This window comes from Bos mutus, chromosome 3, assembly GCF_027580195.1.
Source record: "Bos mutus isolate GX-2022 chromosome 3, NWIPB_WYAK_1.1, whole genome shotgun sequence".
Classification (NCBI taxonomy): domain Eukaryota; kingdom Metazoa; phylum Chordata; class Mammalia; order Artiodactyla; family Bovidae; genus Bos; species Bos mutus.
The window spans coordinates 77,983,090-78,127,268 of record NC_091619.1 but is presented as its reverse complement, the minus strand read 5'-3'; the positions used below and the strand labels follow the sequence as shown (position 1 = coordinate 78,127,268).

General features: G+C 42.2%; 1 protein-coding gene, 1 non-coding gene and 2 pseudogenes across 3 annotated transcripts; 1 reads left to right on the top strand and 3 right to left on the bottom strand.

The window, feature by feature from the left end:
* Positions 1-43,525: 43,525 nt before the first annotated feature.
* Positions 43,526-139,754, top strand: AK4 (adenylate kinase 4). Of its 2 annotated transcripts, none has more exons than XM_070367893.1 (6): positions 43,526-43,568; positions 44,100-44,371; positions 104,046-104,165; positions 129,326-129,498; positions 132,291-132,409; positions 133,693-139,754. In XM_070367893.1, exons 2-6 carry the CDS (start codon positions 44,227-44,229, stop codon positions 133,805-133,807), a joined length of 672 nt encoding a protein of 223 aa, XP_070223994.1. In that variant the 5' UTR covers positions 43,526-43,568; positions 44,100-44,226; the 3' UTR covers positions 133,808-139,754. The 2 variants fall into 2 exon arrangements, with proteins under 2 accessions (XP_070223994.1, XP_070223993.1); XM_070367892.1 differs by lacking the exon at positions 43,526-43,568 and adding an exon at positions 43,601-43,900.
* LOC102269758 (large ribosomal subunit protein uL30 pseudogene) lies at positions 50,704-51,609 on the bottom strand (annotated as a pseudogene).
* On the bottom strand, positions 60,725-60,797 carry TRNAE-UUC (transfer RNA glutamic acid (anticodon UUC)). Its single transcript has one exon. It is a non-coding gene; the product is annotated as a tRNA-Glu (tRNA).
* LOC102268083 (large ribosomal subunit protein eL19-like) lies at positions 63,276-64,025 on the bottom strand (annotated as a pseudogene).
* Positions 139,755-144,179: the final 4,425 nt, after the last annotated feature.

Genomic DNA, 144,179 nt, shown 5'->3' with positions numbered 1-144,179 from the left:
ATAAGACAGGAAGAAGAAAAGATGATCCAAGCAGGTGTACTGTTGGGAACTATGCTGGCTCTGCCATGGTAGAAGCAGGGACCCCAGTGCACAGGCTGGGGAGGAAAGTGGGGGGAAAGGGATGGCATGGGACTGGTGAACACCCAGAACTGTTTTTGAGGATATTGTTACCAAAAACTGGGTTCACCTCTTGGTGGGTGTTGACCCAATGGACACACCTGAACCAAGAGGGAAGGGTGGAGGGCACAACTTTTAAAAGAGTGACATAGCCCAAGGACACAACATAAAGTGGCCTACAACAGTGGACAATGACAAATAGGCCCAAGATGGCAGACAAGTCAACTTCCACTAAACCTTGAGCCTCAGTATACACTCATCGCTCATTGGAACACATCAGTATGCTAAATAACACACCCACAAGTGCCATGACAGCTCCAAGGCTGACCATAAAGATCAAAAAGTGTGCAGAGGCCCAATTCCTAGGAATCGTTATCCCTTCCCCAAAATATCTGGAATACTCCTACCACTCATTAACCTATGAAATTGTTGTTATTGTTCAGTCGCTTAGTTGTGTCCATCTCTTGTGACTCTATGGACTTCAGCACACCAGGCTTCCCTGTCCTTCACTGTCTCCCAGAGTTTGCTCAAATTCATATCTATTGAGTCCATAATGCTAACTATCTTATCCTTTGCTGCCCCCTTCTCCTTTTGCCTTCAATCTTCCCCAGCATAAAAGATTACCCACTCCTATAAAAACTAACAATCCCATACCCTGGGGCCACTCTAGCCTTCTGAGATAGCCCATACTCTGTGGAGTGTGTTTTTCTCTGAATAAATCTACCTCTTACTTTTCACCTTGTCTCTCATGGAATTCTTTCTTTGACAAGACCTCAAGAACCTGAAATTCATTAAGTCCTGAGACCAGGTATGATCTCAATTAAAAGTCTGTGGGTTCCAATGTTCATCGCAGCACTGTTTATAATAGCCAAGACATGGAAGCAGCCTAGATGTCCATCAGCAGATGAATGGATAAGAAAGCTGTGGTACATATACACAATGGAGTATTATTCAGCCATTAAAAAGAATACATTTGAATCAGTTCTAATGAGGTGGATGAAACTGGAGCCTATTATACAGAGTGAAGTAAGCCAGAAGGAAAAACATAAATACAGTATACTAACGCATATATATGGAATTTAGAAAGATGGTAACAATAACCCGGTGTACAAGACAGCAAAAGAGACACTGATGTATAGAACAGTCTTATGGACTCTGTGGGAGAGGGAGAGGGTAGGAAGATTTGGGAGAATGGCAATGAAACATGTAAAATATCATGTAGGAAACGAGTTGCCAGTCCAGGTTCGATGCACGATGCTGGATGCTTGGGGCTGGTGCACTGGGACGGCCCAGAGGGATGGTATGGGGAGGGAGGAGGGAGGAGGGTTCGGGATGGGGAACACATGTATACCTGTGGCAGATTCATTTTGATATTTGGCAAAACTAATACAATTATGTAAAGTTTAAAAATAAAATAAAATTAGAAAAAAAAAAGAAAATTAAAAAAAAAAAAAAAATTGGTACTTAGATGTGTAATGTAATAAAACTGAGAATGCAAAAAAAAAAAAAAAAAAGTCTGTGGGTTCAAGTCCCAGTCTGAGTTATAAGGTTTCACAACCAAGCCAAAGATTAGAAGCAGGAAGGACTTATTATGACTTACAGGGAGTAAGAAAACACCAGGGATCTTCCCCAAGGTATTGTTGCCCCAACAGCAAAATGGCGAAGGTTTAAGCATGTTCATGAAGGGGTTTGCACAGAGGAGAATTCAGAATAGAACTGGAGCAAAAGTCAACAGAATCCATGCTTTAGTTGATTAAAGTCAGGAGGGTCAACATCATTCCATCCTCCACCTGGGTGGTGGCCTTAGTTCCTGTTCCAAAATACATTCCTATGTATATCCTTTAAGGATCCAGAACCCTGCCCCAAGGCTACACTATTGTTTCTTGACTGCTCCTCCCTTGTTCCCTTGCTTCTCTTATGATCACTACTTACTGAGACCTGTTCAAGGGTGAGCATTATGACCAGGCTTAGATCCAAAATGGCTTAGGCCAAAACGGGTTCTCTCTCTTTTTAAAAGTTTTCAAAAATTAATTAATTAATTCAGTTCAGTTCAGTTGCTCAGTGGTGTCTGACTCTTTGAGACCCCATGGACTGCAGCACACCAAGCTTCCCTGTCCATCACCAACTCCTGGAGCTTGCTCAAACTCATGTCCATAGAGTTGGTAATGCCATCCTACCATCTCATCCTTTTTCATCCCCTTCTCCTCCTGCCTTCAATCTTTTCCAGCATCAGGGTCTTTTCCAATGAGTCAGTTCTTTGCATCAGGTGGCCAAAGTATTGGAGTTTCAGCTTCAACATCAGTCCTTCCAATGAATACTCAGGACTGATTTCCTTTAGGATGGACTGATTTGATCTCCTTGCAGTCCAGGGGACTCTCAAGAGTCTTCTCCAACACCACAGCTCAAAAGCATTGATTCTTCAGCTCTCAGCTTTCTTTATGGTCAAACTCTCACATCCATACATGACTACTGGAAAAACCATAGATTTGACTAGACGGATCTTGGTCAGCAAAGTGAGGTCTCTGCTTTTTAATATGCTGTCTAGGTTTGTAATAGCTTTTCTTCCAACGAGCAAGCATCTTTTAATTAATTAATTAATTTTTGGTTGCACTGGGTCTTTGTTGCTGCACACTGGCTTTCTTCAGTTGAGCAGCAGCTAATCTTCATTGCGGTGTGCAGCTTCTCATTGTGGTAGCTTCTCTTGTTCCAGGCTTGGGCTCTAGGTGTGCAGGCTTGAGTAGTTGCAGCACACAGGCTCAGTAATTGTGGCTCGTGGGCTCTAGAGCACAGGATCAGAAGTTGTGACACATGGGTTTAGTTGTTCTGGGGCATGTGGAATCTTTCTGGACCAGGGATTCAACCCATGTGCCATGCACTGGCAGGTGGATTTCTATTTGCTGCTTCACCAGGGAAGTCCCAAGATGGGTTCTCTTATGTCAAGAAAGTGATGTCTGGTTCTCTTTCTTCTGGGATCCCCTAACCTACCTGCTTACAGTATCGGAAAGTCACTGTTTCGTGGAGACGCAAGGAGGCTGGAAGCAATGACCATGACACCCAAAGCTGAGATGAGGGAAAGGCAGGCAGAGAAGGGAAGTAACGTTTCATAAATATCTTTGTATCTTTATCTGTATCCTGATCTATAGCCATACCTGCATCTATAAATCATACTCATTTTGTCCTCACGTCCATCTTGAGAAGATGCAGAAAATGGTGACACGTTTTCTTTCCTTCCTTCCTTTCTCTCTCTTTCTTCCTCCCTCTTGCCCTCCATCCCTCCCTCTTCCTTTCTTAGTTCCTCTCTCCCTGACTCCTCTTTCTCTCCTCCCTTTGCTCTCTTTTCTTTATTGTTCTTTGTGTTTAAGTTGGTTATTCACTATAGCTGCTGCTGCTAAGTCACTTCAGCTGTGTCCGACTCTGTGCGACCCCAGAGATGGCAGCCCAGCATGCTGCTCTGTCCCTGGGATCCTCCAGGCAAGAATACAGGAGTGGGTTGCCATTTCCTTCTCCAATGCATGCATACATGCTAAGTCGCTTCAGTCATGTCCGACTCCATGTGACCCCATGGACAGCAGCCTACCAGGCCCCTCCGTCCACAGGATTCCCAGGCAAGAATACTGGAGTGGGTTGCCATTTCCTTCTCCAATTCACTATAGCATCTTTCTCTTAATGAAACATAGGTTGCAGATTCAATTCCCATTGTAAGTCACACAGAAAAACTATCTTTTTATTATCTCAGTTTATTCTATTGATCACAGGGGAAGAGAAGCATGAATCTTAAGCATTGAAAATAAACATTATAATATTTGAAAAAATATTGAATTAAACAAACAAACAAAAAATGGAGATTCAGAAAGCTTAGGTTACTTCTTCAGATTTTACGACTAGTGACAGAGTTGGGATTCCAGCAAGGGCTAAGTAGGATGTGAAGACCCAAACAAGCAGATGGAAGTTAAGGAACGAGCTCTCAGCACAGAGGGGAATTCACATATAAATAGGAAATCTGCAGTCCTCATGCAGTGGCAGAGGCTACATGAGTAAATCAGAAGACTGGAAGTGTGGGATCTGAGGATGGTGAGGGTGGGAGCCCAGCGCGCTTAGTGGATTCAGGGAGTAGTGCAATTCCAGATTCCCTGACTCCGGGAAAGCAAGAGCTGAAGTTGGAGGAGCCGCTGCTGTCTGGGGGGCTAGAGGATTCCACGGCGAAACCTATGAGAGAAGAAGCCATGGCGGAGAGTGGGGAGGCCTGGTGAAGACAAGGGAGAGGGAATGAGGACTATTTTATTAACTTGGTTAACACAAGGATGGGAGAATCTAGAAGGGAAGTAAGAGCCTTACTTAACTTTATTGTTTTTTTTTTGGCTGTACTGCACGGCATGTGGATCTTAGTTCTCTGACTAGGGGTTGAACCTGTGCCCCCTTCAGTGGAATTCTGGAGTCTTAACCACTAAATTGCCAGGGAAGTTGCCCCAACTTAACTTCTAACAGTGTTCTTGTCTTTTGTCAAAATTGTTGAGTGAGTCCTGCCCCAAGGCCACAGGTATGAGACCTTGTATCAAGGCCACAAAAAGCAGAGTCCAGAACCAAGGTCACCTCCGAAGCAGACTGAGTCCCTTTGTAACTGTTGCCAAAAGCCCTCTGCTCATCACTAACAAGCTTCCTGACTCCAAATTAGGCAAAGATGCCTACTCCAGGACTCACCCTACAGTGAGTACAGCAGGAATTCTCTTTGTCTTGAGGCTGTAAAAATTGGCCACTAACCCACGAAAAGCATTGGCTCTCCCCTGGTCTGTCAGGAGGTCAGCCCCCTGTGCTTACAGTGCCCACATTATCTCTGCTCTTTGTTCTTAACAAGCTCACTCCCTTCTGAAATGCTCTATGTCTGGAAATTCTTTTCCAGCCTATGCTTGGACTACCTCAACAATAATAAAATCACAACCTTCTTAAGATGTGTATAGATTCTTTTCAGGCTGCACAGTGCAAGGCTCTCTCTACCCATTCATTCATTTAATGTTAAATAGACACTACCCATTGGAGTAGGAAATGGCAACCCACTCCGGTATTCTTGCCTGAAAATTCTATGGACAGAGGAGCCTGACAGGTTACAGTCCATGGGGTTGCAAATGGTCAAACACGGCAGAGTGTGCGTGCACACACACACAAACACACAGACATTACCCACTTAGTCTCTTCTGGCAACTTTTAACTAAGAAACATTTAAAATATGTTTATTTAGAAATGAAGTTGATTCACTTAATTTGTAATGAACTCTGTTATCCCAACCCACTCTGTAATGACCCATTTAGAACCTTTATCAGAAAAATGGAAGACATATTTAGAAATCAATTATTTTTTTACATAGTTTCGTATACATTAGGGACAAGTAGGAATTTCCGAAGTGAACATAAAAATAAACTGCATTTCGTCAGACATCAAAATGACAGTGTTTAGAGTGTGACCCATGCACATGAGCCCTCCCAAGTAGGATATAGAAGATGAGAAGTCATGGATGAAGAGACCAGGACGCTGGAGGAATCATATATGTGCATAAATCACAAGAATAATGATGGGAACAGTGTTGGGGAGGGTCACAGAGAATCAGGAGTTAAGGCAGGGACCCAGTGTTGGTAGATGACTGCAATCAGAAGGGTATTAGGCAGTGTAGTCTGATGATATGAGATTCACTGCTGAGGCTTATAGGGTTCTTGAAAGATCCTTTAATTCCTTTCACTCAGAGGCTGAAAATAGGAACCTGGTGACAAACAATTGGTGGCTCAGACTGTAAAGCGTCTGCCTACAGTTTGGGAGACCTGGGTTCAATTCCTGGGTCAGGAAGATCCCCTGGAGAAGGAAATGGCAACCCACTCCAGTACTCTTGCCTGGAAAATCCCGTGGACAGAGGATCCTGGTAGGCCACAGTCCACGGGGTCGCAAAGGGTCGGACACAACTGAGTGACTTCACTTAACCTTAACCTTATTTCATTTTATTTAACAGGTGTATAATGCTTATTATTATTATTTAGAAAGTTAATAATAGAGAGTTTGGCATTCAAACTCTTAGTTGCTGCATGTAGAATCTAGTTCCCTGACCAGGGATCGAACTCAGGTCTCGCATTGGGAGCACAGAGTCTCAGCCTGTGGACCATCAGAATAGTCCCTACAGTACTCATTATGAATCATGCATTGTTCTGAGAACTTTTACAAATACTAAACCAGTCCTATGAGACAGCTATTATATACTATTTTACAGACGAGGAAACTTAGACATACAGAGCTCTTAGGTTACTACTTGAACCTTAAGAAACATGTAAACCATTCAACTAAGCCCAAAGAAGTGGAAATATTTGTGCAAAGCCAAAGAGTAACAGGAAAGGATTAGAACTCCTCTCTTCTGAGCGTCAGCTTACCGCTTTTTAAGTACAGCATCTTGTCCACTGTTCACATGTAAGATTTTAGGAACAGTTGTGTCATTTCTTTGACAGCCTTTACAGTCCTTTGTAGCTCTACCAGACTTTCAAATACCATCTGTGCACCTACCCCATTGTACTGTGGATATTCAGTTTCTTGTCTTTTCCTACCAGACTTTTCGTACCAGCAACCACCAGTTGCTGCTGGTGGGCAGCAACTATGTCTTTCTCTTTTCTGAATGGGCAGCACTGAGCATAGCAACCAGCTAGTGTGAGATGCTCTATAATATTTATTGAATAAGTGAAAGGATTAAAATCCCAGAAAACCCATCTAATTATTTCCTGCTCCCTTGCATTGGATTTATCTTTCTGCGGGAACCTGGAAGCGTTAGGATATCACCTGCCTTACCCGATGTCTCTCCGTCCCATCAATGTTTCATGACTGCAGATTGTGTGTTGTGTGTTCTTCTAGGCCTGGCACTATGCCAGGGAGGTAGCTCCCTGGTCTTCTGCAGAGCAGTCTTGATCTATTTTCCAGATATTTTGGTTCTTGGATCTTGTTTCCTTCACAGAAGCACCAGGAGTGTCTCATATTCATCTTGGTCTCAGCTTTTCAGACTTTGTCATGTCCTTGAGTGACGAAGTTACATATGTAAATGTAAGAATTAAGATAGAAAGTAAAATTAAATTTAAAAATTAAAATTAAATTTATTTTAAGTAAATTAACAATCTATCAGGTTTTGTTTTGTGTCTTAGGTACTCTGCATCCATTATTTCATTTAATCCTCAGAAAATTTCTATGGATGAGGTGTTATCATTCTCCTTTTGCAGATTTTGAAAATGGAAGTTCCAGGGACTTCCTTGGAAGTACATTGGTTAAGATGCAGCGTTTCCATTGCAGGGGGTGTGGGTTTGATCCCTGGTCAGGAAATTAAGATCCTGCACATCTCACAGGGGAGCAAAAAAATTGGGAAAAAAAAAATGGAGGTTCCAAAGTGATGGATCCAAGATTATACATTCAGTAAATGGTGGTGCCCAGATATGTATGTGGCCAAAATTATGTTTTTTGTTATATTGTCTCAGGTGGCATATTGTCCCAGTGGTAAATAATTCACCTGCCAATGCAGAAGACATAAGAGATACAGGACATGGGTTTGATCCCTGGGTTGGGAATATCCTCCAGAGGAGGGCATGGCAACCCACTCCAGAATTATTGCCTGGAAAATGTCATGGACAGAGGAGACTGGTGTGCTACAGTCCATGGGGTTGCAAACAGTCAGATATGATTTAGTGACTGAGCACAGAAATGGTAAAGCCCAGATATATATGTGGCCAAAAACTATGTTCTTTCAGCATATTGTCTCAGGAGGCAAAAAATTAAAGCCTATTTCACGAAAACTGGGGAAGACCTGCCTGGCTACTTGCCTGTATTTTTGAACCTCTGTTTTTGGCTGCACCCTGTGGCATATGGGATCTTTCCTGAACCCGCGCCCTCTGCTGTGGAAGCCCAGAGTCTTAACCACTGGACTGCCAGGAAGTCTGTACCAGTATTTCTTTCAGAAAGCCTCAGTGATGTGAGGGACAGTGAACTCTGGGTGAGTTGTCAGCTTTGGGGTGGGGGGACTTCTAGTAAAGCTAGCAGTGAGCTGGACCACATTAGCCAACTTTGACAGCATACAGCATGAGTGTGCTTAGTTGCTCAGTCGTGTCCGACTCCTTGCAACCCGGTGGACAGTAGCCTGGCAGGCTCCTCTGTCCAGTCCATGGGATTTTCCAGGCAAGAATACTGGAGTGGGTTGCCATGCGCTTCTCCATGGGATCTTCCCAACCCAGGGATCGAACCCAGGTCACTTGCATTACAGGTGGATTCTTTACCATCTGAGCCACCAGGGAAGCCCATACAGCATGAGAGTCTTGCTCTATTTGGTGAACAAGACAGACACATTCTCTGCCATCTGGAGTTCTCAACTGGGTAGTTTTCTTTGTTTATTTGTTCATTTGTTTGTTTTTCAGCTCTGGCCGTGACAATTAGATTAGGAATCTGACAAGCAAGAGAACATATAGAGAAGACAAGAATAGTAAGAAACATTCCTGTTGAATAGTTAAAAGCACTAAGAAGAGATAACAGAGAAGACCTACAGATTAGATATATTCTGAGTATGGCGAGCATAAACAAAGACAGCCAGAATTAAAAAAAAAAAAAAAAGAACATCCTCATAATTAGCAATGGACCATTTCTAAAAATAGCAAGCGTCCCATTACTGGAGGCGTCCAAGTAGAGATTGTAATCATGTTTCAGTGACATCTTTTTAAAGAATATTTATTTATTTTTGGCCACACCAGGTCTTATTGGGACATGTGGGAGCTTCGATCTTAGTTGTGGCATATGGGATCTTTAAGTTGTGCCATGTGGGATCTAGTTCCTTGACCAGGGATTGAATCCAGGCCCCCTGAATTGGGAGCACAGAGTCTTAGCCATTAGACCACCAGGGAAGTCCCCAGTAACCAGTGTATCTGGGGCAAAGAGCGTGGAATCGGGAAGTTGATAGCCTGGTCATAAGTTCCTTAGCCTATTTCTACTTCTGTCAGCTGGAACAATGAAGCCCCTTCTTCCTAGGAATATTCCAGTGACAGAGCATATAGCTGATAATAAACCCTCAGAAAACGGTGTAAAGTGGTATTAGTGATAAGTGTATTGGTAGCAGTGGGAGATGGCCATTAAGCGCCGTCCAAGTGTACTGATTCTGTGGTTCCATGTTTATTCCAAGTGAAATTTTCCAAAACAATTTCTGAACGTCCATGATCCCACCCAAGCACCGTGGCTGGGAGAGAGCAGAAGAGGTAAGGGGCCAGAACCTCCTGTTGTGGGCTCTCAAGTGCCCCCGAAGCTGCCGACACAGTTCCTTTAGTGAGGTAACAGAGAAAAATGTCTGATTCTTTGGGAGGATGTACGTTTCCTTGCTGCACCAATAGTTCTTTTGCACTTTATCAATGGTCACGTGTGGCAGTTCTCTATAACATTTGCGTTTTAGGGAGAAACACCTTCAAAGTTGGAAGCAAAAAGAGAAGAGAAAGAGAGAAAAAAAAAGGAAAGAAAAAAAAGAAAAGATTTCTAATTGTGAAAATCAAAGTATGACCCAATGAACACGCTCCTGTTATGAACAGCAAGGGCCCCAAGATCTTCCTGAATAAATAGGGCTCTCCCTGTAGGAAATGTGATCTGATTTTTCCTCTTCCTTTGCCATGAAAAAATTCCACTCCCACCGCTAGCAGCTCCTTTGGCTAAGAGCCAAGAGGCAATCAATCTGCCTTTTTTCTACTTTTCTCCTTCCCTAGAACACAGAGTTCTGATGGATGATTCCAGAGCTTGGGCTTCCACAGTCCTCAGCTCAGCAGGCTGGTCAATTAAAAAAAAAAGATTTATGCAGCCTAGCCAGAGGGTTTTCGTCTCTTTTTTCTTTCTTCTCCAGGTGTACTGCTTTAACAAGCTAACCAGAGAGACTTCAGGAGAAGTCAAAGGGATCCTGCTTGTTGAACTGTGTTTTAGATTTAAAGCACCAGTTGAGTACTTTAAAGTGTGTGTATGTGTGTGTGCTGGGAAATTTGGGGTTTTCACTTTGAAGTACAAAAGTAATGCCAACTTGAGGCAACAAATCAAACAGTACCACTGTGTAAAAGAGTCAACAATATCCCCTTCTGCTGAATCTGCCTTTCCCCCACCTCCCATCATAACAAATATGAACATTTTGGTACATATCTCTTCATATCCTTATCTATGCATATTATACACACACACTTATCTGTATACAAGTAGTTGAAAAAGTGTTAGTCGCTCAGTTGTGTCTGAGTCTTTTCGACCCTATGGACTGTAGCCCATGGAATTCTCCAGGCAAGACTACTGGGGTGAGTAGTTAGTCCCAGCCCAGGGATCAAACTTGGGTCTCCTGCATTGCAGGCAGATTCTGTACTGTCTGAGCCACCAGGGAATCTTATGTATGTATGTATGTCTATATATAAATATATATCCACATATTTAGGGATTTTTGTCATATTCTTTCAAAATGGGACTTATAAACTCATAAAAATCACTTGTTTATTCTTACCTCTATTTCATTCAAACCCCTCCAGGAAATACATATAGACTTAATGTTATTTTTATACATAATATCCATAGTTTGGATAAACCATATTTTATTTATATATTCTCCTATAATAAATGCCCAAGTGGTTTCTAGTGTTTTTGTCTTGTGCCACTTCAAATAACATTTTGTGTAAAATATTCATATATCTATCTTCTTACTTATTCATACTTTAAGTAGAAGAGACTTTGAATTTCTGGGTTCACCTGAGGATTTTAGATATTACTAGACAGAAGGATTCAGTGCCTAGCAAAACACATAGCCCTTTGGCGACAGCTTTTTCCTCTTTGTTGGGAAAGAAGCCTGGAAAAATAATGTCCCTTTCTCTTCCTTCCCCACACCATTATTCTCCTGCAGTAGAATGGGCAGGGATAATATGTCCTTTGTAATTCAGCAAGGAATAAGAATTACCCATTTGCAGGGCTATTAGAGGATACAAGAGAAGCCCAAATTAAACAACCGCATATTCCTCCAGTAAGTCTTTTGTTCCTTTTTTCTCCTTCATGAAAAGGCAGAGCATATGAAAGAGGAGGCAGGGAAAGATTGTGCATTTCTGGGCTTTAATAGGCAAATAGTTAAATGATGGCACCTGCAAAACCATTGGCTTATTCCTCGTTCAGGGTCTGAATATGTCTTTCTTCTCTTTGCAGACCAGAGGAGAGAGGGAGTGAGATGAATGAGATGAATCACAATCAAAGTCCTCTTTCACTATTATTTTTGAATTTTCTCATCTCAGACACATCAGAGCTCAAGGTTGGAAGGGGCTTTAGGTCATCTGCTCTGTTCTTCCCATTGTATGTGGGCTCATCTTTTCCTAGTTTCTGCATTTCTCCTTAACACAATTGTGTTATTTCTTTCTTCCTCCCTTGGCCCTTCAACAGTATACTTACTGAAAGCTTCCTGTGGGCTAGACCCCAAGCTAGGCTCTGGGGACAAAGAGGAAAGACACTGACCCTGGCTTCAAAGAGCTCACAAATAAGGAGAAGAAAAACCAGTAGGCTTAAAACTGTAAAGGAATGACAGAGATAGGTGCAAGTAGGGCAACACAGAACACAGAGGAGAAGCACTTAGCATAGCTGTAATAGCTCGGAAAATGGGCAGTGACAAGAGGTTGGTAAGCTTAAGTTTATGGAATAGAAGTTTGCCAGTGTAAGCAGATAGGAATGACATTCTTGACGTAAGAGAATAAATTTTGACCTAAGATATTTGGTGATCTAAGCCTAACCTTAATGCTTACTCTTGAACAGGTCTCAGTAATCAAAGATCTTAAGGGAACAAAGGCATGCAGGAACAGAGAAAAGGCAGTCAAACAATGCAATGATAAAGCAGAGTCCTGGAAACTGCCTGGCAGTCTAGTGGTTAAGACTCTGTGCTTTCAATGCAGGGGTTGTGTGTTCAATCCCTGATGAGGGAATTAAGATCCCACATGTGGCATGGCCAAAAAAAGAAAAAGCAGAGTCCTAGTTTCTCCTTAAGGAAGGGCTATACATAATAATATATCTTTGAGTTCTGCAGGAACTAAGACCCCCACCCAGATGGAGGAGGAAATGATGACGTTGACTCTCTTAACTTCAATCAACTAAAGACTTGGACTTTGTGGACGTTTGCCCCAGTTCTATGCTGACCTTTCCTCTGCTCAAGTCCCTTAATATGCATGTACCTTTAGCTTAAAACTTCCCCAGTTCTGCTGTGTGGGGAGACACTCCTTTGGGAAAGATCCCTGGTGTTCACCTTACTTGCTGTAAGTAATAATAAATTCTTCCTTGTAATAATAAAGCCTTCCCTGGTGGTCCGGTGGTTAAGAATCTGCCTGCCAACGCAGGGGACATGGGTTTGATTCCTGGTCTGGGGAGATTGCACATGCTGTGGAGCAACTAAAGCCTGTGCACCACAACTACTGGGCTTACACTCTAAAGCCCACGCTCCGCAGAAAGAGAAGTCACAGCAATGAGAAGCCCTCACACCAGAATTAGAGAGTAGCCCCTGTTCCCCCAAACTAGAGAAAGCCTGAGTGTGGCAACAAAGACACAGGAAAGCCAAAAATAAATTTAAAAATATAAACAGATAAATCTTTGAGGGAAAAATTCCTTCCTTTTCTGGATATTTGGCTTGGTTGTTTCCATTGGCTTGACACCCACCAAGAGGCCAACCCAGTTTCCGGGTTCAAGAAAAGAAAGATATACATCTCACCCATCTCAGTTTACTTTGGTGCTTTACAATGGGATGTGAAAATATCCAAGCAAAGGGGCAGTTTAAAATATCGGTGAAGGTGACTCTACCTACTGGGTATCACTTCCTTTTCAAATCAGATGATTTCTAATATTGGTTTTCAGCAAAACTGAAGGAGAACCTAATCAAGTTGATAGTCAATAGGTCATTAACATTTTTTGATGAAATGTAACTATGTGATTCTTGATATGAAACCAAGCAGGACCCTGTGGGGTTCTCCTGGGTACAAATATTTTCCATGGCCCCCATTTCTTGTTTGTAGGAAAGAGGCTTCATTCAGACTCCTTGACCTTCCCTGAGTTCCAAAGGGCAGATTCAAACAGTTGCTAGTCAGGAAAGGGAGTGACTACAGAAACAAGGGAGAAGTAGTCAAGAAATAATAGCGTATCGTTGGCCCAGAACTCTGGTTCTCCTTCTATCTTTGCTGTATCTTCAAAGATGTATAACAACATCCTGAGCTCTTCTGCAGTAACTAAGGCCCTCACCCAGGTTGAGGACCATAACTTCAGGCTGAGTACAAGATTCCTAGAACACTGCCCTGTTACCTCACCGCCAGCCAATTAGAAGAAGAAAGTCTGCACACAGTGGAAGATAACAAAGACTCTGACACCCTCCCCCACAGATGAAAGTGAAAGTGAAAGTGTTAGTCACTCAGTCGTGTCGACTCTGTGACCCCATGAACTGTCCCCAACCAGGCTCCTCTGTCCATGGGATTCTCCAGGCAAGAATATCAGAGTGGCTTGCTGTTACCTCCTCCAGGGAATCTTCCTGACCCAGGGATCAAACCCAGGTCTCCTGCATTGCAGGCAGAATCTTTACCAATTAAGCCACCAGAGAAGCCCCCTAGATAATTCTCCCTTTAAAAACTTTCATAGTTGGGCTTCCTTGGCAGCTCAGTGGTTAAGAATTAGATGGGTTCCATCCCTGGCGCAGGAAGATCCCACATGCTGAGGAGCAACTGAGCCTGTGCACCAAAATTATTGAGCCTGTGTTCTAGAGTCTGGGAACCACAACTACTGAGCCCATGTGCCACAACTGCTGAAGCCCACTTACTCTAGAGCCTGTGTCGCTGTGAGAAGTCCTTGCTTTGCAACTTAGAGTAACACCTGTGGAGAAGACTCTTGAGAGTCCCTTGGACTGCAAGGAGATCCAATCAGTCCATCTTAAAGGAGATCAGTCCTGGGTGTTCATTGGAAGGACTGATGTTGAAGCTGAAACTCCAATACTTTGGCCATCTGATTCGAAGAGCTGACTCATTTGAAAAGACCCTGATGCTGGGAAAGATTGAGGGCAGGAGGAGAAGGGGATGACAGAGGATGAGATGGTTGGATGGCATAACCGACACAATGGACATGGGTTTGGGTGGACTCCGGGAGTTGGTGATGAACAAGGAGGCCTGGCGTGCTGCGGTTCATGGGGTTGCAAAGAGTCGGACACGACTGGGCGACTGAACTGAACTGAACTGAACTGCTTGGTGCAACTAGAGAAAATCCTGAGCAAAGTAATGAAGACTTAGTCAAAAGTAAATAAGTTATTAAATAAAGTTGTATATATATATAAAACTTTCATGGTTGAGCAGAATCTTTGAATTTGGTTTTAGAACACAAATTTGCTTTATCCCCAAGTTGCCATCCTCCTGAATAAAGCAGCCTTTCCTTTCCAACTAACACTTGTCTCTTGAGCACTGGCTTTGGAGAACGAAACCTGAGTTTGGTAACATATACAACTCAGGAATTCAAAGAACTGAGCGACATGCTCAGTGACACCCACTCCCATCTACCTATTTATCTGTCTATATTTTAATATTTATTTGGCTGTGCCAGGTCTTAGTTGCAGCACATGGGTCTTTGTTGCAACATGTGGAATCTAGTTTCCTGACCAGAGATTGAACTCAGGCCTCCTGCATTGAAAGCCTGGAGTCTTAGCTACTGAACCACCAGAAAAGTCCACCCATCTATATTAGGAATAAAATTGGAACGCAGTCTTTATTCTACCAATACCAACCAATTCTACCCTGGATTTATGAACTAACTGAAAACACGAAAATTGAACTAGCTCATTGAAAGATGGACTTCCAAAACAATTTTCTTTCAATATGTAATGATTGTTTATCAAAATTTCAACACACTTTTTTTTAATCAGTGAAATTGGCTTATTTTTGTTTAACAAGATATTTATGGCTTTTCTTGAACTGGTTATTTTATTAAGATAGAACATCAGACATGAAAAATTTTAAAAGACCCATATGGAAGGGTGATCAACAAATGACTTTCATGTATAAAATAAATCACAGTAGAATACAATTTTGAGGGAGAAATGAAAAAGAGAAATGAGTCCAAGGACAGAAGGGAATAAAGCAAAATTTCTAGCCATTATACACCTGTTCATGTATTTTTTAAAACAGATTATCTGGATACAAACTCACTTTTGGTTTTAAATTCTATGGGTTATATCTTCAAAAGTGACTCAGCCCTTTCTCTCAGTCCCTCTTCCTCTAACTTGGGTTAGAAGAGGCCAGTTAGGTCTCAAAATGGAAGTAAACCCTCTGCCCAGGTGCCCCACCCAGACTCCATCTGCTACTAGAGGGACAGGACCTGTTGGATGCCCGAAAACCTGGTACCCAGCTAACAGTAAAGAAAAAAATATGTTGGTAGTATTAAAGAAGAATAAATTTTGAGAAACTATTTTGAAAAGAATGGTAAGATTGAAACCACAGAAGCTATGGAAGACAAGCAGAGTGAAAGAGAGGATGTGGCAACTTCATAGGTCCTGGAGAGAACTTAAGCCATAGTGGTAACTTCACTGGAGTCAGCTAATAGAAGTGGTGGGAGCACGGATAGTCATGAAGGGCATAATGGTAGATACACAGATTTGCAGGTGATGGTGGCAGCTGTGGAAGACGGTAGTAGATGGGACTATGGACCAGGACGTGGAAACCAAGGTGGAGGATAGAATGGTGGCAAAGAAAGAGAAAATTTTGGCAATGTTAGCTATTGTGGTGATGGGAACTATGATTTGGGAAATTATAATGGACAATGGCAATGAAATTATAGACCAATGAAGGGGGGTAGCCTCAATGACACTGGATCTGGATCTGGATCTGGGGGTAGAAGTAGTGGATATGGTAGTAAAGGTTCTAAAAGTCTGGCATAAAAGGGCTACATTTTAGCAGGAGAGAGAACAAGGAGTTATCAGGAAAGTTGCAGAGTACTCTGAGACAAGGTACTAGAGGAACTACAAAAATCTGCCATAAAAGGAAAGATGAACGATGCCCTTCCATAGTCACAAAAGTTACTTGAGCTTAAATAGGAGACACTGCTTGTTTAGGGTTGTCATAGTCAGTTGGCAATACACTACACTAATTGACACTACATTATATTAATGACTAATGTAATGTAGTGTCAATTAGATGTACATTCTTGAGCTCTTTTAACAGTCACAGCTTTTCCCTTTTCTTTTTATTGCATCAGGCACGTGGCCCCGACTTCCAAATTGTGGAAGCAGTACCAGAAATTTTTTTTTTTAATTTAAGGAAATTTTAACTACATCCCTACCAAAGAAAGGTAATGAAATGTTTTTAAAATGTCAATATTTATAATACTGAGAAAATTATAGCCTTTGCAATTATTTCAACTCGTGGTAAACCATTCTAGATGTCAACATGGAAAGGTACAAGGGGAACAAAAATATTTAAAGACCACATGTAGAGATAAGAGTACACAGGCTTTGCTGGGAGGAGAGACTGTCAGGTGTGTGTCCTTGGGCAAGTGACTTTACCTCTGTTCAGCTTTCTCCTCTATGTAGGCAACCGTAACAGGGATTTGATAACAGCATACCTCATAGGAGGATTAAGTGAGGTAAGTTACATAAAAGAGCATCAAATGCGGTAGATAATAAATAATACTTCCTTCCTCCTCACAGCAGCGCTGCAGGAAGGTATTGATTGATTCATTTAACAGTTTTTTTAGCTCCCATGTGTCAGTCCCTATTCCAGGTATTCTAGGACCTGCAGACACTAAGGTAAACAAAGTCCCTTGGACATGGATAAGAGTGCGCTCTTGGAGCCAGATTGTCTGGATTTGAATCTACTCTTTACCAGCTGTGTAATCATTGACAACTTAATTTGTCTTGGTTTCATGACCTGCAAAACATGGATCATAATAGTACCTCAAAGGGTCGTTGTTTTGAATCACAAAGAGCTGACAATGTGCCTGGCACATGGTGAACCCCTCAGTAAATGTTAGCTGTTAATGTGATTCTCCACACAAAGTTTGCAGGCTCATGTAGAGAGAAGGGGGGTGAGAATACTGGTCTGCATTTTATAGATAAAGAAACTGAGGGTCAGAGAGGTTAAGTAAACCACCTAAGTCAAATAGATAGCAGGGTGGAGGTGAGACTTCGTCCTCTGTTCCATCAGACTTCAAAGCCTACGTGCTCAGCTATTTCTGTCTGACTGATTGAACTCTTTCATGGCCTGTCTCCTCTGGGACATTCCCCTTTGCAAATTCCATTGGTGTGGGCAGGAGTTTTAAAGAGTTTTCAATGGAGGACTTAGAAAAATCCAAGAACACAACTTGTAAACCTCCAGAGCTCTTCATTATCAGATCTGTCCACTGCAAAGTCTAGCTTCCGTCCCTTTGGATAAAAGAGCATCAAACAAGTCCTAAGGAAGAAATTCAGAGTAAGTGTTAGGAAACATGCCATTCATGGTGGTGGTAATTGCCTGAGATGTGATACTGGTTTCAACTACTGGTCTTCTGCTTGTCTGTTTTAAATTTTAAAATGGTGCCATGTTCCAGGCACTTTCCAACATAATGAGGATATCAAGTCACATACAACAGTCTCTGCCTCTTCACAGTACTTGGAGTACTGTAGGGGAAACCAGAAATCCTTGCACAAAGTGCTGTCTCCTATGATAATGATGATGGGAAAGCCAACAGCAGGACTCCTGAGAAGGAGTGAACGATAGGGCCAGGTGAGACTTCAGAGGAGGCAGCATGTAAACTGGATCTCGAGGCATGATTAGGTTGAGGAAGGGGAAGCATTATAGAATATTCTGGGATCTAAATAAAGATCTAAAGACAAGGAAGGAGAGTTAGATTAAAGTGGATGAGACACATGGTGCAGGAAGATTCTCTTGGTGGCAAGGGAAGAGGATGCAGCACCATGATGGCAGGGCCTGCTCTGATGTCTCAGATGTTGCTTGATACATGGCTCAATTCAGTTCAGTTCAGTCGCTCAGTTGTATCCGACTCTTTGCGACTCCATGGACTGCAGCACACCAGGCCTCCCTGTCCATCACCAGCTCCAAAAGCTTGCTCAAACTCATGTCCATCAAATTGGTGATGCCATCCAACCAGCTCATTCTCTGTCATCCCCTTCTCCTCCTGCCTTCAATCTTTCCCAGCATGAGGGTTTTTTCCAAGGAGTCAGTTCTTCGCATCAAGTGGTCAAAGTATTGGAATTTCAGCTTCAGCATCAGTCCTTCCAATGAACATTCAGGATTGATTTTCTTTAGGATGGACTGACTGAATCTCCTTGCAGTCTAAGGGACTCTCAAGAGTCTTCTCCAACACCACAGTTCAAAAGCATCAATTCTTTGGCACTCAGCTTTCTTTATAGTCCAACTCTCACATTCATGCATGACTACTGGAAAAACCATAGTTTGACTAGATGGACCTTTGTTGGCCAAATAATGTCTCTGCTTTTTAATATGCTGTCTAGGTTGGTCATAGCTTTTCTTCCAAGGAGCAAGTGTCTTTTAATTTCATGGCTGCAATCACCGTGTGCAGTGATTTTGGAGCCCAGAAAAATAAAGTCTCTCACTGTTTCCTTTGTTTCCCCATCTATTTGCCATGAAGTGATGGGACTGGATGCCATGATTTTAGTTTTCTGAATGTTGAGTTTTAAGTCAACTTTTTCACTCTTCTCTTTCACTTTCATCAGGAAGCTCTTTAATTCTTCTTCACTTTCTGCCATAAGTGTAGTGTCATCTACATATCTGAGGTTATTGATATTTCTCCCAGCAATCTTGATTACAGCTTGTGTTTCATACAGCCTGGCATTTCTCATGATGTACTCTGTATATAAGTTAAAAAAGCAGGATAGCAATATACAGCCTTGACGGACTCCTTTCTCTATTTGGAACCAGTCTATTGTTCCATGTCCAGTTCTAACTGTTGCTTCTGACCTGCATACAGATGTCTCATGAGGCAGGTCAGGTGGCCTGATATTCCTATCTCTTTAAGAATTTTCCACAGTTTATTGTGATCTATGCAGTCAAAGGCTTTGGCATAGTCAATAAAGGAGAAATAGATGTTTTTCTGGAACTCTTTGCTTTTTAGATGATCCAATGGATGTTGGCAATTTGATCTCTAGTTCCTCTGCCTTTTCTAAATTCACCTTGAATATCTGGAAGTTCACAGTTCATGTATTGTTGAAGCCTGGCTTGGAGAATTTTGAGCATTACTTTGCTAGCATGTAAGATGATTGCAATCGTGTGGTAGTTTGAACATTCTTTGGCATTGCCTTTCTTTGGGATTGGAATGAAAACTGACCTTTCCAGTCCTGTGGCCACTGCTGAGTTTTCCACATAGGCTGCCATATTGAGTGTAGCACTTTCACAGCATCATCTTTTAGGATTTGAAATAGTTCAACTGGAATTCTATCTATCATCTCCATTAGCTTTGTTCATAGTGATGTTTCCTAAGGCCCACTTGACTTCACATTCCAGGATGTCTCGCTTGGGTGGGTGATCACACCATTGTGGTTATCTGGGTCATGAAGATCTCTTTTGTATAGTTTTTCTGTGTATTCTTGCCACCTATTCTTAATATCTTCTACTTCTGTTAGGTCCATACCATTTCTGTCCTTTATTGTGCCCATCTTTGCATGAAAAGTCCCTTTGGTATCTCTAATTTTCTTGAAGAAATTTCTATTCTTTCCCATTCTATTATTTTCCTCTATTTCTTTGCATTTATCTCTGAGGAAGGCTTTCATATCTTTCCTTGCTATTCTTTGGAACTCTGCATTCAAATGGGTATATGTTTCCTTTTCTCCTTTGCCTTTAGCTTCTCTTCCTTTCTCAGGTATTTGTAAGGCCTCCTCAGACAATCATTTTGCCTTTTTGCATTTCTTTTTCTTGAGAATGGTCTTAATCACTCCTGTACAGTGCCATGAACCTCTGTCCATAGTTCTTCAGGCCCTCTGTTTATTAGATCTAATCTCTTGAACCTATTTGTTACCTCCACTGTATAGTCATAAGGGACTTGATTTAGGTCATACCTGAATGGTCAAGTGGTTTTCCATTTTCTTCAACTGAAGTCTGAATTTGCCAGTAAGGAGTTTATGATCTGAGTCACAGTCAGCTCCCAGTCTTGTTTTTGCTGACTGTGTAGAGCTTCTCCATCTTTGGCTGCAAAGAATATAATCAATCTGATTTTGGTATTGACCATCTGGTGATGTCCATGTGTAGAGTCTTCCCTTGTGTTGTTGGAAGAGGGTGTTTGCTATGACTAGTGCGTTCTCTTGGCAAACTCTGTTAGGCTTTGCCCTACTTCATTTTGTACTCCAAGGCCAAATTTGCCTGTTACTCCAGGTATCTCTTTACTTCCTACTTTTCATTCCAGTCCCCTATAATGAAAAGGACACTTTTTTGGGTGTTAGTTCTAGAAGGTCTTGTAGGTCTTCATAGAACTATTCAACGTCAGCTTCTTCAGCATTACCTGGTTGGGGCATGGACTTGGATTACTGTGATACTGAATGGTTTGCCTTGCAAAAGAAGAGAGATCATTCTGTCATTTTTGAGATTGCAACCAAGTACTGCGTTTCATATTTTTGTTGACTATGAGGGCTACTCCATTTCTTCTAAGGGATTCTTGCCCATAGTAGTAGATATAATGGTCATCTGAGTTAAATTTGCCCATTCCAGTCAATTTTAATTCACTGATTCCTAAAATGTTGGTGTTTACTCTTTCCATCTCCTGTTTGACCACTTCCAATTTGCCTTGATTCATGGACCTAACATTCCAGGTTCCTATGCAATATCGTTCTTTACAGTATTGGACTTTACTTCCACCATCAGTCACATCCACAACTGGTTGTTGTTTTTGCTTTGGTTCTGTCTCTTCATTCTTTCTGGAGTTATTTCTCCATTCTTCCCTAGTAGCACATTGGGTACCTACTGACCTAGGAAGTTCATCTTTCAGTGTCCTATCTTTTTGCCTTTCCATACTGTTCATGGGGTTCTCAAGGCAAGAATACTGAGGTGGTTTGCCATTCTTTTCTCCAGTGGACCACATTTTGTCAGAACTCTCCACCACGACCTGTCTATCTTCGATAGCCCTACATGGCATAACTCATAGTTTCGTTGAGTTAGACAAGGCTGTGGTCCATGTGATCAGTTTGATTAGTTTTCTGTGATTGTGGTTTTCATTCTGTCTGCTCTCTGAGGGATAAGGATAAGAGGCTTATGGAAGCTTCCTGATGTCAGAGACTGACTATATGGGAAACTGGGTCTTGTTCTGTTGGATGGGGCTATGCTCAGTAAATCTTTAATCCAATTTTCTGTTGATGGGCAGGGCTGTGTTCCCTCCCTGTTGTTCGACCTGAGAGCAAACTATGGTGGTAATGAAGAAAATGGTGACCTCCTTCAAAAGGTCCCATGCACTCAGTGCTGCTCAGTGACCATGACCCTGCAGCAGGCCACTGCTCACCCTTGCCTCTGCCAGAAACTCCTGGACACTCACAGGCAAGTCTGGGTCAGACTTGTGGGGTGACTTGTGACTCTTGTGGGGTCACTGCTCCTTTTTGCTGGGTCCCAGTGCACACAAAGTTTTGTTTGTGCCCGCTAAGAGTCTGTTTTCCCGGTCCTGTGTAAGTTCTGGCAGCTCTATGGTGGGGTTAAAGATGACCTCCTCCAAGAGGGCTTATGCCACACCCAGGTCTGCTGCACCCAGAGCCCCTGCCCCTGTGGCAGGCCATTGCTGACCCATACCTCCACAGGAGACACTCAAACAGTCAAAGGCATGTCTGGCTCCATCTCTGTGGGGTCTCCTGGTGAACACAAGATTTTGTTTGAGCCTTCTGAGCATCTCTGATGTTTGGGGTTTGATTTTATATGTGATTTTGCCCCTCCGACTGTCTTGCTGGGGCTTCTCCTTTGCTGTTGGATGTGGGGTATCTTTTTTTTTGGTGGGATCCAACATTCTCCTGTCAATGGTTGTTCCGCAACGAGTTGTAATTTTGGAGTTCTCGCAGAAGATGAGCGCATGTCCTTCTACTCCACCATCTTGGAGTGGTATTACATGGCTAGTGCGCATTAATTACCTATTAGTTAACTGAATGCTAAAACACTGTACCTACTTCAAGAGATTCTGACTCAGTTGATCAGGGGAGAACCACGACACATATGTTTTAAGAATTCCCCAGGTGATTCTAATGTACTTCCCAGTTTAGTAACAAACTGAATGAATGACCTGAACCAGTGGAGATGAGAAAATTTGTGTTTGTAGTTTTCTGTGAGTCAGAAGTCTTACTCCTTGAAAACACCCTGGGTGAAGGTACAGTGGTATTTTTCTGTCTTATAGAAGGGGAAAAGGTAAGCTTTCAAAGATTTGTTTAAAAAATAAGCCTGGCTGACTATTGAGCCTGTGCTCTGGAGCCTGGGAAGTGAAACTACGTGAACCACAACTACTGAAGCCTGAGTGCCCTGGCGTCCGTGCTCTATAGCAGTAGAAGCCACCACAGTGAAAAGTCTGTGCACCACAGCTAGAGTAGTCCCTGCTCACTGCAGCTAGAGAAAAGACCCATCACAGCCAAAAATAAATAAATGAAAAAAAAAAAAAAAAAAAGCCTGGCTGATATGGTAAAACATTCATGGAATCTAGATATGTAGCTGGGTGTATATGATTTTTCAATTTAGATGTTTTCAATTTTTTTCTTAATAAAATATTGGAAAAATTAGCCTGAACCAGAGTAAAAAAGCATGCTAATTGAGTGAGTGTCACTCAGTCCAGCATTTTATGAGGAGGCAGAGAAGCCTCCCAGGTAGGAAGGCAGTGGTGCTGGGATGGTGTGTTGGTCCACTTGGCTGGAGCAGAAGCAGGGAGCTCTGCTAAATGAACTCAGGAATGTTGATTTGACTGGTTTCAAGTGACTTTAGGTAATTGATGTGATGTCTCTGTACCTCATCTGCTACATGAGAGTCATATTAATAGCTCTTGTATGTACCAAACTCACAGAGCTGTTATGAGGGACAAATAATATACACGGTATAAATCTAGTGGTTTTCAAAGACAGATACAAAGACTTTCCAAGGGATCTGATGGGCACAGGGAATGTTAAGGGAATCAGTTTCCAGATCTTGATTTCCGTCTATAATCCACCAGAAAGGATTTCTCTGAGGAAATGACAAGTGTTATGTCAGTTTTCTGTTCCCCACTCCCCTTTCATAATCACAGTTATCCCATCTATAAAATAAAAAGATATTGTTGTCCCCAGCTTATTATGTTACCTTGCACTGGATTAAAAACCTCCAGGGCTCCAAAGAGATTAAATTACTAGGGTAGCCTGAAAGTGAAAGTGTTAATTGCACAGTCATGTCCAACTCTTTGGCTCCTCTGTCCATGGGATTTCTTGTCCAGGCAAGAATACTGGAGTGGGCAGCAATTCCCTTTTCCAAGGAGTACTTCCTGACCCAGGGATTGAACCTGGGCCTCCTACATTACAGGCAGATTCTTTACTATCTCAGCCACCAGGGAGCAGTGGCTTAAGGACAGGTTGCTGCTGCTGCTAAGTCACTTCAGTCATGTCCAACTCTGTGCGACCCCATAGACGGCAGCCCACCAGGATCCCCCGTCCCTAGGATTCTCCAGGCAAGAACACTGGAGTGGGTTGCCATTTCCTTCTCCAATGCATGAAAGTGAAAAGTGAAAGTGAAGTCGCTCAGTCGTGTCCGACCCTCAGCGACCCCATGGACTGCAGCCTACCAGGCCCCTCCATCCATGGGATTTTCCAGGCAAGAGTACTGGAGTGGGTTGCCACTGCCTTCTCCGAACATGATGGCAATTATTATTTAATAACCTCAGCCTTCCTATCCCCTGACTATTGTTAAAGAATTTATCACTTCTGACAGAGTCTTGTGACAGCAAATAAATGGGGGAGGAGGGTAGAGGCACATTGATAAAAAAAAATATCAACATTAAACGGGATTTTTTTCTTTTTAAAAACAGGTCATTTTTAATTGAAGTTTAGTTGATTTGCAATGTATTAATTACTACTGTACAGCAAAGTAATTCAGTTATACATATATATATGCATTCTTTTTTCATATTCTTTTCCATTATGGTTTGTCATAGGATATTTTTTATATTTACTTTTTAACTGGAGTATAATTGCTTTACAATATTGTGTTAGTTTCTGTTACAACAATGTGAATTAGCTATATGTATGCATATATCCCCTCCCTTTTGAGCCTCCCTCGCATGCCCACATCTCACCCCTCCAGGTGGATTATTTCATCTAAGAACAAATTCTCAGCAAGATCGCGTCTCTCTCATTTTGAGTTCAGAAGAGAGATGGTTGTCATGAGGATGCGTTTCAATATGTTTATTTGGATAGAAAAATATAGTCAGATCTTTTCTGACTGGAAAAAAAAGTCTTATTTGGCTGGTTGGTTTGACTGTGAGGGCTGACGTTGCCAGTTAGCTGTTAGGCAGATATTTCCATAAATCAAATGAGCTAAAAATACAGCAATTACTTTATTTAAGAGAGAAAAATTCCTTGTAAATTTTATTCCTAATAAAATTCAAAAACTTTATTACCTAAGATATTTTGAAATTAATAGTACTTTCATTTTCTAAACCTTTCTGAACATACCAGGTTAATCAGAATGCCTCTAGGTGGAGAAGTAACAGATCTGATTTAATAATTGCTTGATAATTCTTGAGAAAGCCTTTTTGACAAACTTCCCAGAAATCTAGAAAGTGAATGGCTCGCCTAACTGGATAGCAAACACTTTTGCAAGTCAGGTATTTTCTAATTTTTTTCTTGCAACAGAATTGAGAAACTAATTGAGTTTCAGCTAATAGACAACTAAAAAATGCATTTCAGTGATAGATCATTCTGTGGTTCTTGAAATATACCTTGGAAGGAGTTCAAAGAATTAAATGATATTGCTGCAACAAAACTTTTATTTCCATCCACTGATACGTGTGGAAAGCTTTCTTAACACTTATATCTATAAAATGGAAAATAGAGTGGAATTAATGGTGAGCGCTATCTCAGTCTAGCAATAATATTTATATGAGCTAATTGTTAAAAGTATAATTTATCTTAGTAAGAGAGGCTTTTATAATAAAATATTAATTTTATTAGTATAGCAGAGTTGATGTTCCTCACTCATAGCCCCCTAACCCTCCCATGAGATGACCTGCAGAGGATTCCTATGCATGCAGGTGGCTGTGTTTTTCTGCTGGAGAGACACCTCAGGAGTGACCTTCTACCTATGAAACCAAGTTGGTGAACTAATACCCCGGAACAATTCTGAGGTGTGTCTACATAGTCATTCAAAAAGTCTCTACGAGAATGAGCTCCAGTTGCCCCTCGAGGTGACTCACTAATTCATATATACTCTGTTGACTTCTTTCTCTTTCCCTTTTTCACTTCCCTCACTCACCATGCTTTATAGGGCCACCTTTCAAAAAAAAGACTTATACCCAATTCCTTTACTCAGGAGATCTGGGAGAATCCCAAGTTAATAAGTTAGATTCTAAGAATGTAACAGTGAGCTTTCATTATATGCAGTTTATTGTATGTATTAAATTGTATGAAAATAGTAATGTAAGCTATACAAGGACAGAGATTTTTTTTCAGTTTTATTCAATGATGTATCACAAACATTTAGAACAGCGCTTGAATCATACTGTTTAATGAATAGTAGTAGTAGCTAATATTTACTGACTGCTTGCTATGTACTTAAGGTGATACATAATTTTTTTCAGAAAGCATTTGATCACCAAAAATATCTTATGATATAGGTATTATTATTATTTCCCTTTTGATTTAAAGGAATTCAGTTCAGTTCAGTTCAGTCCAGTCACTGAGTCAAGTCCAACTCTTTGTGACACCGTGGACTGTAGCATGCCAGGCTTTCCTGTCCATCACCAACTCCCAGCCTGCTCAAACTCATGTCCATTGAGTCAATGATGCCATCCAACCCTCTCATCCTCTGTCGTCCTCTTCTCCTCCGCCTTCAATCTTTCCCAAGATCAGGGTCTTTTCCAATGAGTCAGTTCTTTGCATCAGGTGGCCAAAGTATTGGAGCTTCAGCTTCAGCATCAGTCCTTCCAATGAACACCTAGGACTGATATCCTTCAGAATGGACTGGTTGGATCTCCTTGCAGTCCAAGGGACTCTCAAGAGTCTTCTCCAACACCACAGTTCAAAAGCATCAATTCTTTGGTGCTCAGCTTTCTTTATTGTCCAACTCTCACATTCATACATGACTACTAGAAAAACCGTAGCTTGACTGTACAGACCTTTGTTGGCAACGTAATGTCTCTGCTTTTAAACATGTTGTCTCGGTTTGTCATAGCTTTTCTACCAAGGAGCAAGCATCTTTTAATTTCATGGCTGCAATCACCATCTGCAGTGATTTTGGAGGCCAAGAAAATAAAGTGTCACTGTTTCCTTTGTTTCCCCACCTATTTGTCATGAAGTGATGGGACTGGATGCCATGATCTTCGTTTTTTGAATGTTGAGTTTTAAGCCAACTTTTTCACTCTCCTCTTTCACTTTCATCAAGAGGCTCTTCAGTTCCTCTTCACTTCCTGCCATAAGGGTGGTGTCATCTGCCTATCTGAGTTTATTGTTACTTCTCCCGGCAATCTTAATTACAGCTTGTGCTTCATCCAGCCCAGCATTTCTCATGATGTACTCTGCATATAAGTTAAATAAGCAGGGTAACAATATACAGCCTTGACTTACTCCTTTCCCAATTTGGAACCAGTCTGTTTTTCCAAGTCTGATTCTAACTGTTGCTTCTTGACCTGCATATAGATTTCTCAAGAGGCAGGTAAGGTGGTCTGGTATTCCCAACTCTTTAAGAATTTTTCATAGTTTGCTCTGATCCACACAGTCAAAGGCTTTAGCCTAGTTAATGAAGCAGAAGTAGATCTTTTTCTGGAGTTCTCTTGCTTTTTCGATGATCCAATGGATGTTGGCAATTTGATCTCTGGTTCCTCTGCCTTTTCTAAATTCAGCTAGAACATCTGGAAATTCATGGTTCACATACTGTTGAAGCCTAGCTTGGAGAATTTTGAGCGTTACTTTGCTAGTGTGTGAGATGAGTGCAATTGTGTGGTAGTTTGAACATTCTTTGCCATTGCCTTTCTTTGGTATTGGAATGAAAACTGACATTTTCCAGTCCTGTGGCCACTACTGAGTTTTCCAAATTTGCTGGCATATTGAGTGCAGCACTTTCATAGCATCTTTTAGGATTTGAAATAGTTCAGCTGAAATTTCATCACCACCACTAGCTTTGTTCGTAGTGGTGCTTCCTAAGGCCCACTTGACTTTGTACTCCAGGATGTCTGGCTCTAGATGGATGATCACACCATCGTGGTTATCTGAGTCATGAAGATCTCTTTTGTATAGTTCTTCTGTGTTATAGTTCTTCTATTCTTGCCATCTCTTCTTAATCTCTTCTACTTTTGTTCAGTTCAGTTCAGTCACTCAGTCATGTCTGACTCTTTGCGACCCCATGAATCGCAGCACGCCAGGCCTCCCTGTCCATCACCAACTCCCAGAGTTCACTCAGACTCACGTCCATCGAGTCAGTGATGCCATCCAGCCATCTCATCCTCTGTCGTCCCCTTCTCCTCCTGCCCCCAATCCCTCCCAGCATCAGAGTCTTTTCCAATGAGTCAACTCTTTACATGAGGTGGCCAAAGTCCTGGAGTTTCAGCTTCAGCATCATTCCCTCCAAAGAAATCCCAGCTTCTGTTAAGTCCATACAATTTCTGTCCTTAATTGTGCCCATCTTTGCATGAAAAGTTCCCTTGGTAGCTCTAATTTTCTTGAAGAGAAAATAAAGGAATCAAGGTTAGACAAATGGATCCACATCACCCAGATTGCAAATTGTGGATCTTTGTGTCTAGTTAAGGTCCCTTTGATACTGGATCTCTTTCTTTCCAATTTTTTGTTTTGGCTTTGTTTTATTTTGTTGTTGTTGCTGTTATATGTCTGGCTTCTTCATTAGTGGTAAATTGTATTCAAGGTAGCGACCATATTCAACTCTGTAGCCCCATCACCTAGCCTGGAAGATGGAATAAAGTAGGAACCCAGTTATGTTTGTTGAATAAATAAAGTGAAACGTGGCTGATTTATACATATCTATGGTGAGGAAGAAAGGAAAAAGATGTTTTCTGGATCCAACTGGAGAAAAACCTTGAGTAAAACCTGAGATATGGTCTATTTTAAGACAAAGCATTTTTAGGATGCTGCCATTTAAAACACCTCTGAGACTTTTTTTGAGGGAAGGTCACACCCCATGGCATGGGGAACTTCTTCAACCAGGGATGGAACCTGCCCCCCTGCAGTGGAAGCAAGGAGTCTTAACCATTAGACCACTGGCAAAGTCCTGCCCTGAGATTGTTGACTCTACGACCAATTCAGCTTGGACTCTATTTTGGCTAGTATTTTAAGATATCTTCCTTGGTGAATTTTCCTTCGTCTAAGAGTTTAACTCATATCTCTTTCTTTCATTTATAAGTTTTCTGGCAGAGGTATTTAAACCATTTCTGAATCTGAATTCCTTGTATATGATAAACTGTAATCAGTGAAAAGGGGTCTCTTTTAACCATCATTATACTGAGTGACTGGTATGCAGTTGGCATTCAATAAATGCTTGTTACATGAATGAATGAGGCAGAAGTAGAGAGTGGAAATCATCTTGTTTCCAGTAATCATCCATGAACAATTGAAAAAAATATATCTTCAAGGCTTTATGTCAATACTGGGTTTGTGAAAAAAGCAACGTCAGTTTTAGATAATATGAAATTTTAGCAGAATGAATCATAATTCAACTATGATGTGAAAATTGTAACTTCTAAAATTTTTCTATGACTAAAATTGATATTGATTATGAGTCTGTCAGGATGCTTTAACTTCAGACAATAGAAAATATAATTCAAGTTGACCTAAACAATAAAGAGTTTATTGACTAATACATTAGAGCACATCCAAAAGTAGGGAAGAATTTAGGGTTGCTCTAGAGGCTAAATTATATCATCAAGGACCAAGTTCTTTTCATCCTTCTGCTCTGCCATTCATGCTGTTGGCTTCAAACTAATGCTGGTCCATCACATGACTGTGGGTGGCTCTCAACAATAGTTGGGTTACAAAGAAATCTTGTTTTTAAGAAAGATAGACTGGCTCCCATTGCTGACTCTGAACCAGAAACTTCCATAAAACACTCACTCATGGTTGCTCAGAATCAGCTGCTTATTATTCTATTTCTTTATTTGTCCATACCGGGTCTTAGTTGTGGCACGTGGGGTCTTTGGTTCTCACATGGGCTCCCTAGTCGTGGCGAAGGAGCTCCAGAAGTGCCTGGGCTCAGTAGCTGCAGTGTGAAGGCTTAGTTTCTCCCTGGCGTGTGGGATCTTAGTTACCCAACCTGGGACAGAATCTGCGTCCACTGCATTGCAAGGTGGGTTCTTAACCACTGGGCCACCAGGGAAGTCCCCATTCTTGAATTAATTGATGGTGGGGGCAATTGAAATGTCCTTGGACAAATCAGGTATGTCACTTGAGTCAGGGTCAGTTTCCCTAGCTTCACTGCTAGTCCTCAATTAGAGAGGGCACAGCTACGAGGGAGTCAAACATAATGCCCAAGCACAAAACATCTGTCGCTAGGGTTGCCTTCATTTTTTTTGGAGAGTGGGACTTTGGAAGTGCCATGACTTTGAGGAAGCATCCTGGTCTGGTTGTCATCCCTCCACATCAGCATTCACTGAGACACTGTTGTTTACCTCTGGTTTTCAATCACAATTGAGCTGCCCATTCTCTCCTTCTCTTGCACGGCCCTCGTGTGTAAATGGAACTACTTTGTTGAGGCATATTGGGAACTGTGTGGAGCATTAATATTTTCTTGTCTGTCTGGCTAGTCAGGGATTTTAAACTCAGTGCCTTTAGGGGAAAGTCAGTACAGTAGACCAAGTATAAGATCATAGAGAGTGAGGACTGGAGAACCCAGAAAGGGCATGCTCTACTCAGAGTCATTCAGAATCAAATTGTTTAAAACCCTTGTCCTTGGGACTTCCTTGGTGGTCCAGTGGCTGAATCCATGCTTCCAATGCAGGGAGCCTGGGTCCCATCCCTGAACAAGAACTAGATCCTACATACTGCAGCTAAAGATCTGGGGTATGCCACAATTAAGACCCAGGGCTGCCAAATAGCTCAAGGCTGGGGCACTGGGATGACCCAGAGGGATGGGATGCAGAGGGAGGTGGGAGGGGGGTTCAGGATGGGGAACATATGTACACCCGTGGCGGATTCATGTCAATGTATGGCAAAACCGCTACAATATTGTAAAGTAATTAGCCTCCAATTAAAATGAATAAACTTATAAAAATAAATAAATGAATGAATAAAATAATAAAATACAAACCCGGCACTAACCAAACAGAACATGCTTGTGGAACAGATTCATCCTGTGATGCACTTCATTGTGAAGTTTTGTCACCTTTCTAGGTCCTACCTGGGGCTTCTCAGGTGGCTCAGTTGCAAAGAATCTTCCTGCAGATTCAGGACATGCAGTTTCGATCCCTGGGTCAGGAAGATCCCCTGGAGGAGGAAATGGCAACCCTCTCCAGTATTCTTGCCTGGAGAATCCCATGGGCAGAGGAGCCTGGTGGGCTACAGTCCATGGGGTCGAAAAGGGTTAGACAGAACTGAGTGACTGAGCACGCATGCATGAACGCAGGTCCTACTTGGGGAAGGGGCGACACACTTCCCTGCATTTGGATCTTCTCCATCTCTCTTTTTTCTTACATCCTCCCTGCTGGGTTCAGTCCTGGGAAGTAAACAGATAGGCAGTTTCCCTTCTTTCTAGGAAATCGTTTTCACTTAAATTCTCCTCTGACTCTCATCTTCCTAACCCAGGGGATTTTTCCTAGTTTAGAATATAGAATGTAGTAGAAAGCTTTCAACCATTTGCAGACTCCCAAATCAACTGCATTTTTTTCTACTCCTTCTGAGATCCCTGCCCCAAACTCAAAGCCAAGAAAAGACTCTTGATTTCTGTCTTTCTGCTACATCACCTTTCTTTCTTTTTTGTCTTAAATTGTATTCACTTTTGGCTGCACCGGGTCTTCACTGCTGTGCGCAGGCTTTCTCTAGTTGTGGTGGGCAGGGGCTCCTCTTGTTGCAGTGTTCAGGCTTCTCATTGCAGCGGCTTCTCTTGTTGCAGAGCACAGCTCTAGGGCGGGCAGGCTCAGTCGCTGCGAAGCACAGGCTCTAGAGCGTGAACTCAGTAGTTGCGGCGCACAGGCATAACTACCCCGCTGCACGTGGGATCCTCCCATACCAGAGATCGAACCCATGTCCCCTGTATTGGCGGTGGATTCTTAACCATTGGGCAACCATGGAAATCCTACATTACCTTTCTTAAGGTGATGGGCATAACATTCCTCAGCTGTTGCATGAAGAAGGAAAGGGATCATAGTAAAATGTTATCCTGCTATGGAAGAAATACACTGTACAGAACAAGAGAGTGTCATCAGACTACATGCAGAATGTCTTATTTGTTGCTATGTATCTCATTTTAGAATATATCCATCCACAGAAGATGCCAGGGATTCTGAATCACATTATGTAAGTATAATCAATAACACTTTCTATACAGCATTCAGCATCCAAGGCTGAGGATGTAGCAGTCAAGATAGATTAGCTTCTGTGTGCACATGTGTGCTCATTATGGTAGCTCTTCTTGTTACAGAGCTTGGGCTCTAGGGCACATGGTCTTCGATAGTTGTGGCTTCTGGGCTTAGTTGCTTTGAGGCATATGGAATCTCCCTGGACCAGGGATCTAATCCATGCCCCCTGCATTGGCAGGGGGATTCTTTTTTTTTTTTTTTTTTAATAATTGAAGGATAATTGCTTTACAGAATTTTGTTGTTTTCTGTCAAACCTCAACATGAATCAACCATAGGTATACATACATCCCCTCCCTTTTGAAGCTCCCTCCCATCTGGCAGGAGGATTCTTAACCACAGAAACACCAGAGAAGTCCTATTTTTCAGTTTTTAAAGGTTTAAGTCCAAACTGTTTTCCATAGTTACTGTACCAATTTACATTTCACCAACAGTGTAGGAGGGTTTCCTTTTCTCCACACCCTTTCCAGTTTTTACTATTTGTAGACTTTTTGATCATAGCCACTCTGACCATTGTGAGGTGATACCTCATTGTAGCTTTGATTTGCATTTCTTTAACAATTAGCGATGCTGAGCATCTTTACATGGACCTGTTGACCATTTGTATGTCTTCTTTGGAGAAATGTCTATTTAAGTCTGCTGATTCTTTTTTTTTTAATTGGGATGCTTGTTTTTCAATACTGAGTTATATGAGCTATTTGTATATTTTGGAGATTAGTCCCTTGTCAGTAGCATCTTTTGCAACTATTTTCTCCCAGTCTATAGGTAAGACACCCCTTTTAAATTACACCCTTTTCCTGCCCTTTTGGTTTGTCTCTCCGCTGTATCCATAGTGACCTGTCAAATAGATGGGGGCCCATGACCCTGGCTGGAGATCTGGAAGCCAAGTTTGGGACTGATGTGGTGCAGAGGCTGTGGTGGTGGGACAGGGAGAGCAGCTGGAACTTGATTCCCAAGCTGGTAGGCAGGCCTGTGGTCATGAGATGGAGAGCCAAGTGGAAATGCCACCTGAGAGCCAGATCCGCAGTGAGTCAAGCTCCCGTCAAAGGGTTCTGGCAACAAGATGTGAGACACAGCAATGATCTGGCAACAGGTTGGCAGTGGGAAGCTGACAGGCAGGTTCAGGAGGGAAGATGTAAGTTAAAACCTGTGGTAATACCTGAGACAGAGGGCCTAGTGGGAGAAACCTTTCATAGGACCCAGTTGATATTACCTGGCTGTTGAGGGAGTGAAGTCAGGTTGAAGACAAGTGACTTTCTCCTTGCTGTTAGCATCTCTCTATTCTAGCATCCAGAGAAGCAGTCTGGTGAAGATTGCTCCTGACATAGTCGTAGGACCCTCTTCACTCAAGTACTAGGGAGACTGGGTAGGGTGTAGTGGTTATATGCTTTGACCCATGATACCTGGGTTCAAATCCCAGCTCTGGCTCAATGACACTGGGGGATAAACTACCTAACCTCTTAGTGTCTCAGTTTCTTCATCTATAAAATAAAAAGATAACACTATTACTCCACACATCTTTGAATTTGCATAGCACAATGATTAAAGAACACTGGTTCTAGAGTCAGGATGCTTGATTTATGTCCTTAAATCATCTACTTATGTCTATAGGATGTCAGGCAACTTGCCAGATGTCTTGCTTCAGGTTTAAGATCTATAAAGCGGATACAAAATAATAGACTACCTATGGCATACAGCTGTGGCAAGCATTAATATTGTATATAATATAATAATATATTAACAATTATATATATATTATATATAATATATAGATAAGATTGAAGGCAAAAGGAGAAGGGGGAGGCAGAGGATGAAGTGGTTAAATAGCATCACTGACTCAATCGACGTGAATTTGAGCGAACTCTGGGAGATAGTAGAGGACAGAGGAACCTGGCATGCTGCAGTCCATGAGGTCACAAAGAGTCGGACATGACTTAGCGACTGAACAACACCAACAAAATATATTTATATATACACATATATGAAGAGAGAGAGAGAAAAACAGTGGTACATAGCAAGTACTCAGTAAATGTTTGTTATAGTCTATACTGCCCATCTTGGCATGAAATGTTCCCTTGGTATCTCTAATTTTCTTGAAGAGATCTCTAGTCTTTCCCATTCTGTTGTTTTCCTCTACTACTTTGCATTGATTGCTGAGGAAGGCTTTCTTATCTCTCCTTGCTATTCTTTGGAACTCTGCACTCAGATGCTTATATCTTTCCTTTTCTCCTTTGCTTTTCACTTCTCTTCCTTTCACAGCTATTTGTAAGGCCTCCCCAGACAGCCATTTGCTTTTTTGCATTTCTTTTCCATGGGGATGGTCTTGCTCCCTGTCTCCTGTACAATGTCACGAACCTCCATCCATAGTTCATCAGGCACTCTATCAGATCTAGTCCCTTAAATCTATTCCTCACTTCCACTGTATAATCATAAGGGATTTGATTTAGGTCATACCTGAATGGTCTAGTGGTTTTCCCTACTTTCTTCAATTTAAGTCTGAATTTGGCAATAAGGAGTTCATGATTTGAGCCACAGTCAGCTCCCGGTCTTGTTTTTGCTGACTGTATAGAGCTTCTCCATCTTTGGCTGCAAAGAATATAATCAATCTGATTTTGGTGTTGACCATCTGGTGATGTCCATGTGTAGAGTCTTCTCTTGTGTTGTTGGAAGAGGGTGTTTGTTATGACCAGTGCATTCTCTTGGCAAAACTCTACTAGCCTTTGCCCTGCTTCATTCTGTACTCCAAGGCCAAATTGCCTGTTACTTTAGGTGTTTATTGACTTCCTACTTTTGCATTCCAGTCCCCTGTAATGAAAAGGACATCTTTTTTGGGTGTTAGTTCTAAAAGGTCTTGTAGGTCTTCATAGAACCGTTCAAATTCAGCTTCTTCAGCGTTACTGGTTGGGGCATAGGCTTGGATTACCGTAATACTGAATGGTTTGCTTTGGAAATGAACAGAGATCATTCTGTTGTTTTTTAGATTGCATCCAAATACTGCAATACAGACTCTTTTGTTGACCATGATGGCTACTCCATTTCTTCTAAGGGATTCTTGCCCACAGTAGTAGATATAATGGTCATCTGAGTTAAATTCACCCATTCCAGTCCATTTTAGTTTGCTGATTCCTAGAATGTCGATGTTCACTCTTGCCATCTCCTGTTTGACCACTTCCAATTTGCCTTGATTCATGGAACTGACATTCCAAGTTCCTATGCAATATTGCTCTTTACAGCATCAGACCTTGCTTCTATCACCAGTCACATCCACAAGTGGGTATTGTTTTTGCTTTGGCTCCATCCCTTTATTCTTTCTGGAGTTATTTCTCCACTGATCTCCAGTAGCATATTGGGCACTTACCAACAGAAGATATTAAAAAGAGGTGGCAAGAATACACAGAAGAACTGTACAAAAAAGATCTTCATGACCCAGATAATCATGATGGTATGATCACTCACCTAGGGCCAGACATCCTGGAATGTGAAGTCAAGTGGGCCTTAGAAAGCCTCACTACGAACAAAGCTAGTGGAGGTGATGGCATTCCAGTTGAGCTATTTCAAATCCTGTGAAAAGGCTGCACTCAATATGCCAGCAAATTTGGAAAACTCAGCAGTGGCCACAGGACTGGAAAAGGTCCGTTTTCATTCCAATCCCAAAGAAAGGCAATGCCAAAGAATGCTCAAACTACCTCACAATTGCAGTCATCTCACACGCTAGTAAAGTAATGCTCAAAATTCTCCAAGCCAGGCTTCAACAATACATGAACCATGAACTTCCAGATGTTCAAGCTGGTTTTAGAAAAGGCAGAGGAACCAGAGATCAAGTTGCCAACATCCACTGGATCAAAATAGGAAAAGGAGTACGTCAAGGCTGTATATTGTCACCCTGCTTATTTAACTTATGTGCAGAGTACATCATGAGAAACGCGGGGCTGGAAGAAGCACAAGGTGGAATCAAGATTGCCAGGAGAAATATCAATAACCTCATATATGCAGCCGACACCACCCTTATGGCAGAAAGTGAAGAGGCACTAAAAAGCCTCTTGATGAAAGTGAAAGAGGAGAGTGAAAAAGTTGGCTTAAAGCTCAACATTCAGAAAATGAAGATCATGGCATCTGGTCCCATCACTTCATGGGAAATAGATGTGGAAACAGTGTCAGACTTTAGTTTTTTGGGCTCCAAAATCACTGCAGATGGTGATTGCAGCCATGAAATTAAAAGACACTTACTCCTTGGAAGGAAAGTTATGACCAACCTGCTGCTAAGTCGCTTCAGTCGTGTCCGACTCTGTGCGACCCCATAGACGGCAGCCCACCAGGCTCTGCTGTCCCTGGGATTCTCCAGGCAAGAACACTGGAGTGGGCTGCCATTTCCCTCTCCAATACATGAAAGTGAAAAGTGAAAGTGAAGTTGCTCAGTCGTGTCCAACTTTAGCAACTCCATGGACTGCAGCCTACCAGGCTCCTCCATCCATGGGATTTTTCAGGCAAGAGTACTGGAGTGGGGTGCCATTACCTTCTCCGATGACCAACCTAGATAGCATATTAAAAAGCAGAAACATTACTTTGCCAACAAAGGTCTGTCTAGGCAAGGCTATGGTTTTTCCAGTTATCATGTATGGATGTGAGAGTTCGACTGTGAAGAAAGCTGAGCACCGAAGAATTGATGCTTTTGAACTGTGGTGTTGGAGAAGACTCTTGAGAGTCCCTTGGACTGCAAGGAGATCCAACCAGTCCATCCTAAAGGAGATCAGTCCTGGGTGTTCATTGGAAGGACTGATGCTGAGGCTGAAACTCCAACACTTTGGCCACCTCATGCGAAGAGCTAACTCATTGGAAAAGTGGGAGGAATTGGGAGCAGGAGGAGAAGGTGGCTTCTCTTAATGCAGCTCCCAGGCTCTAGAGCCCGGGCTCAGTAGTTGTGGCACACAGGCTTAGTAGCTCTGAGGCATGTGGGATTGTCCCAGACCAGTTTGGGAACAACTTTTTTTTTTTTTTTATCTGAGAGCAACCTTGTAAAACAGATAATGCTGCCTCTTTTCAATAACTGTTAAGATGTTATAGTTTAATAACCATGTGAACTAGTAAAATTTGGAAATGACTCACTTGTAACAATGTGCTGCTGTTACACATAATGCCATGTTAGTCCTCCGTGTTTATTCTTCTCTCAGTACAACCTTTTGGTGTCCTAAGTTTTTCATGAGTCCCGGCAGGGAGAAAGGAGACAGGCAATCTGGGGCTAATATCTTGTTCCTTTTTCCATTATTTTACATCTTTCTTTTCTGAAACTTGCTGTATCCAAGTCGCTAGCATTCCTTCTTTCTGTCCCTGTGGACTTTACCCACTCTGCATTCAGCCATGAGTCAGTCATTTGATAATATTTGCCCTCCAAGTCTGGACTCTATACCTAACTGTGCGGAGGCCCTGACATACAAGATGAAGTCACTATGTAAACAGATGTACTGGGGGGCCCTGGAGAAAGAGAACTTCTCTTGGCATAAGAGAAGCCATTTTGGCCTGAGCCATTTTTTGATCTAAGCCTAGACACAAAGCTCATCCCTGAACAAGTTGTGGTAAAATTGATAATCTTAAGGAGACAAAGGAATGCAGGAACAGAGAAAAAGCAGTCAAACAACAGTGTAGGGATAAAGTAGAGTCCTAGCTCCTCCTTAAGGGCTATACATAATAATGTCTGAGTTCTGGAGGAACTAAGGCCCCCCTAGCCAGGTTCTGGACAGAATGGTGCTGACCCTCTGGACTTCAACCAACTAAGACTTGAACTCCGTGGACCTTTGCCCCATTTCTCCTCTACTCAAGCCTCTTCTTGAATATGCATGTAGCCTTAGCTTAAAGCGTCTCCATTTTGTTGTGTGGAGAGACACTCCTTTGGGGAAGATCCCTAGTGTTCTCCTTACTTGCTGCAAGCTATAAATTTTTCCTTTTCCTGATCTCTGACTTGGTTATGAAAGGTTGTTGTTGAATCACGCGAATACACCGGGATTCTTGGCCCCCGGAGGAGAAGAATTCAATCCGGGGCCAGAGACGAGGCTTGATCGCTCAGAGCTTTTGTGTAATAAAGTTTTATTAAAGTATAAAGGAGATAGAGAAAGCTTCTGACATAGGCATCAGAAGGGGGCAGAAAGAGTACCCGCTTGCTAGTGTTAACAATGAGGTTATATAATCCAAAGAACGTCTGGAGGGTGTAAAGACCTCATCAGACCTACTCTCATAATTTATTTTATTCATTTTATTTATTTTTTTAATTAATTTTATTTTATTTTTAAACCTTACATAATTGTATTAGTTTTACATATAATTTTACATTATAATTTACATTTTAAGATAACACTGTCCTCAGGCAAGATACATCCTTGTAAAGACCAGGTCTACTCCCTTAATTAACATTTTAAGATAACAGAAGTTTGAATCCAAAGACTGTCCTTAGGCAGGATACATTATTAGTATATAATCCTAAGGAATGTGGAGAAAGAAAAAAAAGTTTGTCCTTTCTTCCTCCTTGAGAATTCCAGACCCCTCTCTCCTTGGGGACCCCTAGATTTCCTATCAACCTGCCTAGGAAATGACTCTCTCAGTTATACCTATTGGTTTGACATCCACCATGAGGCAAACTCAGTTTTCATATAACAACTATGTTCAAAGAGCCTACAGTCTTCATCAAATACAATAGAAGGAAGCCTGAATGATGATAGAAAGACAGTGAAGGAGAGTGATAGTGTGAAGAACGGGGGGTGGGGGGGGACATAGGGTTAATGTTTGAAATGGGATTGGCATCATATCTGTGAACTATGGTTGAGGTCACATCATTAAAAAAAATCCTGGTGAGTTATACTAAATTACATTTCAAGGGTACACTTTGAAGTATGTGAAAGCGTTCCTGATGAAGCTAAAGATAATTGGATATGGAGATGGAGCTGATTCTGGGTGGTACATGGACCTGGCTTTGGATAATAATAAACTAAAGGTTAAGAAAGTGTTCCCTTTCTATTTTGAGCTGTATGTTTGTAGACAGTCTCATTTAGATCCTCCATGTCTTTTTATCTTTTGGCTAACACTTGGTAAACAACATCTTTTTTTTCTTTAAACAAAGATTTTTTTTTTAAATAAAGATTAAGCTCAGAAACTCAACAAGTAGATTTGAGCAATTTGGTAACTTACTTTTATTTTTCTTGCATTTATTTTAGTGTATCCTTTGTATTTATGGTTAGTGAGTTATATATAGTTTCCTTTTCAAATAAATTATTTAAACAAATTGAGTCGATGTAAAGAAACATGATAAGCAGATTACAGCCAAGATGTTAGAAGACTATGGCAAAACTGTGAAAGTAGTGTGGAAATGACTGAAGTTTAGTAAATAAGAGCACTGTGCCTGGAATGAGAATATCTGGGTTTGGACCCCACCATGTCACCAGCTAGTTCTGTGATCTTGGGCAGTTCACGTCACCTCTCAGGACCTTGGTTTTTCTCATTTGTAAAATAGGAATGAGAATCTCTGCTCAAGCTTCTTTGCCAGCTTGTGAGAATCTGATGAAGGAAGTGTAAAGTATGAACAAACGTAGTCTTTATATTATGGAAAGTTGCAGAGAGGCCACACAGCTTGATAGTGAGCGTGTTAGGATGGAGGGGGGTGGTGAGATTTGCCAACTTTTACAGATTACTTACTATGGGCACAGGGCTATCTATCTATCTAAATTTTTTTTTTTTTTGCCTCACCATGTGGCATGCAGGATCCTCCCCCACGAGGGATTGAACTTGTGCCTCCTGCAGTGGAAGCATGGAGTTTTAACCACTGGACCACCAGGGAAGTCCAGTGCTGTATATTTTTGAAAGTAGAAAAATAAATTCAATTTGGTTTCAGCCCTCAGAGTTTACAGTTTGTCTACAGACTAACACATAGATGTGAATTATTTTGAAGACTGTCATATATATTACAAATGGACTTAAAACCCTAGGCAAAAGAAATAGAAGAAGCCAATTACAAGAATGTTTGTGTTAAGAACAGCTACCATTATGGAATATCTTGCAAGGGCCAGGAAGCCTGCTAGGTACTTTGTCATCAGTTCAGTTCAGTTGCTCAGTTGTATCCAACTTTTTGTGACCCCATGAACTGCTGCACGCCAGTCTTCTCTGGCCATCACCAAGTCCCAGAGCTTGCTTAAACTCATATATATAGAGTTGGTGATGCCATTCAACCATCTCATCCTCTGTCGTCCCCTTCTTCTATATTCAATCTTTCCCAGCATCAGGATATTTTCCAATGCTGCTGCTGCTGCTAAGTCGCTTCAGTCATGTCCAACTCTGTGCGACCCCAGAGACGGCAGCCCACCAGGTTCCCCCGTCCCTGGGATTCTCCAGGCAAGAATACTGGAGTGGGTTGCCATTTCCTTCTCCAATGCATGAAAGTGAAAAGTGAAAGTGCAGTCGCTCAGTCGTGTCTGACTCCTAGCGACCCCATGGACTGCAGCCTACCAGGCTCCTCTGTCCATGGGATTTTCCAGGCAAGAGTACTAGAGTGGGTTGCCATTGCCTTCTTCGATTTTCCAACGAGTCAGTTCTTTCCATCAGGTAGCCAACATATTGTATCTTCAGCTCCAGCATCAGTCCTTCCAATGAATATTCAGACTGATTTCCTTTAGGATTGACTGGTTTGATCTCTTTGCTGTCCAAATTATGGTTTGATCTCCAACACCACAGTTCAAAAGCATCAGTTCTTCGGTGCTCAGCTTTCTTTATGGTCCAACTCTCACGTCCATACATGACTATGGGAAAAACCATATCTTTGACTATATGGACCTTTGTTGGCAACATAATTTCTCTGCTTTTTAGTATACTGTCTAGGTTGGTCATAGCTTTTCTTCCAAGGAGCAAATGTCTTTTAATTTCATGGGTGCAGTCACCATCTGCAGTGATTTTGGAGCCCAAGAAATAAAATCTGTCACTGTTTCCATTGTTTCCCCATCTATTTGCTATGAAGTGATGGGACTGGGTGCCATGATCTTCATTTTTTGAATGCTGAATTTTAAGTCAGCTTTTATTACTAGCTCATAATCCAGGAACTGAGATCAGAGAGGCTATACAATTATTCCATGGTTAATCATGATGATGTTAATGAATAAATACTTATTATATGCCCAGTCCTGTGCTAAATTCTCACATACATTATCTCATTTAAGCCTTATCACCACCTGTGAGATAAGTACTATTTCCCTTTTACAGATAAGCAAACTAAGGCTCACAGACATCAAGAGCTTGAAGAGTTGGTGAATGGTGCTGCTGCACTTGAATCCTAGGGTATTTGACTCCCAAACCCATGTCTTCCAGTTCTACTGCTTCCAATCAGCAGCTGAGTTGTGGGACCTGAGGATGGCTATATACACGAAAGGTCCGTTGGGGCTCTTGTGAAATGTCAGGTTCTAATCTCAGCCAGGCTTCTCTTAAGTTTACCTATGTCACAACTCCTTTTTTGTTTCATAATATATGTTCATGTGGGTGGCTAGCAGAGTTGCCTGACACCATAAGGTGATGTTGGTGAAGACATTTCAAAACTAGGCAAAAGAACTGGGACATAGCAAGGTAAGCTATCTACATCTAGTTTGTGGGGGCTAGAAGTTGTCTTTCCTGTGGCAACTTACAGAATCAGTTCTTGGTAAATACAAAGGGACCTCTGGCACCAGCTAAATCCAATCTCATTTTAGAAAGAGGTTAAGGGCCAAAGATCCCACAGCAGGTGGAGGAATCCAGACCACATATGTCTGAATACTGATTTCCTAAGAGCAGTGGTTTTCAAAGTGAGCTCTCAAGATAGGCAGCCCCAGCTCTACTTGGGGACTAGTTAGAAATGTCCACCTCATACCCACAGAATCAGAGACTTTGGGGGTAGGGATCAGCAGTCAGTTTTGACAAGCCTTCCACGTCATTCTGATGCATGCTCAGGTTGGAGAAGGACTGCAGAGTGTCTGCTATATATTATAGGGCACATGGCAGGAAGAAGAGGGGAGATTTGTCATCCCCTCCAAAGCCCCAGAGGCTCTTTCCCCTCTTTGCTTCCAGAAGAAGGGCTAAAAGGGCTCTATATAACAACTCTCTGATGTTCACAGAACTTTGAGATAGTTTTTAAATTTTAATTTATTTTTGGCTGCACTGGGTCTCCTTTGCCTTGCTGGGGCTTTCTTTAGTTGCGGAGAGCAGGAGTTACTCTTAGTTGCAGTGCTGGGCTCAGATGGGCTTAGTTTCCAGGGCATGTGGCATCTTCCCCCATCCAGGATCGAACCTGTGACTCCCTGCATTAGGCGGATTCTTAAACACTGGACCACCAGGGAAATTACTGAGGTAGTTTTGACAGGGGAAGGGGCCTTTGGAACAAATACTGACCTGGGGTTGGCGGTGTGGGGGTTGGCAGCCTGGGGGTGCTCCTGGGTAAGGAGAGATTAGGCTCTGTCTGGCTATCAGTGTGTGGAGGAGAAGGGCTGGGACCTGGGATCCCACGCCAGTCTCTCTCACCCCCTCCCCAGCCCCCCAACACAGACAGAGCAGCCAGGAAGCTAGAGTAGGCTCTTCTCCACGCTGTCCCTCCGGAACTGGTGAGCCACGTGTGGGGGTGCTCAGAATCCTGCAGGGGATTTCTGCAATGGCAGGAGACAGAAGGCCTGTGGAAAGATGGCAGAGGTGTACGGAAGGCACCTGTGTGCTCCTGCTGACGATTTTTTTTTTTCATTTATGCTGAAGGGTCGATAATATCTGAGATGAGGAAATAATGGAAATTGATTCGCACTTTAGCAGCTGCATCACATATGGACGGCCGGAAGCTGGAGACTTGTGGGCAGGCGGTTATCACACTAAGTCCGAATGGAATATGAAGGCTCTGTGTGGGGCGGGAACAGATTTAAAGAGAATATGGATTGGGATATTGGGATGCGCTGGGAAGGCTAGGGAGAAGATAGCATCCATTGGGACTGAGTTGTTAATTTAGTGCCAACGTCGTGGCTTCTTCAGTTCTGGAACCAGTGTATGAGACCCTGAGGGCAGGATCATTCCTAACTCTGTGAGATCCTGAGGGGAGGATCATTCCTAACTCCCCCTCCCCTCTCCCTTTTCCTTCTAACTCAAGAACCCTGCGCTTTGGAGTCGTGCAAATGAGAGTTCAAAAGTCCCGCTGAAATGTAACTTCCACAGGGTAGGAGTCCATCTCTGGTTCGCAGCTATATGCTGAGGGACTAGAGTGTCTGGCACACAGTAGGCGCTCAATAAACCTTTGTTGAATGACTGACTCAATGAATGAAGGGCCGTACTCCAAGCCTCCTTTTTCGTCCATCGTGCATGCCCTACCTGGAACTGTTACTGCTTCACGGAAATCGCCTAGCTCCGAAACTGACGCACAGTAGGCACTCAACAAGTTGTATTTTTCCTTCCTTTCCACAGGAGACCGGCTCCCTAACCTACCGCAAAAGAGGGGTTTCTGGCGCGTGCGTCTTCTCCACGCTCCTTCTGCCCCGCGGGCCCCACGGCGTCTCGGGGAGCAAGGTCGCGGAGGGGACGGGTGGGAGCGGAGCGGCAGGACTGGGGCGGGGTGGGGAGCGCAGGCGGCCGGCTAGCGCGGAGCCGGTCTCCCGGCTTACGTAAGGCGCGAGCCCCGCGCGGCCGGCCGGGGCTCCGAGTGGAGGCGGGCGGAGGCGGCGCCGCCCAGCGGGATCTGGGCTAGAAGCCTCGCAGAGGGCCGCGTCCCGGCCAAGGTGTGTGTTTATTTGACTTCTCCGGGTGGAGAGGCGCCGGACTCTGGCTCCACGGCGACGAGAGCATCCCTCAGACCTCTGCGGAGGCGGCCGCTGCCACTCCCGGGGATGTGACAGCCGCCGGGGAGAGGCGGAGGCGCGGACCAAACGCTGCCCACGTGCGGGGACCCGGGTTGGGGCTCAGCCCCCAGGCCGCCGCGGCGTGGGGCTACTGGAGGCGCACTTGGAGTCACCGCCTGTTCCGGCTGTCTCACTCGGTGGAGATTGGCGTGGGGATGCCCGACCCCTTCCTCGGACTGGGCGTGGGGCACGAGATATAGGAAAGGATCGAGGTGGGCCTGGCCGGGCTGACCCCACTCCAAGCTCCCGAGGGCTACCCCCGCCAGGGGCGGGCGCTCGGGAGTTCTCCGGGATCGCAGAGTGGGGGCGTTGAGGGCGGGGAGGTGTAGCGTGGCGCTTACTCCGCCCTCGAGCCGCCCAGGCGCGGGGCGGAGAGGAGGGGTTGTCTCAAAGTCTCTCCTTCCCCTGCAGGGGCGGCGGCGAATCTCCGCGCGAGCCCAGGGTGTCAGAGGCAGGGGCAGAAGAAACAAAGTTCCCGGGGCTTCTCCGAGGCCGCTGTCCCGGTTGTCAGTTCGGCCTCCCCCTCCTCTCCGAGGCAATGGCTTCCAAACTCCTGCGTGCGGTCATCCTTGGGCCGCCGGGCTCGGGCAAGGGCACCGTGTGCCAGAGGATAGCCCAGAACTTTGGCCTTCAGCATCTCTCCAGCGGCCACTTCTTGCGGGAGAACATCAAGGCCAACACGGGTGAGAGGGAGCGGGGGCGAGTGAGCGGACGCGGGATCCGGTGAGGCTGGGAGGCGAAGGGCCAGCCAGGGGCTGAGTCTCTTCGGTCCCCGGGCGCCCTTCCCCCGCCCGCATGTGGTAGTGCAGGCTCCTACGTGCCGGGGCGCATGCAGCTGGTGGCCCGCGGCCGTGCGGCTTAACCGCGCCCGGGAGGAGGCCGAGGCTAGCTGGGCGGAGGGTAGGAGGGGCGCGAGCCCCACTCCCACACCGCCACGGGCTGCTCTTGCCTTGGCGAAAAGCGGGTCACCAACCAGCAGATCGCGGCAGCTGAAAACCCGGAGCTTCTCTCTCGCCCGGCTTCCTTAAAACCAAGCCATCCCACCGCTTGGCCGTCTCCCACCCAGTTCACCGCGTCCCTCGTGATCCGTAGCATCCCCTCCTCTCGCCAGAGCCCCCCGGGCCGAGCGCCGCCCACCTGTGGGAGTCGGGCCCTGCCGCGCGCTGGGGAACCTGTGGCGCCGCGGGGCTCGCAGCCGCGCGCCGCTCCAGCCCCTCCACGCCTCCCGGGGCCTCTGGGCAGAGCCCTGGGTGGCTTTGAAAGGCCTGTCTGTTCCCTGCCGCCTTCTAAGGTAAACTCTCACCACTAACTTCCCCTCCTCTTCAAGCCGGGGCCTGACCCTTAGGAGACTAGGAGATTTGATCTGACAAATTACAGTTTGAATCCAGCCTCCTTGGAAATGGCTTCTTGAGAACGCCTCCCTTGGCTTGCCTGGTTAATTTGGGGCTACAGGTCGCCTGCTCTCCTTAGCCTGTCAGTGCGGCCCTTCTCCCCTCTCCTCCCACCCCGCGTTCACACGAGTTCATAATGAATTGGCATTAAAAGGCGAGAGGTAGGTAGTTGTGGTGCTGCTGCGAGGTAGTTGGCCCTTCTGGGATGCAGAATTAGCAACTCATTTATGAAAACTTGTTATTGCAAACGGGGTGCTTCCCTCTGTCTTCTGTTTTCATCTGTTCCTAGGTGGTTATAGCCTATTACGGTATCTTCTTTACAAAAGCACAGATTAGTTTGACAGAGGTGGGTGGAGGACGGTGCTTGGAAAACGGAAAGCCTGAAAGAGGCGGGGAATTAAGAAGTATCTCAAAGGCAGAATTTTACTCCTTATTTCTTAAAGCAGGTTTTAAGAGCAAACTTTTATTTTGGTTTTCAATAATGCTGTTCCCCACCCTTCAACATTCAGAAGGCTGCGTCCTGTATACCTGATTGCACCTGGAATTTTCTCTTGCAGGTATTGTTACCACAACTGGGTCTATTTTAATTTTAATAACACATTCAAATGCAGTTTACTCCTTTCCTGTTTGGAATGCAGTTTGGGTGGGGGGAGAACTGTGAGAGGGTAGGCTGGCTCTAGGTGGCCAGGTGGGTTTTGTGGTCAGGTGGGGCTTCTCAGTGGGTATAATGAGGTGAGGAAACTGCTAGGTGGGATTGAGCCCATTTTTCTGCCTTCTCTGTACCTGACTCGGTAACTTGCCTCCTTCTGGCATGAAGGCTTTGCACTATCCATCCTGGGACTGAATTAGTGGCTCTTTCCTTTTAAAAAAGATGATTTACTTATTTATTTTTTTGGCTGTGCTGGGTCTTCCTTGCTGCTTGGGCTTTTCTCTAGTTGCAGAGTGGGGGCTACTCTCTAGGTGCGGCACTCAGGCCTCTCATCCTGGCTTCTCAAGTTGCAGAGCACTGGCTCTAGGGCACGTGGGCTTCAGGTAGTTGCCATTCCCTGGCTCTAGAGCACTGTGAATAGTTGTGGTATGTGGGTTTAGTTTCTCCTTGCCTTTTAGAATTCTCTCTTCAATTCAGGGATTGAACCCATGTCTCCTGCACTGGCAGGAGAATTATCCATCACTGAGCCACCAGGGAAGCCCACTCTGCTTTTTTGAAGAGAATGTGATGGGAAGTCGCTTGTTTCTGCACTTTTTTAGGGGGTTTGAAAACTTTTCCACTTGTTGTTTTCCCTTATCTTGTTCATTTTAATTTTCCTTTGTTCAGAATTTTAGTGTCCGTTCTCTTTCAAGTGCCTTCATTTCTCTGCCAGTGTTTCTCCCTGGAGTAAAAAGTGACTCTGCAATGTTTAAATTATCTTTTTCTGTTGGGAATCAAGTAGTTTATGCATGAATCAAGTAAAACTTAATCAAGAATGGACTTCCCTGGCCATCCAATGGTTAAGACTCTGTGCCTCCAGTGTAGGGGATGCAAGTTCGATCCCTGGTCAGGGAACTAGGATCCACTGTGCTGTGGGCCAAAAAACCCCCAAAAAACAAAAGCACTATCAGGGAAAGAAGAAGAGGACAAATAAAGGACAATGACTGTTTTGAAAGTGGCTTGTTTCTAGTGGACTGGGAGGGTGCTCTTGGGTTATTTTTCTCAGAAGATATGAGTCTTAACAGGCTCGTTGCCTGGTAAATAAGAAACCATTCCACAGCATTTATTTTTCTGTTACTTGCTGTTTGCTTTTCACTAATTTCCTGGCAGAGAAGCACAATGACCGCTCCGTAGGTGCCCCTTTATAGTTGAAGGTTTGAAGGAGATGCTGAAGTGCAGCAAAATCCCAGGAAGTAAAACCTTGGTAAGAATTTGAATTGGAAAGTAGCTCAGGCCATCTGCTGCAACCTGCAGGGTTGGGGCATACTCCTGTCCACATGGTTTTCCTGCCGTTACTGCCTGGTGAAAAGGTGCTCTTCCAGGAAAGGAGTGGCTACTTATTACATTTGGGCAATTTTCCCTCACCTGCCCTGGCAAAATTCATCTCTTTGCACATAGCTTGTGAATTCTATTGCTGCTGTCACATACACTTCTGATGCAGTGCAGCTAATGTATTCTGATTTATCCAGTAGATACCTCCTGAATACCTGCTGTATGTCAGTGATCTAGGTGCTGGGGGCTATAGCAGTATTTTTTTCTACCTTCACCATAGTCCAGTTGCCACTGAGAGACTTAAAGGATGGATCTGACAAATGCCTAATGAATAAAAGGAGTTCAACAAGTCTGATGAAGACACCGTCATAAATTCTATCTACATCTTTCCCAGAAGAGTCAAACAGCCTTTAGTGATTAAGTCCATTCTGCTTAATTAGCTCTGATTTGTGATAAAAGTTTGTGTTTACTATGGATCTCAGATGAGCTTTGTGATATCTGTCACCTGTTGGCTCTGCCTGGTCTGCCTGAAGCTCTGCAGGCTGAGACTTATCAAATACCTTATTTGAAGACCCACCCCCAAGTTTTTGGCTTACTTTTTTTTTTAGCACACTGAATGAGTAAATAGATGGGAGAGTTCTCTTAAGTTGCCAGAAGCTGGGACACTGTCATAAAAAATATTAGCTTTTGTGTGTGTGTTTGCATACATATGCATGAATGTCACACACACACACACACACACACACAGCTGGTACTCAATAGAGTTCATTAAAATTTGGGACTTCCCTGGTAGTCCAGTGGCTAATGTTAATGCCAAGTTCATGTGCCGGATTGTGCAGTGAAGCTAAACTGAAACGTCAGAGTTTGGAGCGAAGAAAGGTGTATTGCAAGTCCATGATAGGAGGTGGCCTATGCCCTGAAAATCCTGAGGCTTCCTAAAGGGTTTTTGCAAAGCATTTTTAAAGGGCAGGTGAGTGTCTCAGGGTACAGGATCAGCCAGTGTACAGTTCTCTGATTGCCTGATGGTGAGGCAGCAGAGTGGTGTTACAGGGGTTAAACTTATTTGTCCTTAGGCTCCAGGAGGCCTGGGGCTATGTGCTCATGGTCACCAAATAGTTTGGTGGAGTAGGGTTTCACATCAGCAAAGCAACTCAGGAAATTTGCATCAAATACTATTATCTAGGAGAAGGCAATGGCACTCCACTCCAGTATTCTTGCCTGGCAAATCCCATGGACGGAGGATCCTGGTAGGCTACAGTCCATGGGGTCGTGAAGAGTCAGACACGACTGAGAGACTTCACTTTCACTTTTCACTTTCATGCATTGGAGAAGGAAATGGCAACCCACTCCAGGGTTCTTGCCTGGAGAATCCCAAGGACGGCGGAGCCTGGTGGGCTGCCGTCTGTGGGGTCGCACGGAGTTGGACACGACTGAAGCGACTTAGCAGCAGCAGCAGCAGGTACTTCAGAGAGGAGCTAAAGCAGAGGATATAGAAGAAGGCCTGTGGTTATACTAAGACTGTGATCCCATCTCAGAGGGCCTGGGTTTGATCCCTGATCAGGGAATTAGAGCATGAATGTGTGTTAGTAACTCAGTTGTGTCCGTCTCTTTGTGACCCCATGGGCTATAGCCCACCAGGCTCTTCTGTGCGTGGAATTCTCTAGGCAAAAATACTGAAGAGGATTGCCATTCCCTTTTTTTTTTTTTGCCATTCCCTTCTACAGGGCATCTTCCTGACCCAGGATCGAACCCGAGTCTCCCACATTGCAGGCAGATTCTTTATGGTGTGAGCCACAAGAGCCCAAATGCTGAAACTGAAAAAAAAAGAAAAAGAAAAAGAAAAAATCCCACATGTCTCAACTAAAAAGCCTCAACAAAGACCTGGCACAGCCAAATAAGAAAATACATACCAAAAACCACTATTCCCCAAACCTTGGGACTGAACTTGGGCAGTTCAGTGGTTGAAACTCCATGCTCCCACTTCCCCTGCAGGGGTGCAGGTTCAGTCCCTGGTCGGAAATGGAAGTCCCTCATGCTGCATGGTGTGGCCCAAAACAAACACCGCCCCCATTTATATTTAGTGATACCTTCATTTGTTGAGTGATCAGTGAATGAAACCTCCCTCTGAAAGGTGTGAGACTCCTGTTTTAAGGTTTGTACTGGATCTACTATCTAAAGTGCAGGGAAATTGGAAAGTTTTCATTTGGAAGCATCCTGGACTTGAGAGAAAAGATGTTCAATAACAAACCTGTTTCTGCTCTTAATTAATATTAACTGCAGCTCTTGCTGAGGTTTGCAGATGGAATTGGCATTTCAAATTAGTCTATGGGCTGAGCCTCTCCTGAAAAGATGATCTAGTTCAGAAGGTTCAGGTTTTTTTTTTTTTTTTAATGCTCATTAAGTATAAATGTGTGTCTTTTCTTATGTAAGAATGAAAACGTCTGACAATTGGAGAAGTTGTATTAAAGAGACTAATGTTCACCAATGTATTTAGAACAACATTAAATATTAATAGTTCATGTTTTTGGAGATCATACAAAGTCTTGGCTTAGTCTGCTATTTCTAGAGTATGGGATATTCCATATTTTTTCCCTCGTTTGGTGAGACTCAGGATGTAGGTCAAGGACCTGACAAGTTTGGAGGCATCTCTCCTGTCTGCAGGTCCACTTGTACACCCCCCTGTTTTTCTCATTTCTTTGAGGGTTTTCACGCATACTTCAAGAGAACTGTTTGACTTGAATAAGGTCCCATGACAATAAGACTGACTTTCACACATGCATAGTTGAATCTGAGCCTCTTTTCAGTGTGGTCATTTTTTAATGGAAATCCACTTAAAAAAAATATTTATTTGGCTGTGCCAGGTCTTACTTGCAGCACGCAGGATCTTCAGTCTTCATTGCGGCATGCATGATCTAGTTCCCTGGCCAGGGATTGAACCTGGGCACCCTGCATTGGGAGCATGGAGCGTTAGCCATTGGACCACCAGGGAAGTCCTGGTCATTTTTTAAAAGTAGTTTTTTTTGACCAAAATCATGCCTTGTAGAAAATTTGAAAAATGCGAAGCTGTGAAAGAAACTGAAAAGGTGAGTGAAAATTACCCACTATTCCACACTGACACTAGGAAATTCTAACAAGTTATTTTTTTCCTGTATATTTGCCCTGCCGTCCCCAACAAACTAACTTGGCGTCCCACTTGGATATTGTGAGCATTTTCCTGTGTTCTTACCACTTCTTCAAAACCATTTAAAGTTTCTGTATTATAGTCCATTCAGCAGATAAAAGTGAAAGTGTTAGTTGCTCAGTCTTGTCTGACTCTTTGTGACCCTGTGTACTGCAGCCCACCAGGCTCCTCTGTCCATGGGATTCTCCAGGGAAGATGGCTGGAGTGGGTTGCCATTCCATTCTCCAGGGGATCTTCCCAAGCCAGGATTCGAATCTGCATCTCCTGCATTGGCAGGGGGACTCTACTGTTGCGCCACCCTGGTGCTGCTTTATTCATGTACTTTTTTGCTTACTAAATATTTTATTTAATATAGACATAGATACACATACTTTTGTGTATATTTTTATTTTTCAACATCCCCACCCCCACCCCCACACCCCTCATTGGTACTGCTACACTTGCAGGATCTTAGTTCCCTGGCTAGGGATTGAATCCGGGCTCTCAACAGTGAAAGTGTGAAGTGCTAACCACTGGACTGCCAGGGAATTCCCTATACTTGCATATTTAAACGCTTTCTTTGGTTTTCTTTTTTCTTTTCTTTCTTTCTTTTCAGCTTGAAAGCAGTCTCTATTAAGTGAGCAGATTACAAAAATAGCGGTAGATACCTTAATTCATCCTTCTAATAAGGCTGTTGATCTGGTCTTCCTTGCTGCCAGCATCTCCACCTTCTACAAAATGGGTAGTCCTTTTCTTCATTCCGCCTCATGGAGAAGACGGTTTGAAGGGCCATAGGAAGTTGTTTACTTCTTTGAAACATTTTTCAGCAGTGTAGATCTTATGAAACAGATTCTGCATGTAGATGATGCCATATTTGCCAAGAGATTGAGCATCATGTTATCTGTCAGGGCAATTCTGTTGATTTTGCCATAACCATACTTGTAGATCAGTTCATTTGTTGACTTCAGGTTTGGGTAACACCTTATGCAATGTATGGTTCCACAATTCTCAGCATGTTACTTGAAGCCTTGCTGAGCTTTACAAAGGTGCCTTGGAAGATCTGATGGCGATGGAGAAGCTGCAACGCCTTTTGAACCTTTGGGCTCACACCAGTGATACCTCTGATCCTGATGATAAATGCCAATTTGGGTTCCTCAGCACAGAGAAGTTGCCAGCTTTTCTTGTCATCCTACCGTTCAAATTTCAGTTCTGTACATCTGCCTGTATTCCTTGTGATACTGCTTAGCGTTTTCATAGATTAACTTCCTCCTTACCTTTTAAAGCATCTTTTGGGCAAAGTTCTTTCTCAGGCATTTTATCTTAAGCTCTGCAAAATTCTTTTGCCTTTTTCTTAAGGATTTCTGGCACAGCAGGAACCTTCTTTTTTTTTTTCTTTTCTGCACTCTCCATGGTTCCATCCAGGAAAGAGGCCTTTCATTGATTTTCTGATTGTATAAATAGTTCACGTTAAGTTACCCAAGGTTTAGAAATGCAAGAAAGATGAGGAAGTAAAAAATTTGTGTTTGCACTAACACTAACTAGGAGGAAATAATAACTGTTAATATTTTTTATGTGCAGAATATCTTCCCGACAGTTTTTTAAGAATATATTATGTATTACTGTTTTGAAAATGGCTTGTTTTACTTCACAGTGTATCATTTAATATTTTCCAGTGGCATTACAACCTGTTCTTCGATGTGAGTTTAATGCTTTGTACTATTTCAATGTAATTTTTATTACACTCTTGATTTTTTGAAAAAGGTGATACATGTAGAGGGCTTCCTAGGTGGTGCAGTGGTAAAGAATCTGTTGCCAATACAGGAGACGCAAGAGACTTGGGTTTGATCCCTGGGTTGGGAAGATCTCCTGAAGCAGGAAATGGCAACCCATTCCAGCACTCTTGCCTGGAAAATCCTGTGGACACAGGAGCCTGGAGGGCTGCAGTCCATGGGGTTGCAAAGAGGTGGACATGACTCAGTGACTGAGCACACACATAATACATGCAGGTGGTAAAATGTTCAGATACACTAGGAATGGTGTGGAAAATCTCTCCCATCCCTGACCTCTGGTTCCCCAGTTACTTTCCACAGGGATACGTACTTTTTACTTTTCTTGGATTTCATCCTAAAAATGTGTGTGTGTGTGTGTGTGTATATATATGTATGTTTAGTGGTACCTCTTTAAAAAATGTACATGTATATCAATACTTTGTTTTGCCCTTCTTTCTTTTTTAAATATTTATTTATTTGATGTGCCATGTCACCCGGGCTTCTCTGGTATCTCAGTCGGTAAAGAATCCTCATGCAATGCAGGAGACCTGGATTTGATCTCTGGTTTGGGAAGATCCCGGAGAAGGCAGTGGCACCCCACTCCAGTACTCTTGCCTGGAAAATCCCATGGACGGAGGAGCCTGGTAGGCTGCAGTCCATGGGGTCACTAAGAGTCGGACGCGACTAGGTGACTTCACTTTCACTTTTCACTTTCATGCATTGGAGAAGGAAATGGCAACCCACTCCAGTGTTCTTGCCTGGAGAATCCCAGGGACGGGGGAGCCTGGTAGGCTACCATCTATGGGGTCACACAGAGTCGAACACAACGGAAGTGACTTAGCATAGCATAGCACCGGGAAGATCCCCTGGAGGAGGGCATGGGAATCCACTCCAATATTCTTGCCTGGAGAATCCCATGGACAGAGGAGACTGGCAGGCTGTAATCCATGAGGTTGCAAAAAGTCAGACAAGACTGCGCAACTAACACACACAGCACACGTCTTAATTACGGCACACAAGATCTTTACTTGCGACATGGGAACTCTTAGTTGTGACAGGTGGGATCTAGTTCCCTGACTGGGGATAGAACCCAGGCCCCCTGCGTTAGGAGCACAGGTACAGCCACTGGACCAGTAGGGAAGTCCCTGTCCTTTTTTTTTTTTTCCTGTCCTTTTTTAAAAAACTTAGCATTATAGCTTGGACATTGGTTTCTACTAGTGTTTATCAACCTACCATATTCTTTTAAAAAATTGGCTGCATACTCCTATCATACAGCTATACCATTGTTTCCTTAACTGACTCATTCTCAACTCTTTGGGTCTCAGGACCTTTTAGTACATTTAAAAGACATTGAGAACCCCAAAGAGTCTTTGTTTATACAGGTTCTACCTATGGTTATTAACTGTACTAGAAATCAAAACTAAGAAAGTTTAAAAATATTTATTAATTTGTTAAAAGTAAGAGTAACTGGGCTTCTCTGGTCTCAGATGGTAAAAGAATCTGCCTGCAATGCAGGAGACCTGGGTTTGATCCCTGGGTCAGGAAGATCTCCTGGAGAAGGAAATGGCAACCAACTACAGTATTCTTGCCTGGAGAATCCCTTAGGACAGAGGAGCCTGGTGAGCTACAGTCCATGGGGTCTTGAAGAGTCAGACACGATTGAGTGACTAACACACACAAGAGTAATAAACCCATGTTAACCTATTTCTATTAAAAAAGAACTGTTTTCTAGAACAAACTCCAAAGGAGAGTAGCATATTTGCAAATCTCTGTAATGTTTGGTTTAATAGAAGAAAGCTAGAATCTCACATCTGGTTTCTTACTCAGTTTGCCGTGTTGTCAGATGAAAGTATTGGAAGAGAATCTGGCTTTACACAAATATGTGGTTAGAGAAAGAGGGGATTCACAGACACTGGGAAAGGTCTCGTGGACCCTTAGAGATCCTTGGACCACACTTTGAGAATGGTGATTTAACCAGTTGCCTGTGGGTTATTTGCAGTCTTTCAGTATACAAAAATACGCTTTGCTGACTGTCCCTTGATTATATCTTTCAACAAAGGCTTGAGTGCCAGGCAGTACTGGCTTATGGGATACAAAGAGGTGAGTCAAGGTCTGTTTCCTGAAGGAGCTGTAAATTTATTGGGAGAGGCAGTGAGGCAAACAAGTATGCAGTGGATGAAAGGCTGCAAGGTGTGTGTTTGTAGGTCCTGGGCACATAGGGAAGAGGCAGCCTACCCAGCATTTAGGAGGAAATGGGGTTAAAGGAAGAGGCTTCCTAGGTGGCACTAGTGGTAAAGAACCCGCCTGCCAATGCAGGAGACATAAGAGACTCGTGTTCAGCCATAAGAGCTTTATAGTATCTGGTCTTACATTTAGTTCTTTAATCCATTTTGAGTTTATTTTTGTGTATGCTGTTAAAGTGTAGAAGGAAATGGCAACCCATTCCAGCACTCTTGCCTGGAAAATCACGTGGATGGAGGAGCCTGGTGGGCAACACTCCGTGGGGTCGCAAAGAGTTGGACACAACTGAGCGACTAACACACACACATATGGTGTTAAAGGGGGCTTCCTTGGTAGCTCAGATGGTAAAGAATCTGTCTGCCGTGCTGAAGACCTGGGTTCAACCCCTGGGTCAGGAAGATCCTCTGGAGGAAGAAACGACATCCCACTCCACTGTTTTTGCCTGGAGAATTCCATGGACAGAGGAGCCTGGGAAGCTACAGTCTGTGGGATTGCACAGAGTCATACATGACTGAATCAACTTAGCATGCTTGCATGGAGTTAAGGAAAGCTTTTCGGAGGATATTTCTGAGCTGAATTTTGACAAGTCAGTTTAACTAAGAGGTGAGGAGAGGTGGATGTTTACATGAAATACCTGGAATCCCTCCTCCAGGGCTTATTTGAAGTCCATGGGATCCTTGCTTTTGTGACTTGATCACACCTTGTATATTATCATTTTAGACCTCATTCACCCTGTAAATATTGTTGTTCAGCCGCTAAGTCATGTCCAACTCTTTGTGACCCCATGGACTGCAGCACACCAGGCTTCCTTGTCCTTCACTGTCTCCTGCAGTTTGCTCAAATTCATGTTCATTGAGTCAGTGATGCTGTCTAACCATCTCATCCTCTGCTGCCCCCTTGTCCTTTTGCTTTCAATCTTTCCCAGCTCAGGGTCTTTTCTAGCAAGTCTACTCTTCACATCAGGTGGTCAAAGTATTGAAGCTTCAGCATCAGTCCTTTCAATGAATATTCAGGATTGAGTTCCTGTAAGATTAATTGGTTTGATCTCCTTGCAGTCCAAGGGACTTTCAAGGGTCTTCTCCAACACCACAATTTGAAAGCACCAATTCTTCAGCGCTCAGCCTTCTTTATGGTCAAACTCTCACATCCATTCATGACTGCTGGAAAAACCATTGCTTTGACTATACGGACCTTTGTCGGCAAAGTGATATCTCTGCTTTTTATTTTATTTTATTTTATTCTGCTTTTTAATACACTAAGTTTGTCCTAGCTTTCCTTCCAAGGAGCAAGCATCTTTTCATTTCAAGGCTGCAGTCACTGTTCACAGTGATTTTGGAGCTCAAGAAAAGAAAATCGGTCCTTTCTTCCACTTTTTCCACTTCTATTTGCCATGAAGTGATGGGATTAGATGCCATGATCTTTGTTTTTTGAATGTTGAGTTTCAAGCCAGCTTTTTCAATCTCCTGTTTTACCCTTTTTTATTATGCATATTATCATTCTATTATACATACTCTTTTAATTATACATATTATCAAAGGAAAGGGTTGTTATTCTTGCTTCATATCACCTTTTCCAGTTTCCATTACTGTGCTTACCTTTAAGATCCATACACATATGGTACCAGGAAACTTTTAATCTTCTGTTTCTAACTTCCTGAAACTCAATTCCTGGGTCAGTGACGGCAACTGATCTTGAAACTAGAGTAAATTGGCTCTAGACGATTAGCTATAAATACAATCATTATTGAAGGGCATGAAGAATTGCACATTTAACAATCTACCAAGTAAATTATTAAATCATTTCATATTATGCTAGTCTTCTCTTTAGCACTGTGTGTGGTCCATGTTGTGAAAAGACTTAAGACTTGGAAATTGTTTTTTTGTTTTTTTTTTAAGTTTTAGCATGCTTTCACAGTGAATCAGATATATCAACTGTGTATTGTCTTTTTAGTGAACTAGATATATGTACAAATATATATTTTTAAAATATATTTTAAATCAGGTAATAGAGGCTTCAGATTACTCTGCCTTTTCCCCTCCATCACTTGATGTTTGGTTCTGATTGGCCTTTAAGACATAGTACAAAAGGTCTCATTTGTAGACCTTCATGCAGTCCCAATTAGATGGCTGATGTTATATTTTAACAGCCTCACTTCCAAGTTCCAAGGGTTCTTGTACTGGTTAAACGACAGGTCTGGCAGCAAGCATCTCTTCCTTGGCCAGAGAGACTGATAGTATTGAAATAATGCAAAGTCACTCCTGCTCATCAAATTCCCAAGAAGCTAGAAATCAACTGTTTTCCATTCTAAAGCATTTTTTAATTGACCAGCAACCTGTGAGCCTGGCACTTTGTAATTCTTGTGACTTGATCATTGTAACTGACATTTGCAGTGGGTCAAGCACGCACATTCTCTGTGCAGCACGCTCAGTTGCTCAGTCATGTCTGACTCTTCGAGACCCCATGGACTGTAGCCCGCCAGGCTCCTCCGTCCATGGGATTCTCCAGGCAAGAATGCTGGAGTGGGTTGCCCTGCCCTCCTCCAGGGGATCTTCCCAACCCAGGGATCAAACCCAGGTCCTGTATTACAGACAGATTCTTTACTGTCTGAGCCACCAGGGAAGCCCATGCACGTTGTCTAGTCCACACACAAATCTGGAGCAGTTGTAAGTAATATCTCCTTTTATAAATAAAGAAATGGCATCAGATAGGTTGAGCTACTTGCCTTACATCAGACAGTCAAATAGAGAAGCTAGCATTCAAACTTGAGACTGCATGGCTGGGGTTTAAACTTTCCATTGTGTCCTGCTGCCTTGCAGGTGCTCCAGTAGCTAGTGAATATCTACTTTGTCTTAGAAATGTCACATTGGGCAGGAGTGGCAGGGAATCTGCAGCTTAGCTCTCCACAAGTCCACTGAGATTGAGCAGACCCTTTAATGGTGAGCTGGAGATACATGGTTTGTTGCTGTTACTACTCTGTCCCTAAAACATAAAAAAAAAAAATTCTAAAATAGGAAACACCGACTTCCTCTTTTCTCCCATAAAAATGGGCCAAAAGAGGTCTAAAATAGAAACCATATGTATTTGTGAGTAGGCAGAAATTGTTTCTCATCATAATGGTAAGACTTCTGGAATAATACTTGTACTTTTTAACTTATTATAGTCCCTTAAAAAATGTTTCTGTGCCTGAGTTAGGTAGGGGGAGGTATGCACAAGTGTCTTTGAGGCGTTTACTGTCAAGGATTCAAGGTCGAGGTTCCATGTTACATTCTCATGAGTCATGGTGGGTGTATGTGGGTGAAGTGTTGAGGTCATGAACATCGTTGAGGGAGGGTGTTATTCAGATATAACTTTCTCCCTTTCTCCCATAATGCTTTTCACACTTCAGTTAATCTCTCATAGTCTGTTTGCAGCCCCATCATTTCTATGAAGCTTTTCCACAGCTGTTGTAGCTATATGTCATTTTCTAATCTGGAATTTCTCCCATACCCATCTGTACCTCTAACACGGCATTCATGATCACCTCCCTGTAAGATGATCCATTTCATAACTTAAGTTACAGTCTTTCACCATCTGAAGAGGAAATTCATTAGCTTTAGTTTAGCTCAACAGAAGTTTTGAAATCCTACTAGGGCAGGAAAGAAAAACAACTGAGATAACTGTACACCTTATTTGTTATATAAGTACTATGAAGCAAATATAATAGTGCAGTGACAGAGTGACTGGGAAGACGACTTCAGAATGTGAAGTCGGAGGAGGCCTGTCTGAACAGATGATGTATAAGCTGAGCTCTGAACGTGAGCGTGGCAGCCAGGTATGTGAAGACTTGGGCAGAAGGATGAACATGTGACAAATTGTAATATAGGAGTGAGCTTTCCATCAGTGGAGAAGAGAGGAGACAGGTGTCTCAGGAGTATCATGAGTGCAGAGGAGACGGCAGAAGTGGCTGGAAAGGTGTAGGGTGGCCAGAAATTAGGACTTCATTATAACTGGATGCAAGGCAATGGATTTTTTTTTTTTTTTTAGCTTTATTGAGATATAGCTTTCATATAGTAAAGTTTATCCTTTTATAGTGCATAAGTCAGTGCTTTTTTTTAATAGAGTTGTGAAACCATCATGCATGTATGCTCAGTTGTGTCTGACCCTTTGCGACCCCATGGACTGTAGCCTGCCAGGATACTCTGTCCATGGGATTATCCAGACCAGAATACTGGAGTGGGTTGCTGTTTCCCCCTCCAGGGGATCTTTCCCACCCGGTGTCCTGCATCTTCCTGCTTTGGCAAGTGGATTCTATACCACTGGGCCACCTGGGAAGCCCTGTGCAACCACTATATAATTACAAAACATTTTCATTACCCCAGAAAGCAACCCTGCACCTATTAGCAGTCATTCCCCATTCCCCTCCTCCCTCTAGCTCCTAGTAATCACTAACCTACTTTTTGTTTATATGGATTTGCCTTTTTTGATCTTTCATATAAGTTGACTCATATAATACATAATTTTCTTTTGCAGCTGACTGTTTTAACTTTGCATGCTTTTGAGATTCAACTATATGGTAATATGTGTCAGTACTTCATTTCTTTTGCCTAATAGTACTCTATTAGATGGCTATACCACACTTTATTTTTTCATTCTTTGATGGACACTTGGGTCATTTCCTGCTATGAACATCACTATACACATTTTTGTGTGGACATGTTTTCATCTCCCTTGGGTGTATACCTAGAAGTCAAATTGCTAAGTCATGTGGTAACACTGTTTAACATTTAGAGGAACTGCCAAACTATTTTCTAAAGCAGCTTCGTCATTTACACATACCCATCACCAAAGAATGAGTTTTCCAATGACTGTTTCCTTGTCAAGTCTCGTTATTGTCTTTTTCTTTTAGCCTCCCCAGTGGGTGTGAAGTGGTATCTCATTGTGGTTTTGAATTGCATTTCCCTAAAAAAAGGCAATGCCAAAGAATGCTCAAACTACCGCACAATTGCACTCATCTCACATGCTAGTAAAGTAATGCTCAAAATTCTCCAAGCCAGGCTTCAGCAATACATGAACCGTGAACTTCCAGATGTTCAAGTTGGTTTTAGAAAAGGCAGAGGAACCAGAGATCAAATTGCCAACATCCACTGGATCATCGAAAAAAGCAAGAGAGTTCCAGAAAAACATCTATTTCTGCTTTATTGACTATGCCAAAGCCTTTGACTGTGTGGATCACAAGAAACTGTGGAAAATTCTGAAAAAGATGGGAATATCAGACCACCTGACCTGCCTCTTGAGAAACCTATATGCAGGTCAGAAGCAACAGTTAGAACTGGACATGGAACAACAGACTGGTTCCAAATAGGAAAAGGAGTACGTCAAGGCTGTATATTGTCACCCTGCTTATTTAACTTCTATGCAGAGTACATCATGAGAAATGCTGGGCTGGAAGAAGCACAAGCTGGAATCAAGATTGCCGGGAGAAATATCAATAACTTCAGATATGCAGATGACACCACCCTTATGGCAGAAAGTGAAGAGGAACTCAAAAGCCTCTTGATGAAAGTGAAAGTGGAGAGTGAAAAAGTTGGCTTAAAGCTCAACATTCAGAAAATGAAGATCATGGTATCTGGTCCCATCACTTCATGGGAAATAGATGGGGAAACAGTGGAAACGGTGTCAGACTTTATTTTTGAGGGCTCCAAAATCACTGCAGATGGTGACTGCAGCCATGAAATTAAAAGACGCTTACTCCTTGGAAGGAAAGTTATGACCAACCTAGATAGCATGTTCAAAAGCAGAGATATTACTTTGCCAACAAAGGTCCATCTAGTCAAGGCTATGGTTTTTCCAGTAGTCATGTATGGATGTGAGAGTTGGACTATAAAGAAAGCTGAGTGCTGAAGGCTTGATGCTTTTGAACTGTGGTGTTGGAGAAGACTCTTGAGAGTCCTTTGGACTGCAAGGAGATCCAAGCAGTCCATCCTAAAGGAGACCAGTCCTGGGTGTTCATTGGAAGGACTGATGCTGAGGCTGAAACTCCAATACTTTGACCACCTCATGAGAAGAGTTGACTCATTGGAAAAGACCCTGATGCTGGGATGGAAAAGACCCTGATGCTGGGAGGGATTGGGGGCAGGAGATGACAGAGGATGAGATGGCTAGATGGCATCACCGACTTGATGCACATGAGTTGGGTGAACTCCGGGAGTTGGTGATGGACAGGGAGGCCTGGCGTGCTGCGATTCATAGAGTCGCAGAGTTGGACATGATTGAGCAACTGAACTGAAGGACTAATGATGTCGAACATTTTTTTCCCGTGTCCTTTTGACCATTTGTATGTTTTCTTTGGAGAGAAATGTCTATTTAAATCCTTTGACTGTTTTAAGATTGGCTCATTTGTCCTTTATTGTTGAATTCTTTATATATTTTGGATATAAGTCCCTTATTAGATATGTAATTTGCATATATTGTCTCCCAGTCTGTGAATTGTCTGTTTATATCTTTTTGACCATGTTGCACGGCTTGTGAGACTTTAGTTCCTCAACCAGGGATTGAACCTGGGCCCTTGGCAGTGAAAGTGCCGAGTTCTAACCACTGGACCACTAGGGAATTCCCTGTGAATTGTCTTTTTACTCTCTTCAGGGTGTCTGTGGAAAGTTTTTAATTTTGATGAAGTCCAATTATCTGTTTTTTTTTTTCTTCTTTTGCTGTTTGTGTTTTTAGTGATGTGGCTAAGACACCTTCACCTAATCTAAGGTGAAGCCATTGTTTTTAAATAGGAAATTGACAGTTTGATTCACATTTTTGATAGGTCATTCAGGCTGTTTGTAAACTGGCTTGGATGGTTCTAGAGTGAAACTTCCAAGGTCAGTTAAGAGGTTGTTATGGTATCAGACAAATGGTTAGACTTTAAACTTCAGTAAGCACTTGTTATGGAGAAGGCAATGGCACCCCACTCCACTACTCTTGCCTGGAAAATTCCATGGATGGAGGAGCCTGGTGGGCTGCCGTCTTCACTTTCACTTTTCACTTTCCTGCATTGGAGAAGGAAATGGCAACCCACTCCAGTGTTCTTGCCTGGAGAATCCGAGGGATGGGGGAGCCTCGTGGGTTGCCGTCTATGGGGTCGCACAGAGTCGGACACGACTGAAGCGACTTAGCAGCAGCAGTAGCAGCAGCAGCAAGCACTTGTTAAATCAAGATATTCCAATGGCATCTTGTTATTAGGAATAAAAAAATGGTCTCCACCTTTAAGAAATTCACAAGGTAAAACATACAGCAAATTAATTGTTTTATCAGGGAGATTATACTGAATACTATAAAAAGGCATGAAAATTTTATTATAAGAACAGTGGAGGGAGTTCATTTTTTTATCACCAGTATCTAACACAGGCAGTGTGTAATAGTTGTTTGTTACACTTTGGGATGACAGAGTAACTGAAAGCTATGGGAGAGATGGCATTACAGCTGGGCCTTTACAGATGGGTTAGGTACTGGCAGGTGGAAAAATGGGAGCAGGGTGTTTTGTTTAACTTTTCAGCTTTTTCATCACACCATGCAGCATGTGGGATCTTAGTTCTCTGATGGGGAATTGAACCCATATCCCCTCCATTGGAAGAGCAGAGTCTTAACCACCAGACCTCCAGGGAAGTCCTGAGAAGGGTGTTTTTGAAGGATCATGTCTGGGAGTAGGTGACTAAAATTAAGGGTATTTTGATTAAAACCTAGAGTTGGGGATTATAGGCAATAGGCTGGAAATATTCCTGGTGGAGGCGGGAGATGGGCTGTCTGTATAATCCCAGATGGAGTTTGTAAATAGGAAAACTATGGGGAGTGCCTTCCTCAAATTCCTTTAGTGGTGTGACTGTGACCAGTGGACTGGTGGGAAGGAAGTGGAGCACAGCCAGGGTCGTGTCACCACGGTTTAGACCATAGTGGGAAGTTTAGAAGTAGTTTAGAAATAGTGGGAAGAAGTGTTTGGGAGAAGTTGAAGTGGTGACATTAGATGTGACTGTATGGGAATGGTGGGCAAGGCCAGATCCAAATGCAGCCCTTTGAAGTTTGAAACCAGCGATTGTCAGGGACAGCGGTCCCATTTAACAGAGGGGTGCAGTCCATACCTGTGGGAAGTTCCAGTTGACATGAACCCTTGTGGGTTTGGTGTAGCAAGTGGCTGGCACTGAAGCTGGCCCCATGGCATAGTGGAAATACTGTTGAGCTTTGGAGTCATGCATACCTCGGGCTCAACGTCTTACTGACTTTGTAAATTTGGGGGAAGTTAATGAACCTGATTTCCTCCTTTGTAAGAATCCTATTTCACAGGGCTTTGGGGAGGGTCAGAGGAGGTTATTTATGTCAAATACCTGGCAAATAAGAGGAGTCTCTGGTTTGTTCTCCTCCTCTCTGGAGTTACATATTTTCATTTCATTTAAAATCTTCCTCAGTGAATGTGGTGCTTTGAATGGAATCAGTGACATAATCCAGTGGTGTTTAGGGGATGTGTTTGGGTGTGTGTGTGAGTGTGTGTGAGTGTATGTGTGTGTTCACCACTCAACCATTCTCTGTTCTGCAGAGGTTGTAAGCATTTGCTCATTGTTTTAATTGTGTTGTCCTATTTTCCTTTGAATTTGTCTTATTTCTGTTTTTTTTTTTTTAATTTATTTATTTGGCTGATTGGGTCTTTGTTGTGGTACTCAGAAGCTTTGGTTGTGGCGTCTAATTGTGTGACAGGGGCTCCTGAGCTCTTGGACTAAAGTAGTTACGGCCTGCGGGCTTAGTTGCTCTGAGATGTGCTGGATCTGGATCAGGGATCAAACCCACGTACCTTGCATTGCAAGGGCAGATTCTTAACCACTGGACCATAAGGGAAACCCCTTGTTTCCACTCTTATCCAAACGAAGCTACTTATGTGTGTACCTCTTTTGGAAGGCAGGGAAAATTTCTTTTTAAAAATTGTGTCATCATTAAAAGGACAGTTTTCTTTCTTTCTTCTTTCTTTTTTTAAAGGCAGAATAAGGTTTGTTTTTATTGAATGTGTGATTTATGCAATTGCTGAGGCTACTATGTACAGAGAAGAGGGGGAGAACTTTATTTCTTGGTCGTTTCCTCCTTGGGTAGAATCTTGATGATTTCCTCCTTGGCCTGAAGCTGCTCTTATTGGTGCTTGAGGTCTTCCTTGGTCTTAGACCTACAGGCCTTAGCCTGGTCTGCCAGAAGCTTCTTGCGAGCTTTGTCTGCCTTCACCTTGTAGATATATTCCATGATATATATATATATATTCCATGGATATATATCCAGCTTGTGGATATAATCCACTTGTTTTTGAGCATGTTACCCTTCACCTTCAGGTACAGGCTGCGATACACGTGGTGGTTAGTCTTCCTAGATTCATGGTATCTTCTGAGCAGCCAGGCAGTTCTCATCCTCTGCTTTCAGGTTACTTTTCGGGCGTTCGAGCGTTGGCAGTACCCTTTCACTTATCTATGCCCATATGCCTGCCCTTCCAGCGAGCCAAGGTGTTTTTCCACCATTGAGTCCAAGAAGTCATAGGCTTCCAGGTGATCAGCCCATCTTTGATTGGCTTCTGGATCTGCTGATGGAAATTGGCCTTGGTGACTTTATTAGTCTCCTTGGGGTCCAACCAGACCATTTTGCCACAGCAGAGGGACCCTGGGGGCAAGCCTCTTCTGAAGCCTCAACATACTCATGGCTGTGGCCACAGCAGTGAAAGGAAAATAACAGTTGTCTTAACTTTACCTCTTTATCTGATAGGTTAGATTTTCTCAAGGTCTTCTAATAAACAGAGTAACTGACATAACTGAAATTCAACTTTTGCTTTGCTTGGTTTTCCTAAATTTTAACACAGATGCTTCTGTATTTTTCTTCTACATGACCCCTATAGGTCTTGGTAAAAATAGCCAATGTAGTTTGTAGGAGAGCTATAAAATTTTGATTGCATGTATGAGTAGTTTCCCAGTTTTCTTAAATGGTAACTATAAATACCATCTCAGGACATAATTTAGTTTTTCAAAGAGGGAGATTGACTTTCAACTTGCATTACTTCATTGGCTTAGCTTTAAAAAAAAAAATCAAGAGTGCAGCTTGGAATAAGATGAAAGTGCAAAACCTTTTCATTGAACTCAGTTTTGTTTCAGTTTTCTAGGGTTCTTAGGAGCTAAACACTACGCATAACAATGACTGTGTTAAGTTTAATTATTTGTTCCATTTCTTAACATCTTAGAATTGGAAGGGATTTTAAGTCCTTCTGTCCACGTGGCCATTCTGTGTCAGATCCCTTCTACAGCTGCTGACAGCCAACTTGCCTCCTCTGGAGGCAGGCTCTTTCATTGCTGGACAGGTCTAATTGTTGGAAGATTTTTTTTCCCCCTCATACTGAGATGAAAGCCAACTCCTTGAAACTGTCATCTATAAACTGTCATCCACTTATCCAACTTCAGTCTTTTGTTGTCACATAAATTAAATCTACTAGCTCTTCAGATAATTGAAAATAGTTGCTAGGCACCACTTCTCTGACTTAAGTTGTCTTTTTTTTCCCCCCAAGAAAAATAGCCCTTGTTCCCCCAGCCATTCTTCCCATGATATCATTTCTAGGTTCTTTTGCAGCCTGATTTCACTATGGCCCTTTTAATCTGCAGTGGCCATCCCTCCTGACAGCTAGCTAAATGTGGCAGGATCATTGCACCTAAGTTACCAGAAAGCCAGGTTCACCTCTTGGTGGATGTTGAGCCAATAGACACAACCAAGCCAAAGTACTGTAGAGTGAAGGACTTATTATTACTTGCAGCAAGTACTTTGTGATCTTTCTCAAAGCAGCATACCCAAACAGCAAAATCAGGGAAGTTTAAGCTAAGGCTACATGCATATTCATGAAGGGGCTTGAGCCAGGAGAGTTCAGCCTAGAATTGGGGCAAAGGTCAACAATCTTAGTCTTGGTTGATTGAAGTCTGGAGGGCAGCATCCTTATCCTGTCTTCCATCTGGGTTGGGGTCTTAGTTCCAACAGAACTGAAAGATATATTATTATGTGTATCCTTTGAGGAGTAACTAGGACTCTTACTTTATCACTGAACTGTTGTTTGACTGCCTTTTCTCTATTCTAGCATTCCTTTGTTCCCTTAAGATCATTATTGAGACCTGTTCAAGGGCAAGCATCCTGATCAGGGTTAGATCACAAAATGTTCTTAGGCCAAAATGCGTTCTCATGTCAAGAAAGCCATTCCTGGTTCTCTTTCTCCGGGGACCTCCTACCCTATCTGCTTACAGTTATAGTGGATTTACTTCTATATTCTACTTCCTAAATGAATACATTATTTGGGAGTATTTCTGAACATCGTCCTGCAATGCAGTGTAGCTCATGTAGCCTCATAAAGCTGACAGTATTTGAAGATTAGCGCGAAGACCTAAGTTCAGACACCAGCTACTCCAGACTATTCAGCTCTGTAGTGCTGTCCTTGAGTGATCTTGCTTTCTTGGTTCCCTTTGAGAATTAGGGACAAATTAGAAAGATTCCAGGAGAAATTCTGGATGGAATTAATCAGCCTAAATATTGCAGGACACAGATCAGCAATGAACAACTCATGACTGAATTTACCCAGATTGTCATTAATTATAGCTTATTTGGATTGTTTCCTACATATTATTTTATGAAACCCGGAATTGTAGCAACTTAGGTTACCAAAGGAGAGATGAGACCAAATCAATTGAAAAATCAGAGCTTGGAGCAAAGTTTTATTGCAGGGTCAAGCAAGGAGACCAGTGGCTTGTGCTCAAAACCCCGTGAACTCCCTGATGGCTTTTGAGGAAGAGTTTCTATAGATAAAATTTGGGGTGAGGGTTACAGGATGTGTGACTTTTCTTCTGATTTATTGGTGGTGAGGTAACAGAGTGGTGCTCCAAAATTACCACCCCCTCCCTGAGTGGAGTCTTAGTTCCTACAGAAGAACTCAAACATACTCTTATGTATTCCCTTGAGGAGGAGCCAGGATGCTGCTTTAATCACTGTACTGTTTCTTGTTTCTTCCTCCTTTGTTTCTGCATCCCTTATTTCCCTGATTGGTAGTTGTTTGAATCTGCCCTTTAGATCTCTGGGAAGGTTTAGGAAGGAGGCTGAAGCCTTTATCCTTTAAATAAGAAATGGAGGTGACTTCACTGGGCTTCCCTTGTGGCTCAGCTGGTAAATAATCTGCCTGCAATGCAGGAGACCTGGGTTCAATCCCTGGGTTGGTAAGATCCCCTGGAAAAGGGAAAGGCTACCCACTCCAGTATTCTGGCCTGGAGAATTCCATGGACTGTATAGTTCATGGTGTCAGAAAGAGTTGGACATGACTCAGCGACTTTCACTTTCACTGGGGGTTTAGTGGCTAAGATTCTGAGCTCCCAATGCAGGGTGCCCAGGTTTGATCCCTGGTCAGGGAACTAGATCCCACATGCTGCAACTAAAGATCCCACAGGATGCAATGAAGATCAAAGATCCTGTGTGCTGCAACTAACCAAATTAATAAATAAAAGAAATAGGGGACCCAGAAAGACTTTGTGTCCAGCGGGGCCCCACAGGATCCTGATCAGTTTCACCCATGCCAGATACTTTAGTGATGGAAAGCTCTGAGAGTTGCCTTTAATAAGAGTTTGTGCTATGACCCACATAGCTGGGTTTGGAGTCTGACTTGGCCATGAACTGTAGGAATTTGGGCAAAGCATCAATGGCTAACCTTTTTGTGTTTATTCATTTATAAATGAGAGTCATGATAGAGCTGCCTCATCAAGTTTCCTTGTGTGAAATAAGTTAATATGTTTTGGCAGGGCTGAGGCTAAGTTTAAAAGAGCGAGCAAGGCACCCTCCTTAAGTAAAAAATTTAAAGGGCTGCCAAAAAAATCAGTCATCAAGATAAATAGTTTAATGGAGTAAAATAAGCCAAATGTCAACATTTTAAAAATTATTGTTTTAAAGATCTGTTTTTATTTATTAATGGCTGGTGCTGGGTCTTCGTTGCTGCATGTGGGCTTTCTTTAGTTGCTGCGAGCAGGGGGCCACTCTCCAGTTGCGGTGCTCAGGCTTCTCACGGTAGTGGCTCCTCTTGCGGAGCGTGGGCTCTAGGGCTCATGGCCTTCAGGAGTTTCGGCACGTGGGCTCAGCAGTTGTGGCTTCCAGGCTCTGGAGCACAGGCTCAATAGTTGTGTTGCATGGGCCCAGTTGCTCCTTGTCATGTGGGATCCTCCTGGATCAGGGACTGAACCTGTGACCCCTGTATTGGCAGGCAAATTCTTCACCATTGAGCTACCAGGGAAGTGCCAAAATACCAACGTTTTAAATAGAGACCAAATCTTAAAGGACTGAGGTTGGGGTGAAGTGAGTAACAGTGAGTTGTACAAGTGCAGGATTGGATCCTGTCTTTATTTAAAATTTTTATAATTCTTCATCATGGATTTTTTTGCCTTGAGAAGTGAAATATTTCCTGCCGTTATCAGTAAACAAAGGATGTCACAGTCATCAGCAATTGCAGACACCACGGATGGTGAGCTGGTGAGCCCTGTGGAACCAGGAAGAAGAGAATACCTGCCATCTAGCAGCCATCAGACTGTAGCTGCTCCTTATGTTGAGCACTGAAGAAACTCAGGATGGGACGACACAGGATATAGGCCCCAGATAGATTCCTTCATATCAAAGGAATGATTTCAGTGAGCCAGGACTTTTGTATTTTTCTATACATAGGAAAGTGCAAAATTCCTTAACTTGGGATATCTGGTTTTCTTTAATCAATGATAATCATTTGATGTTCAATCTACCTGCCCTTTGTTTTAAAACTCTACCTGGCTCCTCCCCTCACCTCCTTAGTGGTTCTCCAGGGTTACTTGAGATGCTGTCTCCTAGACTTGAAATACTAAAAATTCTCTTAACTCTTAAGTTGTGAATATCTTTTAAATCCATAGCCTTAATTTTGATATTTTAAAACATTGGATAATATTTAAAAATATTATTTATCCTGGTTACTAGAGCTTGTTTTCTTTTATATCCTCTCCAATTTTTGGCCCAAAGTGAGTGCCTCACTAATCTCACTCCGGTTGCAGACAGATGTGTTGTGTGTTGTTTGTAATTATCATGGGGATGTTAGTCTTGTGAAGGAAATGCGTTCTAAAAGCCTCATGTAAGGATTTCTTTGCCCAGCATAGATGTTTCTGTTAGGTTATCTCAGAGTGCCAGTCCAAATCTTATCAAGGTCAGCTTTAGGTTTTGAAACGTTGTGTTTCAAATACTGCTAAAGTTCACAGCTAGAGAATTAAAAATGCATGTACTGAGCTTATGTCTAGAAGAATCTAGCCAAACCAAATAGCACTGCAACATTGCTTCTCCTCGATGGTGGGGATTGTGAAAGATGGACACAGATGGTGGCTGAGCCAGAGCTGGAACTACTGTTAGTTGGCAAGAGATATTCTAAGTGACAGAAGCCAGACCACACTGGGGATTAGGAAGTGGTGTTTCTAGAAGTTAAATTATGATCATAGAATCTTTCTTTAATTCTGGTTCTTCTCCAATTTGCCTTTAGTTATACAGACCTGATTATAAGCATGGAAATCTTTTTCATAGTTAATGACCAGTGAAAGGCAAAAAAAAAAAACTACAGAATCTGATGTTTTAAAGCTTTCTTCTCGAAAGTCCAGGTGTCACCCCGGCAAGGCAAATTGTTAGGGCACTACTCTGTTGCAGTGGTCTTTTCCTCTTTCCTTCATTCCTTTCTTCTACAGATTCATCCAGTGTTGCTTTCCGGACAAAGTAAGAGACATAGTTCTTCTTAAAAGGTGGTCCAGTGGTTAAGAATCTGCCTACCTATGTAGGGGACATAGGTTTGATCCCTGGTCTGGGAAGATGCCACATGCCTCAACTACTGTGCCCAAGTGCCCTTGAGCCCATGCTCTGCAACAAGAGAAGCCAGTGAAGTGAGAAGCCCGAGTAGTAGTGCCACCTGCTGCAACTAGAGAAAGCCCGTGCACAGCAATGGAGACCTCGTGTACCCCCCTCAGAAAAAGTCACGGAAACGGGATGTTGTTGATGCTTTGCATACAATATGTAAAGCTAAATAAACTAGTAACCACCATAGCAGTTGTCATTGGCTTTCATTAGGTTTAAATTTACCTGCAGGTTTTATCATTTTGGTTTTAGATTCCAAAAAGGTGGAATCCAATTGTTGTAGTAGAATGAATTAAAAACATAACTTCATTTTGTTGACTGCTGCCAGACAATGCTGCCTTGCCATGGCAAGGTGGATCTACTGCATGAATTTGATCACTTATAGAGACTCCAGGTGTTTTTTGGCTTAGGGTTAGAAAAAGAAAAAAAGAATGGGAAATTCTTGTCTTGAGTGTATGTCACCTTCTTTGTACCAGTTTTTAGAGAACCGCTGTGGCAGCTGCTAAACTATACATGTCTGCTTTGTTTTCCTTCTTTCATTTAGCAGGTGGGAAAAGTGAGAAAGTTTAAAACTGAGTGTAACATTGTATATCTGGTGGAGCATTCAAATCTCATGTATATGCATATCTAGCAGAAAAAGATGTAGAGACTTGAGTGTAGAATAAGTGTAGAGGTTGAAATCACTAGTATGTTAGTGGCACTTTGATTTATAAGGGGGACATCCTCAGATATCCAGGAACTCTTCTTGAAATAGAGGCAACTCTGGGAATAATTATCTTAGCCTGAAAGCCATCCCTTGCTTTAATGTGCAAAGTTTAATGTTTCCCGTTGGGTAATTTATCAGCTCGTTTTCAAATTAGTTAGTGAGGTAAGACTTCTAGAGCCAGAGGATGAAATCCAATGCTTTCTTCTCTTGATTACTTCTGCTTTTGGGCAAGTTCAGACTAAGCTCTAAACAGATTTGCAAACCGCAAATCCTGGTCGTTAGCGTTGAGTCATTGCGATGGTGACCTGGGGGTGACTGTGACACGCTGTCACAGTCAGGGTGCTGGGTGACACTGGGGAACAGTCTGTGGCACTTGACCAGTACTCCAGCATTATCTGTTGAATTTGGAGGACTCAGGTTCCCATCCTGTGCCCTTGATAGCTCAGTTGGTAAAGAATCCACCTGCAATTCAGGAGACCCCAGTTCAATCCCTGGGTTGGGAAGATCCGCTGGAGAAGGGAAAGGCTACCCACTTCAGTATTCTGGCCTAGAGAATTCCATGGGCTGTATAGTTCATGGGGTCATAAAGAGTCAGACACGACTCGGCGACTTTCACTTTTAAATTCCCATCACCTGCTCAGTGGGTACACAGCGCTTCACTCCACCACCTACAGTTCTGACCATTCTCTAATCGCTCTTTGTTTAAGATTAGACTCAGTTTATTTGAAAAAAGTATTTATGTATCTGGCTGCAGCAAGTTTGAGTTGCAGCAGGGATCTTCTGTCTTCTTTGTAGCATGCAGGATCTTTAGTTGCAGCATGTGAACACTTAGTTGGAGCATACGGGATCTAGTTCCCTGACCAGGGATTGAACCTGGGTCCCCTGAATTGGTAGCATGGTGTCTTAGCCACTGGACTGCCAGGGAAGTCCCAGTATTTCATTCTTTTTAACGGCTTAGTAATATTCTGTGTGTGTGTGTGTGTGTGTGTGTGTGTATGTGTATGTATATGTATCACCCACATTTTCTTTATCCGTTCATCTACTGATGGACATTTAGGTTGTTTCCATATCTTGGCTGTTGAACTGCAGTGAAGATTGTTGGTGTCTAGTTGCTGAGTCATCTACTTTTTTTGCAACCCCATGGACTGTAACCTGACAGCCTTCTCTGTCCATGGCATTTTTCAGGCAAGAATACTGGGTGTGGGTTGCTATTTCCTTCTCCAGGGGACCTTCTCAACCAAGGGATCAAACCCGCATATCTTGTGTCTCTTGCATTGGCAGGCAGATTCTTTACCACCAAGCCCACTGGGAAGTCCCACAGTGTATGAAAAGCTACATAAATCTTTTCAAGTTGGTGTTTTCATTTTCTTTGGATAAATACCCTGAGTGGAATTGCTGGATCATATGGTAATTCTTTTCTTTTCTTTTATTTATTTATTTTTGGCTGTGCTGAGTCTTCATTGCTGAGCACTGGCTTTCTCTGCTTGGGAAAGTGGGGGCTACTCTATAGTTGCGGTGTGTGGGTTTCTCCTTGTCTTGGCTTCTCTTGTTGTGGAGCGTGGAATTAGCTGCTCTGTGGCATGTAGAATCTTCCCAGACCAGGTTTCGAACCTGTGTCCCCTGCATTAGCAGATGGATTCTCTACCACTGGACCACCCAGGGAAGTCCCAGGTGATTCTATTTTTGATTTTTTGCAGAACCTCTGTACTGTTTTTAATATGGTTGCCCTCTGGTATTATTATTATTGTTGTCCCTGCTGGTGTTAAAGGATGATGGCATATCTGCCTTCTCAGTGGACCATATACCCCACTGGGAGCCCTAGAGGGAAAGAGGTGCCATCAGCTGTTTCCCTCATTTTCTTTTCCTTTGTTTGCAGGACTGTCTGCTACCAGCCCTGGGAGGCTGGTGAACGTGCACATCATCAGTGTTCTTGGAGTAGTTCTCCATCAGAGTATTGCCAGAAAGCTATGGCAGAGGGAGGGAGACGAGGGAGAGAGAGAGGACCCTTCCCCCCACCCCCACCGTGGGCAGCAGTAGCAATCCCTCCTGTTTGAGCAGATGGCTCTGGAGGAAACAGCAGCTTCCCTTGTGCAGATCTGCAGCCAAGATCCTGCACAGAGAGGCAGCTGACAAGGTGCCTGGCACAGCCAGATCCATATCCAGGCCTTCTGCAATGGGAAGGAATTCCTTTTATCTTCTTTAAAAGTGAAAATCCCCTCTGTCCTCTGCGTGGAGCTAATAGTTGGGTTGTGGTCAGGTCACAAGGGAGGCAGGGAAAATCTAGACAGCTTGTGAGATATAATGTATGATCCTGCTCCTTGGGGCTGGAAGTGCCTGTATCGTGGATGCCAAGGCAGACTTGCGGCACTTGAGGAGATGGCTGAACACTCTGGGTCTAAAACTCAGCCTTGATTTTGGCAAACCTCACAGATTACTTGCCTTTTCCCATTTGTTCCCTTGCCCAGATTCTGTTGCCTTCATCCCAGTCTGCTTTTTCTCCTGCTGCTTATGTAAGGCGGCATGTGGTCCTTCACCAGATGTTCATGGTGCGTCTATAAATGCATGTGTTCCTATTCTGGGTCAAGAAAATATTCCAAAATTTTTTTGGCTTAATGAAATTTACAGTGTCTTTTTCCTTTCATGATTTATTTAAAAGTCTTAAAATGAAGTCACTGTGTAGTTTTATTCTTTGAATTGGTATGTGGGGGGTCACATAATTAATCTGCTGATGGGATGAGAAAGCTTAAGGATATTCTTTGTGCTTAGACATTCGATCACCTTCTTTCTCAGTTATGCGAGCCCCTCCCCTACCCAAAGTCGTGGCTTTTGTCCATGCATATTTTTATCTTGACTATTATAGAAAACACACCCACTGCCAACACATTTCTGGACCTAGGGTACAAAATTAGACTAAGTGAATGTAAATATCCAGTCTGGCTAGAGAGGTAAAAAGAAAAGAGGCCTAACAAAGCATTTGCCCTTATTCCCAGGCACATGGATCAGGCCTGAGTTCTGGTCCAGACCCCACTTGTCATAGAATGGGTATAGTGGTCAACACCTTAGCGGTGCGTGAAGGCAGGGAGACTCTCCTTCGTCTCACCTGTCCTCACTTCAAAAGTAGAGTCTAGGTGGGTGAAAGGATCCTGCTGTGGTTTCAGATGTGCTAAGTAGCCTGAAAGCCCAAGTCAAAAGCCAGGAATACTTATACCTGCACTCATCTCACATGCTAGCCAAGTAATGCTCAAAATTCTCTAAGCCAGGCCTCAACAGTACACGAACCCAGAACTACCAGATGTTCAAACTGGATTTAGAAAAGGCAGAGGAACCAGAGATCAAATTGACAACATCCATTGGATCATAGAAAAGCAAGAGAGTTCGAGAAAAACATCTAATTCTGCTTCACTGACTACGCTAAAGCCTTTGACTGTGTGGATCACAACAAACTGGAAAATTCTTAAAGAGATAATACCAGACCATCTTACCTGTCTCCTGAGAAATCTGTATGCAGGTCAAGAAGCAATAGTTAGAACCTGACATGGAACAATGGACTGCTTCCAAATTGGGAAAGGAGTACGTAAAGGCTGTATATTGTCACCTTTCTTGTTTAACTTATATGCAGAGTACATCATGCAAAGTGCTGGGCTGCATGAAGCACAAGCTGGAATCAAGATTGCTGGGAGAAATATCAACCTCAGATATGCTGATGACACCACCTTTATGGCAGAAAGCGAAGAGGAACTAAAGAGCCCCTTGATAAAAGTGAAAGAGGAGAGTGAAAAAGCTGGTTTAAAACTCAACATTCAAAAAACAGAGATCATGGCATCCAGTCCCATCACTTCATGGCAAATAGATTGGGAAATAATGGAAACAGTGGCAGACTTTATTTTTTTGGTCTCCAAAATCACTGCAGATGGTGATTGCAGCCATGAAATTAAGATACTTGCTCCTTGGAAGAAAAGCTATGACCAACCTAGACAGCATATTAAGAAGCAGAGACATTACTTTGCAGACAGAGGTCTGTCTAGTCAAAGCTACGGTTTTTCCAGTAGTCATGTATGTGGATGTGAGAGCTGGACCATAGAGAAAGAAAGCTGAGCACAGAAGAATTGATGCTTTTGAACTGTGGTGTTGGAGAAGACTCCTGAGAGTCCCTTGGACTGCAAGGAGATCAATCCAGTCAATCCTAAGGGAAATCAACTCTGAACATTCACTGGAAGGATTGACGCTGAAGCTCCAATACTTTGGCCACCTGTAGTTGGTGATGGACAGGGAAGCCTGGCGTGCTGCAGTCCTTGGGGTTGCAAAGAGTTGGACACGACTGAGCGAATGAGCTGAACTGAGGTATACAAAATTGAAATTCTGCCTCTGAGATTACAGAGAAGAGTTCACCTCCCTCACGCAAATGAGAAAACTTGAGGCTGCAATCAGTGAAGGACATTGATGTGTTCAGGCCATGGGCAGTGACTTGAAGGCGAACTTAAGAGAGTCAAGACTCCAGATTCCCACTCTTGTAATTCATTGCATCATGTTGGCTCTTTGCTTCATTATGAAGCCAGTTCTGTGTTTTTAAAAGGATATATTGTCTCTTGATTAAAACTATAGATATTAGTAATAAATCAACTGAATGATCTCATTTAAATGTGGAATCTAAGAAACAAACAGAACAAAAAAACCTTGAGCTCATAGATACAGAGAACAGATTGGTGATTGCCAGAGGTGGGGGTTTAGCCTATCAAAAAGTTCAAACTAAAGTATGAGAGCCCTTGGGATGCACATATAGTGTGGTGGTTATATTTAAAATATTTTATTACGTATTTGAAAATTGCCAAGAGAATAGATTTTTTTTCCCCCTCAAAAGTAATTCATTTGTTTATTGGATTTCTGTTTTATCTTCTTTTTTTTTGGGTCATGTTTTGCAGCATGTGGAATTTTAGTTACCAGCCAGGGATTGAACCCATGCCCCCTGCATTGAGAACACAGAGTCTTAACCACTGGACTGCCAGGGACGTCCCTGGTTTTCTATTTTGAATATAGAAATATTTATGTGTGTACACACTAATGAAAATGGATCTTAAATATTCTCTTCATAAGAAAACAGTTTGTGACTATGCATGTTGACAGATGTTAACTGGGTTTATTGTGGCAATCATTTCTCAATATATACAAATATCAAATCATTATGTTGTAGACCAGAAACTAATGTTATGTGAGTTAGAGCTCAATAGAAAAAAAGAAATCACACTATAAATTCTTTCATTTTAATCTCAGAATTAGTGGTAAAGAGAAACATTTGTACTTTATATTTGGGTTCAAATCTAAAAAGAAGAAATAATTTTTTTTGCTATTAACCTCCTTTTAACCTTGAGAGTAGTGATTGATCATATAAATCACAAGTAATTTTCAAATATTTAGTCAAATAATTTTCACCACAATTTCCTTTGGTTAAAACACCAATAATAATAATGACCTTGTGCTGTGCTAAGTTGCAGCCTGCCAGGTTCCTCTGTCCATGAGATTCTTCAGGCAAGAATACTGGAGTGGGTTGCCATGCCCTCTCCAGGAGATCTTCCCGACCCAGGGACTGAACCCATGTCTCCTGCGGCTTCCTCTTTGTAGGCAGATTCTTATTGCTGAGCCACCGGGGAGGCCCCAGTAATGACCCCATGATGAGCTAAACATTTTATCCTGAGACTAAATAGCAGAGGAAAGGTTTGGAAGACAGGAGTGCTTTGTGTGAAGTTAGGAGAGATGTGGTCAGTGATTTGATCCCAGGGGGAACTTAGTCTGATGATGTCCAAAGGAACAAAGAGTGGATAGAATAAAGTCTTCATAGTTTCAAAATTTGCATTGTCTTACATTAAATAGGTTATATATTTATCTCTGGTACCTTTTTTTTTTCCTGCCTTGCTGTGTTGCTTGTGCGATCTTAGTTCCCTGACCAGGGATTGAACCTGAGGCCTCAGCAATCAAAGTGTGGAGTCCTAACCACCGAACCACCAGGGAATTTCCTCTGGTCTTCTTTAGTCTTGCTTTACAATTCCTAATATCTTGTGATTTATCAGGAAACCATTGGGTAGAACCTAACTTGTGACACATAGACACCCAGAAGAGGAGATAGCTCAGAGAGACAGCAGGTTTTTGATAGTGGAGCCTAGTACAAACTCTGATTTGGGGTGACTTCCAAGCAAGCACCTGCATGTTAGTTTGGAAATGATAAGTTGTTTCCTTAACACTAAACTCTCCGCTTATTCTGTTAGATATTTTGGAGTTACACTCTCAGAATCTTTAAGAGGTGACTCATGCACCTCTTGTGGGTGTTGGAGAATGTCAGGTGGCTTCGGGAGGGGCAGGCATCCACTTGCAGGAACAGATCCTTTGTTGTGAAGAGCTCGTTTGGGATCCAAAGACAACCTGTGGTGATGATCTTTCTGCACCAGCCTGAATAGACTGAAGCAATCATCGTGAGACCCATTAACAAACTACACTGTGTCCATTTATAATGGTTTGCTCATTAATCCAGTAATTTATTTTATTCAATTATTCAAGGCTTGCCAAAGAATTAGAAAAGATAATATTTAAAGGAAATATTTCTCTACATAATTCTTACTATGATTAAGAAGGTCTTTCTAAACCTTAATTGCCTTAAAGTGTTGACTTTATCAGGACTGCTGAACAATATGATAGATATAAGATATTGTGGGTGTAGTGATAATAACGGAGAAGGCGATGGCACCCCACTCCAGTACTCTTGCCTGGAATATCCCATGGACAGAGGAGCCTGGTGGGCTGCAGTCCATGGGGTCGCTAAGAGTCGGACACGACTGAGCGATTTCACTTTCATGCATTGGAGAAGGAAATGGCAACCCACTCCAGTGTTCTTGCCTGGAGAATCCCAGGGACGGGGGAGCCTGGTGGGCTGCCGTCTATGGGGTTGCACAGAGTTGGACACAACTGAAGTGACTTAGCAGCAGCAGTGATAATAAAGTTCATCTAATCTGTAGGACCTTAGTGGTAGAAGGATGGAGATTTTAAAGATAGGGTAGCTCTTGATCTCAAGTAGAGTGGCTCTTGCTGTTGTTAAGTCCCTAAGTGTTGTCCGACTCTGCGATCCTGTGGACTGTAACCTGCCAAGCTTTCTGCCCATGACATTTTTCCAGGTGAGAATACTGGAGTGGGTTACCAGTTCCTCCTCCAGGGTATCTTCCCGACCCAAGGATTGAACCTGTGTGTCCTGCATTGCCAGGCAGATTGTTTACTACTGAGCTACCTGGGAATCCCGTAATGTGTGGCCTCAAGGGGATTATAATCTGGTGTGGAGGATTTCTGAGCAGCCTCCAATGAGCACAATGAATGACGTGTAGGTAGATGTGCAACCGCATATAGTGGTACAGGCTGTGAAACTGCATAGGGAGCGGGAGGGTGCTTGGCTGGGGAGTGTTGGGGGTGGGCTTACAGTCCAGCTTGGGTTCTGTCCACCGAGCTGTGTTCCCTGGCTTACAGCTGAGTCAGCTTTGAGAAATGGGCATCTTCCAAAGGCAATGTCTTTTTTCCTAATGTCTGAAGACACATCATGTACAAGCTTCAGCCCAGGTGCTGGTGGAGGACAGCAGAGAGCATTATTCCTTTGAAGGGAGTAGGAAGTACATGGCTGTGAGGTGCTGGTACATGAAGTCCTTGAAAGGTGACTCTTCAGGCAACCTCTGTCAGCCCTTCAAAGCTCAGTTCTAGGGAGGCACGTGTTCTGGGACCTAAGGTCAGAGGGCGGTGGCCACCTGTGTGTCCCTGTGTGTCTCAGGCACATGCCTGTCAGCACTGTCTTTCTCTCCGGTCTCGCCCTTTCCCCCACTGAGTCTGTGGACTGCTTGAGGGAAGACGTTGAGGGAAGGATCTGTGTGGGAGGTCAGGGTTGAGGAATAGTTCCAGGTGGATCAGAAAGATTTTGATTGCCATCCTGAGGAGTTTCCACATCATCCTGTAGGCCAGGGAATGCATTCTTGGTGTTTGAGAAAGAAACGACTTGTGCCAACTATGTTTTCTTTTTTTTTGGAAAGCCTCTCTGAGAGTTGTGTAGACATGGATCAGAGGAGAGAAGGGGCCATGTGGAGAGTTTGGAGGTATAGGGTTGCAGTGTGCTTAAGAGCTTGGTAGGAAATAGCTGCACAGAAATAGTTGCTGTAAGTTTTTATTTAGTTGAAGACATGTATTTCCCACAGGGCATACAATCACCATTAAGGTATGTATATCCTACACACACACAGACACACACACACAGACACACACACATAGACACACACACACACAGACACACACACACGCTTCCCAGGTGCCGCTAGTGGTGAGGAACCTGCCTGCCTAATGCAGGGGACATAAGAGGCATGGGTTTGATCCCTGGGTCAGGAAGATCCCCTGGAGGAGGGCATGGCAACCAACTTCAGTACTCTTGCCTGGAGAATCCCATGGATAGAGGAACTGGCAGGCTACGGTCCATAGGGTCTCAAAGAGTCAGACAAGACTGAAGTGACTTAGCATGCATGCGTATATGACAGAAATGCATGCTCCTGTCCCTTTTGTTAGGGATTTGCTTCACCCTTCCAGGAGAATGGACTCTAACATCCAAAGTGCCATTATTCAAGGAAACGCTCTCAAACGCTGAGAGAGAGTGTAGTAAAGTGGTTAAGGAAATGGAGGCTACTTGAGTTTGAGTCCTGGCTCTGTTACTTATTATTAGCTGAGTTACTTTCGGAGAATTACTTACTCTTTCTGTATTTCAGTTTCAGATCAGATCAGATCAGATCAGTTGCTGAGTCGTGTCTGACTCTTTGCGACCCCATGAATCGCAGCACGCCAGGCCTCCCTGTCCATCACCAACTCCCGGAGTTCACTCAGACTCATACTTGTTTGCAAAATGGGGGAAATACTAGCATTGACCTCATAGATATTTGTGAGGATTAAATGGGTTCATGTGTATAAACTGCTTAGGATGACACCTGGCATGTAGGAACATATATTGATTATCTCTGTGTCCTTGAATGGAATTTGCAAAGTGGCATTCTTCCAAGTCCTTTATACATACATATTAATCACATACAATTTTTAGCACATTCCTATGTGGTAATATTTCCATTTTATAGATGAAGAAGTGGATGTACAAACATACAAAGTGACCAAGTTGTAAAACCTTTAAGTGGGGTGCCAGAATGTGAACCAAGGCAGTCTAGTTTCAAAGTACGTGTTCTTGACTGTGACATTAGGTTCAGAATTGCCTTCACAGCCACAAATAGCAGGTGTCAGGGAGTGATTTAGTCTTTTTGGTGTGAAGGGAGGGAAAGTCTGGCTTTGAGCAAGGCCACTTGACAGATGGATCCTGGACATCTGAAATGAGTCGTTTAAGTGCCTAAGTTTCTTAAATTCAGAAGTTTCTCCCGTAATTTCTGCCTCCTCAGCCTTTGATATCAATTTCTTAACCAAACTTTTTTCTCTTTAAAAACTTATTTTGCTATTAGGAGAAGTTTATCAACGTGGTATCAAGGATTAACAGTTCATAGAATAAAGTTTTTCTTTATCTTATTTTTTCCAAGTAACCGCTTCAGTACCAAAATGTTCTTCCAAGTGAGTGGGCAGGGGATTAAGAACTTCTATGCAGAATCACAAAGCTATAGTTCATTTTTGAATATTCCTTGTAGTGTGCCCTGACCTGCCTCTTGAGAAACCTGTACGCAGGTCAGGAAGCAACAGTTAGAACTGGATATGGAACAACAGACTGGTTCCAAATTGGGAAAGGAGTACATCAAGGCTGTATATTGTCACCCTGTTTATTTAATTTATATGCAGAGTATATCATGAGAAATGCTGGGCTGGATGAAGCACTAGCTGGAGTCAAGATTGCTGGGAGAAATATCAATAACCTCAGATATACAGATGATACCACCCTTATGGCAGAAAGTGAAGAAGAACTAAAGAGCCTCTTGATGAAAGTGAAAGAGGAGAGTGAAAAAGTTGGCTTAAAGCTCAACATTCAAAAACCCAAGATCATGGCATCTGGTCCCATTACTTCATGGGAAATAGATGTGGAAACAGTGTCAGACTTTATTTTTTGGGGGCTCCAAACTCACTGCAGATGGTGATTGCAGCCATGAAATGAAAAGACACTTACTCCTTGGAAGGAAAGTTATGACCAACCTAGACAGTATATTAAAAAGCAGAGACATTACTTTGTCAACTAAGATCCGTAAGGCTATGGTTTTTCTAGTAGTCATGTATGGATGTGAGAGTTGGAATATAAGGAAAGCTGAGTGCAGAAGAATTGATGCTTTTGAACTGTGGTGTTGGAGACTCTTGAGAGTCCCTTGGCCTGCAAGGAGATCCAACCAGTCCATCCTAAAGGAGATCCGTCCCTGGTGTTCATTGGAAGGACTGATGCTGAGGCTGAAACTCCAATACTTTGGCCACCTGATGCGAGGAGCTGACTCATTTGAAAAGACCCTGATGCTGGGAAAGATTGAGGGCAGGAGGGGAAGGGGACGACAGAGGATGAGATGGTTGGATGGCATCACTGACTCAGTGGGCAAGAGTTTGGGTAAACTCTGGCAGTTGGTGATGGACAGGGAGGCCTGGCGTGCTGTATTTCATGGAGTCGCAAAGAATCAGACATGACTGAGCAACTGAACTGAACTGTAGTGTTTGTGTATGGGAGAGCGAGAGACAGAGAAAGTTGGCCTTCTCAGTGATGTCCTGAGGGATCACTGTGAAGGGATGATACTGAGAGGGGGCAATGGTTTATCCTACTTTAGGCATCCTTAAGGGGGTATCAAGCTCTTTTACAGTGGTCTCTTTCACTGTTTTCTTTTTTTTTTTCTTTCACTGTTTTCTAACTTGAACAATGAAGAGAACATGGAATTGTTACGTGTTTCTGGTGATTTAGCCAGGCATCTTGGCAATTTGCTGCTTTGTGGACATTTGTGTAGCTCTGTCTTCTGTATTCAGTTTGCCATCGCTTTATAGGCAGTCAGACAAAAGGAAGATAAACACGGTGTGTATGATGTAAAGGATAACAACTGTGTATCCACCACTCAACCTAAGACATAAAACGTCACAAGTACCTTGGAAGCCCCTCTATGTTCTTTCTCTATGACCCCAGCTGCTACCCTGCCTCTTGTAGTTATCCTTTTGCTTTCCCATACACGTTTGCCATAGTTGTATGGGCCCCTCAATACATCTATGGTAAAAGTGTATGACAAAATAAGAGGATAATTAATTACAAGCTGCAGGGTCTCAGTGGGGCTTCCCTGGTGGCTCAGGCAGTAAAGAATCTGCCTGCAATGTGGGAGACTAGGGTTTGATCCCTGGGCAGGAAGATCCCTTGGAGAAGGAAATGGCAACCCAGTCCAGTATTCTTGCCAGGGAAATCTCATGGACAGAGCAGCCTGGTGGGCTACAGTCCATGGATTTGCAAAGAGTCAGACACGATTTGGCGACTAACTCACACACACATGGGTCTGTCCATAATACTTTGAATAATACAGTGTAATTTAATGTTTTAGACTTTTATATAAATGGGCAGATTTTAGAACAACAAAAAATATTTTTATCTCTTGGTCATGCCAGTGAAATATAGGAGGCTATTCTTATAACTTGATTTTGTTTTCAAGTAGGCCAAGTTGTCAACTTGATCCCTGACCAAACCATCAGTGGCCTATAACAACTTGTGGTCCTTGTGGCTCCTATAACAAACAATGGTCCTTTCATTGTTTCCCTGACATGTAGTGAAATGAGCCATGCCTGGCACAGACTAGTTGCTCAGTAAAATTTCTGAATGAATTGTAATAGCAAGGTCAGTGAACTTCACTTGTTACAACTTGCATGTAGTTTGTTTTTGACATCTCTTTGCAACATGTGGGAGCTGAATGTGGGAGTCCTAGCTGGGAAAGCTATATCCCAATGTAAATTCATAATCTAGCTTACAGATTAGTGGTTGAAGTGTTTACACATCTGTCTGGTTCTGTCAGAAGTAGCTACACCTATTATGAAAGGTGCAGTTAGCCCTGATCCTCTAGGGACTGAAAAGAGTTGGAGGGACTGGTTGGTCTTCAAGTGTGTATCAAACATTTGCTTTGTATCAGGTGCTGTTCCTGGGGCATTAGAGACAGTGGTGTACCAGACAGACACGATCCTCTGTTGTATGCTGGGGAGGACTGACATGAGAAATGAAATGCAGATGTGGTGAGTGCTGTAAGGAGGGAGGACAGGATGCCATGGGACCATATACTGGGGGCCTAGCTTGTTTTGGAGACAGGACCTGGGACTGGAGAGTAGAGATGATGTGGGATGGCCACATGTGGGTGATGGGAGAAAGTCTTCGAGGCCACTGAGGCAGGCAGGGGCCAGATCTTGGAGGCACTTGAAAGCCACTGCAGTAGAATCCCTTTGAAGTGTTTTGGTTTTTTTTTACTTCCCCACACATTTAAAGATTTTTATTTATTTTTGATTGCTCTGGGTTTTCATTCATTTGCAAGGGCTTTTCTCTGCCTGTGGTGAGCAAGGGCTACTCTTCGTTGAGGTGCTCAGGCTTCTCATTGTGTTGACTTCTCTTGTGTGGAGCGTGAGTTCTAGGGCAAGTGGGTTCAGTAGTTGCAGCACTCGGGCTCCATAGTTGTGGCTCCTGGGCTCTAGGGCACAGGTACTCGGGCTTCGCTGTCCAGAGCATGTGGACTCTTCGCGGATCAGTGATGAAAACTTGTGTCCCCTGCATTGGCAGGTGGAGTCTCATCCACTAAGCCACCAGGGAAGCCCTGGAGTGTATTTAACAGGGATGTGATGTGCTCAGATGTACAATTTGTACCAATCCAGCTGTAGGGTAGAAAACAGTGGCATGAGATGGTGGGATGTGGAGGAGCTTAGTGTTAGGAGGAAGCTATTCAATATCATTGTAATGCAAGCCTGTGCCCCAACCAGTAATGCTGAAGAAGCTGAAGTTCAACGGTTCTATGAAGACCTACAAGACCTTTTAGAACTAACACCCAAAAAAGATGTCCTTTTCATTATGGGGGACTGGAATGCAAAAGTAGGAAGTCAAGAAACACCTGGAGTAACAGGCAAATTTGGCCTTGGAATACAGAATGAAGCAGAGCAAAGGCTAATAGAGCTTTGCCAAGAGAACGCACTGGTCATAGCAAACACCGTCTTCCAACAACATAAGAGAAGACTCTACACATGGACATCACCAGATGGTCAACACCGAAATCAGATTGATTATATTCTTTACAGCCAAAGATGTAGAAGCTCTATACAGTCAACAAAAACAAGACCGGGAGCTGACTGTGGCTCAAATCGTGAACTCCTTATTGCCAAATTCAGACTTAAATTGAAGAAAGTAGGGAAAACTACTAGACCATTCAGTTATGACCTAAATCAAATCCCTTATGATTATATAGTGGAAGTGAGAAATAGATTTAAGGGACTAGATCTAATAGACAGAGTGCCTGATGAACTATGGACTGAGGTTTGTGACATTGGACAGGAGACAGGGATCAAGACCATCCCCATGGAAAAGAAATGCAAAAAAGCAAAATGGCTGTCTGGGGAGGCCTTACAAATAGCTGTGAAAAGAACAGAAGCGAAAAGCAAAGGAGAAAAGGCAAGATATAAGCATCTGAATGCAGAGTTCCAAAGAATAGTAAGGAGAGATAAGAAAGCCTTCCTCAGCGATCAATGCCAAGAAATAGAGGAAAACAACAGAATGGGAAAGACTAGAGATCTCTTCAAGAAAATTAGAGATACCAAGGAAACTTTTCATGCAAAGATGGGCTTAATAAAGGACAGAAATGGTATGGACCTAACAGAAGCAGAAGCTATTAAGAAGAGATGGCAAGAATACACAGAAGAACTGTACAAAAAAGATCTTCACGACCCAGATAATCACAATGGTGTGATCACTCACCTAGAGCCAGACATCCTGGAATGTGAAGTCAAGTGGGCCTTAGAAAGCATCACTACGAACAAAGCTAGTGGAGGTGATGGAATTCCAGTTGAGCTATTCCAAATCCTGAAAGATGATGCTGTGAAAGTGCTGCACTCAATATGCCAGCAAATTTGGAAAACTCAGCAGTGGCCACAGGACTGGAAAAGGTCAGTTTTCGTTCCAATCCCAAAGAAAGGCAATGCCAAAGAATGCTCAAACTACTGCACAATTGCACTCACCTCACACGCTAGTAAAGTAATGCTCAAAATTCTCCAAGCCAGGCTTCAGCAATACGTGAACTGTGAACTTCCTGATGTTCAAGCTGGTTTTAGAAAAGGCAGAGGAACCAGAGATCAAATTGCCAACATCTGCTGGATCATGGAAAAAGCAAGAGAGTTCCAGAAAAACATCTATTTCTGCTTTATTGACTATGCCAAAGCCTTTGTGTGGATCACAATAAACTGGAAAAATCTGAAAGAGACGGGAATACCAGACCACCTGACCTGTCTCTTGAGAAACCTTTATACAGGTCAGGAAGCAACAGTTAGAACTGGACATAGAACAACAGACTGGTTCCAAATAGGAAAAGGAGTCCGTCAAGGCTGTATATTGTCATCCTGCTTATTTAACTTATATGCAGAGTACATCATGAGAAACACGGGGCTGGAAGAAACACAAGCTGGAATCAAGATTGCTGGGAGAAATATCAATAACCTCAGATATGCAGATGACACCACCCCTATGGCAGAAAGTGAAGACGAACTAAAAAGCCTCTTGATGAAAGTGAAGAAGGAGAATGAAAAAGTTGGCTAAAACTCAACATTCAGAAAACAAAGATCATGGCATCTGTTCCCATCACTTCATGGGAATTAGATGGGGAAACAGTGGAAACAGTGTCTGACTTCATTTTTCTGGGCTCCAAAATCACTGCAGATGGTGATTGCTGCCATGAAATTAAAAGACGTTACTCCTTGAAAGAAATGTTATGACCAACCTAGATAGTATATTGAAAAGCAGAGACATTACTTTGCCAACAAAGGTCTGTTTAGTCAAGGCTATGGTTTTTCTAGTAGTCATGTATGGATGTGAGAGTTGCACGGTGAAGAAAGATGAGCACGGAAGAATTGATGATTTTGAAGTGTGGTGTTGGAGAAGACTCTTGAGAGTCCCTTGGACTGCAAGAAGATCCATCCAGTCCATTTTAAAGGAGATCCGTCCTGGGTGTTCATTGGAAGAACTGATATTGACGCTGAAACTCCAATACCTTGGCCACCTTATGCAAAGAAGTGACTCATTGAAAAAGACCCTAATGCTAGGAAGGATTGGGGGCAGGAGGAGAAGGGGACAACAGAGGATGAGATGGCTGGATAGCATCACCGACTCGATGGACATGGGTTTGGGTTAGACTCTGGGAGTTGGTGATGGATAGGGAGGCTGGCATGGTGCGATTCATAGGGTCACGAAGAGTCGGACCCAACTGAGCTGAATATTAAATCCTATCTTTTGAAGCCTTTCTGTAAAGGGGAATAAAATCGGTTTGAGATTTGCAACCAGGGCAAGATGATAATTTGGAATTTTATTAGTATAATTTTGAGCCTTGTGTTCGAAACTGTTTATTTTCCAAAGTGAGATTTAAGGTTAAATGTAGCATCCTCCTTTGGTGAAACCACACCCTTTCACCTCCATGTGCTTGGAATTTTTAAGAAGAACCAAGTGCTCTGGTTATTTTTAAATGGTTCCCTTTCCCCTCACCCTGCCAGAAGCCTGAGGGGATTTTTCTGTGATACTTATTGTGGCAACCAGGTAGAGCGTCTGGAGGAAAATCTCATAATATTATGGGGTTCCCCCTGATTGGGACCTCCCTGAGTTTTTGTCCACATAGAGCCTTCAGCAGCTTTTCAATTACAGTTCACGTTTTCCTTCCTGGCACTGGCTGTGAGTTTATGTCCAGTTAAGCTGTGGCCCCATGCATTTACCCAACTGTCTCTCTATCCTTGGGGACAGTGGTTTGCCTGGTGTCCTCCCGTCTCTCATGGAATCAAGAAGAATTGTTGATTTTTCAGTCTGTGCAGTTTTCCACTTGAATACAGTTTTCAATAGTTATATTTGTTCATGAGTCTGTCCCTCTCCTCTCATTCTTCGAGGTGGTCTCATGTTTGTAACTTGTGCTTGCGTGGTACCTGGCATGTAGCAGTAGTTGTTGTTTAGTCACTGAGTTTTGTCCAACTCTTGCAACCCCATGGACTGTAGCCCTTCAGGCTCCTCTGTCCATGGAATTTCCCAGGCAAGAATACTGGTTTGGGTTGCCATTTCCTTCTCCAAGGGATCTTCCTGACCCAGTGATTGAACCTGCGTCTCCTGCATTGGCAGGCAGATTCTTTACCACTGAGCCACCAGGGAAGCCCAAAGTGATTGCTGACTAATTTTTTTTTTGCCTGACAGTGTAAAATTCCATGAAATTTTGCTGTTGAACACTTTGCGGGGGCTAGGACCTGATCCCAGTGTTTAGGTTCTAAGCTGTGGTACAGGCCTCCTCTGAAGTTGGTACAGAGCCTGGTACGTAGTAGATTCTGAATAAATATGGACTGAGTGAATATTAAGTGGATTCAGAGTATTTAAGCCCACAAAATCAGCTACATTCCATATTCTCCAATTTTCCCTTAGTGAACAGTGTTTACCATCCCCTCCCCTATCTCAGAAATCTTTCTTCCACATTTTGGATCTTTATGCATTTGTTTCTTTTTGGAAATCATTTAGTCTCTGGAATGTTTGAGCTGGCAGTCGTGAATATTTAGGGTGGCTATAGAATGGATTTTGTGCTGACTACAAATCTGTGTGTGTGTTTCTATAGTTTTTCTAAAGAAATGTTATTTTCTTAGTAACTCTCCTAGTTATTTAGACTAAGATATTTTCTTTTTAATTAAGATAATTCACAATGTGTGTCCAAAATCCCCCTTTTAGCAGTGGACAGTATTTTCCATATTTGCTGCCCTGAATACAATGACCCATGTGAATATGGACAACCTTAATGTGAAAGAATTGAAGCCAATAAAAATTCTTCCATATCTTGGAAGCATGAATTTTGAAGAAGTGACCAATTTAATAAGTACACTAAGTTCTGTGATATCTTAAATTTTTAAAATTTTTTATTAAAAAATTTTATATTAATATACATTTATTCATTTAATATATTTTAATATATTCATTTATATATTATCTTAAATATATAACCTAATACATGTGTGCTCAGTCACTCAGTCATGTCCAACTTGTTGTGACCTCATGGACTGTAATTCACCAGACTCCTCTTTCCATGGAGTTTTCCAGGCAAGAATATTGGAGTGGGTTACTGTTTTCTGCTCCAGGGATCTTCCTGACCCAGGGATCAAACCTCTGTCTCCTGCATCTCCTGAATTGGCAGGCAGATTCTTTACCACTGAGCCACCTGGGAAGTCCCATACAACTTAATAGATAACATTAAATTCTGAAAATGTATTTGTTGTCTGATTTGATCAGAAATTGAAAAAATATATTTCTCAAGGTAACCAAGGCCATATCTGTTTTAATTTATATTTAATAGTAATTAAATGAAATAGGTTTTTTAGCTGCATTGCCACAAATTTTATATTTTAAAAGAGTGGAACATTGTTATAATACATTTAACATTGAGGATGGTGATATATGTCTGTGCACATACATAGATAATTTTGTAATACATACCATTTTTTATTCTGACAATTAATCTTTCCCTTTCTTAAGACAGTTTTTCCAAATGTGGCCTTAATCAGTGTTGTTGTTGCAGGAAAGGGGACCCCCTTCCAGGACTCTTGTCTAACACTCAGAAATGAATTGTCCGAGGAGACACATGTGCTGACAAAGCAAGAGATTTTACTGGGGAAGGGTACCCGGGTGGAGAGCAGTAGGGTAGGGAACCCAGGAGAACAGCTCTGTCACAGGGCTTGCAGTCTTGGGTTTGATGGTAATGGGATTAGTTTCCAGGTTGTCTTTAGCCAATCATTCTGACTCAGTCTTTCCTGGTGGTGCACGCCTTGTTCAGTCAAGATGGACACCAGAGAGAAGGATTCTGGGAGGTGGTCAGACATGTCGTGTCTCCTTTTGATCTTTCCCGAACTCTACTGGTTGGTGGTGGCTTATTAGCTCCCTATTCCTTACAGGACCTCCTGCCATAAAACAACGTATGCAAATGGTTACTATGGTGCCTGGCCAGGGTGGGTGGTTTCAATCAGTGTGCTTACCCTAACAACTCCCCCCTGAGAGACTTCATACTCAAGATTCTTCTTGGGAATTGGGGCGGAGGTCTTTCTTCTGTAACTTATTCCTGCTGTGCATGGGCATAGGCCTGCCTAGCAGAGCAGAAGTCTCTCTTTACCTGATCTAATTCAAGGTATTTTTTGCCTGAAACCAGCATTCACACTTGTAATAACAGCAATTTAATTTGAAACTGTTGGCCCATCTCAGAAATGAAATAGACAGGGGCCAAACAGGAGACCTAACAGGATGGTCATTACTGGTCCCCAGAAACAGGAGGAAACATTTAGGGTGAGGGCTGCAGGGTTTGTGACTTTTTTTTTTTTTTTGATTGGTTGGTGATGAGGCAACAGAGCTGTGCTCCAGGAATCTTGTGTTTAGTCTGAAGGTACCATCCTCCCCCTGGATGGGGGCTCCAGTTTTGTAGTAGAACTCAAAGACATTGTTATGCATATTTCTTTGAGTAGGAACCTGGACCCTCTCTGGAGGCTGTACAACCATTTGATTGTTTCTCCTCTGTTTCTGTATCCCCTCCCTTCCCTGATTAGCAATTGTTTGAATCCACACTTTGGAACACAGGGAAGGTCAAGGAGGCTGAACAAAGCCTATATCCTACAGACAAGAAATGGAGAACACAGAACAGATCTGTACTCCAGAGCCCCACAGAGTTCTGCTCAGTTTTAATTTAGGGAACGAGCCAACTATGACTGTGATAACTTCCTGTCAAAATGGGGCATAGGACTGCCTCAGCTTGGAGAATTGACACTGAATGGGAAATATTCCTGAGCTCCAAGTTCTAGATCTGAGTCTTGTATGATTAAAATCTCAATCCCTTGGTCTGCCATTTTGGTGTAACAGACCCAATTAGAAGTAGTTGGAGGAGTGATAAATTGGAATTTTAATAGACAAAATAAATCTCATTTCTTTTTAGAAGAATAGGCCTGAAACCCAGTCTGGACCTGGCACTTTGGGGAGACTTGTAGCCAGGCAGCCAGTTGCCTAGTTTTATAAAAAACTAAGCTTGCAGTTACTAGCTTCCAGCAGACATTGTTTTGAGAATGGTGGCATCCAAGCCTGACACAACTCAGAAAACTCAAGTGTTTAGCAATACAAGGTCTAGTCTGAAAGTACACCCATAACATCACCTAGTTATTTCCCAGGATATCTGAACCAGCTACTCTCTTTTGACTTTTAATTGTAACATTTTCCTTAATAGCCAAAGCAGATGTCACCATTAATGATGTCAGTGTTTCTCTAGGTATGAGAAGATGCAAGAATTGGAACTCATAAAATATTCTCCTGAAAAGATCTAACTATCTGAAGGCCTGTTCTGTCGGTTTTCCCAGAGCACAGAGTACCTCATTCCTAATTTTCACCCTGAACTCCTTTCAGGAGAGTTGAAGGTCAGCAGTTGCAGTGACCATGATTTAATCTTTGTAGACGTAGGTGGAATGTCAGTTTTCAGTTTGCAGAGCCCATTTTTGCTCATAAACTTGACCATGATTTTGAGGAGGGCATTTCATGACCATTCTATCCCATGGTGCTTTCCATTCTCAGGTTTGGCAAAGATTTTGTAGACAGGCCACTCAATGTGCTGTTACTGGACTAGGCCATACAACAGTATCCAAAATTCTCTGGACCACCTGTCTTACTAGCCTCTTGGTCCAGGAAAACATTTCCTGTTGTTGCTTCTTCCCATATCTAGAGTTACACTGTTATCATCATCAATCTCATATGGGACTATATATTATTCTATCAGAGGCCTCAAACACACATTTGGCAGTGTAAGAAACAGCAATTTTGTAAAACAGGTGAAGTACAAATAACATAGCCAGCAGTATTAGTAAAGTCACAAGTAAGACTTACGAGATTCCATTAGATGTAGCTCAGTATATCCCAGGTCATCTGACTTAGTCTACTCTGTAGAACCTTTATCTTCCAGGGAAATTATATATTGGCACTGTCTATAAGGCACATAGCCCAGTTTTCTAGTGCTACTAGACTGATTATCCTTAGTATGATTTAATTGTTCCCAACATAGAGGAGACTTTAAACCTAAATTACCATAGCCCAGTGTTATCTATATAAATCCATCCCATAATTGTGGGAGATTTTTTCCTCCTTTGCTGAAACTTTGCTTGTTGCTCTGACTGAACTTGAGCAATAGAAGAAAGCTCAAATTTATGGCCAGAGTAGAGCAGGCATTATTAATTGGCCCAGTGAGGGGATCCCATCTAGTAATATCACAATGACCTGAATATGACTATAATTTTTTTTTTAAGTAAATTTTCTCAGGGCCAACCAGTTAGAGTCTTGTAGTAGAGAAATTTACCAAGATAACTCAGAACTAGACACAGGTAATTGGCCACAAACCAACAACTGGACTGATTTCTAAAACTAGCATAGTATCAGGTCTATGATAGAAAAGCATTTGATTTGTATGTAAAGGTCTAAGAAGTCAAGAAAGTATTATAAATGATCATACAAATCAGGTCCAGCATCTTGGGCAAGCTGTCTACCTCTGATGTCATTGTCTTCTCATCCTGCTATAGTGTAGTTTCTCCTCTGTTTGAGCATCATTTTAAGGTGAGATCAGTTCAGCTGTCTTCTCTATAGACAGTCCAGTGTAGGGGCCTTTGGAAGTGGGAATTAATCTAAGAGTTAATTTCCCTTCAGTTTTATTTTGCATGAGCTAGTTAAGAGTACCTGATAAAAAGTCCTTCTATCAACATTGGATATAGTCCCTTAAATTATGTCTTTTTCCAGTCCTGGTTGCAGGTCATGAGGCAGTATCAGATCTTCATCCAAAGATAGATTGCTGAGATAAGCTTCAGAAACAAATTTAGGGTGTTCTTTAAGAATTCAATTAAATTTTACATTAATATCACATAACAGCAAAGAACTATCCAAGAAATGAGTCTTATTAGATGCAGACCTCCATTAACAAACTGGGATTTAACATTTATTGAAACATCTTTTTCTCCATAAAATTACCCTCATTTTTATCAAATATAACCAAATTAAGGCTAGTTTATTTGCAAAATAGGCCTGTTCTCACTAATTTTGGTCTGATGATTTATATAACCATAATTGATCATAGACTTTTTATTTTGCTGAAACATTTATAGAGTCTCAGACTGAACTTTTAAAATGAAACAGGACTGGGAAACTCACACCAAAGGCTTATCACAGATTTTGCCTAACAAATCTAGGTGAATTCTTCCCTTTTTAAGGTCTCCAAAATTCCTTGAGGTTTTTGTACCTGTTAGTGGGTTAACCTTTCTAATTCATTTGATAAACTTACTGGAAACCCAAGAGTTTCCAATTTCTGGAGGAGTCAGATAGAAAATATAATTGTTTTGTTTATAATGTATAATTTTACCAAAGTATTGTCATAATTAGTTTGAGAGGAAGGTTTTCCCTACTCCTGGAAAACATATGATTCAAACCTGTAATTTTTCAGACAGAAACCATAAAAGTTATAAACATATTCACTGGTTCATTCAGTCCTTTGTTAACTTCTGTGAAGTCATCAGGTTTTTCATTAGAATACCAGGACATATCAGAATGTTAAGAGCTCAATACAATTTCTAGGATATCTATATTAGTAATATTTATCATACATTATAACATGAGAGAATTTAGTACTCACTTGATGATATTTTTCATGTAATTTAACCAACCAAATAAACACAGTTTAATATCTTTCTTTGGGATGTTTCAGGGGTCCTCTGAAGCACCCCAAATTTAGCTAGAGGTCAAAGGAACTTCAAAAGAATTCGATTTAGCTTCTGGTTTCCTCAGTGTGTATGCCCAGCAGTGGGATTGCTGGATCATAAGGCAGTTCTATTTCCAGTTTTTTAAGGAATCTCCACACTGTTCTCCATAGTGGCTGTACTAGTTTGCCTTCCCACCAACAGTGTAAGAGGGTTCCCTTTTCTCCACACCCTCTCCACATTTATTGCTTGTAGACTTTTGGATCACAGCCATTCTGACTGGCGTGAAATGGTACCTCATAGTGGTTTTGATTTGCATTTCTCTGATAATGAGTGATGTTGAGCATCTTTTCATGTGTTTGTTAGCCATCTGTATGTCTTCTTTGGAGAAATGTCTATTTAGTTCTTTGGCCCATTTTTTGATTGGGTCATTTATTTTTCTGGAGTTGAGCTGTAGGAGTTTGTGTACCCCAATGTTCATCGCAGCACTCTTTATAATAGCCAGGACATGGAAGCAACCTAGATGTCCATCAGCAGATGAATGGATAAGAAAGCTATGGTACATATACACAATGGAGTATTACTCAGCCATTAAAAAGAATACATTTGAATCAGTTCTAATGAGGTGGATGAAACTGGAGCCTATTATACAGAGTGAAGTAAGCCAGAAAGAAAAACACCAATACAGTATACTAACACATATATATGGAATTTAGAAAGATGGTAACAATAACCCTATGTACGAGACAGCAAAAGAGACACTGATGTATAGAACAGTCTTATGGACTCTGTGGGAGAGGGAGAGGGTGGGAAGATTTGGGAGAATGGCATTGAAACATGTATAATATCATGTATGAAACGAGTCGCCAGTCCAGGTTCGATGCACGATACTGGATGCTTGGGGCTGGTGCACTGGGACGACCCAGAGGGATGGTATGGAGAGGGAGGAGGGAGGAGGGTTCGGGATGGGGAACACATGTATACCTGTGGCAGATTCATTTTGATATTTGGCAAAACTAATACAATATTGTAAAGTTTAAAAATAAAATAAAATTTAAAAAAAAGAATTCGATTTAGGAAGTTTTGTCAAAAAAATCAATTAAAAGGGTTTAGAACATTTGGTCAGATTTAGTGTTGATGGGTGTATCATTTAGCTTGTTGATATGTCACAATGGTGTATATACCTCAAGGTCTAGTGAAAGTCAATTCCGCCATCTTGGACCTGCTGCTGCTGCTGCTAAGTCACTTTAGTCATGTCCGACTCTGTGCGACCCCATAGATGGCAGCCCACTAGGCTCCTCTGTCCCTGGGATTCTCCAGGCAAGAATACTGGAGTGGGTTGCCATTTCCTTCTCCAATGCATGAAAGTGAAAAGTGAAAGTGAAGTCGCTTAGTTGTGCCTGACTCTTAGCGACCCCATGGACTACAGCCTACTAGGCTCCTCAGTCCATGGGATTTTCCAGGCAAGAGTACTGGAGTGGGGTGCCATTGCCTTCTCCGATCTTGGACCTAGTTGGCTCTAACCAATTTTCCCATGGCTGTGTCATTCCTAACAAAATCCATTTATGTAACATTTATCTAACTGTAATCCAATTTTTAAAAAATCCTGATCATTCGTCTCTTTTTAGTATTTTTTTATACCTTTTTTTTTTTAACTGAAAACACACTTCCTACTTTCCTTTAGCAACCACGAACTAACTTTTATATTAGCATTTTATAGATTGGTGAGCATAAATACTAGTGATAATTTCTAAAACCCTTGCTTTCTTAAAACATTTTAGGATGGCACCAAACATTATTCATTTATAGTCCCCAACTCTTTAGTTTTTCTGTAAAAAGAAATCAGTTAGTAGTAAATGTTTCAAAATCTTATTTTATTTGGAAGTGACCTAACTATTCAATAGACTTCCAACACTTAGTTTAGCACAACCCTTAGAAATTCAAGTTACCCCAATCTTGAGAGACTATTTTAAACAGATATTCCTAAAGCATAATTATTATTAATAGAGCTTATCTAAAAGCTAATATCTCATTTACATTTTTTTAGAAGTTTCTTCACTCGGTAATTTCCTTGTTGACAAACTTGTAACAGGTAAGATAATATTTAACTTATATTAAACTTAGGTACAATGAAAACATTCTACTTAATGTTAATTATTCTAAGACATGTATGTATTAGATAGATCAACAAACAAACATTAATATCAGGTATTTAATACTGAATATTTACCAGTTCACATGAACCTGGAATTTATTGTTTAATTTATAATTATTTTATTTGTAAGTGCTTACCTTTCTTTAAGCCAATTAAAAAGAGCTCATTTACAAATTAATCTCAAAAATATTATCCAGAGACAAAGACATACTGAGACATATTTAGACAGACACAACACAAGATCTAGCTTCATTTTCTAATTTTAGTCATGAATTAGATATTACAATATAAAATGTAGTAGTTTATAAAAAACAGTTGGAATAAATAAAATTTTTAAAGCCTTTTTCCCATTTTTCCTCAGTCTCAGGAGTTAGAGATGGTCTAGATAAGTGTTCTTGAGAGCCCTGGTCCCAAGGCACAGGGAAAGAAAATCAAGTTCTAACAAAATGGTGGCAGGCCTAAACCAAATGGTGGCCAGACAAAGCAAAATGGCTGTCAAAAATCACAACACAGAACACAGAGTTAAAACACACATATAAACCTGGCAGTCCTCATCAGACACTCCCTTAAATATAAGAATACAGTCTCTCAGAAAACCTCCTATAGACATAGAACTTCAAATCCAAGTACTAACAGAGTAAAGGAAAATATCTCAGGTCTTCAAAGATTTCAAAGGGCGGAAAGGAAGCCAGGTTGAAAGAAGGGGGAGGAGGCGAGAGAGGGGGGCAAAAGGAGTGGTCTTACAGATGTCTCCTGCCACCTGCAGATACCCAGGTATTATGGGACTTTACCCTGAGCCTCTAGAGAAGGGAAGAGTGAAACTCAGTCCTACCAGAAACCAGACAGAACAGAACCAGAATTAGAGTTCTCTGCCAAGAGGAGGTGATCAGTCTCCAATCCTCAGCTCAGGCTGAGGCCCTTTGACCAGATTCCTGTGTACAGGACCAGGAAACTAGAAAAAAAGGGAAGGATAGGAAGGGTTAAGGAGAGGAAAGAGAGAGGGAAAGGGAGAGAGTTCAATAAAGTCTCTTGTTCCTTACCAGTTGGGGTACTCTGGTCAATTGTCTGCGTCAGGAGGAGACCAGGGACAACAGGGTCCCGGTTGCGGCCGCTGAGTCTGGTCCATTGGCAGAAAAGCTGGCCCGTGAGTACCCCGAGTGGTCAGGATGTCAGTCACAGTGAAGATGAGTCCCACCAGAGTCGCCATTTGTCACAGGAAGGGGGACCCCTTCCAGGGCCCAAAACTGGGCTCTTATCTAACACTCAGAAATGAATTGTCCAAGGAGACACATGTGCTGACAAAGCAAGAGATTTTATTGGGAAGGGCACCTGGGTGGAGAGCAGAAGGGTAAGGGAACCCAGGAGAACAGCTCTGTCACAGGGCTTGCAGTCTCGGGTTTTATGGTGATGGGATTGGTTTCTGGGTTGTCTATAGCCAATCATTCTGACTCAGAGTCCTTCCTGGTGGTGCACACCTTGTTCAGCCAAATGGACACCAGAGAGAAGGATTCTGGGAGGTGGTTGGACAGGTGGTGTCTCCTTTTGACCTTTTCTGAACTCTTCCGGTTGGTGGTGGCTTATTAGTTCCGTGTTCTTTACCAGGACCTCCTGCAGTAAAACAACTTATGCATATAGTTACTATGGTGCCTAGCCAGGGTGGGCAATTTCAATCAGTGTGCTTCCCTTAACAGTGTTATGGTCAATCTCATAAACACATAATTGGGTGTCCCTTTTTTTTTTTTTTGGTTGTTGTGACACTTAAAAAATGCAAAGCTATTGACCTTCATTCATAAAAGTTTATTTTTAAAACCTTCCTGGTGGTTTATGGTTTATTATTTTGGTGAACATGTGTGTGCATGTGTATGTACAAAGGATGCAAAAACTGTAAGAGAGCATATGTGTATCTACAGCTTTTCTTTGAAATACTGCTTGAGAAATTGGCTCAGGTCTATGTTTTAGCCAAACATGCTGCATTAGCGTTTAATGATACTGCTTTCTCTTCCAAGCGAACTGACAAGGGCAGATGAAGGTCCTGTTTTCTGGAATGGGCCTGTATTCTGACCAGTGTTTTATTTCAGATTGCTGTTGTAGGGAGGTCTTCATTCAGATGCAAATTCGTTGTTAAGGCTTTTCCTGGTTTTTCACAGGGCCGGGGAGGGGGATTGAGAAACTCAGAGGAAGTTTGATTTTGTAACAGATTAGAGGGCATGTTGTCTGTCCTGTTCCAGAGAAGAGCCAAGGATGCCAAAAATACTTGGGAAGGGATGCTGCCCTTAGAGCTTTCTCTTCATTAGTAAATTGGATTAAGATGGTTCTGGAAGTCTTCCACAGAGTTATTTTGAACTTGAATTGCAGAGTCGATGATGGGTAAGCTCAAGGTACTCTCTCAAGGGCCAGAATGTCATCTAATGTTGTTTCTGCAGGCCTGTCTGTGCTGGATTATTATCACAGCCTCCTTTGCTTTCATCACGCCAACCCCATCCAAATTTCATAGCCGTGGGCACGTGACTTGTGTCACGTGACAAAAGGCCCTGCACTTAGTGCAATGCTCTGCTGTTACCATCTTGTAATTTTTAATTTTTGAACCAGGAGGCTCCATATTTTCATTTTGTCCTGGGCCCTTGGTAATTGCTTTCAGCTATGAGAATGCCATTTTTGAAGCTACCTGTTTCCTTTAATCCTTCAAAGCCTATGCTCCTTTTCTGGCCTGTCTAGTGCTCTCTGTGTCATGATGTGCTTATTTTCAGATGTTACTAATTGAAGTTCCTCCAGGTATGCCAAGCAGCTCCATGCCTCTGCAACATTGGCTCCTAGTATTTCCTTCTCATTTTCCCTCGTGTACGTGGCTCTTCTCTATTCACAGTTTGAAATGCTGAGGAAATGAGACTGAGCTGTGAAACCCTATGTGGTCATCTCACCTAGTTAGTACTGATCTCACTTTGTCGCATATCTCCCTTGAAAAAGTTGATACCTGGCAAGGTTGGACATTGGAGTAATGGTTCTGTAATAACTGTAAGGCAGATCAGATTGATTCTTGCCTGGGGAAGAGACTCTATAATCTTCAATGTATTCATTCATTCATGCAACAAATTTTAATGGAGTATCTATGCATGCCAGACCATATTGTAAGCACTCAGGATATGGCAGTGAGCAAAGTATTATTATTTTTTCCAGTGAGCTAATTATATTCTAATCTGGAGGGGCAGAAAGTGAATTCACCGATACATCAGTATATAATATGTAAAGCCTGTAGTTTTGGAAAAGAATGCACAGTAGGATAAGAGAGTAGAGGGGGATTGGGACTTGGATGTTTGTACTTGTGCTGTTTGGATAGGGTGGGAAACCTATCTGAGGTGATACTCAATCAGAGACCTGAATGCTGAGAGGACTTGACCTTTTGAAATTCTGGTGGAAAGAGTCTTCCTGACAGAGGGAAGAACAAATGCAGAGGTCCTGCAGTGGACACATGCTTGTGATCTTCAGGAAAGTGCACGGAGACTCTTGTGTCTGGACTAGGATGGGTAGTGAGGAGAGAAGTGGGAGATGGGGTCAGAGAGCTTGGAGACCAAGGGGAGGACTTGGCTTATACTCTCAATGACATGGGAAGTCATAGGAGGGGCATAATGGGCTTTAAAGGGGTCACTCTGTATTTATGCACAGGAGTCACGTCACATGCTGCTGAGAAGTCAAGCAAGCAAAGAATTGAGAATTGGCTGCTTAGGTAGTCTAATTATTCTTTAGATCGACACATATGTGCAAGAATCCAAAAGCACTCTTGTTTTGTAGCCAGTCAAGGATTGGTATGGGTAAAGGACTTGCTTTGACCTCAGCTATGGGATCCTTTATCAGTTCTCTCCTCTTCACTATATAAAGATTTCTTAGGCTTTGGAGTTTGTCTCACTGCTTCCTTCCCCTTTTCTCCACTTTCTGATAAGCCACGAGCTCTTGTTAACTACCAGGGCAGTCCAGGGCCTTCAGTGTGTGTTTCACAGTGGCACAGACTGTTCTGCAGGACCGCAGCTTGTTCCAGTTTGTTCAGCAGTTAGTGTTGTGCTGTTATGTTTTGATCAGCTGTCCTGGATGTGAGAGACACGTGGAAGTATAATGCTAAGATTTCGTGTTCAGCTAGGTGTAGAGAATGGGAGAGGAACTTCCTTGGCAGTCCAGCGACTGACCCCACACTCCCAATGCAGGGAGCCCAGGTTCAAGCCCTGGTCAGGGAACTGCTGCTGCTGCTAAGTCGCATCAGTCGTGTCTGACTCTGTGTGACCCCATAGATGGCAGCCCACCAGGCTCCCCCGTCCCTAGGATTCTCCAGGCAAAAACACTGTATTGGGTTGCCATTTCCTTCTCCAATGCATTAAAGTGAAAAGTGAAAGTGAAGGGGCTCAGTCATGTCCAACTCTTCGCGACTCCATGGACTGCAGCCCACCAGGCTCCTCCATCCATGGGATTTTCCAGGCAAGAGTACTGGAGTGGGCTGCCATTTCCTTCTCTGAGTCAGGGAATTAGATCCCATTATTTGACAAAGCCAAATAAATAAGTATTAAAAAAACCCAACAACAACAAGCGAAATCAAGAAAATCAAGACAATTGGTGCTTAATCTTAGATGATATCTGAGGAGAGTACAGTAGAGTCCCCCTGTCTGTGGGGAATGCCTTCCAGGATCCCCAGTTGATGCCTGAAACCAAAGTACTGAACACTATATATACTATGTTTTTTCCCTATACATACATACATACATACCTAGGATAAAGTAATTTAATGGTAATTAATAAATTAGGCACAGTAGGAGATTAATAGCAATAACTAATAATAAGATATCAAACCAATAAATCCTAAAGGAAATCAGTCTTGAATATTCGTTGGAAGGACTGATGCTGAAACTGAAGCTACAATACTTTGGCCACCTCATGTGAAGAACTGACTTGTTAGAAAAGACCCTGATGTTGGCAAAGATTGAAGGCAAGAAGAGAAGGGGACGACAATTAGATGATTGGATGGCATCAGCGACTCGATGGACATGAGTTTGAGCAAGCTCTGGGAATTGGTGATGGACAGGGAGGCCTGGTGTGCTGCAGTCCATGGGGTTGTAAAGAGTCAGACACGACTGAGCAGCTGAACTGAACTGAATAAGATAGAACAGTTGTAACAACATACTCTAGTAAAAGTTAGGTGAACGTGACCTCTCAGATTTAGTGCTTTTTGCATCTTAACTATGCCCTTATGCACTGTGTTCATTACTCCTGAAGTTTGAGGTGCAGCAGCAAAACCGGGGTGTGAACTTCCTTTTTCTTCTTTACAACTTCATCGATAGATTTGCTCTTACCATATGTCTTAGCAGCCTCAGCATACAGTATTTTTCTTTCCTCCTTAAGTTGAACTTTTACCTTTTTACTTAAAAGAAGCACTGTTTATGGTTTCTCTTTGGCACATCTGAATGGCCAGCACCACTGTTCCTGCACTTTGGGCTATTATTATGTAAGATAAGGTCACTGCACATCAGTATGTACCAAGATAGCTACTACGTGACTAACAGGTGGAATACTGTAGATGAAGGGATGATTTGCATCCCAGGCAGGATGGAGCAGAGTGGCAAGAGATGTCATCGTGCTGCTCAGAACGGTGCCCGATTTAAAACTTATCAGTTGCTTATTTCTGGACTTTTCCATTTAATATTTTTCAGACCGTGATTGACTTCGGATAATTGAATCCAAGGAATCTGTTACTGATGAGGCAGGAAGCATCCAAGACAAGAACAGAGTGGGAGGGTAATGTGATTTTGGACAGGATAAGTTTGAGGTGTCAGCGGAGGTACATTTTGAGCCATTTAGGAGATAATCAGAGGTCTTAGAGCTATCATTTTGGACCCTGTTCTTCATTAAATTACTGAATTCACATGTACCACAGTACCATAAGTCTTCCATCTGTAGGGACCTGAAACATGAATTAAGCCCAATCCAGTTTTCAAAATCCCTCTATAATGTCCCTGCTCTGAGTCTCCATTCAAATATTTCCTCAGGCGACTTTTCCTGTCCATTTGCAATTCCCACTAGTACTAATTCTAAGCCCTGGGGGATTAAGTAAGATAATGCCTTTTCCATCTGTCCAGAATCAGATTATGGGTCAGTTGTTATCATGTCCTTCTCTGGGTCTTCTCTTTTCCCTACAAGACAGTTCCTCCTCATTAACCGTTTCCTCATGTTCATATCTTGGTCTCTCACCTTGGAAGATGTATATTTGTTGTTCGCGTGTACCTTTAAGTTTGGTGGACGAGACTGAGAACAGGGCTCTGAGGTTAGCCTGACCATCACAGAGTAAGTGTCTCAGTTGCTCTGAGCATTCTGTCTGACAGTGATTTTTCAGATGTACACGTGTTTCTTACAGATATTACCCAAGAAAACTGAAAGCATATATTCACATAGAAACTTGTACCTGAATGTATATTGCAGCATTACTCAAAATAGTCCCCAAGTGAAAACAACCCCAGTGCCTGATAACTGATGTATGTATAAACAACATGTGATGTGTCCACACAATAGAATCATAATATTCAGCTTTGAAAATGAAGTACTGATATGGTACAACATGGATGAACCTTGAAAACATGCTAAGTAAAGGAACCAGACACAAAAAAACTACATCGTGTGCACTTCCGTTTATGTGAAATGTGCAGTACAGGCAAACTATAAAGACCAAAAGTAGATTAGTAGTTTCCAGTACCTAGAGGGAGGAGGGGATGGGAGTGTGACCGCTAGTAGGTATGGGGTTTCTTCCTTGGATAATAGAAATGTTCTGAAATTAGGTAGTGGTGATGCTTGCACAACATGGAGAGGGTATTAGATCAGATCAGATCAGTCGCTCAGTCGCGTCCGACTCTTTGCGACCCCATGAATCGCAACACGCCAGGCCTCCCTGTCCATCACCAACTCCCAGAGTTCACTCAGACTCACGTCCATCGAGTCAGTGATGCCATCCAGCCATCTCATCCTCTGTCGTCCCCTTCTCCTCCTGCCCCCAATCCCTCCCAGCATCAGAGTCTTTTCCAATGAGTCAACTCTTCGCATGAGGTGGCCAAAGTACTGGAGTTTCAGCTTTAGCATCATTCCTTCCAAAGAAATCCCAGGGCTGATCTCCTTCAGAATGGACTGGTTGGATCTCCTTGCAGTCCAAGGGACTCTCAAGAGTCTTCTCCAACACCACAGTTCAAAAGCATCAATTCTTCGGCGCTCAGCCTTCTTCACAGTCCAACTCTCACATCCACACATGACCACAGGAAAAACCATAGCCTTGACTAGATGGACCTTTGTTGGCAAAGTAATGTCTCTGCTTTTGAATATGCCATCTAGGTTGGTCATAACTTTCCTTCCAAGGAGTAAGCGTCTTTTAATTTCATGGATGCAGTCACCAGCTGTAGTGATTTTGGAGCCCAGAAACATAAAGTCTGACACTGTTTCCACTGTTTCCGCATCTATTTCCCATGAAGTGGTGGGACCGGATGCCATGATCTTCGTTTTCTGAATGTGGAGCTTTAAGTCAACTTTTTCACTCTCCTCTTTCACTTTCATCAAGAGGCTTTTGAGTTCTTCTTCACTTTCTGCCATAAGGGTGGTGTCATCTGCATATCTGAGGTTATTGATATTTCCCCCAGCAATCTTGATTCCAGCTTGTGCTTCTTCCAGTCCAGCGTTTCTCATGATGTACTCTGCATAGAAGTTAAATAAACAGGGTGACAATATACAGCCTTGACGGACTCCTTTCCCTATTTGGAACCAGTCTGTTGTTCCATGTCCAGTTCTAACTGTTGCTTCCTGACCTGCATACAAATTTCTCAAGAGGCAGATCAGGTGGTCTGGTATTCCCATCTCTTTCAGAATTTTCCACAGTTTATTGTGATCCACACAGTCAAAGGCTTTGACGTAGTCATAAAGCAGAAATAGATGTTTTTCTGGAACTCTCTTGCTTTTTCCATGATCCAGCGGATGTTGGCAATTTGATCTCTGGTTCCTCTGCCTTTTCTAAAACCAGCTTGAACATCAGGAAGTTCATGGTTCACATATTGCTGAAGCCTGGCTTGGAGAATTTTGAGCATTACTTTACTAGCGTGTGAGGTGAGTGCAATTGTGCGGTAGTCTGAGCATTCTTTGGCATTGCCTTTCTTTGGGATTGGAATGAAAACCGACCTTTTCCAGTCCTGTGGCCACTGCTGAGTTCTCCAAATTTGCTGGCATATTGAGTGCAGCACTTTCACAGCATCATCTTTCAGGATTTGGAATAGCTCAACTGGAATTCCATCACCTCCACTAGCTTTGTTCGTAGTGATGCTTTCTAAGGCCCACTTGACTTCACATTCCAGGATGTCTGGCTCTAGGTCAGTGATCACACCATCGTGATTATCTGGGTCGTGAAGATCTTTTTTGTACAGTTCTTCTGTGTATTCTTGCCACCTCTTCTTAATATCTTCTGCTTCTGTTAGGTCCATACCATTTCTGTCCTTTATCAAGCTCATCTTTGCATGAAATGTTCCTTTGGTATCTCTGATTTTCTCGAAGAGATCCCTAGTCTTTCCCATTCTGTTGTTTTCCTCTATTTCTTTGCATTGATCGCTGAAGAAGGCTTTCTTATCTCTTCTTGCTAAAGCCACTCAATTGCACAGTTTTAAATGGTGAATGTTACGGTGTGTGACTTGTTATGTTATGGTATGTGACTTGTCTCTCAATAAAGCTGTCATAAAAAAAAAAATACAAGTTTTACCTCCTATCTAAAGGTGAGGATCCTATGAAGAATCATTGAAATAATACAAATAAAATGTTTAAAGCACAGCACCTGCTAGTTTGTATTCCCAGTTAAAGATTCTTATTGTTGCTCTCAGGTAAAGTCATACTGCTTGAATATTGGTAAGCTGCAACTTTCAGTCGCTGCTACATTTGTAGAATATTACCTGTTAAGTAGTACGCAGTCAATAAATCCTTACTGAATGAATGTGTTTTGCTCACATTCATGTTTAGCCACTCATATGTTCTTTCTCTTGCAGTGCGTTTCTGAATCCCCATCACTGGGCCTAACAGTGGGCTCTCTGCCCCGTGGTAGTCATCCAGTGACAGGGAACTCTTCACAGCCCATGTTTCAGTGTGGAAGGTGAGGCTGGCAGTGTAGATTCAGACTGTGGAAGGAAGGTCTCTACCTTATTAAATTCAAGCAGAAGGTGGGGGCAATTGGTTTTTAACCTTTTTTCCCCCAGTAATATAATTCTGCCCTGTGTTTTTATAAGAACTGAATTGGCCTGTCAAGAATGTGTTTCTAATGGTTCATGATCAGATGGCTAGAGAGCTGAGGACTTCATCTGGATTAAAAAAAAATCAGTTTCTAGAAATTTAACAGATGTTCTTCTGAACCCAACTGACAATTTCCACGTATAACAAATTGTTATTTTAAATTATGATAGGAGCATTTTTTTCTTTGAAAAAAAAATTGAAATTCATGTCTTTTCACGAACTTGGCATTCCACTAAAAACACTTGAGTTGCTTCTACAACTGCGTCAGCAAGGTGCCATCTGCTTAACTGAGGCTCATGAAGGAAACCCATTGTTGTTTGTATCATCCAGCCCTTTTTCTAGAAGAGTAGTGGACAATTTTCCCTTTGGTGTCTGAGGAATGGTTGAGTCTCTCAGCTTCCTTTAGTTTTCCCTGTACTGTGAATTGTGAAGTTGATCCTTTTTCCTTGTTACCGGAAACTGGTGGGGGGCTTAGGTCCAGAGTGCGGCTCACTGCTAGCAAGAGGCTGGACTTCTCTCCTCTCCTGGTCTTTACTATGTGCCGCTCTCCCTCTAGACTCCGGCTTTATTTCCTACTCTGATTTTCCCTTTGCCCTAATTTATATCTCCTTTCATTTTTATTTCTGTCTGTGTGTATCTTCAAGAGATGCTCTTCTAATTCTTTGGCAGACAACTGAGAGACAGGGTCACCATTATTGAAGCCAATTTTAAAAATATGACTCTTTAAAAACCTTTCCCCCCAGGACATCAGGCAGGAATGGAAGAAAAAGCAAAACTGTCAGGAGAGAGTTGGTAAGCATTCCCCACCCCACCCAGAAGCTTTTTTGAGTGTCTCTTTTTCCTGTCTTTTTAATAGAAGTTGGTGATATGGCAAAGCAATACATAGAGAAAGGCCTTTTGGTTCCCGATCATGTGATCACACGCCTCATGCTGTTGGAGTTGGAGAACAGGCGCGGCGAGCACTGGCTACTTGACGGTGAGTTGAACCTGGGGGTCCACTGGGCTCCTTATTCTGCTAGTAGTGGGTCATGGTCTCCTTGAACACTTCCATAATTTCTTACAGATTGCAAAGTGCCTTTTTTCCCCAGTCATTTCTTTAGACATATTCCAATTTGGCAACATAATTAAAACACCCATGTGGGTGAAGCCTTTTAATTCCTTTGTCTGCAGACTACCATCCCTAAAGCCATCAACTTGAAGCAAACCTTAATTGAATTCCCAGTATTGTTCCAGTTTTGATGGTACTTTTTGTTTCCATGACTAAGTCATCATAAGTATGACTCATCTTAAATCAGAGGTTCTTTCATTCAAAATAAGCCACGTAAGTTAAAAGCATTTGTTATCATTTTTTACCTGTCAGATCTAAAAAAGAGAAAATCTGAAAATCTTTTTTTATTGAAGGTGTAAGAAATAAGTATTCTTGAGAATAAAATGGGTAACCTTTGGAGGGCAATTTAGTAGTCTTTAGCAATTCCCTGCTTCATTTCTTGCATAAAAATATATATTCAAGGATGTTTATTTTCAGCAATCTTGGCAAAACACTAGTTGTTGTTCAGTCCCTCCACTCTTTGTAACCGCATGGACTGCAGCACGCCAGGCTTCCTGGTCCTTCACTATCTCCCGGAGTTTGCTCAAACTCATGTCCATTGAGTTGGTGATGCCATCCAACCATCTCGTCCTCCGTCATCCCCTTCTCCTCCTGCCTTCCATCTTTCCCAACATCAGGGTCTTTTCTAATGAGTCAGCTGTTCGATCAGGTGGCCAAAAGTATTGGAGCTTCAGCTTCAGCATCAGTCCTTCCAATGAATATAAAGGGTTGATTTCCTTCAAGATTAAGTGGTTTGATCTTGCTGTCCAAGGGACTCAAGAGTCTTCTCCAGCACAGCACAGTTCAAAAGCATCAATTCTACGGTGCCCAGCCTTTTTTATGGTCCAACTGTCACATCCATACATGACTATTGGAAAAACAATTGCTTTGACCTTTGTTACAAGACACTGGTAACAACCTAAGTATTTATCTTGTGCTCAGTCCCTCAGTCAGAGCACGTCCAGCTCTGCAGCCCCATGGACTGTAGCCCACCAGGCTCCTTTGTCCATGGGATTTCTCAGGCAAGAATACTGGAGTAGGTTGCCATTTCCTTTTCCATGGATCTTTCTGACCCAGGGATTGAACCCAAGTCTCTTGTATCTCCTGTATTGGCCGACGGATTCTTTACCACTAGTGCCACCTGGGAAGCCAAGTATCTTAGCCTAGGGTTGCTTTAAATTTTGATATGCCTATTAACCAAATATCTATATCTATGTATTGATATAGATAGTGCTCTAAGATAAACTGCCACGTGAAGAAAACTAGTTGCAATATAGTATATATCATATACTATTATCTCTGTAAAAATGGAGGGATATAAATTACTGTATGTACTTATACACACATATATAAGCTGTCTTAGGAAGGATATAAAAAACTGATAACATGGTTGGCTCTGGATAAGGATTAGGGTTGGGAGAGAGATTTATGTTTCATTGTATATACCCTTTGCAATTGTTTGATTTTTAATATCTAAGTAATACATAGGCCTAATTTTTCAAAAAACAGGCAAATATCATATGAGATCACTTACATATGGACTCTTAAAAAAATCAACCTTATTTATAAAACAGAAATAGATCCACAGACATAGAAAATAAACTTATGGTTACCTAAGGGGCTAACAGTTGAGAGGAGATAAAGTAGGAGTTTAAGATTAACATATACACATTATTATATATAAAATGGGCTTCCCAGGTGGCTCAGTGGTAAAGAATCTGCCTGCCAATGCAGAAAATGCAGGAGACATGGGTTTGATCCCTGGATCAGGAAGCTCCTCTGAAGTAGGAAGGAAATGGCAACCCACTCTAATATTCTTGCCTGGAAAATTCCATGGACAGAGGAGCCTGGTGGGTTATAATCCATGGGGTCACAAAGACTTGGATGTGACTGACCATGTATATTAATATATATAAAATAGGTAAACAACATAGATGTACTGTGTAGCATTGGGAACTATATTCAATATCTTATACCTATGATGGAAAAGTGGAGAAGGCAATGGCACCCCACTCCAGTACTCTTGCCTGGAAAATCTCATGGACGGGGGGGCCTGGTAGGCTGCAGTCCATGGGGTCGTGAAGAGTCAGACATGACTGAGTGACTTCACTTTCACTTTTCACTTTCATGCATTGGAGAAGGAAATGGCAATCCAATCCAGTGTTCTTGCCTGGAGAATCCCAGGGACAGCGGAGCCTGATGGGCTGCTGTCTATGGGGTCGCACAGAGTTGAATATGACTGAAGCGACTTAGCAGCAGCATAATGGAAAAGTGTGAAAAATAATATATATATATATTCAATTATGTATATATATGGAGAAGGCAATGGCAACCCACTCCAGTACTCTTGCCTGGAAAACCCCATGGACAGAGAAGCCTGGTAGGCTGCAGTCCATGGGGTCACTAAGAGTCGGACACGACTGAGCGACTTCACTTTCCCTTCTCACTTTCATGCATTGGAGAAGGAAATGGCAACCTACTCCAGTGTTTTTGCCTGGAGAATCCCAGGGATGAGGGAGCCTGGTGGGCTGTCGTCTATGGGGTCACACAGAGTCGGACAAGACTGAAGTGACTTAGCAGCATGTATATAAATAACTGATTCACTTTAGTGTATACTTGAAACAGCATTGTAAATTAGCTTCAATTTTATAACAATGGTTTGAAAAAAGAACAGCTCTGTGGTTCCTATGATATGTTACCTAGGAAAATGCATGCAGATGCTCATACATGAACTACTACAGTTTTGTACTTCAGGAAGCTGGAATTAAGAATCATCTACTTTAAGTAGATGATTCTTTAAGCCCAGTATAAATCTTTTGATTTATTAATTGAAAAAAAAAAAAATAGACTATAGATTCCTTGGCAGTGAAAATAGAAACTTGATGAATATATTGCTTTCTAGAAATGAAAGGATAGTGAGATTTATGTATAAGAAACTTCTTTCCATTGCAGAGTAGTTTTCCTTTAGTTCACTCAGTGTATTCTTTCCTGTCTTACTTTGGAGAACCAAAGCCTCAGCAAGTTGTGATAATGTGAATTTCAATGTTTGTTAGCTGCAGAGAAGCCAGAGTGAATTGTCCTACGTTTTAACTATCAGATTGCCTATTTCTCCTAAAGTCTGGAGCTGTGAATCTCCAAAATGACTAATATGTTGTAGAGTAGTTATTCTGTATCAGTGTTTCTCAAAGTGTATAGTGTTAGTAATGGCTTGATGGGAAAACACTGTAGTTTACAAAATGTAAGTTTAAATATTAAAGATTGCTTGAATTTATTGAGTACTCACTGTGTGCCAAGTAGTGATCTGAGCTTTAGATATTTATCTCATTCAGTCCCTACAGTGACCATATGAAGGTAGAGATTGTTATTTCCATTTAATAGATGAAAAAATGGAGGCACAGTAGGGTTCACTTACCTATTCAAAGTTAGTAAATCCAGAGGTAACCAACTTCTTAGGACTTTAATGAACTTTTACTATGATAGTGTGATTTAACTCTTCATAGAAAGCGATATCATGAGGCATTTTCTGAATTTATTTAACCCTAGAATCTCCTACCCTATTGAGAACCTGTGTGTTTGGTTCTATGGCCCATTCTTTGTGAACTCTACTGTTCAACATCTATTCTTCAGTGTGGAGGTGTTCTGAAAAGTTGACTATAGCGTAGATCATATCTTTCTAGAATGCCTTCCATTAAAAATATTGGGAACTGTATTCTCATGGGGCTACAGGGAACCAACAGACTGAACTGAAAACTTCTGTCAAGAGAGAGGCTATAATGGTCTGTGGAAAGTATATGTTTGTTTATTAGTAATGAATAAAGCTCCTACTGTGAGTCAGGAACTATTAGGTGCTGTTGATAAAATGACAAGACACTTTCTCTATTAAGGGACTTATATCACAGTAGGGGAGTCAGATGTGTAAAAAATTATGACCGTGTAATGAAATCAGTACCCATGTGGGTACACTGAGGACCCAAAGGAGAAAATTATCTCTTCTCATGGTAGAAAGTGGGATTGGCAACTTTATGGTAAAAGAGATGACTGGAGTGAGGTCCTGTAGGTTGATGAATGGGGTTGGAAGGAGGATTTTTTCATCAAAGGGGTAATGTGAACTGGGTAAGAGAGGAACGACTTAGCCTAGTGTTTTCCTGTGCCTGCAGACAGAGGCATAGGAAATCCTGGGGTGATGGACTTTGATTCTATACAGAGATGGTGGAACTGGAAATTGTTGGTGATATGGACCACTGAAAACTTGTGCATGTGTTCTCAGTCGCTTCAGTTGTGTCTGACTCTTTGTGACCCTATGGACTGTAGCCCACCAGGCTTCTCTGTTCATGGGATTCTCCAGGCATGAATACGGGAGTGGGTTGCCATGCCCTCCTCCAGGGGATCTTTCCAATCCAGGCATTGAACTCACTTGTCTTGCATCTCCTGCATTGGCAGATGGGTTCTTTACCATTAGTGCCACCTGGGAACCTCACTGAAGACTTAAAAAGGGGAATAGCTTGATCAAATCTGTTGGTGTTTCAGAAAAACTATTCTGTTAGCAGGAGAGCGATTAGATGCTGGGGTAGGGGAGGAGGTGGTGACCTGAAGCTGGGGAAGAGATTGTTAGCACAATTGGACCAAGAGGTGTTGAAGGCCTGAATTTAAGCATCAACAGTGACATGGCCAGGAGGCATCATTCCTGAAAGATTGCCTTGATGAGGGAAAAAAAATTGACAGGAGTGTTGACTGATGATAGGCACTATAGACCTGGGGTTCTCTATGATTGCCTTCCCAGCTTTTGGAGTTTCTTGGCTATCAGTACCTTACCTAGGCTTCTCCAGTTATGTTAATTTCTCCAGACTCTAAATATTTAACTCACAAAAATTAGCCCCCCACTCCTTCTTTCTTATGCTGGTATTTTCCATGACTGATAACTTGAACTTTGCCACCACTTAACAGTAATTTACATTTCTCTAGTTTAAATTCTTTAATTGTAGGTTTTCTCACCTTATAAAATGAGCTCGTATAGTTTTAAGTAAACTTAACTGTTAAAAAAAGGATCAAGTGTCTTAAACTCCTTTGGGAAGGTGGTTAGTGTAATCACCACTAATCCCAGTAGTACCAGTGCTTTCAAATCCCAGCTCTGCCATTTACCGGCAGAGGGTAAATGTCAGTGACCTTGGGCACAGTACCTTATTAGCTCTCTGAATTTTACTCCTCATGGAAAACAGAGATTACAGAAAGGATGAAGTAAGTGAATATACATAAAGGGCTTAGCAGAATTCGTGTGGTTATAGAAAGTATTATATGAGATTTTGTGATTTGTTGTACATGAGGTGTAGGTCGGGAATTTTTTTGTTTTTTTGGTGATTATGTGAAGCATTAAGTTCAAAAATAGTTTAAAACATCTTCAGCTACACGAAGTTAAAAAGTCAGTTTCAGTTGTGAAATGTTTTATGTATCTTTTCACTGCTTTGCTTTTGCCATAACTTTTCCTCTTAGTGAATGAATAAGTGAAATTCTTTTATATCATAGGCCTGTTTTTAGTAAAGTACGTCAGTCTCCTCACTGATTTAGTTTATAGCTTTCTCCTTGAAAACCCATCTGGTCACGGTTTTGGTTGTGATTTTCCTTTAAAGCTCTGGAAGAAATCCTTTTGGCAAAGTGGGGACCGTCAGGAATGCTAAGTTCTATGTTCAGCTTGCAACCCGTTATGTTCCAGGGCATGTGCTCTGCGGAGGACGTGCCGGTTGAGTGTGCTAAAGGTGATTGAATGTGGAAAGGTCAGGAGAAGAATTTTGGATGACAGATGACTCATCATCTTGGTCCATATGGCTGTGGAGAGGCATCCTGCAAACAGTGGGTGGAAAACGAGCAGTGCAGATGCATGCCAAGGAAACACCAGGGTGGCTGTGAATGGGCTTGGTGAGTGCTCTGTGGCTTGGTCAGCCGTGTACTTGCTAAAAACAGTCCAGTACCATCTTGTCTTCACAGTGTGCTTTTTAGTTGGATAAGAAACACTCTTTTTTGTATTAATATGTGTATAGAGGTGTGGCTTTCCCCCTCTTTTCTTTGTCTTTCTTTAGTTTCCTTAGACGTTCCATGAGTGAGAGCAGTTTTATAAAAATAATTTTCATATTTTCTAAGATATTCAGCCAGTGGAATGTCACGTATAAGTCTTCTAGTTTTGCTGTGAAACTCTGGTTTTGATTTTGCTTTTTTCTTTAAGATGTTTATGGCTTACTAGGTGATATTAAGGTGAAATAGTAACTAAGGCACAGTAACCAACCCTTACAAATAACCAGCTCAAATACAAATTCTTCATTTAAAAAGAAAAAAAGCTGGCTGTGAGATGAGGCCCGTTGGGAGGTGTGTTAGGTAATAGATTTCTTTCCCCCTATTTCTAAACATGGCTGCCAAAACCTGTGCATTTAAACAGTAAAATGCTCTCAGGCTCAGTCCTAATTTATCTCAAGTTGTAACAGAATTGTCTGCCAGATGACTTTAGGTGTAGGTATCGAAATATTTTGTATTTGCTGTCAAAGTTTGGTTTCATGGAAAAAATCTTCAATTTTGGAATTGTAAGTGGAATATAATTTAAACCTTTTTATTGGAGATAAAGATACCTTTACAAGGAGAGTCACCGTTCGGTCATGTTCCATTTATATATCCCATTTGATTTTGTTCTGAGCACTAATGGGTGCTCTCTGTGGGTAATTCTGGGATTTTTTTTTTTTTTTTTAGCAGAAGTCAGAGCCACCTGAATGTGTGCAGTGTTTGTATGTGTTTGCTCTGACCTTATCCCAACTTTGTATTTTTCTTTCTGATTCAGACCTTTGAAGGGTGTGACATCCCGCTGGGCAACATATGCCTACAGAGAAAAAGCCAACAATCACATATCTTCTGAATCACATCTTTCAAGAAAATGCCAAGGGCAATTTTTTTTTTTTCTGTTGCCCTTGGGAATGTAGGGTATGTCAAAAATAAAACATGTAGTACATTTTTTGGAAGGTCACTGAAGACATTCTCTGTGAAGAAAAAAGAATCAGGCTTTCTCCTTGTATGTGTATGAGTGCATGTATTCAAGAGGGTAATACCCACTTACCTTCAGATGTTTAGTCCTTGGGCTTCCCTGATAGCTCACTTGGTAAAGAATCCACCTGCAATGCAGGAGACCCCAGATCAGTTCCTGGGTTGGGAAGATCCCCTGCAGAAGGGATAGGCTACCCACTCCAGTGTTCTTGGGCTTCCCTTGTGGCTCAGCTGTTAAAGAATTGCCTGCAGTGTGAGAGACCTGGCTTCAATCCCTGGGTTGGGAAGATCCTCTAGAGAAGGGAAAGGCTACCCACTCCAGTATTCTGGCCTGGAGAATTCCATGGACTGTATAGTCCATGGGGTCACAAAGAACCTCTGTATCTTCAATCACTATTAGGGCAGTATGTATGCTCTCCCAACCTTGAACAGAAGGTGTGAAGCAATTGGCGTGACTGCTGAAGAGTGGAGAGTCACAGACTTGAAGGAACTCTGCTGGGCACGGTGGTGGTTCTCAGGCCTGCCAAGCATGGATTGAACAGTCATAATCTCTGGCATCTCACCAGGCTCATCCTTCTTGACATACTCATGTGTATAGGAATGAATATGAAAATGAAAAAGATACATGTATATGTACAGAAATCAATATAGTTGTTAGACATTAGCATTTCAATACTAAACTGCAGAGAAACCTAAAGTGTTAAGTCTTTGTGAGGGTCTTTGGTTTAATTAACAGTGTAAGAACTTGGGTTTTTTTTTGTTGTTATTGTTAACTTTTTATTTTATATTGGAGTACAGTTGGTTAGCAATGTTGTGTTAACTTCGGGTATACAGCAAAGTGATTCAGTTATACATGTACGTGTATCTTTTTCAAATTTTCTCATTTAAGTTGTTACGTAAAATACTGAGCAGAGTTCTCTATACAGTAGGACCTTGTTGGCTATCTATTTTAAATATAGCAATGTGTATGTGTCTGTAAACTCTCTAGCTATCTCTTCCCCGTTGGTAACCATAAATTCAAAGAATTTGATTTTTATTCCACGGCCCTTCCTTGTTCAGTGTCTTTGGTGTCTGTATGAGCTCAGAGTATCTGAAAAACACTGTAAGACTCTGGATCTCTTATTCATTTCATTGGATTCTCTCCTGAGACTCTGTCTCTGTGTCTATTTCTGGTGTGTTTCTTCTAATTGATCTGACTGTTGCCTCAGGATGAGGAACAATCTTAACATAGTAGACAATCCTGACTTTGTTTATTCCATTTGTATTTTCAGGGAATGATTAGATTTTAACATGGAAGCATTAAGGACCATACGGAAAACAAACATTTGAACACATCCTAGGAAAACTTGGTTCAGAGATCAAGAAGCAAATTGAGTATGCATTATTTGTGTATCTCATCAATCCATCTGAGGAGGGAATAGTATTACTTCCTGACCTTACAGTCCAGGAGGAGCAAATGCTACTTAAATAATCATAGTGTAGGATCTTGAGAACACCAGTGAACTAGGTAGGAGGGGAGAGCTAGCACAGAGGAGAAAGTGACTGGCTCTCTTGAGGCCGAGGGAGGCCTCCAGGAGGAGGGGACACAAAATTTTGAAACTGGGAGTAAAGCACAATCTAGACAGAGAAGATCATGCACGAGGGGTATAGAGGTATGAAACAACGTATGTATTCTGAAAGCTACAAGTAGTTGGATAATTTGAGAGCCAAAAATTATGAGCAGATGAGGCTGTAAAAGTGGGTGGGGGCAAAAGTTAAACACTTCTTGAAAGGCAAAACAAGGACTTGAATAATTGTCAAAGTTAATATTAAAAATGAGTTGGAAGGAAGTTAAAAATAAAAATTTAAAACTGAGTTTGGAAGAGTGAATAATTTATTTTTAACTTTCCTTCCAACTAACATTTAAAAATTAGCTAAATTAAACAATTTTTAGAGGGAGGATGAGGGGGGGGTTCAAAAGGGAGGTTCAATATATATATACATAATATATATATTTATAGCTGATTCACATTGTTGTACAGCAGAAAACAACACAACATTGTAAAGCAGTTGTTGGTGGTTTGACTCCTATAGACCTCTGCAGGCCAGGACTCCCTGTCCCTTACCATCTCCTGGAGTTTGCTGGAGTGGGGTGCCATTGCCTTCTCTGTATAGTTGGCTAGTTTAAGTAATAATAAAACAATTATTGTACACTTACTTTGAACGTGGAAGAAGCATGGATTTGAGAGTCAGGTCTGAATAAGTAGTTTGTAGTCTCCCCTTTCCTGGATTCTTTTTTCTCATCTGTACAATAGGAGTATGTTTGGCATAGGTTTGCAAGGATTGATTAACAAATGTAAAACTTGTAGTAGAGTTCTGGAACATAGTAGGTGGTCAGGTGGTAGATATGTGTTCTTATTTTCAGTGTAAAGATAATTTAATTGATTATTATTAATGGAAACATATGTAGGCAAACACTGATATAGATGTTAGAACTTAAAGTGTTGAGAAAATTAACAAAAATATTGTCATTCCATTAAGGATCAGCATATTTACCCCTCATTATACACCTGGGGAAAGCCTAAGTAAATGAAATCACTCATCTTCCGTTAAACCTTGTCTAGTAATCTAAAACAAAACAGTATAAAAAGCTGTTGATTTTCCTATTACTAACAAGAAAACTCAGATTTTGGAAAGATGAACAAACTGATTAGGATTAAAAATAGAAGGTGGTGTTGAAAAAAGCAGACAGTTCATTTTATTATTTTTTTTCAGGGCTGCACTGTGTACCTTGCAGGATCTTAGTTCCCCAAACAGGCCCTCGGCAGTAAAAGCACCAAGTCCCAACTACCGGACCAACAGGGAATTCCCACAGATGATTTAATTTTACTTTTTTCACATTGTTCTTGTAGAAATTATTCATGACCACTATAAAACATTCAGGCCATATGAAAAAACGCAAAGTAAAAGCAACAAATTTTGCCTGAAATCCCAGTAGCCAGAAATAACAAGGGTTAGCAGTTGCAGACCACCATTCTAGACACCTCTCCATGCACATAATGCAGGTAAAACTCTGTAAGAATAACACCATACTTTACATACTTTAAAAAAAAGGCATTCAGTTTTACTCAAATTGAACTATAGCAAAAGCTAAAGTGAACCCTAAGGAATTAATACTGAATTTCAGATAAAAACCTTCTTCATCACAAGGGATATTAATTTCCATGGAAGCCTGTTAAGATTATGAAAAGATGAGATTGACATATTTGTTTTTTTTTAATCTCACATTTCAAATTTAAACAATATACTTCCATTTTTTCCCATCTCCTCTCCCTTTCCTCCCAATTTTGTTAGCATTTAATGTGAAAATGTATTATAAACTTCTCTAACTTCCCATTTTTCAGTTTTACAGTTAAGAAATTTTAATGAATTCTGTGCACTCATTTTTCCCCCATACCACTCCTCTGTTTATTTTATTTTGATTAATCTTAGTTATATCACTGAATATACTAGAAACTGTTGAATTATACACTTTAAACAAGTGACTTGTATATGAATGAAACTGAACTACTTTTTAAAAATTTTTATTGGAATATATAGTTGATTTAAGATGTTTCTGCTATGCAGCAAAGTGAAACAGTTATACATATACATATGTCCACTGTTTTGAAAATTCTTTTCCCACGTAGGTCATTACAGAGTATTGAGTAGAGTTCCCTGTGCTATACAGTAGGTTGTTATTAGTAATCCATTTTATATATAGTAGTGTGTATATGTGGAGAAGGCGATGGCACCCCACTCCAGTACTCTTGCCTGGAAAATCCCATGGATGGAGGATCCTGGTAGGCTGCAGTCCTTGGGGTCACTAAGAATCAGACATGACTGAGTGACTTCACTTTCACTTTTCACTTTCCTGCACTGGAGAAGGAAATGGCAACCCACTTCAGTGTTCTCCCTGGAGAATCCCAGGGATGGGGGAGCCTGGTGGGCTGCCGTCTATGGGGAGACACAGAGTCGGACATGACTGAAGTGACTTAGCAGCAGCAGCAGCAGCAGCAGCAGTGTGTATATGTCAATCCCAATCTCCCAACTTATTCCTCCCCCGCTACGCTTCCCCCTGGTAACCATAACTTTGTTCTCTACATCTGTGACTCTATTTCTGTTTTGTAAATAAGTTTATTTGCATTATTTTTAACACAGCTTTCCCATTCATCACGTGGTTTACTGGATTTTATTGAATGCCTCTCTTCTCTCCCTCTCTTCCCTTCTCCACTGCCCTCCTGGCAGAACAGCTCCCGAGGTGCTATATTCATGTTTGAAAATATCTCCTTGTTGTTTAATGTTTTAGCTGACTGTGATATTCTGAAGTGGTCCTTGTGTCCTTTGCAGTCGAGTTTCATTGTCTTCTGGCCTGGTTTATTGCTCTGTAGAAGCCCAAGGCCAGTTTGACTGTTTTACCTTTTGTGAATACGGTTTCTTTTCTGGTATAGACTTTCTGAAGAATTATTTCTTCCTCAGTTCAGTTCAGTCGCTCAGTCGTGTCTGACTCCTTGCAACCCCATGAATCACAGCACGCCAGGCCTCACTGTCCATCACCAACTCCCGGAGTTCACTCAAACTCATGTCCATCGAGTTGGTGACGTCATCCAGCCATCTCATCCTCTGTTGTCCCGTTCTCCTCCAGCCCCCAATCCCTCCCAGCATCAGGGTCTTTTCCAATGAGTCAACTCTTCTCATGAGGTGGCCAAAGTATTGGAATTTCAGCTTCAGCATCAGTCCTTCCAATGAACACCCAGGACTAATCTCCTTTAGGATGGACTGGTTGGATCTTCTTGCAGTCCAAGGGACTCTCAAGAGTCTTCTCCAACACCACAGTTCAAAAGCATCAATTCTTCAGCGCTCAGCTTTCTTCACAGTCCAACTCTCACATCCATACATGACCATAGGAAAAACCATAGCCTTGACTAGACGGACCTTTGTTGGCAAAGTAATGTCTCTGCTTTTCAATATGCTATCTAGGTTGGTCATAACTTTCCTTCTAAGGAGTAAGCGTCTTTTAATTTCATGGCTGCAATCACCATCTGCGGTGATTGTAGAGCCCCAAAAAATAAAGTCTGACACTGTTTCCACTGCTTCCCCATCTATTTCCCATGAAGTGATGGGAACAGATGCCATGATCTTTGTTTTCTGAATGTTGAAATTTAAGCCAACTTTTTCACTCTCCTCTTTCACTTTTATCAAGAGGCTTTTTAGTTCGTCTTCACTTTCTGCCATAAGGGTGGTATCATCTGCATATCTGAGGTTATTGATATTTCTCCTGGCAATCTTGATTCCAGCTTGTGCTTCTTCCAGCCCAGCGTTTCTCATGATGTACTCTGCATAGAAGTTAAATAAGCAGGGTGACAATATACAGCCTTGATGGACTCTTTTTCCTATTTGGAACCAGTCTGTTGTTCCATGTCCTGTTCTAATTATTGCTTCCTGACCTGCATATAGGTTTCTCAAGAGGCAGGTCAGGTGGTCTGGTATTCCCATCTCTTTCAGAATTTTCCACAGTTTTTTGTGATCCACACAGTCAAAGGCTTTGGCATAGTCAATAAAGCAGAAATAGATGTTTTTCTGGAACTCTTGCTTTTTCCATGACCCAGCGGATGTTGGCAATTTGATCTCTGGTTCCTCTGCCTTTTCTAAAACCAGCTTGAACATCAGGAAGTTCACGGTTCACATATTGCTGAAGCCTGGCTTGGAGAATTTTGAGCATTACTTTACTAGCATGTGAGATGAGTGCAATTGTGCGGTAGTTTGAGCATTCTTTGGCATTGCCTTTCTTTGGGATTGGAACGAAAACTGACCTTTTCCAGTCCTGTGGCCACTGCTGAGTTTTCCAAATTTGCTGGCATATTGAGTGCAGCACTTTCACAGCATCATCTTTCAGGATTTGGAATAGCTCAACTGGAATTCCATCACCTCCACTAGCTTTGTTCATAGTGATGCTATCTAAGGCCCACTTGACTTCACATTCCAGGATGTCTGGCTCTAGGTGAGTGATCACACCATTGTGATTATCTTGGTTGTGAAACTCTTTTTTATACAGTTCTTCTGTGTATTCTTGCCACCTCTTCTTAATATCTTCTGCTTCTGTTAGATCCATACCATTTCTGTCCTTTATCGAGCCCATCTTTGCATGAAATGTTCCCTTGGTATCTCTGATTTTCTTGAAGAGATCTCTAGTCTTTCCCATTCTGTTGTTTTCCTCTATTTCTTTGCATTGATCACTGAGGAAGGCTTTCTTATCTCTCCTTACTATTCTTTGGAACTCTGCATTCAGATGCTTATATCTTTCTTTTTCTCCTTTGCTTTTCACTTCTCTTCTTTTCATAACTATTTGTAAGGCCTCCTCAGACAGCCATTTTGCTTTTTTGCATTTCTTTTCCATGGGGATGGTCTTGATCCCTGTCTCCTATACAGTGTCACGAACCTCCATCCATAGTTCGTCAGGCACTCTGTTTATCAAATCTAGTCCCTTAAATCTATTTCTCACTTCCACTGTATAATCATAAGGGATTTGATTTAGGTCATACATGAATGGTCTAGTGGTTTTCCCCATTTCTCCAATTTAAGTCTGAATTTGGCAATAAGGAGTTCATGATCTGAGCCACAGTCAGCTCCTGGTCTTGCTTTTGCAGACTGTATAGAGCTTCTCCATCTTTGGCTGCAAAGATTATAATCAATCTGATTTCGGTGTTGACTATCTGGTGATGTCCATGTGTAGAGCCTTCTCTTGTGTTGTTGGAAGAGGGTGTTTGCTATGACCAGTGCATTCTCTTGGCAAAAGTCTATTAGCCTTTGCCCTGCTTCATTCCGTATCCCAAGGCCAAATTTGCCTGTTACTCCAGGTGTTTCTTGACTTCCTACTTTTGCATTCCTGTTCCCTATAATGAAAAGGACATCTTTTTTGGGTGTTAGTTCTAAAAGGTCTTGTAGGTCTTCATAGAACTGTTCAACTTCAGCTTCTTCAGCGTTGCTGGTTGGGGCATAGGCTTGGATTACCGTGATATTGAATGGTTTGCCTTGGAAACGAACAGAGATCATTCTGTTGTTTTTGAGATTGTATCCAAGTACTGCATTTTGGACTCTTGTTGACCATGATGGCTACTCTGTTTCTTCTAAGGGATTCCTGTCCACAGTAGTAGATATAATAGTCATCTGAGTTAAATTCACCCATTCCAGTCCATTTTAGTTCTCTGATTCCTAAAATGTCGATGTTCACTCTTGCCATCTCCTGTTTGACCACTTCCAATTTGCCTTGATTCATGGACCTGCATTCGAGGTTCCTATGCAATATTGCTCTTTACAGCATCAGACCTTGCTTCTATCACCAGTCGCGTACACAACTGGGTATTGTTTTTGCTTTGGCTCCATCTCTTCATTCTTTCTGGAGTTATTTCTCTACCGGTCTCCAGTAGCATATTGGGCACCTACCAACCTGGGGAGTTCCTCTTTCAGTATCCTATCATTTTGCCTTTTCATATTGTTCATGGGGTTCTCAAAGCAAGAATACTGAAGTGGTTTGCCATTCCCTTCTCCAGTAGACCACATTCTGTCAGACTTTCCACCATGACCCGCCCGTCTTGGGTGACCCCACAGGCATGGCTTAGTTTCATTGGGTTAGACAAGGCTGTGGTCCGTGTGATCAGATTGGCTAGTTTTCTGTGATTATGGTTTCAGTGTGTCTGCCCTCTGATGCCTTCTTGCAACACGTACCATCTTACTTGGGTTTCTCTTACCTTGGGTGTGGGGTATCTCTTCACAACTGCTTCAGCAAAGCAGCCGCTGTTCCTTACCTTGGACGAGGAGTAGCTCCTCACCGCCCCCCCTCCTGACCTTGAACATGGAGTAGCTCCTCTCGGCCCTCCTGCGCTCACGCAGCCGCTGCTCCTTGGACGTGGGGTTGCTCCCTTCGGCAGCCCCCTTCGGCCGCCATGGCTGACCTTAGATGTGGGGTAGCTCGTCTCGGCTGCTGCCCCTGACCTCGGGCATGCGGTAGCTCCTCCCAGCTGCCGCTCCTGACATCGGACAGCGTGGGTAGCTCTTCGCCGCCGCTCCTGTGCCGACGCAGCCTGGCACTCTCAAGGTCGCCGCCCCAACCTTGGGCGAGGGGTAGCTCCTCTCGGTGGCGCTTCTGCGCGGTCCGTCGCAGCCGGCGCGGTTCTTTATTTTCTTTATTTTTTCATACTTAAGTAAATAGAATCTCTCAATATAGATTTTGTTTTTCTCTTATATATAGTGTGTCCTTTTGATCTCCAGTTCAGTTCTTTCCTTTCTGGAAAGCTCTCCTGTATTATGGGCATCCCTGGTGGCTTGGTGGTAAAGAATCTACCTGCCAAACAGGAAACATGAGTTTGCTCCCTGGATCAGGAAGATCCCCTGGAGAAGGAAATGGCAACCCACTCCAGTATTCTTGCCTGAGAAACCTCATGGACAGAGGAGCCTGGTGGGCTACAGTCCATGGGGTCACAAAGAGTTGAATATGACTTAACAACTAAACAACACAATTCCGGTATTATACCTTTTTGTTGGTCCATCTGTTCAGTTTTTCTGTTGTATTGGATGCTATATTCTTTGTCTTTATTGTGTTTTGTTTAATTTTTCTTGCTGCCATGTTTCCTTTTGCCTTCATACCTGTTTAGAGCAGAGGAGAACAAATCTGCTTATATTCCATAACTATCTTATAATTTCTCAACCTTTTGGTTCCGTGCATGCTATGCTCCAGGGACTTTGTATTCAATATGCCCTCGCCCTGCAATACCCTGCCCTCCACCCTCCCCATCCATGTGCATCGCTGCATTCACATCTCTACTCAGATATCCCCTCCTCGGAGAATTCTTCGTGTACCATCCCATCCTGTCTATCCACGTCTCTCTTCCTTCTTACCTTATAATCATGTGGTGTTAGATATATATCTGTATTTCAGTGCTTCATACTTCCTTAGCCCCCGCCCCGGGTGTACGGCTCAGAAAGCAGAGATTATATTTGTGTTGTTCGTGGTTGTATTGCCAGTGCCGCCCACTGTGTTTGCCCATAGAAAAGCTTAATAAGTATCTGTCCTATTACAGAAAGTCTGGCCTGCACCCTACAGATAAGCCTGTGTAGGGGATACTTGGGGCAAAAATGTGGGCTGTGGTGAAATAATTTACAAATTCCTTTTGTTTCAACTGAGACACAATGGGACCAATTTTTCCCTAATTTGGTTCTAGAGAATGAGGAAGCAGAATTCTTAAACAGAAGAGCCTTTGAGCAAAAGTTTTGCAGATGCAGCACCTTCCTCAGTGCGATGTACATCTTCCCTTACTGGGAAGAGGGCTTAGTGCTTTTAGAATAGCTTGTTTAAGCACAGGGATTTCAAGTTAGTCATTGTCAGCTACATCCTTAAACAGGACAGATCCTTCCACTGATGCCAGAAGATGTCCATGCCATCTGGGAATTTCCCCACGAATGCCTGCCTACTAGGAATTCTTTAATTTCAATAAGCCATTTCCAAGATCCAAACTTGTGATTCAAAACCAAATTTTCTGTATCCTGTATTTATCAGTAGATCACTCAGTAATGATTATAGCCTATCTAGGTTTTTAAATCATTTACTACTAACCTATAAGCTCTTTGAGAGCAGTACCCACTTCTTACAAATCTCTAAAACCCGAGGGTATATAACAGGAGTCCAAGTGTCCCTGGAAGATCTCAGTGAGCAGGAAGCATGCCCTCGAGCACTCCTGGCGCAGAGGGAACTGTGAGCTCATAGAGTGATAAGAGGTAGCATAAGCCCCCTTTGCCAACATCTGGAGCACAGCTGCTTCTTAATCTTTTCACCATCTGTTAATACAAATTGGCTGAAATAGAATATGGAGGTCTCAGATATGCATACAAATTAATATTGTGTAAACAGATAAGATACAAGAGAGAAAAGTCCTTCACAAAACAGATTTTGATGGTGCTTAGTTTTAAGTTAATACTAAAGGGGTGGTGTGAATGCCCCACTGGATTAGGGGAAACCATGGAAGAATAACTGACTGCTTTCAGCTTTAATCCTTCTGTGATTAATTGTAATGAAGAGTCTGTAACCTGGTTCTTATTTTCCCAACAACTGGGAAGAGATGGGTGGTTAGAAGCCTCCATGCTGGCCCCAGATCTTACTGGAGGTAGGAAGGGGCCCTGAGGTTGCTTGACCTTTTTGCAAGCTGCTGATCCCAGGCGGATGTTGGAAGTTGCCCTTCAGAAGTGCCCTTTTATTTCCATTAAGTGGCGGGCTTTCTTTTCTGCCTGGGAATGTGGTGGTGGACTCTGGCTCTGTGCCTTTCCTCTGGAGTGAATGCACTCCAAATTAGAAAAACAGAAATGTCCTAGTTCCTCTAGTCCTCCGCTGCCTCGGCTTGTTGCTGTGACCCCTCCTGCTCCAGCTGCCCTCCCCCAGGCTCTTGGCGTGGCTGAGAGGGGCTGGGGTCAAGGCGCAGTGGCCAGCACTGCTGGGAACATATTACCAGTCCGGAATTTAGTGACATCTCCCTGCACCTAGTACATCTTTTGGGGAGGTCTAAAAAACAATCTGTGAGGCACTGTAAGCAGTGATGTCACACGATTGCTTCTGGGAGACATTGAACTGCATAACATTTCTGCTTTCAGCATGGACGGGCTGTTTGAACAGGACAGTGCAGCTTTTCCAGGCCGGGTTTTGAGATGAGATAATCCCATTGGGTTTTGAGATGAGGAAATCCCATTGGGTTTCCTGGATGGTGCAGTGGTGAAGAATCCACCTGCCAGTGCAGCAGACGCAAGAGACAGGGGTTCAATCCCTGGGTTGGAAAGATCTCCTGGAAAAGGAAATGGCAATCTACTCTAGCATTCTTGCTGGAGAATCCCACGGACAGAGGAGCCTGGTGGGCTGCAGTCCATGGGTTCACAAAGAGTTGAACGTGACTGAGTGACTGAGGACGCACTCACGCAAGGATCCCACGAGGCCGGTTTTTCGTTCTCTTGATCAGAAACCAGGCAGCAGAACAGTCTCATGTATAGTTAGAGGGAGGAAAGCAAGCTTTCTGTGCTTGAATATGATGCTTATTTTATTTGATCTGTTGGACTTTCTGGTTTCCTCAACAATGGAATATATTCACTTGGAATAGCCTGATAAGGAGCTGGAATGCTGATAGTCATTTAAAAGCATGTCTTTGAGGATTACTTTTAGTAAAAAATAAAACCGTACCACAGCTGCTGTTCTTTCTAAGTGGAAAAATTATTAATGCTGCCACCTGTTGACAGAACTTGAGTGTGCATCAGTCCACTTGGTCAGTAATCCCTGCCTGCCTGGAATACCATATCCACGTGGGACTGTATCCTGGGCCTTTCAGGAATACACACAGCCCCAGCCCTCAGGGATCTTGTAATTTTAATAGGCACCATGAGCCAGCATATTTAAAGAATAATGAATATCCATAGCTAGAGTGGCAAGTTCTCCTTGGGCCTGCCTAGTCTAAATCACTTAATTATGTGTTTAAAGACTTTATGTATGCATTGAAATACTTTCACATTCAGAATAACCATTCCTATTTAGATTCAGCTTTTCTCTTACAAGACTTCCAAGGGATCATGGTTTAACATTCTCTACATTTGTTAATTATTTGTTTCCTTTCAAATCCTAATATCTTAGCAATTCAAAATACTGAGTTGAATCTCATATGAAGAGTAGCTTTCTAGAAGAGAGTTTGGATGAGTGGATATCAAATGATAACTAAATGTATTCTAAAGTAAGTGCCCACATTTACCCCACCTCCCAAGTCAACATGACCATCTCATGTTCTGATACAGGGACATCTTGCTTGACAGGTTTCAGATAGTCTTCATTCTACCCCTCTGACTTCATGTTCTTTTTTAAAAATGTGTATGGATGCATAATGATGTTCTTTTAAAAATGGCTTGAAACGTTCTGGTCGTGTTGCACCTCTTCTGACATTCTCTTCTGAGAATTACAAATGAATTACTTTAAGGATTTGCTCAGCCCACCTTGGAGACACTGATGTAAATCAATTCAAGGGATTCTGGAGCTACCATGCTGCCTTTTAGAATACTATTTCCTGTTTTATGGCCTGAAGCCTTTTATTTATTTATCCACTCCATTGATTTATGTGTTTGGCTGCATTGGGCCTTCTAAGTTGCAGCCTGTGGGATCTTTTGTTGCGACGAGCAGGCTTCTCTTTATTTGTCATGTGGGGGCTTCAGAGCGCGCTGGCTCAGTAGTTGCCCTGTGGCTTGTGGGATCTAGTTCCCCCATCCAGGATCAGACCTGCATAGCCCAGAAAAACAGGCTGAGAAGGCTCAAGTTTGAAAGTGACCTAAAGGGTGATATTGGAGAGAATTGTAACCAGGCATGTTGACTGTTTTCATTGTTGCCATTGGACTAAATCTCAGGAGCTTGAATGATGGAGCCATCGTTACACAAAATGCTCAGGACCATGTAATATTAAGGCTTCGTTTCAATGCTCCCAAAAGTATTAAGTGCATATATTAAAATTTTTCACTTATCACAGGGAAATTTAAAATTGATTCATAAAAAAATCATCTTTTTCAATAGATCAAAGGATATGGAAATTTGTAAAGTATAACATTTTACTTCTTAAATGCCATTTTTCCTATAATGAAATTTTGTGTGCTTCCTGTGGGGCTTTTTGATCAACTAATACTCAAGTCATTTTTGGGGTCTGTATATACTAGCTACAGATTTTCTATGCAGTAAGCATGGTTTATATGTAAATTGTAAATTTATAAAACAACAAAAACAACCATGCATTCACTGCACTGGGAGGCAGATCCTTAACCACTGGACCACCAGGGAAGTCCCTGTCCCGAAGCCTTAAAGTTAGGATCTGTAGATTGAAGGATATTCGTATTTTAATCATCTCGTAGACAGATGAACACTGCTCCCCTGCTCCATGGAGCCTTTGTTCTTGTGGCTAACTAGAGTGACAGACAGGACTTGAGACCTGGGCTGTCAGCTGTGGCCGAGTTGAGCTCCCTGGTGCCTGGGTGGGGACCAGAATGCGGAGTCTGTGTGCTGAGCTGTAACTACGGCCAAGTGCAAAGAGCAACCAGCAACCCCCCAAAGTGTTAGAAAATCTCAGAAGAGGAATTAAATATGGGTCTGAATGTGAGAGCCCAGTAGGTTGGCACTATCCAACATGTTTTTGAAATCTGTTCCTGGTGAATCCAGCTTATTTTGTACACGATTCCATTTCCCACCAATTCCTCTAGAGGCCCTCAAAAAACTCAGAAACAGTTCTAGGGGAGCTGAGCAGACTGCCTTCTACCCTCATTAGACAAGGAAAGTTTAACCAAGATGTGAGTTTTTATTTGTTGGGGGAACTGCTCTTCTTAGAGCTGCCTCTTCTTTCCTAGGGCTTTTTTCAGCTCTACCCAAAGGATAAAGAACAATATTTTCTTGTCAGGGTAGTAGCTAAGTGTTGCTGGAAAATGAGGCCCCAGGGACTGTGACTGAGAATTCAGGTCTGTAAGTGATCTCTAAAATTCTGTAAACACTCCTCAATTAAAGTGTTGCTTACATCTTCAATATAAGGGCGTGTGTGCGTGTGCTCAGTTATGTCTGACTCTTTGCAACCCCATGGATTAGTAGCCTGCCCAGGCTCCTCTGTCCATGGGATTTTCCAAGCAAGAATACTGGAGTGGGTTGCCATTCCTACTCCAGGGGATCTTCCCAACCCAGGGACTGAACCTGTGTTTCTTGTGTCTCCTGCATTAGCAGACAAATTCTGTACTGTCTGAGCCACCAGGGAAGTCCACACTCACATGCTATGAAACCCCAATTCAGAAAGTCGGTTTGTTTTTGAAAATCAAAAGAGAAGTTGCTTAATGCATTGATTTTAAAGTCATCAAGCCATTCCATAACAGAAAGAGGGCTACATATTTAGTTTACAGAGCTCAAGAGAGTCATATAATTTCATGAAATTATTTACAAATAAGGAAGACTAATTAAAGAAGTATGCCACTGTGTGCCAGGCAGTGCTACCTTCCAGGGCTAAGGCCAAGGTGTCCACCCTGTACTTGGTCTTAGGCAGATATGATTTGATCTTTTACTTCCTCAAATACCAGGTAGTAATAATCTGATCTAACAGAAATTGTGAGTTGAAAAAAATCTAGTTAGCAGTTTATTTAAAGGCAATGTATATTTTTTCTATTTTGAAAACACTTTATCTCAGTTCCTATTGCAGAAGCACCATGAACATACTTCCAATCATCATTTCCCAGCAGGTGGGTGCCTTTATGTGAAGGGGATGCTTAGCCAGAGAGTCAGTGTGGGAGGATGGAGAGGATATAGCTGGGTGGCTATTGGCACAGGAGCCTAGACTGCAAGGTTAGAAGTACCTATTTCTCTGCTGAAGCCAGCCTGAATACTGGATGACAAGAGGCCAGCAAATGAGGATGGGAAAACAGTCTCTTTTGATGCTATCTCTAGTACTGGAAAGGCTCTTGTGCCTGGTGGGAGCATGTGTTTACCTTGGGTTAGGCTCATGATAGCTGATGAACTGAGACGTGCTCTGCAAGATAGGTCTGTTCTCGCCTCTGCTTGAACTTGCACTTTCCTTGTCATAAGAACAAAGTTGAAATGTGCCCTGGGTTTGGTTCTCTCTGTTCCTGTGTCCCTTTGCAAAGAGATACCACTTAATCTCTTACGAGATTCTGTAATAAGCAACATCAAATTTAAGAAAAGAAAGTTGGGCCATTGGGTAATTTCCTTTACTGGAGAAATTAGAAAAGAAGCCCCAGGGAAAGCCTAGAATAAACTATCTGTTGTGAAACTCCAGTTTTGTTTTCCCAGTCCACTGCAGAACAGTTCTCTTGCCAAATACAATAGAAACAAATTACTAGAAAAATTGAAAGGAAAAAACCACCAAATTCAAGCCCAAATTTTAGATTCAGCAGCTTTAAAATTACTCTGTGGAAATCCTATAAAATTCCTAAATGTTTTTTTCTCATTTCTGTACTTACTGTGATGAAGGCTTACACTGGACTGCAGACCAGATATTGAGTTTAGTAAGATATAGGTAATGGATAATTTCTCATGGAACTTGCAAAATACTGTAAGCAAGTTCATCAGGGCATAAACTTTGCAAATAATTCAAGGCCCTATACTAAGTTGCTCATCAGTGTTAATTTTTTAGGAGCAAAAGCGTAAAGAATGATCAAGACAGAAAAGTCCCATTTCTCAGAGAGTGAGTGAGAAAGGGATAGAAAATAAACATGAATACTCGGAAATTATTCATAGTAATAAGTAATAGAAAAATTGAATAGAATAGAATAAGATAACGAGAGGGAAGTGGGACTATTTTAAATATACTAGTGTAAGAAGTCTCCCCGAGGAAGTTTTATTTATGCAAATATCTCAAATGATAAACAGTCATGTTCAGGGAATTGTAGGAAGAACATTCTAGGCCGAGGACAGCCAGTGCAAAGGCCCTGAGGCAGAGGTATCTTTGATACAAAGGTAGTGAGGCCTGAGGAGAGCAATACTGAATGCAAGTTGATGTGGCCAAGGTCAACTGTAGGGAAGTGTAGATAAGGAAAATGGTGTCATGGGCAGCCCAGAGATGAAGCTGTGCAAAGAGGTGAGTTGGATTATAGCTACGGAACATGCAGGAACAAGGAATCAGGAATCTCATCCGTGACTTAGCTCAGACTCCTGGTAATAGAATATGCAAAAGATGATGGATGAGGAGCCTGGGAGGAATGGGCTTTGGAGAAAAGGGCCTGGCCTTATAGACGGGCAATAAGGAAGGCTTTGAAGGGAGCATTGGAGAGAGTTTTCTGCAGAGGTTGTTACCTGGAGCAGGGGCATAGAGACAACTTTGGGTGGGTTTTGTCATATTCAACTGAACAAACACTCTGATATCACCTTGGCATTCATACAACTTGGGGATTGTAACACAGGATGTGGCATGCTCATGTCTGAATAACTGACTTCCTATAATAGGAAAAGGAGTTCTTTGATGGTTAAGTGTTTTAGGGCCAGGAAGACCCATGTTTTCAAAATTCTCCTGTTACTTCTAATGATAAAAGGGTAGAGATGGGATGGTGTCCTTTTTGAAGGGATTTAAAAATTTCTCTTCTGAATATTGCATCTTCTATTATACTTTCTTTCCTGTTCTTCATCCATCTGGCTCTTTTACCTAACTAAGACTTAAAGGACATTTTTTTTTTAAGTGATATTGGATACAGTCAGGTTTTTAACAACAGATCAAACTGACAAACTGTTTAGAAACAAGATACTACTGTGTATTTCTATCCCAGCCAAACCTGGAGTGAAATTTAAAGCAGGTCAATGCCTAGAGGGGGAATTGTTCAGTGGCTAAGTCATGTCCAGCCTTTTGCAACCCCATGGACTGCAGCATACCGGGCTTCTCTATCCTTCACTATCTCCTGGAGTTTGCTTAAATTCGTGTCCATTAAATCAATGATGTTATCAAACCATCTCATACTCTGCCATCCTGTTCTCCTTTTGCCTTCAGTCTGAACCAGCATCAGGGTCTTTTCCAATAAGTCAGCTCTTCATTTCAGGTGGCCAAAGTGTTAAAGATTCAGCATCAGTCCTTCCAATGAATATTCAGGGTTGATTTCCTTTAGGATTGACTGGTTTGTTCTCCTTGCAGTCCAAGGGACTCTGAAGAGTCTTCTCTAGCATCACAATTCAAGAGCGTCTATTCTTTGGCACTCAGCGTTCTTTGAGAGCGGTCCAACTCTCATATCCGTACATTACTACTGGAAAAACCATAGCTTTGACTAGATGGAGCTTTGTTGGCAAAGTGATGTCTCTGTTTTTTTAATACACTGTCTAGGTTTGTCATAGCTTTTATTTCAAGGAAAAAGTGTCTTTTAATTTCATGGCTGCACTCACCATTTGCAGTGATTTTGGAGCCCAAGAAAATAAAATCTGTCATTGAGGGTGAAAGAGGAGAGTAAAAAAGCTGACTTAAAACTCAACATTAAAAACACTAAGATCATGGCATCTGGTCCCATCACTTCATGACAAATAGAAGGGGAAAAGTGGATGGGGAAAACATATATATAATTTGGGATCAGCTAACTGCAAAAAAGAAAGTAATACCTGTGAGTCCAAATTTCAGTTGCAGTTTATTTCCCCACGTTTAGCAAAGTAGGGTGAATTTATACGTTTTGCAGTATCCATATGGTTTCAAAAGCATCAGTTCTTTCTGAGACTGGAATTCTGCCCATCTTACTGTTAAGGTGCAGGCTCAAATGAAGGTCTAAGTGAAAGGTTGTACTTTAATTGATTTGGATTTTAAAAATGTGTATGTGTGTGTGTGTGTGTATGTGTATTTAGTGGTAACCTAAGAATAATATACTCATAAGCTATTATAAGGGCTTCCCAGGTGGTGCTAGCGGTAAAGGGCCTGACAGCCAATGCAGAGGATGTAAGGGACATGGGTTCAATCCCTGGGTCAGGAAGATCCCCTGGAGGAGGGCATGGCAACCCACTCCAGAATTCTTGCCTAGAGAATCCCGTGGACAGAGGGGCCTGGCGGACTGTGGTCCATAGGTTGCCAAGAGTTGGACACAACTGAAGTTAGTACATACACACACACAAGCTGTTACAACTAGAAGGACACAAATATAAATTTGTCCTTTGGTTCTTTAACAGAACAGGAAATGGAGGTGTTACAACTTGCCCAAGGTCACACAGGTAGTTAAGAGCAGAGCTTACACCAGAGCTGGGACTAGTCTAGGTTTTAGTACTTTTTGCTTTTATCATGTGACTCCTTAATGTTTTATATTCCAAATGCTGAAGCTAGGTTATAAAGTAGCATATTTTCTGCTCATATTCAATTTATTGAAGTCAATATAAATTCCTGACTTTTAAAGTTCCTTTCTGGGTAGTATTTGTGCAGATTTGATTATTCTGTCTCTGAAAATAATTCCAACAGCTAATTAGAATTGGGAAGTGTCTTGCATATGATGTATTTTGTTTTGGCATTTAGGTTTTCCTCGAACATTAGTTCAGGCTGAAGCCTTGGACAGACTATGTGACCTGGATCTAGTGATCACTTTGAACATTCCATTCGAAACGCTCAAAGATCGCCTCAGCCGACGTTGGATTCACCCTCCCAGTGGAAGGGTATATAACCTGGACTTCAACCCACCTCATGTACATGTAAGAGTATACAAAGTACTTTCACACGTTGACAAGGAGGTAAAACATTTCAGTTGAAAAGTGGGGGGACAATATGAATAGGCTATTCCAAAAAGAGCAAATATACATAGCCAACAAATATTTTAAAATTATCATTCACTTGTAATGAAGGAATGTAAATTAACACTTTTATTGCTGGTTAGGATCTGGGAACACGGTACTGTTATCTGTATTAGGTATATGAAATGTTAATCATCTTTTAGAGAAGCAACTTAACAACGTACATTAAAAATTTTAAATACATATTTCATTCACCCCACTTCTGGGAGTGCAGTCTATGAAAATGTAAGCACTAGCAGGTAAGGTCATGTACACAGGGAGACTTATTTTGGTGCTGTTTGTAATGGGGAAAATAAAACTTGAAAACATCACAAACGTTCATCTCTAGGGGTGGCTTAATCAATTTGGCAATAATCACATTTTGGAATATGACGTAGTCAGTAGAAAGAAAGTTGAGTTAGTACTATATTCATTGGGAAGATTTCCCAGAGAAGGAAATGGCAACCCACTCCAGTATTCTTGCCTGGAGAGTTCCATGGACAAAGGAGCCTGGTGGGCTACAGTCCATAGGGTTGCAAAGTGCTGGATGCAACTGAGGGACTAGTGCTTTACTTACTATATTCTTTGGCCTCGAGTAATATTTTCCCCTGAGTGTTGTTAAGTGACAAATGCGAACAGCAGAATGATTCCGTTTTTGTAAAACCATGACCACCCTTATTTATGCATATCTGTTTACATGGTGATAAGTGCTCTCTAGCTTCATAAAAGTAGGGATAAAGATACAAAGGATCTATCCTGGGCTGCCAGTGTTTGGGGCTGGGGCAGAGTAAGGCACAGGGTTAGAGTGAGTGGGGTCATATGAGAAGTGAGCATGAGGATGTACAGGGATGAGAGAGAGCCAAAGGCAAAGAAGATTGCCCTTTAAAAGAACTTCACAATATAATAACTATGTGTCTGCATAAAGTTAAGTACATGTAAAGGTATATGGTTAAAGAAACTTTTGGTAAACTCATTTAAAGAGTTTCTGTTCTTCCTGGTAAAGGCATGAATTAGTTCAGTCTGATCATTCTTATTTGCTAATATATAGTATTACTTGTCCCTATCTAAGTGTGAAAGGTGTGGCTATTGTGTCTTACTGGTTTAATGTTTATGGACTGGGATAGACTTGAATATAGTCAATAACGACTATAGAAAACTACTTCACGGGGTTATGGATGGATACCATCTAGTTCCTTAAGTCATCACTAGGTTCTTATAAGCCCTTTTCATTGAGGTTAAGCAGTAGTCTCCTTTTGAAGTCTTCTTTTAAAAATGTGCGTTATTCTGGAATTCCTGTGTAGAGCCCTTCCATTATTCCATCCCAAAACAAGTATGGGGGAAATGGACAAGGAGGAAAAGAGGGTTCTGAGTTGGCACCGGAATCTAACACAAATACATCATATTTTGGCCCTCCTTAGACTTGCTGATGTGGAGATTCTTGTAGAATTTGAGTTGCTTTCCAAAGCCTGGGTACCCCTAAAGGAGCACTGCAGTTGCAATGCTATTTCCAAAGACAGCAATGGAAGTGCCAGTTTGGGCCAAGTCAACCAGCTGCTGTGACCAAGCTTCCCTGGGAGACATGCTGTTGTCCTAGCATCCTTCTGCTCTTTCTGGAAGCAGTGTTGTATTTCTGGGTGCTCTGAAGTCCTGGAAATGATTCCTGAGCTTTGCAGCAATAAGTAAAATAAAGGAGAGGAATGAGTGATGGATCTCTTTCTCCCACCCCTCATCTCTCCTGTTCCATCAGGGTAACAGCCCTGTATTATACACATGATACTTATGTGGCTCACCAGTAAATTCTAAGTGTAAGTTATATACTTAAGGCTTTGTGCTGTATTGGAATTTTAGTGCATTTCAAACTTAGAGCCAATTCTGGATTATCCAGTTGAATGCCTGAGCCTTCTGCTCTATGCCTGAGTTCTGCCCTATTCTGCCTTTTGACAGATTGATTTCCTGTGACTATCTGCCTTGGTAGTCCAATAGCCATGGACATGGGAGGTGAAATTCTGAGGTGTCCAATTTGCTTTTGTATGCAGATATAGCTCCCAGGGAAGTCAAAGTACACCAAAAAATCAGATTTTCTAAAATTACAGTTTTTCAGTTGCCAGAATGTTTGTTCGTGGTTATCATGGGTATATGATTCATGCCTATTTTGTTCTAACTTTAGATGTCATTATTTGATTTGCTAAAATAACCTGAGTAAGTTTAATCTTAGAAGAACTACGTGATAGAATTTGAAAGTAGCAAAAACAGGCCTGACATACCTTCTCTTTGATGAGTGTTTTTCCTAAGGAAGCCATTTGGTTCTTTGAGACATTCATTTTCCATTTTAAGAACTCAAGCTTTAGAAAGAAGCTAGTTTTAGGAATATTTAGAGGACCAGAGTGACATTGTCTAGTGGCTGTTTTGTTGTTAGGTGAAGTGGGATGGAATTTTGAACTATGAATTAAAGGTGTCATTTATCAAGCAGTGGAATATGTTTGGAAATATCAGAAGTCTTAAAGATTTCATGTTTCATCTCTTATGAAAAAAGCTTAACATACTTACTAATGCTGTTTGCTTTTCAACCACCTTCATTGTTTTTATTGTCCCCTGGGGCTAACTCATCAGGTGGTGGGAATCAAAGGTGAATGTACAGTTTTGCCCAGGAAAGTTTTTACATATGGAATGGCTTCAGTGTTGGCCACACTAGCTGCTTTCTCTGGTATCTGTAGGGCGTGGATGACGTCACTGGTGAGCCACTGGTCCAGCAGGAGGATGACAAACCTGAAGCAGTTGCTGCCAGACTAAGGCAGTACAAGGATGTGGCAAAACCCGTCATCGAGTTGTACAAGTGAGTGTGCTTCCGTGTTTCCATGCCACTTGGCCAGCTGAAACGGTGTGGCTCCTCACGGGAAGGACAGTGGGTTGCAGTGGGGTGGTGTTTCTTTAAGCTTGACAAACCTGAAAGGCCAAATACCTCTCAGATGAAGTCAGATGAAATGCTGGTGTGTACATGGGCAAGAATGCCTGGTGTTTTTATGCTTAAACTCTTATAAGGACCACAGCCTGATCATCTCTGTGCGATTATCAATTTGCATCTAGACATTTTCATTGTCTTAAGGGACTGAAATAATGGTTTACATTTTGATACTCCCACATGTAAATATATGACTTGGATAGAAGATTAGAAGGGACTTTTTGGCTTAGATATGTCTGGAGGGAGTTTAATAAAAACTAAAGCTATAAACTACAGGTTGCAAATTCAGGTAACTACAGGGGCCAGGCAGGTGATGGAAATGAGTGTCAAACCTGGTGGGAGGCATGTCAAGCTGGGCAGTTGAGTGACAGTTGAATTAGACAGCTCCTCTGTTGCTCGAGCCAATTATCACCATGGAAGCACTCAGGCTAAGTGTGGCCAGTGAGCCTGTTTTTCAAAAGAAGCAGAAGTCAGGCTTTCTCTGCAGAAGAAAATCCCATATTTTATAATATATTGGCCAAAAAATTAAAAAAAAAAATTCTTGGCTATGTTGCAGTTTGTGGCATCTCATTTCCCATCCAAGGATTGAACCTGGACCCCTGGCAGTAATAGCAGCGAGTCCTAACCTCTGGGCCACCAGGCAATTCCCTAAAAAATTTTTAATAACTTGGACGCCAAACAAAGCCCATGTATGGACTGCATTCAGGACAGCAGTGTGCAGCCTCTGCTCTAATCATTGTCTGATCTTGTAGCCCCCAAATAATTTAGCCAGCCTTCAGGTATGAAGTTCTTGACCATTTATTAGGATACATCTTGTGTTTCATGATCTATAACAAAGGTTTTAGAGTAGCAAGGTTTGTCACTGATTTGCTTTTCACTGTGTGTATTGAGGCAGATTTGGGGTTGTCCCTATAATGTTATCATGTTTTTAAAGGAGAAGAAAAGGTGGCATGACATCAAGCTTGCCAGAATTGCAGAGGACAGGGCTTTATTTAGTTGTACCGAACTGGGGGAGTTGATACATTGGTTTTGGGACTCAGTGATGTGTGACATAGACCAGGAGATTGCGTTTAGATTGTACCCAGGATCTTCATCTGCGCTGATATCATGTCAAAAGGAAACCTAAAATGCCCTGTATGTCGGACTTTGTTTTTCAGGAGCCGAGGAGTGCTCCACCAGTTTTCAGGAACCGAGACTAACAAAATCTGGCCCTATGTTTACACGCTTTTCTCGAACAAGATCACACCTGTTCAGTCCAAAGAAGCCTACTGAGCCTGCGCAGTGGAAGAACCAGGAAGATATGGTCATTTGTTCAACTGTATGTGTAGTGTTGGTGCCATGCCCCAGTTAGCAGCTAGCTGAGATAGCTTGCAGTGTCTTTTCTAGTTTAAATGGTGAACAGACATGAAAACTAATGAATAGAATGAGTTAATGACGAGGCTCTTCTCTGCCTTTCTAAAAGAGGGGCCACCTACACGTGTTTAAGATGTCCCTGCACATGTCTCAAGTTCTTTATAAGAAAGGAAGCAACACAGGCTGGATTCCAAGCGGTGTATCACCCAAGCTCTAGTTGATTTTCCACAGCCAGGTTGTTGCCATAATAGCTTTTTCACACATGACGGTGGTGCTCCCTGGCTCTCCCCAGCCCCTAAAGGCTGTTGAAACATAGCACCAGGAGGCCTGAGAATGCCAGGGGCTCTAGCTGCCTTTGTCCCTGCTTCTCTGGCATGTGCCCTCCTGGTGACAGTGGGATTGAAACAGTAGCTCTCAGTGATTGCTTCTCTGGCCTTGAGTGACTGTCCACAGTTCACTTTTTCCTGTTAGGAATGACGCCTTCTCTGTATCCGTGCTCCATTGAATCTCTTTTTCATACATCCTAGAATGAAAGGACTTGGCTTCTACTACTTTTATTAGACATCTGTTTTCTCCCTCCCTAGACTATTCAGTAATGTTGTTCCTGCTTTTATCCCTCTCAAATTCCTGTCTGAGAGCTGAGAGCTGGGGGACGATGTTCAGTCTCTCTATGCACCAGGAGCTGAACCGCGTGGAGGGTCTACTTAAACTGTTCGTCTGACTCTCATGAGTTGACACCGCTCCTTTCTTTTATTGTGGCAAAATAAAACCCTAAGAGTCTTTGGGGAACTCTCAAAAACTGGGAAATATTCACCTCCATAAATGTTAAAAGATTGTATCTTATGTATAGAAGTAAATAAGACCATATGGAATTACTGGACTGAAAGAATAGTTTAGCTTATAATGAAGACAAAAAAATATATATTTTGAAAATGCTGCTAAATATTGATGCTGACAGTGTTTTTCTCGTGTGAGTGACCCAAGCATATTATAAATAGTTGGTAAAGGGAATGGAGCCTGTGGGGTCAAGGAAAATGTTGCACTACCTGTGCCTAGACTCATGATGACAGCTTTATGATTATGGGATTTGATAAAATTGTAATTTTTTATTCTATTCCAAAGATGCTTTCTATAGGATGGCCATTAAGTCTAGAAATATAGATCACACTATTTTGTCATTCATTAGAATGTAGCATCAATAAACCATTTATTAAGGATTTGCCTCGTTTCCAGACTTGGTGGCCACTAATGCTCGCCCTCCTCTGGGAAAGACAATGAAATTTATTCCTGTTGCCTTAAAAATAGATATCCTCTTCATGCATCGTGATTGTACCAGCGAGGGTCCTTTAGTATTTCAGGAGTGATTCTGTCTAACTCTTGATACTGCTGAGAAAACAAAAGCCTTTCAGCATAGGTGATGTTGGAACACATTATTTATTTTCTGAAGATGTCACAGTGAATTTCCAGTCATTCACTGACCCGTGGATTCTGAATGGTAGCCATGCATCTTCTCTACAAATACTGCCCCCACTCTGGCCAGTCCCTCTCGCTTTGTCCCTTCATGTGAATGTTCTTTGGCTACCTTAGTGGAAACACAGACCAGTTTCCTCCTCATCCTCTGAATCCAAGTGAAGGAAGATTATTTACTTTCTAGGTTTATGCAGTTAAAATGCCCAGTTCAGATTTGTGAAACATCGGTGCATGATAGTGACTTTTGAAAAGAGTTGTGTTTGAATGCCAGTTGATGGGGATAGGGTAAAAACCAGACATGCAGATACAGCTCAGGTTTCCAGGGGAACCAGGCATAGAGAAAAACAAGTCTTATTTGAGAAAAATTGCACAATTTAGAGTAGTTTTGCCATGGAGACAATTTCCATAAAGTAGGAAAAGTAGAAAGTTAAGGTTATTATAGGGATCATTCAGGAGAGGAAAGTGTGTGCTTTTTTGGAAGCAGAAAAATCTTCAAAACTTTCCTCCCTTCTGTTGATGTTTAGCAGATGCTCCAATGTAATCATGGCCTTTGGAGTTTTGGGAAGAAGTATGGGAAATGGCCTAGGTGATCCCTGACTCGATACTCTGCTCCTTCATCCTCCCCTCCCTTCTCCCTTCCAGCAAAATAGACACTTAAAGCCAGTGTCAGTGTTGCTCAATGCCTCTCAATAGTGTGTGCTATTTCTGAGGTTGCCCGCAGTAGAGGGCAGTCACCTTTGCTGGGTGAGACCATAATGAAAGCCAAACACTGTTCCCACGGGCTTTTGAAAGATGATGCTTGTTTGATGATGTTCGATAGCCTAAAAAAAATGTTTCTGGTTTTCTTCAACAAAGTCTAGCTTTTCCTTCAATGATTTTACACTAAAATAAATAAAATTTTCTTGAAAATATTTTGACCAAGATAAAATTAAAGGGACCTATTTAGTTTTCCTTCTACTGCCACACGTGAGGTTCCATCAAAGCTAGGCACAAAGAGTAGTTTGGGTGGTTTCTAAAATTCTTACATATCCCCTCCTTCTCTGATTCTAGCCAGCTCTGCGTTCATTTTGCTTTCTCTTATCCCCACCAGCTTCCTGCTTATTGAGAACTTGAAAACACTGCTGTGTTTCATATACTCTAACACTAAAGCAAGCATATAATAGGTACCATATATTGAAGGCCTGCTGAGTGTCATATGTGTACAGTTTTAGGACATTTGCAAACATCTCATTTAATCTTGCCAGCATCCTTTGAGACAGGCATGATCCCATGCTTATAAACAAAGTGAGGGTCGGCAGAGTAAAGCATCGTGCCCTGGCTTCTCCCAACGCGCAGTGTAGACACACTTGAACGCAGGCTTCCTGGCTCTGCTCCTAGATGTTGACTACCTGCATCCTGTCCCAAGAAACACAGGGCTCTGAGCTTGCTTGTATTTCCAAGTGGCCTCACATCCAGAATGGCAGGGTTCACTCTGGTGACATCCACCTCTGTGTGAGAGTGTTCCTTTTCCTTTTTCCCTTTTGCTTAAGCAAAGGAAGCTGCTAGAGGAGAGTCTGAGCCCTTGATCATCCATAACTGCTCACTTATAAGTAAATTGAGGACTTCCCTGGTAAAGAATCTACCTGCTTTGTGGGAGACCTGGGTTCGATCTCTGGGTTGGGAAGATTCCCTGGAGAAGGGAACGGCTACCCACTCCAGTATTCTGGCCTGGAGAATTCCATGGACTATATAGTCCACGGGGTGCAAAGAGTGGGACATGACTGAGCGACTTTTACTTTTGTACATAAGTAAAATGAAAGGCTGTCAAAGTAGGCCTGGCTTGGGTCCAGGCTACTCTGTGGCAGCAGCAAGCTCATGGTCCTCCTTTGTTCTCTCAGTGTCCGTGGTTTTGTGTCCCTGAAGGGACCCTGATGCTTGCGCCACCCCAGCCACTGTGCTCACACACTCCCCTAGACTCCTGGGAGCCCTCCAGACACTATTCAATACTTTGTTTCCCTGACATCAGAACAGATGACTGCCTTGCCTCCACCCCCAAACAAGGCCCCCATAGTAACTGATCTTTCCTACAGTGCTAGCTGGTGAGCAGGTGGTGATTGAGCTCCTAATCCAGGGTCATCCTAGACTGCAATGTCATCCTCCCTGTGTGACGTTGCATCATTAACATCGTCCTGAAGGCCAAGCCCACGTCTTTGCCTGCCCTCTGATGTGGTGGCGCTGCTTATCACTCACAATTCTGGCAGGAATGGCTTCCCACCTCACCTGCCTTCTCCAGGGTGACTCTCAATACCTTCCGATAGCTCAGCTCACATGAGCTCCAGCTTCATCCACGGTGTGCCCCTCTCTTTGGTAGGGAAGGGGAAAAGGTAAGACTAGGCACAGGCAATGGAGGATTCTTGGGAAGCAGGTGATGCTGTGGCCTCTCCTGCCATTTCTAGGTTGAGTTTTTTTCTTTTCTGGCCACACCATGAAGCATGCAGAACTTACCCAACCAGGAATCGAACCTGTGCCCTCTGAAGTGGAAGTGCGGAGTCTTAACCACTGGACTGCCAGGGAAGCCCTATAGGTTGTTGACAGGATAAATTTTGATAGAAAGATGCCTATGTAAACCCATAAATAGAGTCTTTATACTTTTTAAATCACTGGAAACTGAGTTCAGTATCTGATTTCGGTTATTTGTTTAAAGAAGTTTTAACTACCCGCTTGTGGTGTGTGTTGGGAGCAGGAAGGGAGGGAGAAGTCTTTGCTTAAATCATAAAGACAGCAAATTTCCAAGTATGTTCGGGTATCAAAAGGGCTTGGTAGTCACTGTTTATTGGTGCTATGTGCACTCCATCCATTATCTAGTTAAATCCTCAACAATTAGCCTAAGTAATAGTATTATCTCAATTATCTTGCCTCCTTGTGTTTTAAAACTGAAATGCTCGTTTACTTAACCTTTTCCTATATGGGGATTAATCAGGAAATTCAAAAAGGCTTTTTAAATATGTTTCTCTAGTTTGAGCTCCCTATTCTCATGGATAGGTAAAACAATGTATTTGCTCCCACCTGGAATCTTTGCTTTTGGCTCTAGTGCCAAGACAGGAAGTGGGCATCAGCGGGTCCTGGCGGTAGCCGCACACTGCATATGCAGAGGACGGTGTTTCGTCTGTCCTCTGCTGGGTCACGGGATGTCTGGAGGCATTCATATCTACCTGATGGATTTCATGTGTTGCTTTTCACTTAATAGACAATATCTTTTCTTGCTGCAGTAATTTTGCCAGAAAGGCAATTCATAAGATAGAGTCATGTCTATAGTATGAATTGCGTTCTATTCCCCTCCATCTTCAGCAACTTCCTTGTCTGTTCGGTGTTTCAGAAGAGGAACCCAGTAACAGACGCCTTTTAATGTGGGAATGTGGTCTGGTCATAAGGTCCCTTTCCTTATATAACTGACCCAGTCTGGTTTGCAGATGCAACGTGTGCAAGACCCAGATGACGGGGAACTGTGAAGCCATATTTCAACTGTGAGGAAAATTTGCTTCCTGCGTCTGTTGAGACATAATTACAGTTGCTGATAAATGCCATACCTTATCTTTCTTTTAACAAATTGCACAGTTCTTGCCAAAATAAATGTCATTATCTGTATGCTTCAGGAAATTCCCTAAATTGGTGTGTGTGAGTGAGTGTGAGAGAAAGAAAGGTAGTGTGTGTTTTGGGAAGGGTAGTGTTGGATATATTCATTCCTTCTTTGGTGATAATTAGGCTATTCTAGAAAGCACAGTGTCATTCTTGAAATAAAAGATTTCCTGTTTAAACACATGTCAAAAGAGCATTGCACCTTGAAGATTCTCACTGGGGTTGATGTGTCTAATTTCATTTCATAAAACCTTTCTCTTGAGACAGAAATGTGCTAAATAAGGACAAAGTTTTTTGTTTCATTTAGAGAAGAATAAAGGGAAGAAAAATGAAAACTCAATCTTTATGTCAGCTCCAAGGTGTCAGGGCATAGAGGGCTTTCCTAGTTTTATGAGAATTTGTACTACTGATTTTTATAGATTCTTGTTTTTGAGATGAGTAGATCTTGGGAAATTGTTGCATTACAATGGCATTTCACTGTGATTCCTCTCAAGCTCAAATCAGTTCTCTAACCTAATGACAACTTGCCTCTGGTTTACTCTCCTGTGAAATGTCAGCTCCATTTTCCCAGAAGTTGTGTGTTTACGATGAGTCAGTGCTTTTCCTCAGTGTGAAAGTTATCAGCCCTCTTGATTTTGGTGTATGTGCTTAATTCAAAGTATCTAAACCTGTAGTCTAATCTGTACATGCTCTGTTAATTGTGTTATTGATGATTTTATCTGGCTTGAAGATCGATTCAAACTTTTTAATTTGATAGAAATAAAGTTTTTTCTGCTTATAACTAGTGAATTCATTTAACATTTCTATATAGCCTTTTATACTTGGCAGTACACACCTTCACAAATGCTCTCATTTATGCCACTCTGCAACCTTCCCATTATCAACAGTGTTTTCTCCACTTTGAAGATGGGGAAAACAGAGAATATAGTGTTCCCTGGATAATGTGATAGTTGGTGGCAGAGCAAGACCCCAAATCCAAGATTTATGACCCCCCCAGTCTCATTTTCTGCTACACTATGTTGCCTCACTTTGTTTACCTTCAAACTCCTTTATTTTCCAGTACTTTACTTTTTACCTATTTCCATGGACATTCTTTATTTTTGAAGTAACTGGATGATGTAAGTAGATCCTATCCTACAGGTAAGGAGACTGGATCAGAGTGCCTGACTCTAAGGTCATCCCGTCCAGGCTTACTCAACAGTAAGCAGTAGTCCAGCAGACCTCCCTGGTGGGAGCTTGAGGTGTAGAGGAAACAGAGCCTCTGAAGGAGAGTCTTCCTGTGACAGGGACAGGGGCACATGCCCTGGCTTCTCCCAACCTCGCCCACTCCTATCTCCTGCAGGGACTTTCCGTTAGCTGAAGTCAGACGCCAGCTGACACAGCAATTTGTTCTCCAGGCTTCCGTGTCCCTGAAAGGTGAACTGGACCTAATGGCAATGTGTGACATTGTTTTAAAGTTCAAACCATTCACTTTTTAGGAGGATTTTATATCTTGGTCTCATTGGCTTAACATTTGGGTATATAATATGCTTTAACCACTAGAGGTAAGCAGAAATGAAGGTGTTGCTTCTGAGTAGAAGCCTTAGGACCAGAGGATGGGTACCTATCTCTCCATCTGCATTGAAACTTGGCAGCTTTATGGGGCTTTTCTTTTACCTGAATCCTAAAGTGAAGAAGCAGAGACATTACTTTGCCAACAAATGTCCATCTAGTCAAGGCTATGGTTTTTCCAGTAGTCATGTATGGATGTGAGAGTTGGACTATAAAGAAAGCTGAGCACTAAAGAATTGATGCTTTTGAACTCTAGGGTTGGAGAAGACTTTTGAGAGTCCCTTGGACTGCAAGGGGATCCAACCAGTCCACCCTAAAGGAGATCAGTCCTGAGTATTCATTGGAAGGACTGATGTTGAAGCTGAAACTCCAATACTTTGGCCACCTGACGTGAAGAGCTGACTGATTGGAAAAGACCTTGATTCTGGGAAAGATTGAAGGTGGGAGGAGAAGGGGATGACAGAGGATGAAATGGTTGGATGGTATCACCGACTCAATTGATGTGATTTTGGGTAAACTGGGAGTTGGCAATGGACATGGAGGCCTCGCATACTGCAGTTATGGGGTTGCAAAGAGTCGGACATGACTGAGCAACTGAACTGAACTGAAAGTGAAGATGTGGAGCAGGGATGTGGCCAGTCCATGATGGATGGGTAGTATGCATGAAAAACAAACCTTTGGTTTTATAAGCCACTAAGATTTGGGTGGAGCTGGTATCACAGCTTGATTTAACCCAAGCTGACTGATAGAAATGGGTCCAAGATGAGTATGTCATTCAGTTCCAACTTTCACTTATCTAATACTATTAGGCTCTGGGGCTGCAAAGATGAGTAAGACCCAGTTTTTGTCCTTGACTTCCTTACAATTTCCTGGAGGGGATGGACATATGATTAAATAACTCTTTATGTAACTGTTGGAGTTAAATCACTGGATTATACTTGAAAGAACACAGAGGGAGTGACTCTTGGCTAACCAAGCAGAGAAGGAGAGCTAATATTTGAGTTGAGTGATGCAGGAAAAGAGGGAACCCAGGCCAAGGGAATGGGATGTATATAAAAATACAAGTACATATGCCAGATGGATGCCAAAACCGTGTGAGGCAGGACTGGGGAGACAAAGATAAGACCAACTTGAATTGGGAAGTTGTATTGACCTGGTCTCAAAATTCACAGCAGACTTTACACTGAGAAGAGACTCATCCGATTTGCATGATGTAATTGTACTACAGGTCTGAACTAAGATGTGATAGTAGAGTTCAGAAAAGGGGTGGTTGTATTATATTTTTCTGGGAGGGGAGCCACTGTGTGAAATCTTGGCAATTTAAACTTTTTAAAAACACTGCACAGGCTGAAGAGCATATCTGTTTAAGCTGATATGAGACTTCTGGATGAGAAGAATACAGGAGGTAGAAAAGAGGGTCTTAGTGGCTGGATGTCCATGAAGTGAGGGGGTAGCGTATACAAGGACAAAGGGGTATGGAGGAGAGGATTTATAATTTTGATGACCAAATAAAATCTTATTTATATAGAATTCTGATGTATCAGAGAACATTACCTGTTTAAATAACTTGAGGTTTTTTCCCCAGCGTTCAATTTGATTTAATTTTCCCCATATTCATTTCAGCCAGTGAATATGTAAGCAACTAATAATTAAATGAAAACATGCCCATACTTGAGGAAACCTACCTAAACTAGATACGTTGTATATGTATTTTATATATGTGCATATTTTATATGTGCATATAAATATATGTATTATGTAGTCACTTAGTTGTGTCCAACTCATTTGTGACCCTGCTAGGCTCCTCTGTCCATGGGATTTTCCAGGCAAGAGTACTGGAGTGGGTTGCCATTCCTACTCCAGGGGATCTTCCCAACCCAGGGATTGAATCCCTGACCCCTGCATTGACAGGTGGACTCTACTGTTGAGTCACCACGGAAGCACACGCACACACACACATGTACACACACACACATGTACATGTATATGTAAATATTATATGTGTGTACATATATGCATGTATAACAGAAGATTGCAGTTACTGAAGATAGACCCTGGTGTCACACAATGGGCCAGGCATTGTACACCAGTTATAGATGATGAACCTCAGGATTAGGGAACGGAAGACTTCAACTCCAGTGCTCACATATGATTATTCAGCTGACTCTCACTAGCCAAAGATCCAGAGAGACCTAAAAATTTATACATGTTGACATTTATCAATTGAAGTTAGATGGTGAGGACTCTGAAGATGACAGTTGCCTAAGTCTTACCCTTTCTCTATATCTTCCCCAAACTATACAGATCAAGGAAAGCAAATAAAATCACAATTAACTCACTACATAACACAATTATATCTACCACATAACCAGTTAAGGGCCCTGCAGTCAAGGCTCCTTTGGCCTTGGGCAGGACTTGCAAGAGTCAGGGTGGAGAGCCTTGCCACTTGGGAGTGACTAGGACCTGAGCAGTGTTGAGTCTTTCCTGTGGCCAGCTTTTCTCCCAGCCAGGATCCTAGCATCAGTCCCCTTACAAGGAAGAAAGAGCTCCCATGGAGGGATTAAATCTTCTATCCCATCAGGAGTTGCCATCTTGCACCCTCCATTCTAAGTCTATGCACCCTGAGAAAGTGATTTCCTGTCAAGGAAGAATCGGGGATACAAAAAGGAATGGTCTGTGTCCAGATTAGTCAAGACGGATCAGTCATTCTCTTCACAGTAATGGCCCCAACACACTGACCACCCTAGATCCACTGACTGTGTTATATTACATCAACCACCCTGGGTCCAACAGTAGGGGAGAAGAGGGTACAGGCTAGCATTCCTTAAAGACCTGAACGAATCATCTGTATTTCATCTGTATTAAACTGTTATGTTCCCCCTGTATTAAGGCAGTGTGCTGTGCTTAGTTGCTCAGTTGTGTCCGACTCTGCGACCTCACAGACTGTATGTAGCCTGCCAGGTACCTCTGTCAACCAGGATTCTCCAGGCTAGAATACTGGAATGGGTTGCCATGCCCTCCTCCAGGGGATCTTCCCAACCCAGGGATTGAACCTGTGTGTCTTGCATTGCAGGTGGATTCTTCACCATCTGAGCCACCAGGGAAGCCCATATTAAGCCAATAAAGCAACTCAATTTAGTGCTCCTGAAAACCTTGGGCTTCCCAGGTGGCACTAATGGTAAAGAACCTGCCTGTCAATGCAGGAGACATAAGAGACGCAGGTTCAATCTTTGGTTTGGGAAGATCTCCTGGAGGAAGCATGGCAATCCTCTCCAGTATTCTTACCTGGAGAATCCCATGGACAGAGGAGCCTGGCAGGGTATAGTCCATAGGGTTGCAGAGTTGGGCATGACTGAAGTGACTTTGCATGCATGCATACATGCAAACATTACCTAAAAATTTATGCCTGTTGGCGTTTATCAATTGAAGTTAGATGGTGAGGACTCTTTGAAGATGACAGTTGCCTAAGTCTTACCCTTTCTATATATCTTCCCCAAACTATACAGATCAAGGAAAGCAAATAAAATCACAATTAACTCACTACATAACACAATTATATCTACTACATAACCAGAAAACAAACTCTTATTGTATTTGAGTGGAGAAATATCTCTAATTAAGAGCACTGCCTATGGAGCCCATTTGAAAATGGAGA

Coding starts and splice junctions, on each gene's coding strand:
- AK4 (XM_070367893.1), top strand. CDS start 44,227: ATGGCTTCCAAACTCCTGCGTGCGGTCATCCTTGGGCCGCCGGGCTCG. Junction 44,372..104,045: donor GAACATCAAGGCCAACACGG/GTGAGAGGGAGC, acceptor TCTTTTTAATAG/AAGTTGGTGATATGGCAAAG. Junction 129,499..132,290: donor TCAACCCACCTCATGTACAT/GTAAGAGTATAC, acceptor TGGTATCTGTAG/GGCGTGGATGACGTCACTGG.